The sequence below is a fragment of the Gadus morhua genome, chromosome 11, assembly GCF_902167405.1.
Source record: "Gadus morhua chromosome 11, gadMor3.0, whole genome shotgun sequence".
NCBI lineage: Eukaryota > Metazoa > Chordata > Actinopteri > Gadiformes > Gadidae > Gadus > Gadus morhua.
In genome coordinates, this window is record NC_044058.1 from 2747150 (window position 1) to 2891328 (window position 144179).

The window sequence follows — 144179 nt, forward strand, 5'->3', positions numbered from 1 at the left end:
CTGTTATGGAGTGTTGTTCGGTAAGTCTGTGAATGTCTGTGATGTCACAGTGCACAAAGAACACCGAATGCGGAAGTACTACGTATCAGCGTGATAATCCCATAATCCCCCCAGTGGCGCAAAAAGTGGGTATGCACTATATGCGGCGCATAGGAGCGCCGCACCAGAGGGGGCGCCAAAGCGATAGAAGTAAAAAAAGATTAGTCGTCATTTTCTGTATTCAACAGCGTTTGTGTACATGATATGATGATCAATAACTGAGGAAGGATTCCTCAGTTATTTTTGTACCGGGTGCCAAATTTGTACCGGGCACTTCATCCATACGTAATCCATTCCAAACCTGCCTGGCAACAGATGATCGCGTCGTCCGTTGCCTGGCAACGGACGATCGCGTCGAATGACGTGAAAGGTTCTTGAACATTTGCGAACCTTCTATCTAGCGATCCGTTATCTGTATTGTGCTATTTCGTCCTTGACCTGCTTTAAACACTCAGTTTACTTGCTAAATTTGATTAAACAATTAAATACAACACAAATATAAAGTAAAAACAAGTGTTATCTAGCGATCCGTTTTCTGTATTATGTTATTTCGTCTTTGGCAACATGAGCGCGAATGTTTTTTGAAACCGGCTTTAAACACTCAGTTTACTAGCTAAATTTGATTAAACAATTCAATACAATACAAATATAAAGTAAAAACAAGTGTTATCTAGCGATCCGTTAACTGTATCAAGTTATTTCGTCTTTGGCAACATGAGCGCGAATGTTTTTTGAAACCTGCCCGGCAACGGACAACCCTTACGTAATCAGCTGTCCGTTGCCTGGCAACGGACAGCTGATGAGGTGTCCGGTACAAATTTGGCACCCGGTACAAATTTGGCATGACAGCGCCCCCCCGCTCCTTCGCCTCCCTCCCCCCCTCCTCCCCACACGGCGCTTCTGTGTCTCTTCATTTGAACCGTTGTCATCTGATGACACGTACCTCAATATGGAGAGGCAGAGAAGAAAGCCCTCAGGGTCACAACATAGAAAAAGAAAGATTATGAAGGACAAAGGTTGCGCAGGGATGAAAGAAAGCTTTTCAAAGTGGTTGTAAGACAGTCGTTTTTATGTCAGTGTATCAAGAGGAGGCTTGTTAATATTCAGGTTAGCTAAATCTACTACTAGTAAAACAACAGGTTACTGTTGTCTTGCAACTGTGTACTGATCAGAATGGAGCCTACAATATATATATCTATATATATATATATAGATATATATATAAGGAACTTGTTTGTGGTTATTTTGTTTTACTTCAATCTCTGCAAGTCTTTGTTTTATGTCAATAGACCCAGTAAAAACGAAGTTATAAAGTTGATACTCTGTTAATAATCCAAAAGCTAATAAGTTAATAATTAAAAAAAATAAAAGATTATTATCGTATCTGATTCGAGACTGAATCGTTCTACACAGTATTGCGATGCATCGAAGAATCGATTATTTTTCCCACCCCTTTGGTTACTGTACTCGAACAGTGCTAACAGTCTATTGTTTTGCATGTAAGCTTTTTGGTGAAGCTAGAGTTGCTGACACGCGCTTTGTGGTGGGGTATAATAACTGGCAGTGTCTTTCAAAGATACTGAAGCACCATGAAACAAGTGGTTACTACATAAATGCTTAGCTGATGTAGAAAGAATTGACATCCCGCTTATGCCTAGGTAAAACTATTGATAGCGAATTGCAGAGAGCCTGTTGACTCGAGTGATCGACTGCATACTCTTCCTTGTAGAAAGAAAACTGCCACTGACGGAAAATCCTAGAAATGGAAATTTTCTGGGTATCCTTGATCTCATAGCACGGTATGATGTTACACTGGCAGAGCGTCTTGGAAAGGTTGCCTCTAAAAAAAAACACCGGATATCTGTCCTGGTGCACTCAAAATATTTTTTTTGATTCAATATCAGAGTGTGTTTTAGGTCAAATTTATGCCCAGATCATAGCGCCTGCTATGTGTCTGCATACCCCCCAGAAAGTAGGCAGTTGCGCCCTATAGATATAGATTGATTGTCTTGGCTTGCTTGCATCCATGAAATATTGTAATGTTATGGCCTAGCTGGCTACTGCATATCGAGAACAATCTAGGGATGAGGACATCCCAGAATATTGACGGGTATTTCGCACACTGCCATCTAAATATATAGCCTAACATATACAAATATATCACTGTACTAGACACAAATGTATTTTCCACTAGCTAGTGGTGGTCATTTCATTGTAGTGAAACTAGTAAAGACAACACAGCTTTATGTTACGGCGAAACATGGAGGCAGCAGCTCTCGACACTGCGTTACTTAAATCTGGTATTTCTCTTCACTGATTGGTTAGGCAGCCTTCAAATTTAGTGGTCAAGCAAAGAAGAGGGAGGGGCTCGTTCTGCATACCTTATAGCCGGAGTGAATAACTAATAGCCGGAGTCATTCAAAAACCGTACGGAATCCGTACGGAATTTCTGCCAAACCGCAAGGAATCCGTACGGATTCTGTACGGATCCGTACACGCCCATTGCTCGGCCAAACACGCCCATTGCTCGGCCAAACACGCCCATTGCTCGTTCTGCGGTGGCCATCATGGGGGGAAACAATAAACAGCGCCACAGCGCTCCATTCACTTTGCACAGCGCTCCATTCACTTTGCGTAGAATGCAAACAAACTTAATAAAAACGTAATAAAACATGCCTTTCACAAATACGTTACTGTGTTTAAAGCCACGACTCTTGTCTGTCTATACGAGCAGTTTGTGTTAAAAAATAATCCACCCATTGACATCTTAACTATCCACTTTCTGTCTCAGTGATGAATTAAAAACGCAACTCGTTGAGACCATGGACCTATGGTTTAGACCTGCTGCAAACGGTACCGACCCCGAAGTCCCTTCCCATGAATGGACCTGAGTCCCTGCCCCATACCCAAATACCTCTACTACACATATAGGGGTCGTAAAGTTTTCCTCCACTTTTGTCATGCAGGCTACGGATCCTTGTGCCTCTCTTCTTATCCAGCGTTTCCTTGTTAATGTATCACAGCTTTTTCTTAGGTTTACAAACCGTTTTAACATTTGAATAACTTTTATTGAGTGTGCAGCTTAACACACAACAGCTTTTAGGAATGTTGTGACTGGTTGTGGATCAACCTGCAGCATGAACTCAGACGCAAAGAGCATCTCCTCTCCTTCTCCTTAAGGAAAGCCACATAGCCTCTGTTAAATCTGTTAAAAGCATGTTTTTCTTAATTTTGTAAGCTTTGTAAAAATCTCATGGTTTAAGGGTGCACTCACACTAGGCCATCTGGCCGTGGCCGTGGCCGTTTTCACACCTAACCGTGCTGAAATCTGCCAGTGTGAGTGTGGCCAGTCTGGCCAGGCCAGGCCAATTTGGCCACTTGGGAGAGGTGTGCTGCTACGGTACGGGCCGCTACGGTATGCTAATGAGCCGACACGCGCACACGCACGGCTACGCAACCTGAGCTGGATGACGTATAGTCCATGCGACGACCACGGACATAATAAAGGCGACAAGCCTTCTTTCCCATTAAACGGTAAACATATATCCAAATAAGCAACAGACAAAGTGGGAACTGTGTTCTCTGTGTTGTTGTCCATTGTTGTTAGAACTCTGACTGGCGGTAGACTTTATTAATAAATATTTATGTTTATTGTGACGTTACGGGGTAGAAAATTCAGGGTGCAACATTCCATGTGTAGCAATGTAGAAGCATTTCGAAACGGTGTTGAACATAGTGCTCTTGAACACAGCATGGAAATGGCACAGTCCCCTAATCAAGCCCGTTATATAAAGCAGGTGTGATGTGCCTCAGTATGGCTTTGTCTCTGCTGTGGCTGGTGACCATCGTTAGGATATCCCCCCCTGTGACCGAGTGACTTTTATGCTTACCCCTAAACCCGTGGTGGTGAGTAGTTTGTAGGCCACACCAATTGATCTACATATGCAGCATAGTGAGCCGTTCTTAATTATATTTTCCTCCATTTTGTAGGTTCACTTGCTGCTGTTTTGCCCCGTTTTGCTTTGACTTATTGTTTTGTTTTGAGTATTTATCGAACCAGCTGGGGGTTAAATGTTTTTTTTATTGATGTTTTAATAGTTATTGTTTATTTAGGCTGGAGCTGGGTGCCAAACTGTAAGGAGGCTAGGCACCCCTGGTGAGGTCCCGTCACTTGCATGTGAATTAAAGCACAGGGATTTAACACGTTTTTCACCAGCTTTAGTGTGTAGTGACTGTTGATGTGAGGCACTTGTGGTGAGTGGTAGCACCCCTAGGCACTCCTCGGCGTAGTTTGCCTCTCAGCAGTTGGCCTCAGCTTTAGTCTGGTTGGTTTTGTTTAAGTTTGGGACTGCTATTTTAGATATTGTGACTTTTAGATATAAATGAGTTTTAGCTGTTTGTAATAAAGATTTGGTTTATTTTGAATTCCCGTCTCTGTCTATCGGTTAAACTAATCTGTTTGCCTTATCAGCATTGTTAATATTATTTAACACACAAGTTACATCTCTTTGATTATACTTTATTTCCAGGGGTGTAATTCCCCTGGTGGCGTTGTCGGTCCTCCCTCCCCCCTAGACTTTATCCCATCCTCATCACCTCCACTCGCTACATTCTGGCGTTGTCGGCAGGATACTGTAAAGGCAGAGACGTTTAGTTTAAAATTGTATTTTTTGTACCCCAGTTGGTTCATTTATTTGTTTGTAGAAGCTTTGTTGTGTGGGCAAAACAGCAGCAGGTCCTCGAAGGATCCGTGAATTGTACCCTGATAATCTCCTCTCTCTTCCATCATGGAGGAGGAACTCTCCCAGCTAAAAGACTTGATAACGCAGCTTCAAGCTGAGAATCGACAGATGCGTGATGAACGAGAAGGCAACCAGCCAGGGCCCAGTGCGGCATCAACGAGTGCCTCTGCACCAAGGAACCCAGTAAACGAGAGACTGATTTTTGTACCCAGAGACAGGAAGTGCCCCATGTTTAGGGGTAGAACAGGCCTCAATATTGTTGAGTGGGTTGAAGAGCTTCAGGCTTGTACACGTTCTAGGCGTTTGTCATCAGTTGAGAAAGCAATTTTCATTTATGATCACCTGGAAGGAGAGGCCAGAGAAGAAATTAAGTACAGATCTCGGACAGAAAAGGAAGATCCAGACAAGGTCCTAGCTATACTTCAGGAACAGTATGGGTGTACTAGATAATATGTGTCTCTGCAGGAAGATTTCTTTTCTAGGAAGCAACAAGAGGGAGAAACTCAGCAAGAATTTTCACATGTACTAATGAGTCTGATGGAGAAGGTTGTAAAGAAAGCCCCCAATGGTCTACCCAACAAAGATGTATTACTCAGATCAATTTGTGGAACATGTGTCTGATTGTACTCTTCGCCGAGAGCTTAAACAATTTGTTCGAGGCCACCCTACTACCACCCTGATAGATGTCCGCAGTGAGGCCATTAGGTGGGAACAGGAGGGAATGCCAGGGGGTGGGAGAGGTAGAAGTCACTCTGTCCCCTCGGTTTTTGGGTTTCAGCACACTGTCCAGGGAGTCAATCCAAGCCACAGCAGGATGGGTAACCCATCAGGTAGCTCCGAGCTAGGGGAGTTAAAAGAAATCCTTAAGTCTCAGCAAGAGCAGCTAAACCAGCTTACCAGAAGTCTTGCAGCCATCACTCATGCCCCTAGACCCCAGTATGATAAGAAAAACCTTATCTGTAGGAGGTGCCAACAGCCTGGTCATTTTGCTAGGGAGTGTAATGGTGCCCATGTAGCTGCGCCATCCAAGCTAGCTACCACAGCAGTACAATCCAGCTCTAGGGATGAGCGCTGTCCACCAAACCAGGGAAACTTTCAACCCCTGAACTGTTGAGCCAAAGCTCAGGTGGGGGCTCTACTTGCTCCAAGTCTCATGTCCATGATCCGGGAAATTTGGTTTCAGCTTGCCCCAATATTATCATAAATATGGGTGGGGTGGAGGTTCCATGCCTGGTTGATACAGGGTCAATGGTGTCAACAATAACCGAGAGTTTCTTTGTAAAGCATTTTGAACCCTGGGGCTCAGAAAAACTCCATTCCTGTAACTGGTTAAGGCTAACTGCTGCTAATAAGATGGCCATACCTTACATAGGATACATTGAGTTAGATGTGCAGCTTTGTGGCAAGGAAATTGTTAAGCGGGGGTTTTTGGTGGTAAAGGATCCCAAAAACAGTACAGCTACAGTTCCTGGTGTGCTGGGAATGAACATAATTAAGGAATGTTACTTGGAGTTGTTTGTACGGCATGGCCCTGCTCTTTTTAACCTACCTTATGTGCTGCAGGCTCCCCCCCTAATTCAGCACGCCCTCCAGCAGTGTCACCAAATTCAGGCTACTACCCCTCCGGATTGTTCAGGTTGTTTAAAAGTAAAGGGAGGGAGGGTATGCAGAGTCCCCGGGGGTACCTTAAATTGTTGCCGCCTCCTGTTCACAGCATTTAGCAAATTATGCCTTATTCGAGCCCCTGAGTAATGGCCTGCCTTCAGGGCTACTAGCCTCCCCAGCACTGGTCCGTGTGAGTAGAGGTACTGTTTACATCCCCATCGTCAATGTCGGGATTCAGGAAGTTTTACTCTACCCCAGTGGTGTCCTAGGCACCCTAAGTAATGCCCATCTCGTGAGTTTAACTGCAGGGCTTGAGGAGAGGGAATTAGCAGCCACAGTTTCCTCCCAGACACTAACTAATGAAGTGCAGGATAAGATTGCTGCAGTTGATCTAACGGCTCTATCAGAACAGGAGCAAGGTCAGGTCAGAACCTTATTGCAGAAGTACAGTGACGTATTTTCTGCAAACGAGGGAGATATAGGTTGCACTAACCTCATTTCTCATGACATTCCTTTAGAGGATGAGGTACCGGTACGTCAAAGATATCGGCGCATCCGCCCTTCAGAGTACGAAGCAGCCAAGGCCCACATCCACCAGCTCCTTGAGGCACAGGTTATTAGAGAAAGTAGTAGCCCCTTTGCTTCCCCCATCGTGCTGGTCAAGAAAAAGGATGGCAGCCTCCGCTTGAGTGTGGACTACCGGCTCTTAAACAGTAAGACCCGCAAGGATGCCTTTCCCTTGCCCCGCATTGAAGAGTCCCTTGACTCCCTGTCAGGAGCCTGCTGGTTCTCCACCCTGGACCTTGCTGCTGGGTACAACCAAGTACTAGTCACTGAAAAGGACAAAATTAAGACTGCATTCTGCACACCCTTTGGGCTGTTTGAGTGGAACCGGATGCCCTTTGGGTTGTGCAATGCCCCAAGTACCTTCCAGAGGTTAATGGAGAGGATCTTTGGAGATCAGCACTGTCAGTCATTGTTGCTTTACCTGGATGATATTGTTGTTTTCTCCTCAACAGTAACAGAGCATGTCGAGCGCTTGGAGTCTGTACTAGGCCGCCTGCAGCAAGAGAATCTCAAAGCCAAGTGGGAAAAGTGCTGCTTTTTCAAACCAGAGGTGAGCTACTTGGGGCACATTATATCAAAGGATGGTGTGTCTACTGACCCTCGCAAAATAGACGTTGTTTCAAAGTGGCAGCGACCTAACCATGTGTCAGAGTTGCGTTCCTTCCTGGGTTTTGCAAGCTACTACAGACGCTTCATCGATGGGTTTGCCAAGTTGGCCGCACCCTTGCATCGCCTGGTGGCTGAAATCAATGGCACAAAATCCAGGAGACCATCTAAAGAGAGCCTACTTGTTACATGGACGGAGGAGTGTGGGCAGAGTTTTGAAGGCCTTAAAAGTAGGTTTGTGAGTGCACCAGTTCTGGCCTATGCCAACTTCTCCTTGCCTTTCATCCTAGAAGTTGATGCCAGCTACAGTGGGCTCGGGGCTGTGCTCTCCCAAAATCAGGATGGCAGGGTCAGACCTATAGCTTATGCTAGCCGGGGCCTCAGACCTACGGAAAGAAACATGAGTAATTACAGCTCGATGAAATTGGAGTTTCTGGCCCTTAAGTGGGCCCTTACCGAAATATTCAGAGATTACCTGCTTGGACAAAAATGCGTGGTGTTCACGGACAATCACCCTCTCAGCCACTTATCTACAGCCAAGCTAGGTGCTACAGAACAGCGTTGGGCTTCACAACTTGCTGCATTTGATTTCACCATCAAGTACAGGCCTGGTCGAAGTAATCAAAATGCAGATGCACTCTCCCGACAGCACCCACCCAGCGCTACTGACTCTAAACTTGTAGCCTCTGGCAGTCATGTCCCAGAACCACTGAAGCAGTTCTTTAAACCTGATCAGACAATCAGGGCTACCCAGGCCACCATCACTGTTTTCCCCTCTCACTCCCCATCTGATTTATGTACCTTACAGGAAGTTGACCCTGCCATCAAGGAATTCCTGAGGTTTTGGACCCGGAAGAAGGGCCCAGATGCAGCTGAACGGCACCAGACCTCCAAGGAAGTGCTTGGGCTAGTCAGACAGTGGGATCGAATGATGCAAAAAGATGGAGTATTGCATCGCACAGTCTGCCACCCCAAAGCGGGGGATCTCCTTCAATTGGTGCTCCCCATGTCGCTCAAGAATCAGGTCCTTCATCAGCTGCATCAGGAGCATGGGCATCAAGGTGTCGAACGGACAACCGACTTGGTACGGCAGCGGTGCTATTGGCCAGGGATGCACCAGGACATCAAGCAATGGTGTCTGGACTGTGAACGATGTCAGGTAGCCAAAGATACTCATCCTGCTACTCGTACATACATGGGACATCTACTTGCTTCTCGCCCAAATCAGATACTCGCTGTTGACTTCACAACATTGGAGCCATCCAGGAATGGGATGGATAATGTCCTTGTCATGACGGATGTCTTTTCCAAGTACACTCAAGCAGTCCCAACCCATGACCAAAGGGCTACCACAGTGGCGCAGGTGTTGGTGAATGAGTGGTTCTACAAGTTTGGGGTACCAGGGCGTATTCATTCGGACCAAGGCAGAAACTTTGAGAGCCAACTCATCCAACAGCTCTGTGGTATGTATGGTATAGACACAAGCCACACCACTCCCTACCATCCAGCTGGTAATGGCCAATGTGAGCGTTTCAATCGCACCCTCCACAACCTCCTACGCACCCTGCCTGTTCCCAAAAAGAGAGATTGGTCCTGCTACCTCCCATAAGTGACATTCTCATATAACACAACAGCACATCAGTCCACTGGAGAGTCCCCATTTTTTTCTGATGTTTGGGCAAGACCCCCAGTTACCTGTTGATTTCCTTTTGGGCAGAGTGCAGGAACCTGTAGCTGGCAGTGCCCATGATTGGATTGTTGAACACCAGTACCGGCTGTGCCATGCATTTGAGGGTGCCATCAAGAATCTCGCGGCTGCGGCTGAGCGGCGCAAGAAGCATCATGATCAACATGTGCGGGATCCATCCTTACAAGGAGAGCTGGTCTTCCTTAGAAATGTCGGGCTAAGAGGTCGCCACAAGATTCACGACATCTGGAGCTCTGTAGTGTACAAAGTGTTGAAGGCCCCATCAGGACAAGGACCAGTGTACTCCATTGCCCCTGTAACTGACCTACATCAGGTAAAACATGTTCATCGTGTATTACTTAAAAGAAAATTGGATCATGTGACTGACTGCCCCTCTAGCGAGCCACTCCGGGAGGTAGAATCGCCTCTTATAGATGGGACTGCACAGGATGGTGAATGGTTCCTACTGGCTCCTTCAGGATTGGACAGCCAACCAAGTCGGCAAACCCAAACCACCCCTCCACAAACTCCACCAGAAGTGCAGGTACCACCTTCTAGCCAACACCAAGCAAGTTATTTACCTGATATAACTGCTGTTTTTCCGGGCACCAGTGAGGCACCCCCCAGAAGGACCAACCGAACCAATGCCGGTAGGCACCACGACCTCCACCATCGACCTCCGCCACCAACCTCAAGCGGCTGGAAGTAGAGCAATAGGGGCTACGAACTCTCAGGTCCAGAGGCCTGGCACTTTATTTATGTTTCGGCCTTGGCAGTAAGTGTCAATCGTCGGGCCGACGATTTAAAACCTAGGGGTAGATTGTAGCAATGTAGAAGCATTTCGAAACGGTGTTGAACATAGTGCTCTTGAACACAGCATGGAAATGGCCCAGTCCCCTAATCAAGCCCGTTATATAAAGCAGGTGTGATGTGCCTCAGTATGGCTTTGTCTCTGCTGTGGCTGGTGACCATCGTTAGGATATCCCCCTGTGACCGAGTGACTTTCATGCTTACCCCTAAACCCGTGGTGGTGAGTAGTTTGTAGGCCACACCAATTGATCTACGTATGCAGCATAGTGAGCCGTTCTTAATTATATTTTCCTCCATTTTGTAGGTTCACTTGCTGCTGTTTTGCCCTGTTTTGCTTTGACTTATTGTTTTGTTTTGAGTATTTATCGAACCAACTGGGGGTTAAATGTTTTTTTGATTGATGTTTTAATAGTTATTGTTTATTTAGGCTGGAGCTGGGTGCCAAACTGTAAGGAGGCTAGGCACCCCTGGTGAGGTCCCGTCACTTGCATGTGAATTAAAGCACAGGGATTTAACACGTTTTTCACCAGCTTTAGTGTGTAGTGACTGTTGATGTGAGGCACTTGTGGTGAGTGGTAGCACCCCTAGGCACTCCTCGGCGTAGTTTGCCTCTCAGCAGTTGGCCTCAGTTTTAGTCTGGTTGGGTTTGTTTAAGTTTGGGACTGCTATTTTAGATATTGTGACTTTTAGATATAAATGAGTTTTAGCTGTTTGTAATAAAGATTTGGTTTATTTTGAATTCCCGTCTGTCTATCGGTTAAACTAATCTGTTTGCCTTATCAGCATTGTTAATATTATTTAAAGAGCCCATGCCATTAAAATCACATTTTTCCTATTGTTTGTTAAATAACATAGGTCTGAATAAGTTTGTGAGCTGTGGTAAGTTTGAAATCTATGCAGTTTGTCTGCTGAATGCAATAGGCAATGAAAGGAAAAAGGCAGAAGAAATGAGCCGATCTGGATAAGGTGACACTGTGACGTAGCGTTGTCAAATTATTATTCATGGCCCTGCCCACTTGGTTGGTTCGTAACCACCCACAAGAATTCTGAAGGAGTCGTGATTGAGCTAGTGCTAAATGCTAATACGTGTACGGTAGTTGCTTAGTTCGTAGTAACAGGCTAGTTACAGAATTTTGAATGCAATGGCAGAACGACATCGAACTACATGAACTGCGACATGCTGCCTGCCGCCGGTTGCCGCGAGGCACCACCGCCGCGAAGCACCACCGCCCGGCAGCGGACAGCCGGGCGGTGGTGCCTCGCGCCGGCAGCAGGCAGCAGGCAGCGCACGGTTCTGTCTACTACAGATTGATGTGGAAGCGGAAGAACCAGAGACGTCGGAGAACCCGACGAAGTCCTTTGTGATTCATTATATCGTCTGGACGTGCACACAGCTTTTGGCCGTGATAATATGCATTATTTGATATAGATATCTATGTATTATATGATATTATTTAGATATAGAGCTCCAGGACTGTAACGCAAGTGTTGTACACTTCCTTGTTATTTGGATAACCGTTCTGCTGTTGGTGTGATGGCGCATAACACGTCGGACTCTCGTCTATGGTATTTCTACAACTAGACCCGTAGTGGGGGTTATCTCAGCCATGGTTGAGAATGAATTGGGGGAAAGGAACTTTGGCTTTGACTCCCTGAAGTCATGAACCACGACATGGAGGAGAAAGGGATTGTTGACCGCGGTCGTCTCCCGCCGGAGCCTCGCTGCCGATGGACCACCGCCTCGGCTTCAGGATGCGGTGATTACCGCTGACCGCTGCCGAGGCGGCGGGAAGCAGGGCTCAAGCGGGATACATTCGCGGCCAACAATCCTTTTCTCCTCCATGTCGTGGTTCATGTAGCCTACTTCAGGGAGTCAAAGCCAAAGTTCCTTTCCCCCAATTCATTCTCAACCATGGCTGAGATAACCCCCACTACGAGTCTCGTTGTAGAAATACCAGAGACGAGAGTCCGACGTGTTATGCGCCATCACACCAACAGCAGAACGGTTATCCAAATAACAAGGAAGTGTACAACACTTGCGTTACAGTCCTGGAGCTCTGCTCTCTATCTAAATAATATCATATAATACATAGATATCTATATCAAATAATACATATTATCACGGCCAAAAGCTGTGTGCGCGTCCAGACGATATAATGAATCACAAAGGACTTCGTCGGGTTCTCCGACGTTTCTGGTTCTTCCACTTCCACATCAATCTGAAGTAGACGCGGTCGTTTGAGATTCATACTAACTTATCGTCTGGAGGCTCACACAGCTTTTGGCCGTGATAATATATATTATATATTATATGATATAGATATCTATGTATAATATGGGTTTCTAAGAGCCATTACGATACATCCACCGTAAACAGAGCGCATGGTACCGTGGCTACAAGCTGCTCAGGGCCAGGTGATAATATATATTATATATTATTTGATATAGATATCTATGGATAATATGGGTTTTTACGAGCCATTGCGATACATCCACCGTAAACAGAGCGCATGGTACTGTCAGTGGCTACAAGCTGCTCAGGGCCACACCCCCACCCCCCTCCTTGACCTGCCTTGACACGCCCACCGTATACAGAGCGCATGGTAGTGGCTACAAGCTGCTCAGGGCCACACCCCCACCCCCCTCCTTGACCTGCCTTGACACGCCCACCGAAACAGCGCGTTTGAGGGAAGCTCAATGTGCGACTGTTTCGGAGTGACTGTAACTCTGCACCACGGCTGAATTTCGGGGACGTCTTTGAATACTGTGTTTGTGGCCCACTAATACCTATATTAAAGCATCATAAAATAGAATGGCATGGGATCTTTAACACACAAGTTGCATCTCTTTGATTATACTTTATTTCCAGGGGTGTAATTCCCCTGGTGGCGTTGTCGGTCCTCCCTCCCCCCTAGACTTTATCCCATCCTCATCCCCCCCACTCGCTACACATGCATCAAGAATCGTTTTAAGCCAATGACAAGTCGATTGGAGAACTTTAGAGGTGCAAAAGCACAGATTGTATTACCTTTGGAAACAGCTGTTTCCCCCATTTTAGTCTTTTTTTTTTTATCGCATATCTTCTTATGTTACTGTACAGACGAGTGGTAGGCTAGGCCTATATTGTGTTTTCTACTGTAGCCTAAGTCTTTTATTTACTTGTAGGCTATAAATAAGAGCGTTTTATATATCTTTTATTCATTTAGTTACTTGTCTCTTTCAGCCGCTGCAAGACAGTACGATAAAAAAAATTCTCATTTGGACTTCTCCAATACTGTAAAACGGTGGCTACGGTACGCTCCTGAGTGGGTGGGAGGGGTGAAGAGGACACCTACCTCACCGGTGGAAATATGAATTTGAAAAGGCAGAGTGTTTTATGGTCTCACTGTCTAAATAAAGTTTAAATTAATGAATGAAAGTGTGATTGGTCTTATTTGATTTGATTGTTGCCATTCGTGTGGCCGAGAACCGTGAATAAAATGAATAAATATCATCTTTTTTTTTTTGTGACAAATGAGTTTGAAAAAAACATGCTTACCAACTTTCAGGTTTCCCTGCCTTTCGTTTCAGTCATCTTCGCCTCAAATAAAGCAGCTGACAAATGTTTAAATGATGGTTGAATCAGTAACATTGTTTCAATATTAAATAAACCTAAATGGGAGGCTTACCATTGTTTAGATTATGGTTGAATGATGGTTGAATCAGTAACACTGTTTCAATATTAAATCAACTAAAAATCAACCTTATTAACAGTGTTTAGATTATGGTTGAATGATGGTTGAATCTCCGTCAGTTATGGTTAAATCTCAATGAATCCGACGTTGTTTCGATGTCGGACGTAACGAGCGCTTTCAACATCGAAACAATGTCGGGTTTCAACGTCTTTTGATTTAAAAAAATCAAAACGTAATGAAAAGGCGATAAATAACACATAAAATAAAATCCTGAACCTGATCATATTTCAACGTTGATTCAACGTAATTTTGCTATCTGGGATAATACAGAAAACGGATCAATCCGTGTATGGTTCGTTCTTTGAATATTCAGATTTAAAACAAAATCATAAAAACCAAATAACAGTCGTTCTTTGGTTTTTCTGATTTGGTTTTGAAACGGAAAAAGGGCAAAAGGAATAAACAAATAAACGGCATTTCATTTGTGTTGGTGTTTTGTTTGTTGGTTTTTTAAACCCGAAACAGAAAAACAAAAATAGATACATTTGTAGGCTACACCAGAAGGCAGAACGCAGCGAGCGAAGAAAAAAGAGCCTACCACCTAAACCAGCAATAGACTGTCCAATTATATGCAGCCTTAGCTATGGCCGCACTTGAACCATATGGGGATTTTATTCGTGAACTATTTGACAATGGAAAGACACACGACGAGATCAGTACCGCTCTAAAGCAATCTGGTGCACCGAAGTGCTCCGTTATGACGGTGAGGAGGTTCTGTGTGGAGCACAACCTTCGAAGAAGAAATCTAGTTTCTTTCTTCTTCTATGTAGCCTATTGTACAATATGTAGGCTACTTGTTATTTAGATGTATTTTAATGTTTTATAACCAGCTAGGTTTCTTAGTAAACAGCCACCTGGAATATCATGGCGATCTTCTCCACGGTCATATCGTCCACTCGCAGACTAATGCCGCTTTTCCACCACACATGTAGCTCGACTCGACTCGACTAGACACGACTCGACATGGCAGCAGCAGGGGTCGTTTTCCACCGCAAATAGTACCTCCTGGACGTGGGCGGGGTCGGCTGTGCGAAAGGGCCGTGACTTATTTTTGTACGCGACGCAAACAACACCTACGCAACCCACACATGGAGAGAACCCACATAACAACAATGGAGGACATCGATAACCTTACTATTATTAGCTGGCATGTTGAAGAAGTTGAAGAAGTGGAATATGTTGGCTGCGGCGCTGCTATGGCTGTTACCAGCATGGTTGCCATGTCGCTCTCGTGACTTCGTCACACTCTCTGGCCAATCAGTGGCCGGCCGTCTGCCGACGTCACCTTTTAGCATCGGCTCAGCCGCTTGGAACCTAGAGCGAGGCGGTACTAGAAAAAGCAGCCACTTCAGGTACCAGATACCATGTTTTCGCGGTGGAAACGCAAAAAATGCGAGCTGAGTCGAGTCGAGTCGAGTCGTGTCGAGCTGGTACCATGCAGTGGAAAAGCGGCATAAAGGCGGCTGCATGCTTCAGCGTTGGTGTTACGTTGTTGCGCAAAATTTACTCAAAGCAATTCATGCTCCCTTTTAGGTTGCGCGTGTTGCGCGTGTTGCCAAGCAATTTACCGCCAGAACAGTAGGTGGAGTAATATGTGGAGTAAAGTTTTTCGTTGAAGACGACCTCGAGAATGACGTCTTTGTCTGTGGGAGTCGTTGGTTTGTTTATGTGCCAGATCGTGTTCTCCCCATACACAGTGAATGATGGCAACAGACAGAGGAACAGGGGTGATGAAGTTGTTGATCATTGGGGTTGTATAAATGTGCATATCTCTCTACATTTTAAAACGACATAATGTGTTGGCAGCAAAGTTAACTTCACTTCACGTTAATGCTTTTGTATATGAGCCTGCCGGGTCGTCCTTGCCTTCTGGCTTTTAAAAATGGCGGTATGAAAACAGGAAATGTGATACTCCAGACAGGAAGTAGTAACCAGACCAGCAGACCAATCACAGCCTTGCAGGCTGCGCGGCTCGCGTAAAAGCTTACGTAAAAAATGACGCAAGTCTAGAAAAATCGCCCGACGCACGCAAGACGTGAGAAGTCGCGCAAGGGGCGCGCAAGGGCCTCTTGCGCTTGCGCTTACGCTTACGTAACTGAGCATAAATCGGCCTTAAGTCGCCGGCTCCCACGGAAAACAATAAAGCTGGCCATTGTAGAATGCGAGACTCAATGGAAAGTTTGAAACGTCTTCATATGTATTTTTTTAAAACCACGTGCCCTTTTCCCGGCATTCATTGTGGTTTTATCTAAATATCACACAAACAAAACAAGCAACTGGATTATTCAGTATTCCCGTTTTGATTTAAAAAACAGAAAAATGCAGTTTATTTGTTTATTCCTTTTGCCCTTTTCCGTTTCAAAACCAAATCAGAAAAACCAAAAAACGACTCTGTTATTTGGTTTTTCTGATTTTGTTCTAAATCTGAATATTCAAAGAACGAACCATACACGGATTCGGATCGCTAGATAACACTTGTTTTTACTTTATATTTGTATTGTATTTAATTGTTTAATCAAATTTAGCAAGTAAACTGAGTGTTTAAAGCAGGTCAAGGACGAAATAGCACAATACAGATAACGGATCGCTAGATAACACTTGTTTTTACTTTATGTATTGCATTTAATTGTTTAATCGAATTTAGCTAGTAAACTGCGTGGGCATTTACTAACTGGTAAATGTAGGCCTATTTTTATTATTCACGTTATCCCCATAACATTTAGCTATTACTGTTTAGAGAAATACATTGATAATATAAATAAATACGTTTATAATATATGTATATAAAAGTAGATAAAAGTAGATAACTTAAAATAATATCATTGATATAGTGGATTTTTGGACCAAACCTTAGCATTCATTTGAGTAGGGTAAAGTTGAAAATGAAAACAAAACAAGCACAGTATGGGGAAATATATTTATTTAACAAAGTGGCAGATATTTTGTGATCTAAGAATAGGACATCTTTGTAATGAGGCTAGTTTTTATCTCATCTCAGGAGGAGTTCAAATCAATCAACGCTGGGGCATAAATCATTTTCTGAACCTGTCTGTCTGTCTATGTAGAATATATTAACACTGTTTGCACTATTGTCCACTGCATCGTCACTGTATTGTCCACTGCATCGTCGACGCGATCGTCCGTTGCCAGGCAACGGACGACGCGATCATCTGTTGCCAGGCAGGTTTGGAATGGATTACGTATGGATGACGTGCCCGGTACAAATTTGGCAACCGGTACAAACTTGGCAACCGGTACAAATTTGGCGTGACAGCGGCATGGAAATCTACACTTCAGGTAATAGAACAAAACAAAGGCAATTTTGTGTAATTATAATTTAAGAGATATGACACCCTTTTACACTAGCAACCTGCTCTGGTGCTTCTTACCTATGTATTCAGGCTAAAATTACTTGATTGTCTGATGCCTCATCATCCCAGCCAAAGAGTATTGGTATTATTAGTAATGGCTACTTGCCAAATCGAAAAAATAACTACACACAGTGTGTCTTTTTCCAATGTATTTATTATAATTATTACTCGGCTACGTGCCAAAACGAAAATATGACTTCACGGTGTGGCTTGTTACAATTGATATGTTACCAGCATTCGTAGTGTTGATCAGGAGAGAGATAGTCCGCCAAAGACGTTGACGTCGCTTAGCAACCGAAGACGCTGGGGTTGAAAAGCCGGACTACTTGAGGAGTGATACCAAAGGCGTCGTTATAGGCAAAAAGTCCTTTGTTTTCCCTGACAGCGGTCAATTTATATCTAGCATTCCCCGCGAAGTTGTGAAGAGCCCATGCAAGTGAACGGAGCATTCAGAGACTCTGACCAGCTGCAATAGCCATCAGGAACCGATAGACCAAGGACGGCTTTGACAGAAGAGGCGAAGCAGAGGCTGTCTGAAGAGGTCTGCGACACCATCCTGGCTCACACCAAAGCGAGGTTCACTTTCACTGGCCACCTTGTGAATGCTACCTTAGTACAAGGAAATATGTTTGAAAGGTACTGCCATTCATTTCCTGCTGATGCTCTGAATGCCACTGTGGAGGCATATCCCACGCTGAACAAGGCAAAGCTCAAGACGGAACTGTCTCTGATCTATGAGAATCCTGAATCAAGGCTTGCTGTGGTGCACTGGCACTGTACCAGGTTATCATGAGCTACAACCTCCAGGTGACATTCTCTGAGACTGTGAGTTTGTTGAACATTCTCATAACTACTCCTATGACAACAGCTGAAGCTGAGAGATGTTTCTCAACTTTGAAAATAATTAAGACATTCCTGCGAAATTCAATGGGCCAGGAACGTCTGAATGCACTGGCCATTCTCTCCATGGAGAGGGAACTAGTCCTCAACATACGTGATTTCAATGAGAAAGTCATTGACCGCTTTGCTGCACTGAAAGAGAGACTAGCAAAGTTTCAGTACAAGTAATTTAGGCTCTCTCTCTCTGTCTCTCTGTCTCTGTCTCTCCCTCTCTGTCTCTGTCTCTCTCTGTCCCCTTCCCCTGAGGATGGACACTGGGTTACAGCGGCCCTCACAACCCCCCCACCCCCCCTTCCTGTGAGGATGGACACTGGGTTACAGCGGCCCTCACACCCCCACACCACCTCCCCACCCCTTTCCAGTGTATATTGTGTATAGTATAGTTATAGTTGTGCATAGATGCAAACCTATGGTGGCATCATGCCTTCAGTGTGTATATTGTATAGTTCGCTGCAAACCTATGATGCCACCATAGGTTTGCAGAGAACTATACAATATACAAACTGAAGGCATGATGCCTTCAGTGTGTATATTGTATGTAGTTCTCTGCAAACCTATGGTGGTATCATGCCTTCAGTGTGCATATTGTGTATACATGTAGTTCTCTGCAAACCTATGGTGGCATCATGCCTTCAGTGTGTCTTGAACAACCACACATAAAAGGTTGCACATATTATATTGATATTTTATCGTATTTGTCTAAATGCATACTTGACTGTAGATAGATTTATGAGTGAAGTTACCAACACAATAGATTGGCCGTAACACACTCACTCCTTTTAGAATCACATTCTCTCTCTCACTCTCACTGTCCCTCTCTCACAAACACACATACAGATAGAGACAGAGAGAGATTGTTAACTTGTGTACAATTCCCAATTATTATTGACGATTTGCACTTTTATTCTTGCTGAATTCTACAAGGCAAATACATTAAGTTAAAACGTTGTTCCCCGGCTCCATTCGTCTTTGTAAGGAAATGTTCTATTTTGTCTTTATTATTTTGTCAGAATGCACCAGAATGCTTCATTTGTGTGTAAAAATCACAAAAAAATCTTTGGGGGGAGGTTGCCCCCGGACCCCCCTACAGGGGTTTGGTTTACAAGCCTTCAGCCCCCCCTAAAATAGAATTCACCAGCCGCCACTGGTTGCGACAGTTTAAAGGCTTATGAAAACCATCTTTCTAGGAAATGCAGAGGACTACTGTGTGGTGTGCTCCTTTGCTGAAAAAATGCAGATGAGAGCATGTTTGAAATGGTAAAGTATAACATAAAACATGTCCTTTGTATTAATAATTGACACAAAAATGTGTGTGCATATAACCATACAATGTATCGCATGTAAATTGTAATTCTCTTTTAATTGTTTTTTTTTTGGTAGGTGCAGTGTTAATTGTGCAGTCGATGGGCACATTTTGAGTGCCCAATATGGCCATGACAATAGCGCTGTATATGTCTGCATGAAATGCCTCAAAATAAAATTATGATTTCAGAACTTTGGTTGTTTTTATTATTGGATCTTTTGAATAATTATTATTTATGCATATAAACATACAGAATCCCATTCAGAAATATAGACAAGTTTTAACCATACTTTGCTACACTTTTGTTGAAGTTATTAATTTAGACAATTGATTATTGATGTTTTTCTTTAAGTGCTTTTTTCTTACATGACATACATTGCACATACTGTACTCCTGACATTTCCAATATATACGTTATAATACAGCATCAACAATGTACATGGGGTGAGTAATGGCCCCAACTACAGTCTCGTTGTGGAAATACCAGAGATGTCAAAGAACCAACGTGTTATGCACAATTACACCAACAGCAGAACGTTTATCCAAATAACAAAGAAGTGTACAAGACTTGCGTTACAGTGTGCGTCATGGTCAGCCCCTGGTTTTCCCATTCACCTGCCTGCCACCCTGATCTCCCCTAATTAACCCAACCACCTTCACCTGTGCTCCCTCTATATAAATCCTCTCTCTCCACTCAGTCTCTGCCAGATCATCTCTCAATACTCACAGAGCTTTCCCGCGACTCCAGAAATGTTTCTCCAACGCTGATCCTGCCTGTTACCGAACCCTCGCCTTTCGGACCACCCACCTGTTGTCGAGTCCCCGCTGGCCTGTCTGCTCCCCTGTTTCAGACCCCTCGCCTGCCCGACTACCCGCACGCCGACGGTACCCCCAGTCCGCCTGATTGCCTGCCGGTTCCCGAACTCCTGCCTGTCTCCGTTTACTCTGCCTGCCCGACCCTGATCATCTGTGCGACCAATAAAACCTTTGGACTGCCCTGTCACCATTGTCAGTCTGTGCACTTGGGTTCTCCCCCCCCCCCCCCGTTACAGTGTGTGTAATCTCACACACACACACACACACACGGCTCTCGCACGGTCGTAGCTCATTGTCTCTTTGGCGGGCCACATTCTCGGCGGGCAGAGAAAGGAGAGGTAACTTTGCCCCTTATGACGACATATGGGGTCACATTCCAAATCAGCGTGCCTGAGCTTCCATTCTCTCAAAGGCGAGCAGGATATCTAGTGCCCGTTTTCCACTGAACGCAAGTTTTAGTCACTGGGGGACGATAGGCAGGCCAGGGGAAGTGAAATGCTAAATGCATGCTGTCTTTGTATTTTCTGTGTCATGCCAGATTACTAAAATATTTGAATGTCTCATCAATCTGTCTCGTTCTTTAACGGTTCGTTCTCACGCACGCGACCCGGGACCCCCACCTTGGTGGATCTTGATCGATTCTTGAGTGGGGTTGGCCATCTTCACAATAGTGTTAAGCCACTGTTAACCCAAAAAAAATCTAATATGCCCAGCAAAAAGTTTCTATGTTGTGTTGATTGATGACTGACTTGCACGATCGTTTGAGAATGAGAACGAGGGAGGAGCTGAGTCTGACTGACTCAGCTGAAAACCGTGCATTCCATGATTCGATTCACCGCTACCGGAAACGCGACTGAACGAACGAAAGATTCGAAACAATTCTTCTTGGCGAACTGACCGACGATTTTTGTCTAATTAGTTTTTGTTTGATTAGATTTGTATTACTTTTGTAGCATCCTCCGAGGTGAAACCTGTCTTGGTAAATATAATTACTATCTGTAAATTCAAAAGTATTTTCTGCTCAATCTACAAGGATTAACAACTGCTGTTGGAGATCGTTTTCGTAGGTGTGGACATGCCGTTAAGTCTGACAACCGTGTTCTCTTCTGCTCTCTTTAAAATAAGACCTGTTTCTAGATGACTGTTACCTTCAGGTGTTTTTTGCCTATGCTGCTGCTTTGTGCAACCTGCCTGGCCCAAAGCACCCTGCAGGGTAATAATGCCTGTCATTTGTCCTGACAGCTGACAGCCCTGCCTGCTCCCACACATCTCTCTCCTGAACAACGCTCCACACCACTAAACACACTTTGACTTTGATGCACAGAAATAACAAGCTGGCAAGGGTTCAAGACGATTGGAGAGGTCAAAGTACACATAAACCATGGACCTTTGGTTTCACAAACAACAATTGAGATTATCAGGATGCCTTGTTGTTAAATGAGTCCAAATAAAATTAAGTGGCGATTTAGTGGGGCACCCAGAGGCACCTCTCTGCACTGATCACATTATTGGATGAATAGAGATCTTCCATGGGCATCTGTGAAGACATATTACCCTGATACAGTTTCCAGATGAAATAAATCCTTATAGTCAGTGGGTTGTGCCTAACATTTTTTATCTTTCCTGCACTTGCTGCCCTGTCCCCTGACTGCATGACTTGGGCTTTATAGGCGACCGAGTTGAGTATGCATCATTTGTACGGACAATGCATAAAATACACCAGTAAACGACTATCCTCATTTGACTTAATCCAATTAATCTACTTTAATTGACTCAGTGGTCCTGTGAAAGAAGACTACTAAGCTTGGTTTCTTTGCTTCCTCTGCAAGGGACGGCACGTGTACCTGCTGACAAACCCTCCTGGAACACAGAACACAGGCAAATTGTCTTTGACACATTGAATGCATTTATTTTAATTTGTTTTTCAAACTATCCAAGGTTTAAACTCTTTGACAATGAACCAGGAGGAGCCATCAGTGCATACTAGACTTCATTAAGCAATATGTGGTTACATGCATGTTATGTTTCAACATTGTTGTATACACAGTATAGGACAGTAAGAATAACAAATAGAACATTCAACATATCATGTGATGATTGGCATTTTTTCCATTGGCTATGTGTTGACAAACTATATTCCAAACGGAATAACATACAGTCAGAACTTCAGTGTTTCTCCATAATACCACTAGCTTTGCCCTTGGTAGAGCAAGGTTGTATATTTGTAATACACTGATCACGCTGGTAATAATGCAATAATGAATTTTAGGCTAACAGTACATCCCAAAAACTATGGTTGGACAATTTTGAACTCTCCAGCATACAAACATGGTAGCAGAAGCATGCACATACAACAAACTTAACTGTAGAAATATACCATTCATTAGCATGTTGTTACATTCACTTTTAGGCCAGAAGCACTTAAAAAACCTAACCCCCCTCAGCAAACGGTATTCTTGGCCCTACATCTCATACACTTTTGTTTAATTGTAAAAATAAATAGCTTATATCAGCCCCACTACTGACACTGTGGGTTCCCCAGACACAGAACACTAAATGTATTTAAGTTCACCATTGACATGTTTCTTTGTAACACTATAAGACAGACTGAATGAAGAGGTATCAGGGTAGCGTAATATAGAATGTGGATGCAACAGTGGAAGATAATACATCCCCATAAGCAGCTAGAAACTATTCTGGTCTTGCCTGTGCAGAGGGTAACATTGAGAATGTAACAGTTTCAGGCCTGGACATACAGTATATATATATATATATATATATATATATATATATATATATATATATATATATATATATATATATATATATATATATATATATATACATATATATATATATATATATATATATATATACACACACATATATATACATAGTATATGTATTGTTGAAGCAGAGGGAAGGACCTCCTCCATTTACATTAAAGCTTATTTCCCCATATAACAGTCCAATATGTTCCTCTACTAACATTATCTGCCATTCACAAAGAGTAGCGTGCAGAAGGCCTATTGAACCGACTCATTGAGTCATGTGACCTGATGGTTCCTGAGTAGATCCTGGGTTTGAGAATATGAAGATCAAGTTTACCTTGTGTGCTGCTACCATAACACACTGTAACAACCTGCCCTCTTTGAGGATTCCCAGAGGCCAAGACACTTGAAGCGGGACCCCCCCCCCCCCCCCCCCCCCCTTATAACAACTTTGTTGTTGGCCATGCATCCACCTGCCCGCCAGTACACATCATCATATTGACTTAAGTCAATCTATGCCTAAAAAGGGTCACTGCACATTTCTAATGAAGGATTTTAAGAGGGCACAGGTATGAAGAGTGTCATGGCAATGTTTTAGCGTCAGTATTAGGTTACATGCCTAGAGGCAGCTGTCGCCGGGGCCATCCAAACCCTAGCCTCATGCAAATTCTGTGCATTGTCATTCATTCTATCAGCAGTAGGATAAACAGTATCCTGGTTTCTCCAAGCCTTCCTAATTTCTTTCTTTTAAACAGTACTAAGTCAGGATTAATGAGCGTCCAACCAGGACCCCGTTGCTACAAGGTTTAATGAAACCTTCCACTTCATTCACCCACTTTACCTTGAGGCTGACTAGTCCAATCAGGTGAGGCTGACTGGTCCAATCCGGTGAAGCTGACTGGTCCATTCAGGTGAGGCTAAGTGGTCCAATCAGGTATGCCGTATAGAATGCTCTTCAGTCCTCACATGTTAAGACTGTTATGTTAAGAGTGCAATTATATATATATATTTTTTTTTTCTTTGTTTATGTATGGGCGAAAGGATGGACTCTGGTCGAGGTCATTCGAACCCCTGCAATCTATGTGGCATGAGAGCAGCAGTACAGAAGAAGTATATATAGTAGTTTCTTTTCATTTTTTTTGGCTTCATCTTCTTTTTCAGTCTTTTATTTGCAGTATCCTTGTCCTTTTATTGCATCAATATATTCCTGCTTGGTGTTTGGGAACACAACGACTACATTGCTCTGTGTGGCTTTGACCCTTCATGTGAAGTACTTGCAGTTTGTTGAGTCAATAACACAGTGCAGTCTGCACCTTAGACGGCCATACGACCTGCAAACACAAAGAAACACAATGCAAGGTTCAGCATTACAACAACAATACAACACTACATGCTCTTGCATATCTTTGAATGTTTGATTTATTTCTGTTGTAGTACACTCACCCTGGAAGGTATGAATTACATGTCTGGTAGCCAAAGTCTTTTCCATCACACTCCTCAGCCCCCTCATAGCGATAGCCATCCCCACAGAAGGCATGTTTACACTCTGTGTTAAAGTATTGAGAGGTCACCGTTATACCAAAACATTGATAGCATATAGTTTATATATAGCATATATAGCTACTATGGCTCACATAGCAGGGGACACTTACTAACACAGCTGTCTGTGACCACTCTGTTTCCATCGTCACACTCCTCCCCGTTTGGAATCTGCACTATTCCATCGCCACAGTAACCCTCTTCCTCTGGGGCGTTCTCCATGGACTGGAATGGGGTCAGCTGGGACAAAATACTTTTATTTACTATTTTAAAGACTGAAGAATACAAACAATGACGTGTAGGATAAGAAGATGATATCTTAAATAACCGCACAGAAAGAAAATCCACATCAATGTACCTGAATTGGAATCCAGCCATCCACATCTTTGAAATAGAGAGACCTCTGGTCTTTGCGGAATGCAAAAGCATTGTCCGTTTGAAGACGCTCTAGTTCATCTTGACTGCCAACCACAAATATCTGAAGGGCGAAAGCATGTTGATGGCAAGTCAATAAAATGAATTTGACTTCATCTCCTCAACACCTGACAATATCTCACTTAAAGTTTCTGTAGGCCTTCACTGATGCTTTGGGTTACAGCTCTTAGGATATTGACCATTGGACATACGGTGGGTATGTAGAAATTGAAAACTGGGCATTAATCTAAACAACAACAATACCATGGCTTTCTCACCGCTGGCACTCTGGCTTGCTGGCCCCTGGCGCTGTCATCAAAAGGTGAGCTCATGAGAGAGTTGCAACTACATCTCCCAGGAGGCCCTGTAGGGCCGCGCTCTCCTTTCGATCCAACCATATAAAGTCCTTATTAAGTAGATAAAGGAAACAGGTTGTGTAGAAGATCCATTGTTTTTTCTCTCAGATCTCAGATCTCAAGGTGTAGGCGAGTGTTACAGGATCTGGTGAAGCTTTTGTCCCCTCATTAACAGAAATGTTTAATTATACTCTTGTCAATCAAGAAGAGATCAGAATATGCTTGATTTTTGTTAAAAACAAGAAAATGACACAATGTTTACATAACCGTCAGTACACCACATTTTAAAAAATCTGATATGACTCAAGCCTTCAGTTTCAGACTGGAGATTGTGTTGAATCAAGGCTAAATAAAACCCACTTGTGTTGCACCCTTCACTTGACTAATGTGTGCTTCCTTTTGCTGACATTGAGCGCTACTTGTCGGTTCATACTGGCGGTGGAAAAGCCTCTCGCTCAAGGCAAGGAACATTTTGTGCCTAGTCACAAACATAGGCCAAACAAATCATCTTCTGCCTCATCAAACCTAAGAAAAGAGTAAAGGCCCTGGACCCATGTGTTAACAGACCTGTGGCTGGGAGACCAGGGGGGCCGGGCTGGCCAGGGGACCCTTGGGGGCCAGCAGGACCTGAAGGGCCCACCCGCCCAAAGTCACCTTTCACTCCCTGAGGCACCCCAATGGAGAAAACACAACAAAGAGACATATTGAAGAAAATAAACGCTAAAGTTGAGCTGTTACAGAAATCGGTATGATACCAAAACAAAGTTGTCCTTACTTGCTTTCCTCGCTTGCCTGGCCGTCCAGTAGGTCCGCGCTTCCCTGACGTGCCAGGTTCCCCCTTGGGACCCATTTCACCCTGAACACAATGCCACACATTTGATCATATAAAGCTCAATGTTTGAACATGTGATGAGTCAAAGTCAGTGGTTTGTCTGAATGTGCGGCTGACCTTCTGCCCAAGCATCCCTGGGAATCCCATCTTTCCCTGCAGACATAAAACGGAGACGAATACAAGATGAATTACCATGTATAGGAGCATTCTCAATGGTTTATTTTTAGGCTATTAGTATTCTGATACAATGCTATCAGATCTATCTAGATTTGGAATTATATTGTTCTCACCTTATCGCCTTTGCTGCCACTCTCCCCGCGATCACCCCGAGAACCCTTATGGAATAGATTGCAATGTTATTTATACAAATATATATTGTAGATTAAACAAAATACTTTTTTAATCTTTATCTGATACCATCTCATAACGTCCTGTTTGTTTGTGCTGCCTCACTTACCTTTTCTCCTTTATATCCTGGTAAACCCTAAAACCAACATAAAACATAATAATGTGAACCATTGTTATAATAAGGCTGTTACTATTTAGTAAGGAAATAACCAAGGTCACACACTTTGGGCCCCATCGGTCCTCTTGCTCCAGATAAACCCATCAGTCCAGTGTCTCCTTTCTCACCCTGACAAATGGAAAAACAGCAGCAATTGAAAAACACTTTCATTCCTGAAATAATCCAGTAATCCACAAGAAAACTTATAAAAGGGCTATATCCGTTCTAAACCTAGATCATATTGGATACCAATCAAAATGTCTGCATAAAAAGGACTTACTCACTTTGGGCCCATGTGGGCCGGGCCATCCAACGGGTCCAGGCCGCCCCGGAAGGCCTGGCGGACCGGTCCGGCCCTGAGGGCACACAGCTTACATGACACACGCTAACACTACACTATTTTTACATTTCTCTAGATAGTTTTTCATTCATTAACTAGAAAAACTAAACTATTAAATTTAATTTTAAAAGAGAAATAAAACAGACTATATTTATTTATTTGCGCTGGGCAGCTGTTGGTTACTTACAATTATACTATATCTGCTTTGGCTAAAGACAAGGTTTCCATATTATCACAGAATGGTAGTAAGATCTTTAAGAATCTATGATACAAAATATAAATCATTTTCTTAAAGGGAATTCAGCTCTTGAGAAGATTCAGAAATGCTAAATCCTCAAAGAACCTATGTGGTAACCACAACCAAAACATTTCTAATTTAGTCTTTCTTCAATCACAAAAACAAGAAGATTGTGGTGGAAAGACCAACAGCTATTGGATATAATAAAGGGCTACCTCCTTATTATACACATCAGACCTGATTCCAGAAGCATGTGTGGAGACAGAGTGAATTTAACAAGCCCTGTCACTCAGCTCTTTAATTAAATGATGGTCTGTATTTAGAACAAGAGCTGGTGCTTGTGGGAAATTAGATGATTTACGAGGCTAAGCACTAAGCTAGATTGCACTGCAGTGCTACCCAGCATGCTCAGCCAGCCCACCAGTCACCAAGCCTCTCCCCACGGACCTCTTCAATGAACAACAAATGACTGATCACAGCCCTGCTTCTCCTCGGACATTAACTAGGCCAAGAGGCTCTAGTAAAGATGGCTGGATCTCGAGATACTCTCCCTGATAATGAAAACCAAAAGGGCCATCTGTTTCAGTGGAAAGTTATAGGGCTTCTTGGTCTTGTTTTCAGGTCTACTTGTTATTTTGGAGGCTGAGGAAGTTCCGACCATCCTAATGACTGTCAAGGTCTATGTGTACAATACACAGTATGTGCTGTCAAGGTTGGTTTGTCTTTTAAAATGTCCTAATGCGCATAAGGCCTTCATGCGCACATGAATCAGACACGCCTAGAAGCAGGGGCTCATCTAAGAGCAAATCCACTTAAGTAAGGGAAGATGGAAAGTGATGAATGGGCGATCTCACCTTTTGTCCAGGTCTGCCAAGCTCTCCCTGCAAGATTGGAGGTTGGAGAAGAAAGAGAGGCAGTACTTATGCAAATTCAAGTACATCGTTTTCCGACAATTTGGACAATGCTTTATTGCTCAATGCGATTTAATCTTCATACCGTTTATATTATTCGTAATAATTTGTGGAAGACACAGGAGGATAACACTCTCTTTCTGACTTACCATCTCTCCTTTGGATCCTCCTATTCCAGGTAGACCAGACGGCCCCTGATGATGTAATACAGTAGAATATGTATACATTGTAGAGCAATGCTGCATTAGAATTGGTTTATTTGGCACCAAATCCCCCGACAGAAGATTCATTGCCTTTCCCCTGATGCCTGTTCCTTTTATGCACTTTCAATTAGCAGAGAGCTGAGTTGACTGTATTGATTTTAAAGTGCTTTGCATGAGTCCAGGCCACAGTTGTGTTCAGGTATACTGACGCCCTCGTCCCAATGGTAGCGATCAAGATCAGAGAACGAAGCCGAACACGGCTAACACATCTTAACACATCTTAACCGCGTCGTTATGCATCGACAACGCTTGCTTGTCAATGGCTAAAATACCCATTATTCTTGAATTTGTGTTTGGCTTTCAATGCTATTTACGTGACCTGGTATGTGCTTCAGACAAACAAAGTCTTCTGACGGTTTCACAGAATGTGGTGTGGATCAACGGCTGGCCGTGGAAAAAGGCTATTTGTGTCTCACCAAATGCAGAGCGTTAAGGGGTGGCTGTGTTCAGGGGCCTGGAGGAACCCCTGATCTCTGGACTCACATCTCAACAGAGGAACCCAGATCTCTGTACTCACATCTCAACAGCACAGAGGAACCCTGATCTCTGTACTCACATCTCAACAGAACAGAGGAACCCTGATCTCTGTACTCACATCTAAACAGGGGAACCCTGATCTCTGTACTCACATCTAAACAGGGGAACCCTGAACTCTATACTCACATATCAACAGAACAGAGGAACCCTGATCTCTGTACTCACATCTAAACAGGGGAACCCTGAACTCTGTACTCACATCTCAACAGAAGAGAGGAACCCTGATCTCTGTACTCGCATCTAAACAGGCGTACCCAGATCTCTGTACTCACATCTCAACAGAACAGATAAACCCTGATTTCTGTACTCACATCTCAAACAGAGGAACCCAGATCTCTGTACTCACATCTCAACAGAACAGTGGAACCCTGATCTCTGTACTCACATCTCAAACAGAGAAAGATCCAGAACTCATTGTAGGGATGAATTCCCTCAGGAAAATTAGCTTGTTAATAAATAATTATTAAGAACCAATAGGAGAGTTCTTACCTGGGGCCCTGGGGGGCCAGCAGAGCCCGGCGGCCCCAGGACACAGGGGCGTCCCTCCTCCTCCTCTTTGTCTATCTTCCCTCTGTCTCCGTCACCAGATGAGGCGCCTCTCTCCTGGAATAAAGATTAACACTTCATAGTGTATTGTGGAAGAATCATCTTATCAATGTCTGTGTAACACTAAAAGAGATAATTAAATTATATTTTATATCATCCATACCCTCAATATGACCTAAGGATCAAGTTAGGGGGGGGGGGAAACGAGAGAGGTGGGCAGCTTGGCTTGTACCCAAGGACATATCCACAATCAGATTTCCCACAAGGGCAAGTCACATGACCGCCACTCACATGAGCGTGGCGTCTCCAGAGAGACGGGGGCGGGGGAAAGAGGGGCGGTGGGGGGGGACTCATCAGACAGCATGGGGTGAAGCTCCTCTCGGACGACCGGAGACCTGGACAGTGCATAGTACACACAAACACAACGCAAATGTGTTCAGCTAATGCATATGAATTAGTCTATTTGGCTATCATGGTTCACGGTTACGGCATATACCTACACTGCTTTTTCTATAAATTATGCCTCGAGCAAACAAGCAGGTAGATGACTACTCCTTACACTCAAATACCAATGTTAGACTATAGGGAGGATTAAGGAAGTATGTAAATGTATAAAGTAACAGGTGCAAACTATCAGATAAACAGCAGGGTGGTGTGTCTACTGCTGCTGGAGGAACTGTAGACGGCGCGGTTATTTATAGAGGCATGACCAGCGATTTATGGAGCAACAAGAAAATGAAAACACACCCAAGGACAGTCCTCAATAAAATAAACAAATGATAAATGATCGAATCTTGCAGGAATGCATGCATCAATAAACACACACCACACACACATACATAAACATGGATAAAGAGAGACAGAGAAGCAGACGCACACATATTTGCAGGCATGTTGCATTTGTATGAAACAGGCGCGTTTAAAAAGCAGCCTTACCTTCTGGAAGTGCAAGAAGGTCCAAAAATGAGGACCGAGCCAGGACATAACAAAACCAGAGTGGAAGATACAATCCGAGGGTTAGGAAAACCATGCTGCTCAAAAAGAATGGTGTCGCACTTTGGTTATTTAGCCTATCTATTCTAGCCACAGCAAAGGACTTCACTCTCAGGAGACTCTCTTGCTGGCCGCTGTTTCTCCCTCCCTCTTCTCTCTACCGCCTATAGGAAGGGGTCTGCCAGCCAATGCCCATTACATTTTCCCTCTGCATCAGTGTCCTCTAAAATTACGCTTGTCAGCCTGCCAGCTGCCCTGAGTGCCAATATAGGATCATTACTACTGCATAGGGGCAGAGGGGAGTTGAGGGGGGAGGGGGGGCGCTGCTGGTCTCACGTCGGGCCAGCGGTCCGGCTTCACTCGTTTCTTTATACACATGCAGCATGGAATTTGAATAAATGGCTGGACAGAATTAACACAAAACTTCAAAAACGTAATTTATGACCACATATCGTACATAGTGATAAATTATTGTCATAATGTTTAATATTAGTATGATAATCTTTTTCCTGAAACTGCCAATCAGCTCCAAGATATCTAAGGCCCCGTCCACACGAAGCCGAAACGGGCGAAACAGTTCCGATTTCGATCTATCCGGTTTCGGATTTTCTCCGTAAAGAGAGTCAAACGAAACCGGGTAGATCTGTAGAAACGCTGTAGTGCACATGCCAGGGCCCAGTTTCCCGAAAGCATCGTTAGCCTAAGTGGATCTTGAAGTGCGTCGAGCATCGTACAGTTTTCACACCGTTTCCCGAAAGCATCGTTGGTAACGAACGTCGTGAAAACGCTCGTAGCTAACGAGTGCTCCAGTGTACTCGTAGGACGCTAAGAGCATCATTAGCCTACTATAGAGTGAACTCATTATTGCATGAGGATGTCTTCATTCATAAAAAATGCAAACATTCTGGAGTATGCAATAATACAAATTATTATAAAGAGGTCAGAGACTCCGTGCACAGCCCCGCCTTCCCCAGTGAACCAAGAAACCCCGCGCCGTGACGAACGGGGGATTTGACCCCCTCAGTTTAACACAGGAAACTTGAGATAAGAAGGTGAAATCGCCAGGCGTGCCAAGCTGCGACCGAACCGGCTAGCCAGTGTAGAAAGACCTATAGCCAGGATTCGAGTTAGGTGGGAGCCAGTTAGTGTTGGCTCGTTCGTTCGCGAACCGGTTCGAATGACCGAGTCTTTAGGACGTACGAACTGAACGGGTTCGTCTTTCTCATTCGTTCGGTCGTCTCGTTCCTCATTCGATTCACCGGAAAATCGACTGAACGAACGAATGAGTTTCCGGTAGCACTAACTCCACTGAGTCTGACTGACTCAACTGAGAACCGTGCAATGGCGTGCATTCCATGATGCGATTCACCGTTACCGGAAACTAGGCTGAATCGCGAACGACTCCTGCACGTTCAGTCGAGTTGAATCGATTCACCGGAAACTCGACTGAACTGGGAGGAGTCGTTCACGAATCGTATGTTCGTTCAGCCTGGTTTCCGGTAGCGGTAAATCGCATCATGGAATGGACCCCATTGCACGGTTCTCAGCTGAGTCAGTCAGACTCAGTGGAGTTAGTGCTACCGGAAACTCGATTGAACGAACAAACGAACAAACGATTCGCGAACGACTCCTCGTGGCGAACTGAATCACGCGAACTGGGTCACGGAAACGAATCATTGAATCCACTACTAGAGCCAGTGGGAGCTGAGCTCCCGTAGAGAGAGGTCTGACTGGCTCCCATAAAAGCAGTAAACTCAATTATTCTACTTCATTTAAGAATGCTCGATTCTGATTGGCTGGGAGGGGTGCATTAAGCGGACTTGATACGAATGTAGCAACTATATTATTAAACTAGTGATCAGATGCAGCGTTGTGTGGTTGCTATAGAAACGAGTTACCTACAGCTGAGCTAACGTTATTCACCGTAGTTCTAAAGGGAACTACTTTTCGAGGGAGATGAACTTAAACAGAGTTTACATTTAATAAGCATGCAATACGAATAAGGAAAAGGCTATTTATTAAAGTATTTGAATTGTTTTATTATGTTGGCCGGCGAGAAGTAGAATAAACAGAATAATCACCTCAAGGCAGGGCAATAAACAGTTTGATATGCCCGGCTCGTGGAAGGATACCGCCCGAGACGAAGCCGTCCACGAGCTGGGCATATCAAACTGTTTATTGCCCTGCCTCTCTGTGATTATTCCTTACAAATTTACGTCCTATATCCCCCCCCCCCCCCCCCCCTCTCCCCCCACTGTCAACAACTTTAAAGGGACTCTCACCTTTGTTGCATTTTTACACTTTTTTTGGATAAGGTTAAATTGGTATTAATAAGGTAATAACACTCTAATATGCAAGACAGACCCACCAGGAGTAAAAACAAACAATTATTTTACTCTCATAATATTTAGTGAAAACTTCAACCAATAAAATTCTTCGGACCGAAGGACCTTATTGGCCGACAGACCTGTCTGTTTGCTGCATGGATATATAAGGTTTTCCATCTGCTTCTTGTGGCGCATTCGGGCCCGCGTCATCGAGGCGCGTCCTCAACCAGAGGGTTTGTTTTGATTCCACGGCAGACAGTAGCGAGTAGCGACCATGGACATAATAAAGGGTAGTGACGGTAGCGACCGTAGCGACTGACGATGGCAGACCAAAGTGGTCCACGGCGTCCTGAAACTGCACCATTCAGTCCGATTAGGGGACTCATCTCGGACTCAGACTCAAAGAGTTACCCTCCTCTGGAGCCTCAGGAAGACCTCCAGACTGTTGGCCACCAATTGCACCATTCAGTCCGACAAGGGGACCCGATTCGGCCTCAGAAGCCAAGTGGTCCCGCTCCCCTGGATGATTCTCAGGACCTCCAGACCGTTGGCAACCAACCGCACCACTCAGTCCAATTGGGGGACCCATTTCGGACTCAGACGCGACGTTGTCCCGCTACTCTGGAGCTCCAGGAAGACCTCCAGACCGTTGGCACCCAACCGCACCACTCAGTCCGATTACGGGACCCATTTGGGACTCAGACGCGACGTTGTCCCGCTACTCTGGAGCTCCAGGAAGACCTCCAGAGCGTTGGCACCCAACCGCACCACTCAGTCCGATTACGGGACCCATTTCGGACTCAGACGCAACGTTGTCCCGCTACTCTGGAGCTCCAGGAAGACCTCCAGACCGTTGGCACCCAACCGCACCACTCAGTCCGATTACGGGACCCATTTGGGACTCAGACGCGACGTTGTCCCGCTACTCTGGAGCTCCAGGAAGACCTCCAGACCGTTGGCACCCAACCGCACCACTCAGTCCGATTACGGGACCCATTTCGGACTCAGACGCGACGTTGTCCCGCTACTCTGGAGCTCCAGGAAGACCTCCAGACCGTTGGCAACCAACCGCCACACTCAGTCCGATTACGGGACCCATTTCGGACTCAGACCCGACGTTGTCCCGCTAATCTGGAGCTCCAGGAAGACCTCCAGACCGTTGGCAAACAACCGCACCATTCAGTCCGATTAGGGGACCCATTTCGGCCTCAGACGCTACGTTGTCCCGCTACTCTGTTTGTGATGCTCATACACCTTTCTTATACTCAGTGGGACCACTGTCCTTCAACATGGGGCCTCAAAACGGTATCACACGAAGCCCATAAAATTACAGTGAGCCACCTGCTAAATTTCTTGTTTACTAGAGCCCTGGTAGATATTATGACCCCTGGGAGTCTAAACACAACCCATGGGAGTCTAAACACAACCCATGGTAGTCTAGAACTTTTGTACTTTTGTAAAATAACGCTTAGGGGGTGGGGCATTGGAGGAAGGCGGGATGATTTGAATGTGCTGTAATTCTCAAATGCAACAAAGGTGAGAGTCCCTTTAAGAGAACCCCACAGAGATGGAATCAAAACTCAAACCCTGCCTATAGCCTACTTCATCCTGCCCCACAATATGGGCAGGATCATGGTTTCTCAACCGCCCCCTGGGGGGCGTTCGCACAACCTAGGGGGGCGCTGGGAACGTGATTCCATTTTTGGGGGGGGATTCAATTATTATTTTTTTGGGTGAAAGAATAGGAGTAAATAGCCTATTTTCATTTATTGGTTTCTAACCCCTCTACCGTCTCAGCTACTTTTTACTCTCTATGCGCAGTGGAACATTGATAATACAGCTCGGTATCGTCATGATCTCTATAGTAACGCTGATAAACATAACCCAAGTTCGCGGGTTAACAGTTCAATAACCAACACAACAAAATCAAACATGGCCGATAGCAAGAAAAACGTATCAAATTTTGTTTCATAGCCCATTTTCCTCCATCCTCTTCTTCAGTTCCAGCTGCTCTGAGGGTAGTCTCCACGAAAAGGCTGTTGCATTTCGAATACAAATTATATAGGCCATATTAGGCCTCTGCATGCGGTCTGTTTTCGTGGAGTCCGCGTTGCCCGGGCTGCGGTGCCCGTGGTTCCCGGACCATTCATTCATTCTTTCACGGTAAATGGCGGGAGTGGTCGCGGGTGTCCAAGGTTAAGGTGCCCGGGCCGCAGGGTGCCGCGGCACGACGGGAGTCGTGGCGGCCGGGAGTCGCGGGAGTGCCCGCACTGAATGAATGTTCAATCCAACCTTTTCTTCCTCAACTCATTTTTTGCACCAAAACCGACTCAGAAGGCATTCATTGCTATTAGTGACCAACGCAAAATCAATGAAAAACGATGCACTGACAACTTTAAGCAATATAACACGAGTGTGAGTGGGCTTGTTAGTTTATTTGTATTTTTTTATTGGGGGGAGGGGGGGCGCCAGAGGATCAGGTAAGGTCAGGGGGCCGTTTGCTCAATAAAGGTTGAGAACCATCAGACCAAGCTCTCCTAATCGGGTCAGCAATAGCCGCGTTTGAATGATAATGTATGTATGGATTGTTCCATTTTTAATGTCTACAAATAATGTATACTAGAGAGCCAATCAATGCAACCTTATGCGGAATCAGATAAAGTCGGCTCTCTTGCTGCGCAATATATGTTTAAAAAATCAGCACATTAAGATAAATGTAGGCCTAGTTGTCACACAAGCTATTTTGGATTTTTGTAATATGGAATTATTTCAGGGGGGGAAATGCCGTGAATAAATGTATGCACAGTGCGTTCAGGATTAGGACTGATATATATGTCGGCCTTGGCCTAATCAATTGTGTTTTAATATCTTTAGCATTCAGCTCTGCGGTTGGCCTTGATGGGGAGATATTTTAACCCTTTTTAACCCCATTTTCCTGCGACATTCCTGCGTCTCCCCCTGCGGCATAGCCCGTTTCAGCACCATGTCAGTGGACAGGTACAATCCTACGAACGTCGTGAGTGCAGCGAATGCGCGTTCATACGTTAGTGAGCAAACCATTAGCTTCTGAACTGTCTGCATGTAGATCACCGTCATCCACTGGATAGGCCTAGACTTACTAAAGTTCAGGAATTTATAAGAAATGTTCAACTGTATTGTACAGCCCTTCATTAGCTGTATTATGAATGAAGGGGCTTTATAAATAAAGTTCATCATTAAACATCCTTCCAAGAAGATGGGCATCGAGAGACAGAGACAGACAGACTTTTATTATGAAATTATCAATTTATATAGTTCTCTATTACTAGTGTGTTGCAGGAATTTGTCGATTTCTTACAAGCAATCAAAGAATTAGTCCCAAAACCGGTGATGAGAGGGTGTCAGAGGTGGGAGCGGGTGAGCCAGGGGAACTCCTAGGAGAAAAGAAGATACGTCTTGTTATCCCATTGTTGCTCATTAGGAATAAAACAAGATACTTCAAGTTATCCCATTGTTGCCCATTAGGAATAAAACAAGCCTCCACATTCACATATATGAAATACATCAATAGGACTCCCATCTACGTAAGGAGAACCCCCCACATAGTATAACAGATGTTGCCACACCTCTCAAAATCTCTACAGGTGTAGATACATCATATTTTTCCATAAATCATCCAGGATTTCAAATGTGAATTATATTATTAGGATTATTTTGTTATTGCAATTGTATCCCCTATCTTTAGCAGAGCCCTGTTAAGAGCCCTGTTAACAGAATGTCTTACCTGTTGCTTCCTGTCCGAGGCTGGGTCGATCAGGACGTTGATCAGACTGGGCCCCTCCCAGTAACTCAGACTGGCCTGCAGAGCGCTGTGCAGCTCCTCCACCGTCCGCACGAGGAACCCCTGGCCCCCGAAAGCTCTCATGACCTCATCATAACGCGCCTCTGGGAGCAGGGTCACGGGAGGGGCTCTGGTCAATACAAAAATACTAAATGTTTCATTTCATTACATTTATTTGTACCTCTCATTGAGAGCCTATGGCGGCAGATCACTGCCAGAAATCCCCACGAAAAATGACTTTTCGGGTGCGCACAACAAACACATCCATGCACAAAGAATAATATTGTGAGCACTATAACTTCACGGTGTATTTCTCTGCTTCCATAATATATCCTGTGAAGAGAAAGTCATTTATTGATGGCCGACATGAAGTGCCGCAGCATGAAACCGACGCCCCGTGCGCACAAATGCTGCTTTATTCATCTATGCCATCAGTGTGTAATGTGTAAGTTGCGATTTTTGATTGCTGCCTTATGAGCCTCGTCGTGCATTGACAGCATGTGCATAACTTACATGGTGGTCAGATCTCCCATCTTGGCCATCTCACTCCATGTCTCAGGGTCTACACCGCTGTAGATCCCGTTGTTGTTAACCACGATAATCACAACAGCCAGCTTATACCTGGACATACAACAAGAAGCAATTATCCCTCTGTTGTATCAACCTCAAAATAATCCCTCTCGCAAAGTTATCAACTAAGTGGCTTTTACCAGATTTAGACAGGTTGCTCATTGCCATATTCATCATTGTGCCACCTGTGATGCGTTGCTGTCAGGTGACCCTCTGCATTGCAAATGTTAACCCTGCCAACTCTGCACAATGTTAACAGATATCTCTGCCTTTCCCTTCAAACAAAAGATGCAGTATAAAGGGCAGCGACCTGCACATGGTCTCCACCTCCATGCCGGAGAACCCAAAGGCGCTGTCCCCCTCGACACACACCACCCTCTGGCCTGTGCCCTGGCCCCGCTCCAGAGCTGCGGCTGCCATGGCAAATCCAAGACCGACTCCCATTGTACCAAAGGTGCCAGCATCCAGCCTGCAACAGAATAACATGACCAGGAATCAAAAAAAGAAAAACATCCATTTCTGAACATCACTTCGATGAATAACAGAAAATCAGCTATTTTATTCTACTGCAATCAAATTCAAGAAATGTTGCCCAAATAATCACTAAGTAAACAACTTTAGAACCTAGTAACTTTATATGCAAGTGATCAAACAAACAAAGAAACACAAACAAAAGCCCAGCAAAAAGCCCTTTGAGTGCAGGCTTGGAGAGGGGGCAGAGATAACAGCTATATTATATAAAGTAATATCAGGGCTCCAGAGTGCGCCTAATTTGGGCGCACATGCGCCTAGAATTCGGGGTAGTGCGACCAAATATTTTATTTGGGCGCACCGGTGCGACTGAAAATGTATCTGGTATAATTATTATTATTATACCAGTCTATTCATAATATTGTAATGACCACGGAAGAGGCAGTGAATGAAGTTTTGATTAGACAGCGATTTATTAGATACCTAATAAACCGTTGGAACATGCAAGACCGGTAACAATAGCAACGCCGGTAAACAAACCCGCAAAGCCCAATCCAGGGGCCCCGGGCCTGTACTACGAAGCTCGATTAGAGGGTTAGCGAGGTATGTTGAGCTGAAAGCCTGGGTTAGCTGTACCATGAACGTCGATCTCTTTAAGCGTCGCTATATCACCATGGTGATTTACGCTCGCAACCAAACCTGGTCGGGAGCAGCTTTTCAGCGAGTCTACCCGGAGATCGGCTACTTATATCGGCGTGCGCAGCTTCCTAGCCCCTCCTCCGATAATGGCGTCACCATTTGTGGGTGTTCCCATGGACCTCGGCGCACTTATCGTACAGGCGTCTCTCCGGAGACAGAGGGTTTTTCGGGACAGAACCGATCCCTTGGCATTGTCTGACGATATTCTTTATGAGAGATACAGATTCGGCATTTATTTAAGGCATTTATTTAATGGTCAAAATATTATTAATCAATGGCGTAAATATCGACGGTGCAACCGGTGCAGCTGCCCGGTTGCCCCCCGTCAACAACTCAGCGCAAGGCAGGCACGGTCCAACGCCCCCCTCTCAACAACTCAAAACTTGGGTGCACCATAAATACGTGCTGGTGCACCCAAATAAAAAATTTAGGCGCACCAGTGCACCCAAGGAAAAAGTTAGTCTGGAGCCCTGAATATATATATATATTTATACAAAGGGGGACCTAAATCCAGCGATCTGATTGGTTCCCAACTGTTGTATAAGAGCGTATACATAACTGCTATGACATCACTCCGCGCCTGGAAGTAGAAACAGTTACAAAGTAAAACATATGTTGGATGATGGAGAGCGTGTAAATGTTGTTACTCCGGGAGTGAGCAAGGCGATGGAGAGACTAACGAAAGCTTAGGCACACGGCGAGTGAACTGCTCCATAGGATAAATTGCCGGCAAACCGCTCTATCTGAGCCTTCTCTCGGAGGGACGCTAAAGTGTGTTGCATAGCGACCGTCGATGCATAGCGGCAGCCAGGAGGGACTACTTTTTTGTATTCTTTAATTAAACGGCTATTTTGACTTTCTTGGTTTCTTTTTAAATGTAGTGTGTCTATGACTTTCGTTTCGCCATAACAGTAACCGTTGTATAAAAGCAATAGATCACTTCAGTCAGTGGCATGTGCTCATTATACCACTGTGAAGGGGGTCGCCGGCCCTCCGCTGCGCATCGGGGCCGGACAACGCCCCTTAACAGTGGTATAATGAGCACATACCACAGCCTGGCGTGATCTATTGCTTAAATATACACACAAGCTCTGGTCCCTCCTACTCCCCAAACGCCATTTCCAACAGACATACACAGGTTACAATAAATATAACCTGTGTATGTCAGTTAACAGACCCGGGAGCAAGAGGATAGGATGAGATGAGAAGAATGAAATTAACCAGTGTCACAATGAAAGGGAGAATTAATATGGTTGTTTTTTTTTACAAAGATATTTCCGTATCACGTAGCGTTATCACATATCACTATATCAGGTCTATCCCGCTCTCACCACTAAACATATGGAACTGAAATGGATTTTGTCCTTCAGAAGAATGCTTAGAAGTCCCGCCCTTTCAAGCCGAACTCTGCACATTCAAGGCATCTCTCTCTCTCTCTCTCTCTCTCTCTCTCTCTCTCTCTCTCTCTCTCTCTCTCTCTCTCTCTCTCTCTCTCTCTCTCTCTCTCTCTCTCTCTCTCTCTCTCTCTCTCTCTCTCTCTCTCTCTCTCTCTCTCTCTCTCTCTCTCCCTCCCTCCCTCCCTCCCTCCCTCCCTCTCTCCCTCTCTCCCTCTCTCCCTCCCTCCCTCCCTCCCTCTCTCCCTCCCTCCCTCTCTCCCTCTCTCCCTCTCTCTCTCCCTCCCTCCCTCTCTCCCTCTCTCCCTCTCCCTCCTGCAGGTTGAGCCCTCAGCCTCGTCGTTCATTGGTAGAGCTTGCCTGTGTCGAGGCAGAGAGTTGGGCAGCATGGTGCGTCCTATGTCCATGGTGTTGGCGCCCTCGCTGACGATGATGCAGTCAGGTGGCAGCAGCTGGGCCATGTGGTGGAACAGTGTGTAGTAGTTCATGGGCTCCACCGCCTGAAGAGCCAGAGCCTGGAATACAGCAAGAAATAGAGATGGATAAACAATTACTATTTATTACAACAGTAGTCTTCTCAGTTCATCTGATTTATATTCAAATTATAATTACCGTAGTTCATAATTCAACATCACATCATCTATATTCAAATCATAATGCATGTTTAACCACATTGTGTGATGGACGGTGGTCGATGGGGTTAGCACTAACCTGTGATGTTTTTGCATTGGCAGCCATCTTCTCCTTCAGGCTGCTCCACCACTCCGTGTTGGATGGATACTTCCAGCCCTCTTTCGTGATCTGCTCCAGTAGCTGCAGGCCATAGGAATACTCAATTAAAAACAAGCTCAACTTACCACCACAAAGACAATAGCGTTCGGCATTGATCATACAAAGATGAAATTGACAACTCTTCTCTGTCAATTCTGAAAGATATAAATCAATGACGGGAGATTTAGGCTGGGGACTACAACTTAAAACATGTACACAAGGATTACATTGTGACAGACGCAACTGAAAGGACCACATTGGGACCATCATACCTAAGAGGACCATCGTACCTGAGAAGAACACATTAGAACCATCGTACCTGAGAGGACCCCATTAGGACCATCGTACCTAAGAGGACCACATTAGGACCATCGTACCTGAGATGACCACATTAGGACCATTGTACCTATTGCCGCGTTTCCACTGCACGGTGCGTTACGGTTCGGTTCGCCTCAGTCCGGTAGGGAGGTGGCGGTATAGCCCAGCTCAGTTCCGAGGTTGCGTTTCCACCGCCGACAGTACCCTTTATGGTAGGCCGGATGTCGATCGCCGCGGCAGCTACGTAAACATCGCAAACAAAGTCTTCCTCCCCAAGAATGCAGGGGAACGTCTCCGCCTCCTTGTTCGCCCAAGCAAGCGTTTTACGCGACATGTTCATTGTAAAGAATAATACCTCAAGGCTACTGTTTGTTTGTTTTTATCCCCACGTCGCCCGGAAGTGATGATTCTATCGACCAATCAACGGACGGGGTGTTTTCCGGCAGCCTTTCCGGCGTCTCAGTACCCCAACGGAGGAGTACTGAAAACGAGGGCAAAACGAGTACGGCTCAGTCCGGGTCATGCCAACTTTTGGCGGTGGAAACACAATCCGTACCTCACCTTTGTGAACCGAACCGTACCGCACCCTGCAGTGGAAACGCGGCATAAGAGGACCATCGTACCCGAGAGGACCAGATTAGGACCATCGTACCTAAGAGGACCACATTAGGACCATCGTACCTGGGAGAACCATCATACCTGAGAGGACCAGATTAGGACCATCGTACCCAAGAGGACCACATTAGGACCATCGTACCTGAGAGGACCATCATACCTGAGAGGACCAGATTAGGACCATCGTACCTAAGAGGACCACATTAGGACCATCGCACCTGAGAGGACAACATGAGGACCATCGTACCTGAGAGGATCACATCAGGGACTACATTAGGACTAGGGGTGCAACGGATCACAAAGCTCATGGTTCGGATCGGGTCACGGTTTTTGAGTCACGGGTCGGATCATTTTCGGATCAACAACAACAATAAAGGGAACAAGACAAATGTGACTTTAAATAAAATCTTCAACTGTGTAAAAACAAAATAAAGTGAAAAATTAGGTAATAATCCTGCGTCCTTTAAGCATGGTCAATATTAAAAAAAAAATGCAATCTGAGGCATTATTCCTTCTTCTTTTTAACATGGATAGGATAGTAAATAATCCCTAACCCTGGATTTACAATTCAGGATGTCTGCATTGCCTGGGGAGAGTTTAGTGTCTACACTCTCCCAAGGCAATGCAGACATCCTTATCTTCATTTTTTTAATTTGGTAGCGAAATACAGTTTCCGTGGTGTTTTATTTGGCATTTTGTAAATCCATTGTTTCGGTTGGGAGACTCATTGCTCATGGCAAGGGGGGTTGGTTGTAGTCTTTTCGCTCGGTCCTAGCCCTACTGTTGATACGGCGAACCGAGCGAAAAGACTACAACCAAACCTAAACACGTCCGGTTCCGGTTCCGGTTTACGTTTCAATGGGATTTACGGAACGCCAAATAAAACACAACAGAAACTGTATTTCGCTACGATACTTGATGATGTTGTTAATACCGGAATTGTCCTCTAAACATGCGCTGATCACGTCAACGCACAACTTTTTTTTTTATCAGCCGATCCGCGGATCACTTGCGTCCCGAACCGTGATGGTTGATCCGTACGGATCACGGGAAACCCGTGAACCGTTGCACCACTAATTAGGACCATCGTACCTAAGTGGACCATCGTACCAAGAGGACCACATTAGGACCATTGTACCCGAGAGGACCACATTAGGACCATCTTACCTAAGAGGACCATCGTACCTGAGAGGACCACATTAGGACCATCGTACCTAAGAGGACCACATTAGGACCCTCGTACCTAATAGGACCACATTAGGACCATCGTACCTGAGTGGACCACATTAGGACCTTCGGTCCTGAGAGGACCACATTAGGAACATCGTACCTAAGACCCCATTAGGATCATCGTACCAAAGAGGACCACATAAGGACCATCGTACCTGTCGTGGAAATATCAATCATAACTATAAATATACAATCATATACAAATTATACTAACCATGTTTATATAATTATTATGCACATTAGAAGGAACTGTATACATTCTCCCTGTATCTTAAAACACATCCCTTCCTCTCTCTAACTGAGAGAGGTTAAGGTAATTCGGATTTCAATTCCCACTGGAGCCAGTGAGTCTGGTATTGAGACCAGGCCAATCGACTGACTTCTTTGTTGTGTAAACTTGTTTACAGCCATGTCTTGCAGACATGCAGATATGTCCAATTTTCACCTATTGTATTGCAAATTTACTTGGCCTAAGGTCACTCCCACTCCCTACCCACAATGAAAACGTTTCCCTATAAGAATCTTGTTCATCTATTGTCTCACTGAATGTATCCTTTGTAACTTTGCTGCCTGTACTTTTCCCATGATCATGCTCTAAGATTAAATGAAATATTTCGCTGTCCGACGTGTCCTCGAGAGAAGTTTCTCTTCATCAGTACCCAAGTGGACCATCGTACTTAAGAGGACCACATTAGGACCATCGTACCTTAGAGAACCACATTAGGACCATCGTACTTAAAAGGACCATCGTACCTGAGAGGACCAAATTTGGACCTTCATACCTGAGAGGACCACATTAGGACCATCGTACCTGAGAAAAACCATTGTACCTGAGAGGACCAGATTAGGACCATCGTACATTAAATGACCACATAAGGACCATCGTACATAAGAGGACCACATTAAGACCATCTTACCTAAGAGGAGCATCGTAGCTGAGAGGACCACATTAGGACCATCGTACCTGAGAGGACCACATTAGGAACTTGTACCTGAGAGGACCATCGTACCTAACTGTGCGCTCACACCAAACTCGACGGAGTGACAAGATCCCTTACAAAGTGAACCTAGAGACGCGTATCGGGCGATTTTTTTTGGATTTTTTGTGATATGTTTGGATTTGTTTGGATTTGTCGCGCCACACTTTCGGCGTGCACAGGCGAGCGCGTTCACGAGGATTTGTGCCTCGACAAATTCGCTCGAGTTGAAATATTTCAACTTTGACGCCAATTTTGCGTGATGACAGCCAATCAGCGTTCGACAGCATGGCCACGGAGTGACATGTGTAACGTAACAGCCAATCAGCGTTCAACCGTCAAACTCAGTGCAGTGCAGTCCGGGGCGAACTGCAGCATGGAGGAGAAAGTGATTGTTGTCGTTTGTGACTCCCAGAGCTATATATATATATATATATATATATATATATATATATATATATATATATATATATATAAATAATCGTATATTTAAGCAATAGATCACGACAGGCTGTGGTATGTGCTCATTATACCACTGTTAAGGGGTGTTGTCCGGCCCCGACGCGCAGCAGAGGGCCCGTGACCCCCTTCAGTGGTATAATGAGCACATACCACTGACTGAAGTGATCTATTGCTTTTATACAACGGCTACTATTATGGCAAAACGAAAGTCATAGACACACTACATTTAAAAAGAAACCAAGAAAGTCAAAGAAGCCGTTTTATTAAAGAATACAAAAAAGTAGTCCCTCCTGGCTGCCTTCAAAATGCACGACGGTCGCTATGCAACACACTTTAGCGTCCCTCCGAGAGAAGGCTCCGATAGAGCGGTTTGTCGGCAATTTATCCTATGGAGCAGTTCACTCGCCGTGTGCCTAAGCTGTCGTTAGTCTCTCCATCGCCTTGCTCACTCCCGGAGCAACAACATTTACACCCTCTCCATCATCCAACATATGTTTTACTTTGTAATTGTTTCTACTTCCAGGCGCGGAGTGATATGCCATCTTTCACAAAATGATCGGGCGTCATAGCAGTTATGTATACGCTCATTATACAACAGTTAGGAACCAATCAGATCGCTGGATTTAGGTCCCCCGTTGTATAAAATTCTATATATAATATCACGGCCAAAAGCTCTGTGCGCCTCCGGATGGCCGTAGCGCAGGGAGCTAGGGATTGGGCTTCTCGGGGTTTGTTTTCCGGCGTTGCAATGGTTTCCGGTGTTTGTGTGTTCCAACGGTTCATTAGGTAGGCCTATCTAATAAATCTCTGTCTAATCAATACTTCATTCACTGCCTATTCCGTGGTTTTTTACAATATTATGAATAGACTGCGTCGGGTCCTCCGACGTCTCTCCCTCTTCCACAAAAGGTAAAGACATGTAATGGTGGTTATTTTTTTGTGGCGCGACAAATTAGACAAAACTTGCACAGCGACAGATTATGATTTGTGGCACGTCAAAACTTCGGCGACAACGCGAACGGGCGACAAATGTCGCGTTTGGTGTGAACGCAAAGTAAGAGGACCATCATACCTAAGAGGACCACATTAGGACCTCGTACCTGAGAGGACCATCGTACCTAAGAGGACCCTCATACCTAAGAGGACCCTCATACCTAAGAGGACCACATTAGGACCTCGTACCTAAGAGGACCCTCATACCTAAGAGGACCACATTAGGACCTCGTACCTAAGAGGACCATCGTACCTAAGAGGTACACATTGGGACCATCGTACCTGAGTGACGATGCCGTTGACGTCACCAAGCAGAGCAGCGGCGGGCCTCACATTATTCCCCATCTCCTCGGCACAAAGGTCAACCTTCAGGTAGAACAAACATCGTTGTAAACACAGCACACTCATTACTTTCAAATTATCAGAACACATGACCTTTGAGGCTTCAACTGTAACCAACCTGGATGATTTTCACATGAGGGTTGAACCTAGGTGGGAGGCCAAAGTGCAGGATCCAGTTGAGTCTGGCTCCGAACAGCAGGATGACATCAGCGTGGAGCAGGGCCCTTGGGTACGGCAAACCACAACCCAAACAATAGGACATGGCAATAAGACAATGGCAGTGAAGGGTGACTGAAAGATGTAGACCAATACAAAACGCAATGCAGAAAGAGAGGTTACGCAGCATGCATACGGTGTGTGTGGCTGTGGATGGGGGCTTGAAGGGGACCGACCTGGATCGTGCAGCAGCCACACAGTTAGGGTGCTCGTCGGGCAGCACTCCTTTCCCCATGGGTGTGGGAAGGAAGGGAAGCCCACCAACCTCCACCAGGTCCCTCAGAGAGGCCTCTGCACGCCCATAGGCTGCTCCTAGTCCACAGAATACGAGAAACACATGTTACAGTCTAATGAGTCCATAGAGTACCAGGAACACATGTTACCGTCCACTGAGTCCCTGTTCCAGTGTGTTTTTTAAACAGTTATTAATTGGTTTACAATAATTGTTCTTTCTTTTTTTCTTTCAGTGAGACAGATTTTTTTAAATAATCACATAAAAATCTCAGTGATTGAAACCTGATATGCTTATTATGCCCTTTTGGATTGTGACTTACATAACATACATGTTTCTGACTATGAGGTTGTATGATTGTGTGTATGGGTCATTTTATGCAGCAAAGACTTTGGTTATATTTTATATACGTTTGCTTTTATTGTCTTGAATGTGTATTCCTGCAGAAGTTGTCCATTCCTCTTTTTGGTAATTTCTTTTAGGGTATAGTTGATCAAATGTAAAATTGATGTGTCAGAACAGCCCAGTGTGTTGGGGTTCAGTCTAAAGACCTTTGCCGATGACCACCAGGGGCCTTTTAGCGGCTCTGAGGACAGACAGGGCGTCTATGATGGCCCCGGGGTACGCCAGGCTGACAGGGGGAGGAGGGCAGCATGACACAACCCTGATGGATACGACAAGATAAGATGGAGATCTGTTGGGGACTAATGGAGAAACTGGCAACTAAACAATGAAATATATGCAATACAGAACAATAAAATACATAAAACAATAGCATTACAAAAGCACAAAGAAGCAACAAACAAAGATATAGACAATACAACCAAAAAAACGAATTGGGTGATCACCTTTGATGACAACAATACAAACTGATTGGGTTGATGGTAAATGGACTACATCTATATAGTGCTAACGGTATAGTTTTCTAACCAGTGGCCACTCAAAGCGCTTAATAATGTTGAATTTTTTTTTAACCTGCATTTACTAACTTTTACTACCTCCACAATATTTTTTACTACCAACACGAAATCAAGCAGCAGGGCGGGGGGAATGCAAAGCACCACTAACTACTAGGGGTGTGCCAAAATATCGATACTGCGACATATCGCGATATTTCGTCTTGCGGGACGTTATCGATATGCTGACGCCAAATATCGATATTCAAAAGGTCCCATGACATGAAAATCTCACTTTATGAGGTTTTCTAACATAAAAATGAGTTCCCCTAGCCTGCCTATGGTCCCCCAATTGCTAAAACTTGCGTTTGGTGTAAAACGAGCACTAGCTGTTCTGCTCGCCTTTGAAAAAACGGAGGCTCAAGTGCGCTGATTAGGAATGTCTGTATTCTTGACGTCATCAGGAATCTCAGCTCCTCCCCTTACTCTGCCTGGCCCGCCCAGAGACGTTGGCCCGCCAATGAGACTCGACCGTGCGAGCGCCACATGGGTGTGTGTTTGTGTGAATACACTGTAACGCAAGTGTTTCTTGTCGGTTCTTTGACGTGTCTTGTATTTCCACAACGAGACTGTTGTGGGGGTTATGTTATCTCAGCCATGGTTGAGGAGGAATTGGGAGAAAGGAACTTTAGCTTTGACTTGCTGAAGTACATGAACTGCGTCATGCCGCCGGTTGCCGCGAGGCACCATCGCCCGGCAGCGGGCAGCCGGCAGCGCGCGGTTCAGTCGACTTCAGGTTGATGTGAAAGTGGAAGAACCAGAGACGTCGCAGAACCCGACAAAGTCGTTTGTGATTCATTATATCGTCTCGAGGCGCACACCGCTTTTGGCCGTGATAATATGTATTAAATGATATAGATCTCTATGTATTATATGATATTATTTAGATATAGAGCTCCAGGACTGTATCGCAAGTGTTGTACACTTCCTTGTTATTTGGATAACCGTTCTGTCGGACTCTCGTCTCTGGTATTTCTACAACGAGACTCGTATTGGGGGATATCTCAGCCAAGGTTGAGAATGAATTGGGGGGAAGGAACTTTGGCTATGACTCCCTCAAGAACATGAACTACGACATGGAGGAGAAAGGGATTGTTGGCGGCGAATGTCTCCAGCTTGAGACCCGCTGAGGGACCACCGCCGGAGGCGGAGGTGCCTAAGCGCTGCTCGGGAACAATCCCTTTCTCCTCCTTGTCGTGGTTCGGTCTACTTCACATTGATGAGGACGTTGAAGAACCAGGAACGTCGGAGAACCCAACGCGGTCGTTTGAGATTCATAATATCGGATCACACATCTTTTGGCGGATATAATATATATTATATAGATATCTATGTAGGCTATATGATAATATTTTGATATAGAGCTCCAGGACTCCCGTGTGTTCTAGAATATTTACAGAACACGGCTAAAGGCTGTGTGCGCCTCGCCATTGGATACATCCACTGTAAACAGAGCGAATGAAACTAAGCAATGAAATGTTTTCTGCATTTATTTTGTTTTCTAATTTTCTGTTACTTTGCATAAAATGTTTTTGTAATAAATTCTGAATTTCTTCAGTGACACAGATATCGTGATGTATCGTGGGTGAAATTTCTTGCAATATATCGATAATCGCAGAATCGCTGTATCGTGATATTATCGTTATCGTGGGTAAAATATTGTGATAGTATCGTATCGTGGGGTACCTAGTGATACCCAGCCCTACTAACTACTTACTATAAGATATAAATGTGACACTGCCGCAATCCCTGTAGTCCTAGTGCTGCTGCTACTAGCACCGCAAAACAACGACATAGAGAGTTGAGGTCTACTCCCGCGGGACGCAACGCAAAATAGTGCAGCGCGGGACAAAAACTGAAAGCTCATTGCGGGTGCAGGCGGGATGATAGAGGTGCATTTGCGGGTGTGGGCGGGCGGGATGATACACTGCACTCCCGCAAATTAAATATGAGGGTAAAGTTAAACATACTAATTATCATGAGGCCCTCATCAATAAGCAAAACCTACTTTTCCAACAACTTTTCCTTCATGGTCGAAGCAGCAGCTGTTTTCTTTTACCTTTCATTCTTCATTTTTCATTTAGACGTGCTGGTACCGACCTGCAGAGTTTTTATTTTTTTAATATGCGACTGTTTCGTGTTTCAGTTACTGAGGCCTATTTAATGTTTTGTATGCTTGAAAACATGCAAGCTTACCAATAAATATGTTACCAATACTGGTAGCCTAATGAATTATGTGCGCGCTCGTTTTCTCCAAGCCAATGGACAGGGCTTTCCTGAGACAGAAAGTGAACATCCATCCTTGCGGGCATTTGTGGGCGGGAGCGGGATATAATATCATAGATGCGGGCGAGAGTGTGACTAAAAATTACAGTTCTTTGCAGGAGCGGGTGAGAGCGGCACTGTACAAGGCGGGAGCGGGAGTGAATAGTGTGTCCGGCGCAGACCACTAATAGAGAGCTGCTCCCCCTTCGCACAAAGCCGCTGCTGGTGAATGCTCGAAGCGTTGTGTGATTTAATCGCTTTGATGCCGTTCCATGTCACATTGATAATTCTTTTGAATAACGAGCAAAAAGCTTCTCGTCATTTCCCATCACGGGTTTCAGCCAGTCTTTAAATGTCGGGTCGTCAACCCATGTTTGTGAAAACTTGCATTTACCCATTCTCTCAGAGAGCTAGAAACTCAGCCATACAGAACTCTGAGGGGAAAAGGCGGAAAGTGTTGCTGGTGTTACACCGAAATCTGCGACCCACCGAAAGGTGTGACCCCAGGGGTCGCTGTTGCACATTTTCTGCAACATGCACGTGTGCATCATCATGGTTCTTGCACCATTTTTAAAGTCAAATTTAAGACCAACACATACATAAATTAAGACCCTAAATGTCTGAAATATTATTTGATAGAAAAGGGAATTTATTGAGTCACTTATATACATCAACCGTAGCCGTAGTACTAGCAGTAGTAGTACTCTTGCAAAGTTATCTCGGAAGCGTGCGGACACGACGATACGCAAACACATGAACCCACCCGTGTCACCCATAATCACCCATGTCCCGTCGCTCAGCAACCGGACACGCTGGGGTTGATATGTTACCGGACTAGTGTAACTACTACGGAGTGATAACAAAGACATGAATCAGGCAATAAATCCACCGTGCTTGACAGCGGTCAAGTTTGGTGTGCGGAGTGGACCAAATGCGAACTACTGCAGCTGCTCTAAGTTAAACCCCAAACTAATCGGAATAAGTGTATGCATGTCGATTATAGCGGACTGCACCACCTCTTCTCTGTAGCCGAATAGAATTATATTCCGAACAGATAATTGTATTCCGATTGAGGCGTATATATGATCCTTTTCTATGCGGATCAGATGTGTCCATGTAAACACGGCTGACCGTGATCTCACACACACACACACACACACACACACACACACTTTGACGCCGAACTTCCTTATTCGAATATAATTTGAATATCAAAATATATATCAAAATTCAAACGAATATTAGGCAGCCCTTAAGATTCGAACCTGTTATGGCAGGCCAAGAGGGAGAGACGTTGGAAAACCCGACGCAGTCTATTCATAATATTGTAATGACCACGGAAGAGACAGTGAATTAAGTATCGATTAGACAGCGATTTATTAGATACCTAATAAACCGTCGGAACACGCAGGACCGGTAACCATAGCAACGCCGGTAAACAAACCCCGAGAGCCCCAATCCAGGTCTGGAGTTTAATGGTCAAAGTATTATTAATAAATATTCGAATATTAATATTAATAGACAAACAAACTTCGAATATGATTTTTGGGCAAAAGTCAAAGCCCTACAAACACAATTTTATTAATTTACTGTTTGGAATACTTACATTAAAATGATCCAGCATGAACTGTGGTCGATAGTACCGCGATATGATATGGCTGTCGGTGTCGTCCGTGGGCCAGTACCTCACATGGATATCCATCTGTTTGCTTTTAGTGGTTTTGTTCACTGTCATCGAACATGTGAGGACGTACTGTTTATCGCTTATGCTGCGTGACAGCTCTCTTTTTATGAACGATGCCGCATTTTGCAAGATAGGCCGTTTTGTTTTGTTTTCACCACAGGTGAACGACTCAGAATCTGGGAACATAGCAGCCAAGACGCTACTAATGTCCTCGTTCGATTTGAAGGAATTATGTCTGCTTACCGTGTGGAGAACCCACAATACCTCCGCCTTCTGGGTTTCTGGTGGCGACAAAAAGCCGGTTAACGCCGTCTGATGTGAAGTACTAGCCACGGATGCTGAACTTTTCAGTCCACTTCTTTCAAATAATACGGGCATCGGTGTAGTCCCGCTAGCTGCCACGGAGTATCGGATATATTTCTGCGACCTCATGTGGGACTCAAGAGCTTTTGCTCCCATGGTCCCTAGTATAAATGCCTTTCGGGATAAACGACACCTTGCCTCGTAGTCACCTGTCTTCTCCAACCACCCCCGAAACTTATCCTCCTCAAACCATTTCTCATTGAATTTGCACCGTCCCATCCTGAAAGTAGCGCAAGTTGGCCTAATGATGTGAACCGTCACTAGCTTAAAGTAGCACCAGCAAGTTAGCCTACTGATGAGTGACAGATGTCAACGTTAACGTAACGTAAAACTCCTGAATATGCCGTAATTAAAAGACGCACTATGTGATTTGTTGTGTGCGACAATTTCCCCTAGTCTTAAAAAACCCTCTGCAAAATGTAATACCTAGAGCAAATTTACAGTAAATTTAAGACAATTTATGGCCTTAATTTCACACAAAAAAAAGTACGACTTTTTAACCATCATCATCATCATCATCAGTTTTTCCCGCTAGGCGCATATCTGGCCTTGGGGCGCTACTGCTGGAGAGTTGGAAGTCTCTGTTCCAGCAGCAGCTGTCGAAGACAGACAGGATGTCTGTCTTCGACATCACGACATCAGTCAGGGTTAGGTACCTTGTCAAGGACACCTCGACACTCAGCTAGGAGAAGCCGGGGATCGAACCAGCAACCTTCAGGTTACCAGCCAACCCGCTCTACCTCCTGAACTACTTAACGGTCAAATCCCGCCGGCGGGCAAGTTTTCGTTACACCAGCCCTTCCCCCCCAACATGCTGGGTCAATTTTCGGCATCATACAGTTGAGTGTTATAGTCATGTCATACACCGTTTGAAAGCTTAGAATCTCAGGAATGTCATCCAATGTCAACCATATGGTGGAATAGATATTTTTGGCGAATATAGATCAAAAATATCCTAGTGTCTTAGGTCAAAATAGCCCCCCTCACCTTCCTCCTCCCTTGGTGCATTCTAACTTTATCGTCGTTGTGGATATCCTTAGCAATTAGTTGATACTTCATGTTGGGTCTTGAAATGTTCATAAGAGTCCGCAGAAATCGAATATCAATATTATTTTAGTGCAATTACATTGTGTATATGCACAAGCCATCTTATACAAAGCAGCCGAAAAATAGAAAACCAAAACGCTACTATGTTTTTTTGTAGAAAACTGCGATTCAGGGTTTGAATTCTGCTATTGTCGTCTGATTCATTGAATCCGCTGTGTTTGCCAGGGTCTCACGGTGACATAGAGCCCTCCCACATGTCTGTAAGACCAATACTTCGTTGTTTACAAGCCTTACAAGCCAATGAGGCGATCACTATCAAAACGGGGCGTGTATACTTTGATTGACAGCTACACCAGCACACAGGAAGGGTCGGGGATGGGCCTTAGATATCCTAATAGCCAATGAAAATACCTTTCTGACGATATCCAGCATGTCAAACAACGTCTCACGTGTGGTTGAGAAAACAAATGCGCAAGGGGTGTGCGTAAACTAGCAGGCTCTTCCCCAGAGTCGGATAGCTAAAAATTGGATTTTTGTGTGGTTATACCCGTCTCATTACATATCAGAACATCTGGTATGCTATCTAAATGGTTCACAAGAAAGCACAGAGGGTAACCTTTCATTTGAGACCAAGATTATGCTTCTACATGTTTGGGTTCACTTTTGTTTACAGTATGCATTTTGGGTAGCCAAATATCTTTTTTGGAGTATCCAAAAGGACCCTGACCAGAACGAATGGACATATCAGTACATAAAAAGGAGCTGGAGACTTCATCTTTTATGCTTTGTTGATCTGTTTTTACACAAAGCATCACAAGTCCTAGGGATAGGGCTCAGTAGTGTTTCCAAATGGATAAGGAGTTACCCAGGGTACTACAATCAGCTTGGTTTTGGAGTTGTGTGTAACCGGCCGGGAGGAAAAACAATATTATAGTCTTCCCAGCACTGTGAGAGTACATGATACAGTTATTCTGATAATGTCATAAAATTCTACAGGTTCTCAGCTTTCCAAAGAGACCAAGCATGTGATTAGAGGTCATACTATGAAGGAGCAGTGCCCTCTAGAGTAGGCGCAGTGCAAAAACAAAAAAATTGCCAAAAATGGCCCGAACACTAAGTGGTTAAGACTTTTTAAGGACCCGCGGGAACCATGATTATAAAACAAACATAAATAAAACATAAGATCTCCGGTGGGTCTTTCTTTTCTTGATACTAACATTAATTCTAAACAGCATTTTACACAGTAGCCTATAATAGGAAATGCTCAAAGGTAAATCAGCGTAATTTAACCATGACTGTAGCTTTTTATGGGTAAGAAGCAACGGTGAAGGACCGTACTAAACGCCCTATCCATTGTATGAGTCTGTAAAATGCGAATCAAATCAATCAAATGTATTTAAGCACCTTTATGAAAAGGTAAATGGTTGGGGGGAGATCTTATGTTTTATGTATGTTTTTGTCATGCCTGTCTAGGCTTTCACCTCGTGCATATTGCAGAAAATATGCAACAGCGCCTCCTTGGGTCACACTTTTCGGTGGGTCGCAGAATTCAGTGTAACAACGCGTCGCTATAGCAACCAGCGACGCCAACTCTAACGGCTACTCAGTTCAGGTCCTGGTAGTACCGTATACTGTATTTTTTAGGCTAGATGAAGTTAAACATGTATAAAAATATTAAGCAAAAAAATGGAAACTCATTTTATATTGAGGTGGTGGTGAAACATGTGCTACCAAGTCAAACTGCGTTTTTTTACCTTTTACTACCTTTCAAGGGCCTTCATTTTTTATTTTACTTTTTACTACCGCGCGGCCACCCTGTATTCACAGAGCCTGAGGTGAATAATTGTTTTAATATATACTACACGTGAACACTCCAAAAATAAACAAAATAAAACTTTTTGCCGGGATTTATTTGGTTTAATTAGTGGTTTATTTTTTTTATTAGCGTGACGAGACATGCTGCAATGAAAATGATATCCGGAGTTTGAGATCTCAATCATGGGATATTGCCAAATATCCCGAGAGAGCGACCAATCAAATTGCGCCATCTCAGGAGGTTCACGTGAAGCATACACTTTTCCCTAACATTCACCCATTCATACACACATTCACAAACCGACGGCGGTGTCAACAATACAAGGCGACAGCCAGCTTGTCGGGAGCAGTTAGGGTGAGGTGCCTTGCTCAGGGAAACCTCAAAACTCATCTCTACCTCTACCCCCTGAGCCACATGCCACCACTATCACTTTTGATAACGATAAAAACTAAATGGGCAATGACTTTTGATAACATAACATGGATTTGTATTGCATTGTTTTTGATACAATAGCCTACTGTTAGCTATCACATAGGGAAACAACATCAACATCAAAAAACGAATGTCTACAAAACATGGACGCATTAAAAACTGCCCACCCACGTACACAACGCTCATCCGCGGACTGGGATTCACTACACTATTTTACACTTGGAATAAAACGTGTATGAAACTCTAGTTTAGTCATTTTAGTTGAATCTTCAAAATACATTCTGGTGAAAGAACGGAGCATACTGGTCTTCACTGGGCTACATAGGGCCGAGAGGGGGTTGATCACAGAGTTGTGTCAATGGAGCTCCCTTTTCCTTCCTCCCCCACCAAACCAAAGCGGCAGATCCACTTCAGGAATGTGAAAAATATCAACATGGATGCCCTGGCCCTGGACCTTCAACATCTCTCCTCTGGCTCAACTGACTCCCTCTCTGTTGCTGACTCAGTGGACTTATACAACCAGTCCCTGAGCAGCCTCCTGGATCTCCATGCCCCCTTAACATCGAGGTCAGTCTCCTTCTCGCGCTCCGCACCCTGGTACACCAGTGAACTACGTACAATGAAGGCTGCTGGGCGTGTCCTTGAGCGGCGACTCAAGGCCTCTGGTCTGACCGTTTACAAACAGGCATACAGGGAACACAGGAGGGCATATGCTGAAGCCCTGAATAATGCACGGTCCAGGTTCTATTCCGCAATAATCAACAATAGCCCTGGTAACTCCAAACAGCTCTTTTCAACTATCCATCACCTTCTCAAACCCCCTTTACGCCTCGTTTCCACATACGTACATTCTCGTATGCGATCCAACCGTCTCCGACCGAAAGTCCATTCATTCCTATGTGATTCTCCGTAATGTCCGTTTTTCTTCCGAGACTCCTCCCCTCCGTAAAATTTCTGTCCGGTATGTCCGTAATATACGTTCAAAAAATTTAACTTTCGCCGTCGTTTTACGGAGATACCGTATGAAAGTTTTTATGTTTTTCACAAAACTTGTAGGCTAAGTACCTTGCAGGCCAAACTCCTCAGCGATCTCTTTCCAAGCCTGTTGGTTTTGTTTTTATCTCTGTATATGTCGATCCTCATGTTCCAAAGTACCGGTCTCCTATCCGCTTATCCGGGGTCGGGTCGCGGGGGGAGCAGCTCATGCAGGGGGCCCCAGACTTCCCTTTCCCGGGCCACATTGACCAACTCTGACGGGGGGATCCCGAGGCGTTCCCAGGCCAGTGTTGAGATATAATCTCTCCAACTAGTCCTGGGTCTTCCCCGAGGTCTCCTCCCCACTGGACGTGCCTGAAACACCTCCCAAGGAAGCCCAGTGGGCATCCTTACCAGATACCCGAACCACCTCAGCTGACTCCTTTCTAAGTAAAGGAGCAGCGGCTCTAATCCGAGTTAGGGAGACGCCAGCCACCCTTCTGAGAAAACTCATCTCGGCCGCTTGTACCCGCGATCTCGTCCTTTCGGTCATCACCCAGCCCTCATGACCATAGGTGAGGATAGGAACGAAGATCGACCGGTAGATCGAGAGCTTTGCCTTGCGGCTCAGCTCTCTTTTCGTCACAACGGTGCGGTAAAGCGAACGCAATACCGCCCCCGCTGCTCCGATTCTCCGGCCAATCTCACGCTCCATAGTACCCTCACTCGCGAACAAGACCCTGAGGTACTTGAACTTCTTCATTTGGGCACTCATTTCCTACCCGGAGTAAGCAATCCGCTGATTTCTCCTAACATCTTTTGTCCGTAAATAAATTCATGCCCGTACGTAAAACACTAGCGACTCCTTCCGTAAATTTACGGAAGCACGGACACGAAAAACATACGTATGTGGAAACGAGGCGTCACCATCCCAATCTGATGTCACCACGGAGAGGTGCAACATGCACATCAACTTTTTTAAACAAAAAGTGAATAACATCCGCTCACACCTCTCCACCACCACTGCCCTGCCCCTTCCAACTGCTGACCCACCGATTGACTCTGTCCAGACCCTCTGCTCCTTCTCCAGCATCACAAAGGAAGAGGTGGAGGACGTCATCAGGAAAATGAAGCCATCCACCTGTGCACTAGACCCCTTCCCTACAGCTCTGCTGAAGGCCAACATCTCTGCTGTCTCTCCACTCATCACCAACATCATTAACCACTCCCTCCTGGCCGGCCATATCCCATCTGCATTAAAAACTGCTGTCATCAGACCAACATTAAAAAAACCTACCCTTGATCCAGAAGTCCTCTCCAACTACAGGCCCATCTCAAATCTCCCATTTCTGTCAAAAGTTCTGGAAAAAACAGTTGCAGCACAACTCCAGGATCACCTCATACAACATCACTTGTTTGAAAAATTCCAGTCTGGTTTCCGCTATGGCCACAGTACAGAAACAGCCTTGGTCAGGGTCACAAATGACCTCCTGATGGCAGCAGACACCGGCTCCCCATCTCTCCTCATCCTCCTGGACTTAACAGCTGCTTTTGATACGGTTGACCACAATATTCTCCTTCACCGCCTGCAATACACCATTGGACTATCAGGAAATGTAAAGAACTGGTTCACCTCGTACCTCACTGACAGAACTGAGCACGTTGCCCTGGGCAAAGCAAAATCACACACCAACAAGGTCACCTGCGGTGTCCCCCAGGGCTCGGTGTTGGGCCCCACACTGTTCTCACTGTACATGCTCCCCCTGGGTAGTGTCATTAGCAGGCATGGCTTATCTTACCACTGCTATGCTGATGATACACAGCTCTACATCAGGACAACCCCCACTTCTTCTGCCCCTCTGCCAACATCCACACTGACCACCTGCCTGGAGGAGATAGAGGCGTGGATGAAGCTCAACTTCCTACAACTTAACAGCCATAAAACGGAAGCCATCCTTGTTGGCACGCCACATCAGCTCCGCTCCCCCACCATCACCAATATCACCTTCTCTGGCAAAAACATCCCCCTTTCCACATCCGTCACCAACCTCGGTGTTAAAATGGACCCACAACTTAATTTTGACACCCACATCAAACACCTCTGTAAGACAGCTTTATACCACCTCAGGAACATCGCCAAACTCCGCCAATCAATCACCCTGGCTGATGCAGAGAAGCTCGTCCATGCCTTTGTCTCCTCCAGGTTGGACTACTGCAATGCACTCCTCATTGGGATCCCTGGCAAGAGCATCCAGAGGCTCCAATACATTCAAAACAGTGCTGCCAGGGTCCTGATGAGGGTGCGCAAGCATGACCACATCACCCCCATCCTGAAATCACTGCACTGGCTCCCTGTCCCACTCAGAATTGAGTACAAGGTCTCCCTCCTCACCCACCAGTGCCTTCACGGACTTGCCCCCCTCTACCTTCAGGAACTCCTCACCCCCCCGACAAACTCACGTACACTCCGTTCAGGATCCACTCACACCCTCCAAACCCGACATACGAAGCTGTGCACCATGGGTGATCGGGCCTTTTCTGCTGCTGCCCCTAGACTATGGAACGCCCTCCCTGACCACCTGAGGGCTCCACAGACTACAGCTCTTCTTAAACGGAACCTCAAAACCCATCTCTTTAAAAGAGCATTTAGCTAATCTTTCTTTGAGGTTCCCCTTTTAATAGTTTTTTTTTTTTTTTTTTCTCTGAAGCACTTTGAGATTCTTGAATATAAAGTGCATTATAAATACAATTCATTATTATTATTATTATTATTATTATTATCACTGCCACAATGTGTGTGGATGTGTTGAGCTCCGCCTGACCAGACTCCAACATCCGGTTGATTCCAGATGTTGGGAGTCTGAGAGATGGTTAAGCTCCTCAGACACATATCATAACGCAACATTGTTTGGCACATTTCATTTATAACATTGCTCATTAAAAAACCCTGCACAACGATGGTGCTAGAAAAGTATCACAAATGGGTCGTAGGCATGGGAATAACAGGCCCCATCCTTCAAATAATTTTTGACCACAGGGCATTTTTATATCTCAGTCTTTTAATTTAAGCTGTAACAAAGGGTTCAGTTACACTTCAATTGAAAGTTGATTGAATTCAAAAAAGTGTTTTCTCCAGAGCCTGTTCTACTGAGGTAACACAGCGGGCCCCGTGGAAGAGGACCCCTCCCTATGGAGATAATAATAGCTCATTCTAAGGAAACCAAATCTAATTTTTTATGGGATTATACACTAAATATAACATACCTATAATGCTGCAACATCAATATTAAAACAGTTGCAGTTTTGGTAGTGAAAGAGTGAAAACTAACCTGACATCCTTTCTTTCAACTTTAGCGTTGACCATATCTCCTGGGATGTCTACATAACAGGCCCCTGGACGGCCGAACATACTGGTGCGAACTGCCTTTAAGAGATAAACACAACATGCAAGTTGAGCATACATTTTTGGTACATTATAAGAAACTAATACCATTTGTATATCTGGGGCCGTATTCACAAAGGCTCTTAGGGCTAAAAGTAGGTCCTAACTGGCGAATTTAGGAGTAACTCCTAAAAATAATGGGCGTCCTAACTTTTTTTTACTAAAAGCAATTCACAAAGTATTTTAGGCCTAAAAGTAGCACCTAAGTCTAGGAGAGCTTAAAAGTCCTCAAGAGGACTCCTAACTCAGTAAGACCTATTCACAAAGAATCGTAAAATGCCTGCGAGACGAAATGTTCGATTATTCAACTTGTAGTGGAGTTAATGCGCGATGCAATTACATCCCCGACTAACAGGAATAATCAGATTAGTCCCGAAATAAAATGTTTGGCCACACTACGTTATTTAGCAACAGGGGAAATGCAACTTTGCAATGGCGACGATTTAAAATTATCGCAACCATCAGTCAGCTGTGCCATAAACTTTCCTTTTGGACATTCAACAATTACACAGGATCAAAGCCAACTTCATGGCAATTGCAGGTATGCCCGGTGTGGTCGGTGCTATCGACGGGACGCACATAAAAATAATTGCGCCATCAAAAGACGAGGACGTGTTCGTCAATAGGAAGAAAGTGCATTCCATCAACACGCAGGTTGTTTTTGATGCAAATTTTAACATAGGCTAAGCCTACTGGATGTTGTTGCAAAGTGGCCTGGATCTTCAGCTACCCATGATTCGCGCATTTTAATGGTGAGCGGTCTGAGGCAGCTTTTTGAGATGTACCAGTTGGGTGTCACTTGCTGGGTGACAGTTAAAGTATAACATGTAAGTGATTACGCAGATTACGCTTAGTCCTATGCGTAAAACCCATCGTATTGGCTCTTTGACGCCTTTTATTTGTTGAATCCATATTTATTATTGTTTACTGATTTCTTCCATATATGCTAGAGCACACAAACATACACGAAATGTTGTGGAGAGAGGAATTGGGCAGATGAAACGTCGGTTTCATGTCCTCCACGGCGAAATACGCCTCACCCCAGAGAGGGCAAGCACAGTAATCACTGTATGTGCCTACACAACCTCTGCAAGCGGAGGAACATTCCACAGCCATACGATGATGATGATGATGAGTGGACAGGCATTTAGGGATCACTTTGAAAACACATTTTAGGTAAACACCTTGGCACAAATCAGTCAACACTTGGGCAGTTCATAACATTTATTTTCTTTTAAATTTTACGTATTTTTATTGTTTGCTTTCTCTCTCTCTTGAACGTGCAGGCTACAACGTCATTATCGTGGTCTGCACAAAATTGTCATCATGCTTGTATTCTGTTAACTGCACTATAACTACTTAATAAGAATTCATTTCTAGCCTAGGCTATTTCCTTGTTTTTCGGTGATTCAGTGGGCTCGTCTGAACAACCAATCTCCGAACTGACCGCTTCTAAACTCGTGCACGAGAATTGACGTAATCCATAGCAACGGCGCGTCACTCTTAGTTCACTCTTTGTGATTTATCCTTAGTAAGAGTAGGTCTCAGCGGCTTTGTGAATAACTTTTAAGAAAAAACTCCTACGTAAAATGTTTTAGCGCGAGTTAGGAGCACTCCTAGCGGTAAGATAAAATGCTTTGTGAATACGGCCCCAGATGCTGAGGTGCTGCTTTGAACGTTTCTAGGCTAGCTAACGATGTCCACTGCTTTTTACACAATATCATCATCCGTCTTTTTTAATTTACTTAATAATGTTTCCAGTTTGTTCCAGTAGTTATGTTTTCTTCCAGTTGTTTGACCAATACTTTGGATCCCCTTATGACTAGACAGACTATTTTAAATATCATCTCAATACTCCACCCGTTGTTCAAAACAGCAGCAGCAAAATGGTCATAATATTTACGAATACAAAGTGAGTAAAAGGCTGCATCAGAAATATTTATGCCCTAGCACACACACATGATAATATAGAAACAAAGGCTTTCTTCACCATTCTTTTATCAAAACATAAGCATTTGCAATAAGATCTCTATAATACCGGTCCAAAACCAAGCTCAGTAGACATTCGATTAAAGTAACATCAATCCTATTGATGGGCCAAGGGAGATCATTACAACTGTTGATCTACAACAGACAACCTTTATGTTATACCTACCTTCTCGATGATTGAAGGAATGGCTTCCAGACTGCTCGGTCTGGCAGAGAACTTACTGTACAGGCGACAAGCTTCAACCTATGGTAAGAAACGAAAGCATTTGAACGCAGAAATAATAAATAATATTGTGTCCATAAATAAATACTGGAACAATACCTGAGGAAACTCTTGAAAGGCCCCAGATGTTTCTTGGTTTTGATCTGAAGAGCCACCTATGACAACTAATGGCCTGGGAATGATCAGACAATACAAGCTTTGTAAATAAAAAAGAATACAAAAAACACATAAATAAATAATAATTTGAAAGCAACAAGCTCTTCTTTGATTTTGTTATTAAATCATACCAGCAGTTACTATTAGCATTGGCCATTCCACCAAGAGCATGGATGAGTCCAGGGCCCGACACCACCAGGCAGGCACCAGGCCTTGATAAAATAGGAGGAGATAGGAATAAAGGTATCATCGATACAATGGATGATATAGAATTAAGTAACGGAAAGAAAAAGCAGGGGAAGTGTGTGATTTACCGTCCAGTGAGGTATCCAATAGCAGATGCAGCATAGCAAGCCTGTCGTATGACAAAACAGGGTTTAAAGACTTGGAAAATGTATTCAGTAGAAAGTATTCACACTGATTATTTGCTACGCTGACCATGATGATAAGGTGCTATGGTGTGTGCAGTATGTGCAGTGGTGGTAATGCAAAAGTAAAGCGCAAAGTATTGTCTGATGTTAAATACGAAAGGAATATATATAATATAAATATATCTAAAAATATAAATACGGTGAGATTATGAACATGAATTTATCATGAATGAACCTGAATTGCTTGAAAGAATTATATGCTTTAGGAACAATGATGATATGCTTTAAGGACAGTAGAACAACAGATAGTTAGAATAAATTGTTAAGATAGAGATTGAAAGCCAGCAGGGTTTATGACCACAGCCCAGACGTAATACACACGGTGGATTATATATCTACACCTGGTGGAATAATACACACGCTGGATTTTATACACACACGGTGGATTTTATACACACACGATGGGAGCCTGTTTGTCTTACTGCCTGCTCGTTCCTCATCCCCAGGTACCGGATCCCTTCAGCCTGAGCAGCCATGGCTACTTCGATCACTGGGACCCCGACGATGCCGAACATGTATTCCACTTTCTGCGGTTGAAGAGTTTCAGAGAAAGGCGTTTCCTTTTATGTAGTGCAATTTAATAATTCATCCTAAGGTATAGTAAGACAAAGGCTATGGAGGGATTTAAGCACCCGATAGTGCACTTTCGGTGATAAACATATAACTTAGCCTACTTGTGCACTACATGCATGAAATAAACATTTATTTAGTACTTTTACATGGAAGCATAACTTAAAACAGCTTCGGCACGCTGAATTACATAACTGACCACTGAAATGGACTTTGAAACTATGAAACAATATGCAGAGCAGAATGTAACGTTAAAAACATGATTACCTGAGCTTTAAGAGCTTCTGCTATTAACTGAGCTCCAGTCACCTCCTCCATAGCAGCACGAAGTTATGTGAAACTGTCTATAAAATATACTAACTATACTAAATGAACTACAATATACTGACAACCACTCGTTACAATATTGTGGCGACCGTGGTTGCCGAGTTCAGGGTGCCGCAAGGGATCCTGGGGCGGGGTTAGGACCATCGCAAGTTGGACCGTTGGACCCAAGGACCCAAGCCCCCATACTCCAATAGTATCCAGTTGCAGCCCCGGAGAACAACACCCTGGCGTGACCGAACACCCAGGCGTGACGGAAGTACTGTGGCTGGACGGAAGTTGCCTCCGATTATTTTACACAAATAAACGTATTTATCGCTTGAATTAACATAACAAAGAAATACAAAAATATTTCGACACGTTAGTAACCATTTTTATAGCTTAGAAAAGGTTTTTTAACGTTATTTAGACAAATACCTCAGGATTCTTTTTTGCGTTATTGAACTTATTAGACCAAAAAATGTACATGATAAAACAATAATAATAACCATTTTTATAGCTTAGCTTATAGCTTATTTTTTTTAACGTTATTTTAACAAATAAACTAGTTCAGTGTGTAGACAATTATTGAATGGAATTGAGTGTATTATACACTTTACTAATTAAGTAATTTACCATTAGAATCAAGTGATTGTTTTAATATGTCTAATAGAATCAAATTAATTTTTTTGTCAAGTATATCATCATAATTTGATACAAAGATACATTGAAGAATAACCACACCAAAGTTTCCTCACAATTTATTCAACACATAATCTACAGAATCTTAAAGATATAGGTTCTTCATGCTGCCATCAGCTCCAACTCACTGTCAAAAGAATCAAACAGTCAAATCAATATTAAGCCGATACAATATATTATTTGTTTTCTGTCACTGGAAATGTCATTCACTTCTCTTTTTCGCTTCAGTCTGAAGACTGGTGGAAGTAGTCCAACCGCCATTTGTTTGGCCTCCTCCGTGAAGTGTGCGAACCTTCTACCGTGCCTGTATAAATAAGGAGAAATTATTGTAAGAATTATACATATTTAGTTCATATTGGGGTTGAGGTGTATATTCATATTTGAAAAAAAAAACAAAAACATACCCATCCAGGTGGAAGTTCTCAAGCTGTACTGTGCACCACCATTTTCTGAGGACTGGCATGTCTTTCTAAAGTAAGGGGATATTCCAAGAATTTACAATGATAAAATATGTATACAAGTATGAATTTCTCGATGTTGTAACCTTACATATGTCAAAAATCCAATCGTTATTTGAAACGTATCTTTTCAATCGTCAGCTCTTTTTTCATTTAATTGAATGTCTACTTACAACAGTGAAGTCAAATGGTGCCTCCATGGCAAGGTACCAAGCGTACTGTAATGGAAAAATGTAATTGGTGACAACATTCACACTCGTTGTTATATCTGTTCAGTACATTTTAAGTTTGCGACTGAGCATACCATAATCATGAAGATCCCACAGTCGTTCCCATATTCCTGTGGTGGAAGTCCCTGAACCATGAAGGTAAAACATAACATTAGAAACACATATAAAAACGATTTATTCCTTAAAAGTTAGACGAGAAAAAAGGCATGTACCTCGATATCATGTCCAGTTTTCTCCAACCAAGTTCCTGGAACAAGCTGCTCTGCGAGATCTCTGTAATGTAGTGGTTTACAAAGTAGGCTACCTATTAAATTACTGCAGCCTTTACAAAGGGATTAGCTTTATGTGATTTTCAGCTATCTCACATGTCACCATGTAAAATATTGATGTGGCCATTGTGTGTCATAAATGAACACATTTCACTGGCGTCCAATGGTATCTTAAGAGTGAATGATAACTTTCGAAAACACTTTCCATATATTTCAGATCTGATGACATGTGATGAGCGCATGATTACTTGACTAAAAGTCAGGGGAATGTGACTGCCTTTAGAAATATCTTAAACATAGGCTCGTCAGGGGAACGCGACTGCCTTTTGAAATGTCTTAAACATAGGCTCGTCAGGGGAACGTGACTGCCTTTTGAAATGTCTTAAACATAGGCTCGTCAGGGGAACGTGACTGCCTTTTGAAATGTCTTAAACATAGGCTCGTCAGGGGAACGTGACTGCATTTTGAAATGTCTTAAACATAGGCTCGTCAGGGGAACATGACTGCCTTTTGAAAAATATTCAAAAAAAAAAAATTAAAATTCAATATTTTCTGAAGAATTTACAACAAAGGCACCGAGTGCTATTAAATAATGGCAACTGGTAATTAATGTATTTTCTTAGTCCATCTATGTCAGTGCCAAAACAGGAATTTAATCAAAGTTGTAAATTTCACAGAAAAGTAAGTCAAGGGAACTTCATTGACTTTTGAACACCCTGAGTCCCAACCAAATTGCCTTATAATATTGCGATAACATGAATATTACTCAATATATTAAGCATATTGACAGTCACACTTACTTCCATGGTTCATCTTTGGTTTCCGATTTAGCGGTGTGTAAGGCCGTTTCTCAATTCCTAGCACGCGTACTACGGACTCGATGACTTGCAAGTACGTACTTGGCAAGTCCGTACTTCAAGCACAGACTTGCGAGCACGCGAGTACGTACCTGCAATTGGAACAGCAGCGGACTCGATGACGTCACCACCTCTGCTCGTCCGTTAACTGTGCTACGGCCTCATTTAGGCATATACTACGGAACAATATAAACAAATGATATCAAACAAAATCCCAGCCTCTTTCATTTTCAAATAGTATGTAAATATTCTGAATGAATAAAAATTGAAAAGATATGCGTGTCCTGTCATGTGTATAAGCTATACACACACGACTTTATATATATATATATGTTTATATATAATCTTATATTATTATTATTATTATTATTATTATTATTATTATATTATATATTATTATATTCGTGAAACAATATAATAATATAATAGCTTACAATTAATAGCTTATAGATAATAGCTGACAGTGCGTCTTCTCCATGTTGTCCGCCATATACTGCTGCGAGTGCGAAATGCATCCTGGGATTTATAGCGGTTGCAAGTACACACGAGCCACCTCCGATGCATGCTCGGTGAAACCATGGACATAATAAAGGATGGACCACGGACTGGAAAATGGCCGCCCATTCATTCCTATGCAAACCTGCTCAGTGGCGCATGGCAACATACAGGAGCGATTTGCTTCCGCGTTATGTGGCCAAGACACGTGACCTATTCCGTGACGTACCGGATGCAGAGATCTTCTTCTTCTTCTAGTTTAGTGGCGGATCATAGTTTTTCCCCATATACCGCGACCTACTGGACTACTACACAGGAGTTTGTGACAAGGACGTTGACAAGGACAAGGACGTTGGCAAATCATACTTTAAATCATGCAAATAAATTCAAAGAAAAAACCAAACTAACGAAACAAAATAAACAAAATAAAACAAACTAACAAAAGAAATGAATAAATAAAAATAAAAAATATATATACTTAAGGTTAAATTCTTCTAATTAGGTTAGTATCTTTTAGCTAATTTATCAGCAATTTCATTGCCATATATTCCATGGTGGGCTGGAATCCAACAGAACTGAATAACTAAACCAAGGCTTATAATATTTAAAAGAAGATGCTTTACCTCTATCACCAAATCTTCACGTATTGAATTATTTGTTATAAAACTTAGTATCTACAACCCATCTAAGAGCGGTTATTATTGTGGCCATCTCGATTGAGTATACTGATTAAGTCACCCACTCTATATCCATATCCTTTTTCAAATTCTGGAATATATATGCCAATACCACATTGTGTTAATGGAAGTTAATTCGGAATTTAATTTAATTCGGAAGTTAATGGAGCCGTGCACTTCAAAATAGGTCCATAGCAAGGAGCCGTTTGTTTCAGTACGGCTCCTTTCAGCTGCCCACCCAACATCAACTGCTAATAAAACGCTTGAGGAGGCGTTTTGAAAAGAAAAAACTTACATTTTTTTAGAACAGGGTAGAAAGATAATTATGAGCCTTTGATTGATATCCAGACATTTTTTGCGGAGACACAATCCTGTTCCCCACTTGTATTGGAGTGGACGGCGATATCTACTTCTGGGCCACATGAAATGACGGACCCCCGTCCACTCCCAGCTAAAACAGCTGCAATACCAGGTTTGGCCTCTGAGCACGGGTGGATTGCGGAAGTATATGCCTATCCTGGGGGCCTGGGTGAAACGGCGAGATCGAGCACGCATCAAGAACACTTCCGGGTTTTACGACAGTACTCGCTTGATGCGTACTTCGAATTGGAACAGTGCTCGGGCAACGACTGATGACGTTTCACGAGTCCACGAGCACACGAGCACGCACAAGTACGCGAATTGAGAAACGGCCTAAATTTTAAAATAAATTTTAAAATAATCACTTCCGTCACGCCACAGTACTTCCGTCGCGCCTGGGTTGTTGTCACGCCAGGGTGTTGTTCTCCGGGGCAAAATAACGTTAAAAAACCTTTTCTAAGCTATAAAAACTAACGTGTCGAAATATTTTTTTATTTCTTTGTTATGTTAATTCAAGCGATAAATACGTTTATTTGTCCATAGAAAATAATCTGAGGTAACTTCCGTCCAGCCACAGTACTTCCGTTACGCCTGGGTATTCTGTCACACCAGGGTGTTGTTCTCCGGGGCTGCAGCTGGACCCTAACAGAGCCAGGCCCCCAGGATAGGCATATACTTCCGCAATCCACCCGTGCTCAGAGGCCAAACCTGGTATTGCAGCTGTTTTAGCTGGGAGCGGACGGGGGTCCGTCATTTCATGTGGCCCAGAAGTAGATATCGCCGTCCACTCCAATACAAGTGGGGAACAGGATTGTGTCTCCGCAAAAAATGTCTGGATATCAATCAAAGGCTCATAATTATCTTTCTACCCTGTTCTAAAAAAATGTAAGTTTTTTTCTTTTCAAAACGCCTCCTCAAGCGTTTTATTAGCAGTTGATGTTGGGTGGGCAGCTGAAAGGAGCCGTACTGAAACAAACGGCTCCTTGCTATGGACCTATTTTGAAGTGCACGGCTCCATTAACTTCCGAATTAAATTAAATTCCGAATTAACTTCCATTAACTCAATGTGACAATGTGGTATTGGCATATATATTCCAGAATTTGAAAAAGGATATGGATATAGAGTGGGTGACTTTATCAGTATACTCAATCGAGATGGCCACAATAATAACCGCTCTTAGATGGGTTGTAGATACTAAGTTTTATAACAAATAATTCAATACGTGAAGATTTGGTGATAGAGGTAAAGCATCTTCTTTTAAATATTATAAGCCTTGGTTTAGTTATTCAGTTCTGTTGGATTCCAGCCCACCATGGAATATATGGCAATGAAATTGCTGATAAATTAGCTAAAAGATACTAACCTAATTAGAAGAATTTAACCTTAAGTATATATATTTTTTATTTTTATTTATTCATTTCTTTTGTTAGTTGGTTTTATTTTGTTTATTTTGTTTCGTTAGTTTGGTTTTTTCTTTGAAAAAAGAAAAAACCTTTTTTTTTTGTATTTCTCAATGTATGAACACCTGTTTGCAGAATCCCATTTACAAGGTTTCAAAACCGGGCAACAATGAAATACACTGTTAGAACACTGCCAGATTTGAAACTCTGCAAATGCGCTGGTGAAATTGTTTGAACTTTGAAAATGTGTCGGTGAAAATGATGAAGAAGATAAAATAGAACACAAAATCATGTTTACAGATGTTTGAATTTTAGTTTTATTTTTTTTCAGGTTATAATCTCTTTTTTCAGTGTTGCAAAACCTTTTTTGCAAGGTGTTGAGTTTTCAAACCCAGACTTACAAGCCTTTGAAACTTTTTTTTTCAGGTTTGAATTATGGCAGGAATCTGACTCCATACACTAGTGAGGATTAAAAGAAACACTCTCTGTAAGTAACATACATAATGTAAAACATTCGCGCATTTCTTTTTTTTACATTAGCTCACTAAAACGCTGTAACTAGTGTATTAAGCAAAAAAATGCCTTACCTCCAACAGCTAGTGTTATCGTTGCGGGGAAATGCGGAAGTTGCCGAAGTGCTTAAGAAACTGCCGTAAAGCAGTACCTCTGACAGTATGACAATGTGTGACGTCATCGCATGTTTTTAATGCATTTTTAGAATAGATACGGGACCTTAAAAAATTCAATATTCAGCTGAGTTTATTATCCTAGCCCCTCCTTTTGAACGCAACTTTCAAATTACTTGACAAAAAATTACATCGTGAGAAAAGTGGATTCTGAGGATAAAACCCCATAGGCTCCCATTCATTCTGGACTCGCCTGCGAGCGCCCCGCGTGGACAGAGATTATTACTGCAACCAGTCCAGAAAACCGGAACTAACCAGCGAGTGCCCATTCTCCTCATGTTAGACATTGGCCGTTTCTCAATTCGCTCACTTGTGCGTGCTCGCACAAGTACGCGAATTGCCTGAAGAGGGGATCCTCTCCAGGCATCTCTTCTTTTCCCCTGCGGTGGACCTGACGACGATGGCATCATCGACGCCGACGACGACGCCTCCATGGACGGCGACTCGGCGTCCGGTTTTTCCCGCTCTCGGGTTACAACCGCCACCGTCGTACAACACGAGGGACCGCGCCGGATGACCGATCTTTTCGGGGAGATCATGGGTGAGGTGGCGGCCATCAAAGGGTTTCCCATGCCGGCCCCGCCTCTCGCCCCCGTATCTGACTATATGCAGGGCGAGTGCTTTCGCACCCCATCTACTTCCCGGCGGGTTACCCAGTGCCCCTTGTTCCCGCCTGTGCAGCACTTGTTTACTGCTGCAGGTGGGGACCCTTCTACCCTGAAGGCTCCGGTAAGCGAGGGGGATCCCTCGCCTGGAGCCTCCACCGGCAGCGCTTCTCTGTCCGGGCGCCGGATGGTGCCCTAACGAAAAGCCGCTGCCCCCCGACCGCCTCCAGAAGCAAATTGTCGGCCTAACAAATGTTAGGCCGACAATCCGCGGCGGCGGTCAACAACATCGCCCTGCTCTCCTCTGCCATGGTCTCCTTGTCGGCTGACAGGGAGGCCTACGGCCCGGAGGAAGCCGCGAGATGGCTGGCGGTTTCCCGCTTTTCCAGCGCCATCCTCCAGCTATGCCAGCCGATAGCCGTTTCGGCCGGCCGGCATATGGCATGGGCTACCATGATTCAAAGGGTCATATGGCTCTCCCACACTGCGGTGCCGGAACAAGAGCGGGCCAGCCTCGTCCAGGGTCCACTAGCGCCTGATGGCCTATTTGGTCCCCGGTTCTCCGAGGTGCTCGCGCACCAGCAGTCAGTCCGTTGAGAATCGTTCCCGGTTCGGGGTGATTCTCACGGGCTCCTCCCACCAGCAGGCTGGGAGGAGGCGGGGTCCAGGCCGGTCCCAGCGTTCCAGGGTGCCGCCTCCGACTCCAGCCCCGGTGCCGCAGCCGCAGCAGCAGCAGCCGCAGCCGCCGCAGACGGGTAGAGCAGCGCCACGGACCGGGAAGTTCCGGAAGCTTGCTCCTACTTTTTCATTCCCTATTAAAGAAAAAAGTAAAGACCGGCGGTACATGGTACCTAAAGAGCGATATTCCTCAGACCACCTGCGTCCTACGCTTGTGGTGCGTTCCTCCATGTTGCCTCTTTCCCCCTCTCAGCCCTGTGTATGTAGGGCGGCGGTCGGACGGCGTGTTCACATGGCCTCTGGTTCACCTGCTTCTAAGAAGCGGCGTCCCTTGGAGCCTCGTGGACGGAACAGAGGTTGGGTTGACCGTTGCACGAGCCCGTGGATACGGCCGCTTGTACCGGTCTCCTGGTTCCCCACATTATAGGTGAGGAGACGGGTCCGCGCGCTGTGGCTACAGCCTACGGACTGCGCATTTCCCATACATAGACCATTGTGTGGCGCAGCGCCACAGAATCAACATCGAGCGCCACGAATTGATTCTGTCTTTTCTTTTCTTTTTTTTTATATATATATATTTTTTATAACGCGATTTGGAAATCTAAAAATCGTTCCGTCCATTCATCTCCGCATAGCACTCGTTCTCCCTGTCATTCTCGTACACACACACACACACACACACACACACACACACACACACACACACACACAGAGAGCGAGAGCGACGATGCTAACACATGAACCCACCGATGTCACCCGACGCTTAGCAACCGGACACACTGGGGTTGATAAGTTACCGGACTACTGTAACTACTACAGAGTGATAATAACAAAGACGTGAATCAGGCAATAAATCCAATTTCCTTGACAGCGGTAAAGTTTGGTTTGCATTAAAGTACAGACGGAGTGGACCAATTGCGAACTACTGCAGCTGCTCCAAGTTAAACCCCAAACTAATCGCAGGGCTCCAGACTAACTTTTTCCTTGGGTGCACTGGTGCGCCTAAGTTTATAATTTGGGTGCACCAGCACGTATTTATGGTGCACCCAAGTTTTGAGTTGTTGATGGGGGGGGGTGGGAGGGGGGCGTTGGATTGTGCCTGCCTTGCGCTAGGTTGTTGGGGGGGGCAACCGGGCAGCTGCACCGGTTGCACCGTTGATATTTACGCAATTGATTAATAGTATTTTGACCATTAAATAAATGCCTTAAATAAATGCTGAATCTGTATCTCTCATAAAGAATATCGTCAGACAATGCCAAGGGATCGGTTCTGTCCCGAAAAACCCTCTGTCTCCGGAGAGACGCCTGTACGATAAGTGCGCCGAGGTCCATGGGAACACCCACAAATGGTGACGCCATTATCGGAGGAAGGGCTAGGAAGCTGCGCACGCCGATATAAGCAGCCGATCTCCGGGTAGACTCGCTGAAAAGCTGCTCCCGACCAGGTTTGGTTGCGAGCATATATGTCACCATGGTGATACAGCGACGCTTAAGGAGATCGACTTTCATGGTACAGCTAACCCAGGCTTTCAGCTCAACATACCTCGCTAACCCTCTAATCGAGCTTCGTAGTACAGGCCCCTGGATTGGGCTTCGCGGGTTTGTTCACCGGCGTTGCTATTTTACCGGTCTTGCGTGTTCCAACGGTTTATTAGGTATCTAATAAATCGCTGTCTAATCAATACTTCATTCACTGCCTCTTCCGTGGTCATTACAATAATATGAATAGACTGCTCTGTAAAAAAAATACATTTTTTTTACACATTTTCAGTCGCACCGGTGTGCCCAAATAAAATATTTGGTCGCACTACCCCGAATTCTAGGCGCATGTGCACCCAAATTAGGCGCACTCTGGAGCCCTGAATCGGAATAAGTATTTATAGCGGACTACACCACCTATTCTATTCCGCATAGAATTCTATTTCGAACCGATTGAGGCGCATATATTTATATGCTGTTCTTCCACATCTATGCGAATCAGATGTGTCCGCATGTAAACGTGGAGTTACATGCACACTCACTGACGGCTGATTCGCCCGCTCCTCCTGTCCACTCGCAATGCTTGAGGTCAATGGAAAAATATATTTGGCACAAAGAAGACGGTCTGCGACATTTGCAGTTTACCAAAGGTTAGTATGATATACTGTGGTCTAACACACCTGGCCAAATTTTTTGTTAACTCTGAAAAGGTAATATTAGCTTTATGAACTCAACGTTATTGATATTGAACATCCCGCACCCGTCATCATAGACAACGTTGTTGGTAACGCAGCGAACACTGCGATTAAGATGAAATTCATTAAGATGAAATGTGCCGTGCCGCGCCCGCTGAACAGGGAGCACGCCGTGCCGCTCCGCCCCCCCCCCCCCCCCCGCGCACCACACATTGGTCCTTGGTCTGTGGGAAACACTGCGCACAGGTGCGGCGGCCGGACGGCTCGCTCCCTGTTCAGCGGGCACGAGCGCGACGTCTAGACAGCTCGTTGTTTTTACAGCGGCTGGTTCTGGTACGTCTCCTACGCTCGCTGAATACGGGTTATTCCTGGACGGTCTTCCTCAGCTTCCCAACCCTAACCCACCCCGTGGTCCCCCTGGGTCTGCTCTTTATGCGCAGACTCCAGCGGTGGTTTGCTCGCCAACGGTTGGACCCCAGGCGACACAAGCTCAGGGTGCTCCTCGTTCCCCGTTCGGTGTCGCCAGACCTGGAATATTGGAAAAGACCCTCCTCCCCTGGGCAGGGTGGCGTCCGATGTAGTGGTCTTCACGGACGCCTCGTTGACGGGTTGGGGAGGAACGTGCCTCTCTCACTCGGTCGGAGACGAGTGGCGCGCGCCCCCTACAGCACACATAAATGTGTTGGAGCTCGACGCTGTGAGGAAAGTCCTGTTGCATTTCTTTCACCTGGTGCGCGGCCGCCACGTTCTGATCAGGACAGACAGCGTGTTTGCGGCGGCGTACATCAACAGACAGGGGGGAGTCCGCTCCCCTGCTCTCCACCGAAAGGCGGTCGAGCTCTGGCTTTGGGCTCATCAGTATCTCCTCAGTCTGAGAGCCCTGCATATCGCGGCGCCCAGAACTTTGGTGCAGACCTCATGTCTCGAGGCGGTCCCCGCCGAGACGAGTGGCGGTTACATCCCGACATTGTCAGACTGATCTGGCAGAGGTTCGGGACAGCGCAGGTGGACCTCTTCGCGTCCAGGGAGAACACGCACTGCAGGTGGTGTTGTCTGTTTTCACGCGTTTTCACGCATGCTTACACCACGCTGGGATCTCCCCACCGTGTTGCGAGGATTGTCCAGGGATCCTTTCGAGCCTCTTTCTCAGGCCCCCTTGGATGCCCTGTCATTTAAGACGGCACTCTTGTTGGCCTTGGTTTCTGCCAAGTGCGCCGGTGAGCTAACCGCTCTGTCTGTCAGCCTGAGTTGCTTGTTGCTAAACGAGGACAGCTACTTCGCGTTGCTCAGACCTAATCCTGCGTTCCTCCCGAAGAACATTAATAGTTATTTTCGGTCGAGGGATATTGTGCTTAAGGCTTTTCACCCCCGCCTCATTCTAGTGAGGCGGAGGCGGAGTTGCATCTCCTGTGCCCGGTCCGGGCGAGGGCTATGTACGTGAATCGCTCGGCCACGTTCCGCTCCACACAACACTCGCTATAACACGCTATAACACACAAACAACTGTGTTTGTGTGTTATAGCGACGCTAGCAGGGGCCGCGCTCTCTCTAAACAGCGGTTTTCTCACAGGGTATGTGAGGATGTTTGCTTAGCCTACTCTCGGCAGGGCTTGGCGCCACCATTGGGCGTTAAAGTTCACTCCACACGGAGCGTGGCCTCTTCAACGGCTCTACTCAGGGGCGTTTCGGTGGCAGACATCTGCGCGGCTGCTTCTTGGTCTTCCCCCGGCCCCTTTGTCCGTTTTTACATGTTAGACATGTCCAGGGGCTCACTCGGCAACTCTGTGCTGGAGTCCGGGACCCCTTTTACGGCTTAAGAATATAGACATGTTCTTTAAAGCGGCGTGGTTGGATTTCCTCTCGCCGGCTGGCGAGTTGGACTTGATTACCAGTCTTACTCTCCCACCTTTTTTCAAATAGAAAACAGGCTAGGGGGGTTTCTCTATTGGCTCGCCAATTGTCAGGTGGCTTTGTTTGCCAGTGTGGCACTCCCGCCGTTTTCTTCTAATAAGAAACGGCCGAGAGAGTCCCCTTAACGGAGAGCCGGATTCTGTGGCTCCGCCCCCTGTAGTAGCGGTTTGCTCTGGTTTTTCTTTTCCTTTTCATGGGTTCCATGAAGCACGGATTAGAGCCGGAGTCTTTACAGACTCACTTTTTTTTCCCTTGATCATTGCCTTGCTTGATCTAGGAGGAATTCGTTTTTTATTAAGCTGTTCTGTTTTACACTTCCTTGTTTTTTTTTGAGTCTTAATGTGTTCTGGTGACTTAGCTCGTTTTGACTGGGGTCCAGCAGGAGTACATTGATCGGGCTCCGCTCGCAGCTTCACCTTAGCCCATAAGGCGAAGCTTAGACGGCGTAGCCTACATGAAATAGAACGATAGTTATGTTATTATAACTCTAGTTCTATGATTGTAGGCGTAGCCTTCTAGTTTCCCACCTGCTGTACCCTCCAAATGCTGAAAGAAAAGCTTGGAGGATGAGCGACGGTATACACCGCGTTATATAGACACGATACCGTGGGGAAATGTGGGCGGTGCCCACGCTGATGGGTGCATAGTTTGAATTTTCAGCGCGCGCATTCGCGCGCACGGGACAAGCCCATAAGGCGAAGCCTAGACGGATACGCCTACAATCATAGAACTAGAGTTATAATAACATAACTATCGATCTCGCCGTTTCACCGAGCATGCATCGGAGGTGGCTCGTATGTACTTGCAACCGCTATAAATCCCAGGATGCATTTCGCACTCGCAGCAGTACGATGGCAGACAATATGGAGAAGACGCACAACTGTAAGCTATTATCTATAAGCTATTAATTGTAAGCTATTATATTATTATATTGATTCACGAATATTGGTATTTATTATTTTTAATAATAATAATAATAATAATAATAACTAGAACTGCAAGCAGTTATCCAGGGGTCCAAGCGATGTGCATTTCGCCGGCACAACGCGAAGCATGTATTCAAAACGCTACCGTGAACCTGTGGATATAAAGGTTTTGACTGTGAGAGGTTCGGTGTGGGAGTTATAGCCCCAAACGCGTATTCCTTGGTATAACGCCACCTAGGGACCGGCGTGTCTGGATTTTGTTATCTGAGTAGCGGTGCCGGACCTGGATCTAGTCATGCAATTGGCGTGTCTGCACCATTTACGGTTTGGGCTGTGGTCCCACTTTCACGGGGGGAATAATAACAATCCTTACAAAAACAATAGGGATCCAACCTGTTGGCTTGGACCCCTAATAATATAAGATAATATATAAATATATATATATAAAGTCGTGTGATAGCTTATACACATGACAGGACACGCATATCTCATTCAGAATATTTACGTACTAATTGAAAATGAAAGAGGCTGGGATTTTGTTTTATATCATTTGTTTATATTGTTCAGTAGTATATGCCTAAATTAGGCCGTAGCACAGTTAACGGACGAGCAGAGGAGGTGACGTCATCGAGTCCGCTGCTGTTCCAATTGCAGGTACGTACTTGCGTGCTCGCAAGTCTGTGCTTGAAGTACGGACTTGCCAAGTACGTACTTGCAAGTCATCGAGTCCGTAGTACGCGTGCTAGGAATTGAGAAACGGCCATTCTCTGACCCTACTCCCAGGAACAGTGCATACTTCCGCAATCCACCAGTGCTCAGCGGCCAAGCCTGGTATTGCAGCTGTTTAGGCGGGCTGTGGACGGGTCCCTCGATTCAAGGGACCCAGAAGTAGATATCTCCATTCACTCCAATACAAATGGGGAACAGGAATGTGTCTCCGCAAAGGCAAAGGCTCATAATATATCTTTATGCCATGTCCTAAAAAAAAGGTACGTTTGTTCTATTCAAAACGCCACCTCAAGGGTTATATTAGCCGTTCTCTCTTTTTGCTGGAGAAGGAGGGGAAAGGTGCAGCTGAAAGGAGTCTTATTGAAACAAATGTTGTTTTGACCTGGCATCCGAAAGGGCCTAGTTCAGTGCTCCGTTAACGCGTCCGATTTTTAGACTGGTTTAGCTGCTGCTCAATAACTCTCACGGTCCTCTGCTTGCGATCATTGTGATTCACAATATATTGATCCATTTATTCAAAAGATCCAAAGACAAAGAACAGGTGCATTACGGTACCATTTTATATTATTGTTGGTCTAACATTTCAGCGTTGGTATTTAATTTTTCATTTTCTTGTTTAGCTACCTATGTAGGCTATGACAGTTAACAATGTTGGTGTATTACAATTATTTATGTGTGTAGACCACTCCACCTTTGTTGCTGGTTGAAATGTAACCATTTATTTGTACATAAGTTATTGATTGCATTTTTTGTAAATAGTTAGTTGGAAGGAATCTGTTTCTTAAGCAGTGTGACGCTTGGAGCTTGCATGACGGAGCACAAGTTGGCACAAAGCACTCAAAACTGCAAAAAGACAAGACCGGAAGAAGCTCGCAGAGTAGGGTAACTGCTCTTCCGCTTAGCTTAGCTAAGCTGTTTACCATGGCGGCGGCAGATCGATACCTGTGGACCAAGTCTCTCTCCAACCTACCTAAGGCCATTTCTCAATTTGCGTACTTGTGCGTGCTCGTGTGCTCGTGGACTCGTTTTGTCATCAGTCGTTGCCCGAGCACTGTTCTAATTCGAAGCACGCATCAAGCGAGTACTGTCGTAAAACCCGGAAGTGTTCTTGATGCGTGCTCGATCTCGCCGTTTCACAGGCCCCCAGGATAGGCGCATACTTCCGCAATCCACCAGTGCTCAGAGGCCAAGCCTGGTATTGCAGCTGTTTAAGCTGGCTGTGGACGGGGGTCCGTCATTTCATGTGGCCCAGAAGTAGATATCGCCGTCCACTCCAATACAAGTGGGGAACAGGATTGTGTCTCCGCAAAAAATGTCTGGATAGTTTTTTCTTTCCAAAACGCCACCTCAAGCGTTGTTGACATGGCAACGAGATGCGGGGCGCTCCTCTGTTTGAGCGACTCGTGATTGAAAGGCTACTTTATTGCATATTTAATTTACTTTTTCACTTTATTGTCGAGTTTAAATCATGGCAATATTCGTTGACCTAAGGATACTGTCAAATCTGCGTTAGTGGAATTCAAAAGCCATTCTGCATCAAGTTATGGAGGTTTATTCTCTGCTGGGGTCACGACGCATCCCAACGGTCACGACGCATCCAAATCCACCGAGACGCACTACGCTAGAGGCTAGAGCGGACCTTCTGGAGCTTCAACTCGCTTGCCAGACAGTTGATTTATCACCCGAACAACTGGATTTCATACCATCAACACTGATAAAGAAGACAATACGGAGGAAAAGAGGATTGAGAGGAGGAATTAGGAACAGGATTAGGAGACGAGGTAGTAAGCTCGTTGCCAGGGCGGCGCGCATAGTCGCAGCGGCCCCTCTTGAGATCTGTGAGATTGAGATTGAATGTTTGAGTGTGAGACGTCCTACAAACATAGTTTATGACAGGGAAACATTATTAAACATTAGGACATTGCAAGCGAGTAACATCACTGGCATTCGCTGGCATCTGGACATATTACGCAAACACAGGATACTAACGGATACTGTGACACTGTGCCCGCAACTGCCCGGAGGAGGAAGCAGCAGAGACAGGGTGGACGTAAACAAAACAAAACATATCAAAACAAAACGTAAACTAAAGCGGGGAAAGAGGGCTGGCATCAAAGCTAGGCTAAAAACTAAACCCACCAGACCAGCAGTGCCAACAATCCTACTCTCCAACGTCCGATCTCTCGAAAACAAACTGGATGAGCTCCGTCTGATGAGAGGATCACTCAAGGTATGGAGAGACTGCTGTCTATTCATTTTTACCGAATCCTGGTTACATGAAAACATTCCGGACGAGGCTGTTCAGCTAGAGGGAACAACACTCTTCAGAGCTGACAGAGACGCGGCGAGTTCCGGTAAGAGCAGAGGCGGGGGGCTATGCATTTATATCAACAAAGACTGGTGTGTAAACGCTGCGTCGGTGGCTCAACACTGCTCTGAACTGGTGGAATTTTCTATAGCGATCTGTCGGCCATTCTACCTGCCAAGGGAATTCACCAGTGTGATTGTAGTAGCTGTTTACATAGCCCCTTGCGCCAACGCCAATGCTTACGAAGTACTCCGCCCCCTGTTTGACGTCATCAGCGCACTGTTGACAAAACACCCGGACAGCTTTGTGGTTGTTGCAGGAGACTTCAACCACATTAGCTTAAAGACTGTGCTCCCCGGATTCAAGCAATATGTGGACTTTAAAACAAGAGGAGAAAATATACTTGATTTGGTCTATTCCAACACTGCTGAGGCATATAAGGCCATTCCTCAACCCCATATTGGCCTTTCAGACCATAAATCTGTGCTGCTGGTTCCAACTTACAAACCCAGGCTGATACGAACTAGAGCAACCCAGTCACACATCAGGGTGTGGCCAGATGGAGCAGTCTCAGCGCTGCAGGACTGTTTTAAATGCACTAACTGGGAGATTTTTAAAACAGCTGCATCTCAGGGTGAGTATCATATTAACATTGAAGAATATGCTGAAACGGTGATGAGCTACATTGCCAAGTGCACAGAGGATGTTACTGTGATGAAGACCTATATAGTACGGAACAACCAAAAACCCTGGATGACTGCTGAGGTACGTCAGCTGTTAAAGGCTCGGGATGCTGCGTACAGTGGAGGAGACAAGGCCGCTCTCTGCTCAGCCAGATCAGCTCTCTCCAGAGGGATCAGAGCAGCCAAAAGACGCCATGCAGGGATAATCAAGGAGAACCTCTGTAGCACAGGAAACACCAGGCAAATGTGGCAGGGGGTTCAACAAATCACTCAGTACAAGACCAGGCAGAGGATTGAGGACAGTGATGTTTCTCTCCCTGACAGACTCAATGACTTTTTTGCCCGGTTTGAGGCACCAGGAGGGCCAACGAGAGGGGGGACTGGACTCTCCCCTCCATCTGGTCAGCCACCTGTGGCCATCAGCCCAGCTGACACCAGGAGAACCCTGACCAAGATCAACCCTCGGAAAGCAGCCGGCCCGGACAACGTTCCGGGGAGGGCGCTCCAAGCCTGTGCTGATGAGCTGACAGATGTTCTAACAGACATTTTCAACATCTCTCTCTGTCAAGCCACTGTACCCAGATGCTTCAAAACATCCATCATCGTTCCAGTTGCAAAAAAGTCTGTTGTGTCCTGTCTGAATGACTACCGTCCTGTTGCATTGACCCCAATAGTGATGAAGTGTTTTGAACGGTTAATCAAACCACACATCACATCCAGCCTACCTGCATCACTGGATCCTCATCAGTATGCCTACCGTTCAAACCGTTCCACAGAGGATGCAATATCCACCACCCTGCATACAGTACTCACCCATCTAGAACAGAGAGACAACTATGCTAGAATACTGTATGTTGACTTCAGCTCTGCATTTAACACCATCTTGCCGCAGAGACTGATGGATAAACTTCTCCTCCTGGGCCTAAACCCCACCCTCTGTCACTGGATACTGGATTTCCTGTTGGAGCGACCACAGTCAGTTCGTGTTGGGAAAAAAATCTCCAAATCCATCACACTGAGTACAGGATCCCCCCCAGGGATGTGTGCTCAGTCCTCTGCTGTACACGCTGCTGACCCATGACTGTGTGCCAAGGCACAAGAACAACATGATTGTTAAGTTTGCAGATGACACTACAGTCGTGGGTCTCATTCATGGGAATGAGGAATCCTATTACAGAGAGGAGGTCAATCTGTTTGAGAGATGGTGCAGAGACAACAACCTGGTGCTCAATGCGGAAAAGACCAAGGAAATGATCGTGGACTTCCGTAGATCAAAACCTAAGCACACACCCCTCTGCATCAGTAATCGTGAAATGGAAAAGGTGGAGAACATCAAGTTCCTGGGAGTACAGATCTCTGACAACCTTTCCTGGTCCAAAAACACCACTGGGCTAGTGAAGCGAGCCCAACAGAGATTGTACTTCCTGAGGAAACTCCATCAGGCCTCACTACCTCCCAGTATCCTCACCACATTCTACAGGGGGGCAGTGGAGAGTGTGCTGACGTACGCCATCTCTACCTGGTTCTCCAGCTGCAGTGCGGCGGACAAAAAGGCCCTGCAAAGAGTGGTGAGATCAGCGGAAAAGGTCATTGGAGCCTCACTTCCCTCTGTCCAGGACATATTCCTAAGCCGCTGTAGGAATAGGGCCCAGAAAATAGTGAGAGACCCCTCTCACCCTCTGAACAACTTCTTTAAGCTCCTACCCTCCAAGAAGTGCTATCGCAGCTTAAGATGCTCCACCACCAGGCTGCGGAACAGCTTCCTGCCTCAAGCTGTCAGGATGCTCAATGCACTAGCGTCCTAAATCTTCCCACTGGACTGTATTTATTATTTATTTATTCATCATTGGGATGTCTGTTTGTAATGTATGTGATCTTGATCCCTGAGAAACGCCTTCTCGTTTTGTTGTTCGATCAACAAAATGACAATAAATTTGATTTGATTTGATTTGATTTGTATTAGCCGTTATCTCGCTGGGGAAGAGGGGTGTGCAGCTGAAATGAGTCGTAGTGAAACAAATGGCATTCGAGAGGGCCTAGTTCAGTGCTCCGCTAACGTGTCCGATTTTTGGACTGGTTCATCTGCTGCTCAATAACTCTCACGGTCCTCTGCTTGCGATCATTGTGATTCATCATGTATTGATCCATTTATTCAAAAGATCCAAAGACAAAGAAGCGGTGCATTATGGTATCAGTTCTATATTTCTGCATCCGGTACGTCACGGACTAGGCCACGTGTCTTGGCCCCATAACGCGGAAGCAAATCGCTCCTGTATGTTACCCTGCGCCACTGAGCAGTTTGTATAGGAATGAATGGGCGGCCATTTTCCAGTCCGTGGTCCATCCTTTATAATGGCCGTTTCTCAATTCGCGTACTTGTGTGTGCTAGTGGACTCCTGAAACGTCATCAGTCGTTGCCCGAGCACTGTTCCAATTCGAAGCACGCATCAAGCGAGTACTGTCGTAAAACCCGGAAGTGTTCGTGACGCGTGCTCGATCTCGCCGTTTCACCGAGCATGCATCGGAGCATGGACATATTAAAGGATGGACCACAGACCGAAAATGGCCGCCCATTCATTCCTATGGAAACTGCTCAGTGGCGCAGGGCATCATACAGGAGCGATTTGCTTCCGCGTTATGGGGCCAAGACACGTGACCTATTCCGTGACGTACCGGATGCAGAGATCTTCTTCTTCTTCTAGTTTAGTGGTGGATCATAGTTTTTCCCCATATACCGCCACCTACTTGACTACTACACAGGAGTTTGTGACAAGGACGTTGGCAAATGAGACTTTAAATCGTAAAAATAAATTCAAAGAAAAAACCAAACTAACGAAACAAAATAAAACAAACTAACAAAAGAAATGAATAAATAAAAAATAAAATAAAAAAATATATATACTTAGGGTTAAATTCTTCTAATTAGGTTAGTATCTTTTAGCTAATTTATCAGCAATTTCATTGCCATATATTCCATGGTGGGCTGGAATCCAACAGAACTGAATAACTAAACCAAGGCTTATAATATTTAAAAGAAGATGCTTTACCTCTATCACCAAATCTTCACGTATTGAATTAAACAACCCCCTATTAAAAGTAAGTATTTAGCTTGACTAAGGAGAATATATTCACAGAACATCATTTTGTATTGTCTGTGTGTCCCCTAATATGACAAATGATTAGAATTACATGTTTACTGAATTCATACAAATACTGCATATGACATAAGCTAATGACTGTATGAATAGGATATATTAAGCTATATTGTTCTATAAATTAACAGTCCCCTCACTCTGTATTTACATGTATAGTAATCTGTGTTTTGTAATCTTTAGGGCCAGAAGTGTGGATTATCGGGGACAACTACGTCCGCCGTGGAGAGGAGAGAGCCAAGGAAACCTGTGGCCCCCACCTTGGCCTAGAGGCCAGGGTCAGTTGGTTTGGCTGGGGCGGGCTGAGATGGAAGACCCTCATCCCTTTCTTCCTGCAGTCCCTGAGAGGAAGAACAGCCCCGGATGTCCTGCTCATCCACTGTGGCGGCAACGACCTCGGACGCCTGGAGGGAGTTGAGGTTGTTGCCGCAATGAAGCAGGACCTGCAGTACCTCCACCGGCAGTTCCCAGCGATGCTGATCGTGTACTCCAACATCAACGAGAGACGCCGGTGGAGGGCTGACCATCCGGGGAAGCTAAATCACGCTAGGAAATGGGTGAACAGTGTGATGAACGCAGTTGTTAGTGTGTAATCCAGAGTGGGTGAAACTGACACTTTTAGGACCAATGCCTTCAGCCTTCTCCACTCTGAATTGTAATTTCAACAGTTTTCAATACTGTAAAATATAATCCAGGTCCTTAATCTTTATTCGATGATGCTCTTCTCTGCGTATTTGATAAATCAGTAATTATAACCTTTTTGGTAATCATTTGCGTTTATCACACTGTTCATTCATTTCACTGTTCTTCCTCTCATTCCTTTCCTTACTTCTTCTTTAGGCTACCTGTCTTTGTTTCCCCTTCCACTCTTCTGCCCCGGCCAAACAGCCAAAAAAAGTGTTTTGTTAAAATTTGGGGTGGGGGGTCTTGTAATAAAAGCTTTTTTTATTGTAACACTTGGTTCAAATCCTATTTCTTACACATGCAGCCATTTGGACACCATTCTATGATAGCTGATAACCAAGGTACACACTGTAATACTATAATCAAGAGGACATACAGGCAGTTCAAATAAAAAGAGATAGAACTTTATTGATCTGGAAACTTCATAAATATGTAAGATTGCTCCATATAATACCATAGTAACATAGTAAACGTATGTAGGCCTAAAAAATTCAGTTCAATGTTATTGCTTAAGAAACAGATTCCTTCCAACTAACTATTTACGAAAAATGCAATCAATAATTTATATAAAAGTAAATGTTTACATATCTACCAGCAACGAAGTTGGAGTAGCCTACTGTTGGGAAAATTAACCTGCTGAGTACATCACATGTACATTACAAATATAGTTAACTCCTACCCTAGCCTGATGAGCACATCACATGGCAGACACATTACAATATAGTCAACTCTTGCTCTAACCCAACGAACACATAACACAAACATGATAATATAGTCAGGTCAAGGCCGGAGCCGAAGGCCCCATTTCTCCTCCAGGCAAATGGTAGACACTCAGACAATGCACCAGTCATCCTCAAGAATGGGAGGGCCACATTAAATTATCACACAGGAGACACTTCGGGGGGGCGCTCCCCCGTTTTAATTTATCACACAGGAGACACTTCGGGGGCACTCCCCCGTTAGGAAGAACACAAGAAGATACACATGCATACTAGGGCCTGGGAGCTAGGTCAAGCAAAAACACACAGAACCACACACATCTCAAACGCACACACCTCATCAAGAGGAGGATACAGCATAAGACTGTATCACACAGGGACTTTTCATCTTCTTCTGAAGCAGACCTTCCACGGAGGCGAAGCTCTGGACGAACCATCAGCGCTGATTAGGGACTTAGACATATTCGATTTCTCACGCTTTATGACTCTGTATAACCATTGCCACTTTACTTAATAAATCCAAGGTCCTCGTGCCGACAGACTTTATTACCTCTCCGTCTCATTTTATCTGGTCCAGTAACTAGACAGACCGTTTTTCCCCTCAATTTGGTGACCCCGACGTGATCTTTCGTTGAATTGAACCGCAACTGGGAAACGAGAGACGGAGAGCGGCACGACCTCGGGACCCCGGAGCACCGGACCGATTCCTGCAGTCACACCTCGCGCGCGCCCAACAAAAGGTAGGCAGAACCTGTTGATAAAATCCAAACTCTGCATAGTTATATAGGAACCACATTAGGAGGTGAGACTGTGAGAGCGGTTCGCTACGGGATATCTCGTGGGGACGAATAGGACTGTATCCCAGCATTTCCCCATAAACCCGATTGACCCTGAACGCGTGACACATCGAATATCGGCTCGTTGCATGGTGAAGGAATACCCACGAGACCATAGGGCCTATAAGAATCGGGCATAGTGATACAAGACTACCGATGGCCAAGTAATGGATGTGTAATAAATACACCTGCGTCTTAAAGAGGGTTGTGATCCCCACCGGCGTTTTAAAGAGGGTTTAGTATCCCCACCGGCGTTTTGAAGAGGGTTTAGTATCCCCACCGGCGTTTTAAAGAGGGTTTAGTATCCCCACTGGCGTTTTAAGAGAGTTGTGATCCCCACCGGCGTTTTAAAGAGGGTTTAGTATCCCCACCGGCGTTTTGAAGAGGGTTTAGTATCCCCACCGGCGTTTTAAAGAGGGTTTAGTATCCCCACCGGCGTTTTAAGGGAGTTGTGATCCCCACCGGCGTTTTAAAGAGGGTTTAGTATCCCTACCGGCGTTTTGAAGAGTGTTTAGTATCCCCACCGGCGTTTTAAAGAGGGTTTAGTATCCCCACCGGCGTTTAAAGAGAGTTGTGATCCCCACCGGCGTTTTAAAGAGGGTTTAGTATCCCCACCGGCGTTTTGAAGAGAGTTTAGTATCCCCACCGGCGTTTTAAAGAGGGTTTAGTATCCCCACCGGCGTTTTAAGAGAGTTGTGATCCCCACCGGCGTTTTAAAGAGGGTTTAGTATCCCCACCGGCGTTTTTGAAGAGGGTTTAGTATCCCCACCGGCGTTTTAAGAGAGTTGTGATCCCCACCGGCGTTTTAAAGAGGGTTTAGTATCCCCACCGGCGTTTTGAAGAGGGTTTAGTATCCCCACCGGCGCTTTAAAGAGGGTTTAGTATCCCCACCAGCGTTTTAAGAGAGTTGTGATCCCCACCGGCGTTTTAAAGAGGGTTTAGTATCCCCACCGGCGTTTTGAAGAGGGTTTAGTATCCCCACCGGCGTGTTAAAGAGGGTTTAGTATCCCCACCGGCGTTTTAAGAGAGTTGTGATCCCCACCGGCGTTTTAAAGAGGGTTTAGTATCCCCACCGGCGTTTTGAAGAGGGTTTAGTATCCCCACCGGCGTTTTAAAGAGGGTTTAGTATCCCCACCGGCGTTTTAAAGAGAGTTGTGATCCCCACCGGCGTGTTAAAGAGGGTTTAGTATCCCCACCGGCGTTTTAAAGAGGGTTGTGATCCCCACCGGCGTTTGTGTATTAAATAATTCTATGTGGTAAGAAGGTTAGAGTCCTTTATCAGGGTTAGAGTCCCTTTGCAGAGGAAACGGTATGCCTGGGGCATGAGTGACACACAGAGAGAATAAGATAAACTAGGCTTGTTGCGTGGTGAAAGAACACCCTCGAGGCCTAAGGCTCGCCGCCCTTGATAAGTGAATCTGAGGTGCCCGAAGAAGCACAACGATTTCTTGGCCATATATTCATTGCATATGCGGGGACTGACGGACAGACGCCTGACAGTGTGTGTATGCGCGAGACAGAGAGAGACAGAGTGGCTGTGTGTGGGTGGAAGAGGCCCAGAGAGAGAGAAAGAAAGAGAGGGAGCGTATTTGTGGGCCGGCTAAATATAGAAATAAATCAATCAATGATAACCCGGCTATGTGTGCAACGCTTGCTTGCTTTGTTATGCTCAACGCTATTTTGCCGTGTCTGATGATTGTGAGTGCGGTAGCAGACGGATAATGGCATTGACCACAGCGGACGGGAATAGTAGACACCTGTTGCCCCTCACTAGTAAGGTGTGAGCGGCTGGGCATATATCTCTGTCCAGACTCCCTGTGCATGTGTGTCAGAAAGAGAGAGAGAAAGGCTGTGAGCGATTCTGTGTGTGTACGTCAGTGTGTACGTGCATGTCAGCGAGTATGCGTCAACGTGCGTTTGGGTGTGTACGTTTGCGTGAGAGAAAGCTTGATAGAGGGAAAGAGAGAACCTGTGAGTGAATCAGTGGGTGTGTGTGCGTGGTCCGCTCTATCTTTGCCCGTTGGAACGGGTAAAGGTAGGAATAGATAAATCGATAATAATGAATAATGTCTCTCTGCCGTATTGCTTTGGTCTATGGCTTGACCTGCGGAAATAGATAAATTGACAATGATAAACAACCATTTTTTACTGTGTTGCTTCAATTTACTGTTTGACCCGTTAAAACTAGACCTAGATAAGTTGACAAGGATAAATGATATCTCTTTTACTGTGTTTCGTTGAATTACTGCTGGACCTATCGCATAGATAAACTAACGATACTAAACAATATCTCTTTGCCGCGTTGGTTGACGGTTTAGTCTGTTGAAGCAGATTAATCAATAAGGATGGATAACGACTTAAGGCTATGAGGAATATCTGGATGTATTGAATAACGTCTCTAGGCCCTGTTGTTGTTTTTTGTTTTTTTGTTTTTTCCTCCTTTTTTCTCGATCTCCTCCTCCAAGAGTGACAAGAGTTACCCCCTAGTCTCTCATCCGCTCTCGTGTGTTAGACAGGCCCCACAGAGTTATAGCATCACGGCCGCCATTTTTTGAGTTCTCTGACTCAGTCCCAAGCCACACCTCCCCCTCCCCCTGCTGGACCACTCCAACCTTACCCTTCCCCAACTACATCGCCCCCTGCTGGACCACTCCAACCCTACCCTTCCCCAACTACACCGCCCCCTGCTGGACCACTCCAACCCTACCCTTCCCCAACTACACCGCCCCCTGCTGGACCACTCCAACCCTACCCTTCCCCAACTACACCGCCCCCTGCTGGACCACTCCAACCCTACCCTTCCCCAACTACACCGCCCCCGGCTGGACCACTCCAACCCTACCCTTCCCCAACTACACCGCCCCCTGCTGGACCACTCCAACCCTACCCTTCCCCAACTACACCGCCCCCTGCTGGACCACTCCAACCCTACCCTTCCCCAACTACATCGCCCCCTGCTGGACCACTCCAACCCTACCCTTCCCCAACTACACCGCCCCCTGCTGGACCACTCCAACCCTACCCTTTCCCAACTCCACCGCCCCCTGCTGGACAACAACAACCCTGCCCTTCCCCAACTACACCGCCCCCTACTGGACAGCATTAATACCAATCCAACCCCGACTCTCGATCACCCCCTGCTAGAAGAATTATCCCAGTTACTAAAAAAGCTAAGAAGACAAACCTCCCCGCACCCGGCCTTCAGTGCACGGGCGTCCACAACCCCGACCACCCCCATACCAGGCTGCTGTAAGAAGAAGCGGCGAACGCGCCCACCATGTCGGACGAGCGACGAAGAGCCCCCGGAGAGGATTGGCAGGACGAACACCAGAGAAGCCAAGACAGAGAGCGATTCTCAGCCTCCCGGCCCACTGACAGCCACTCACCCCCACCCTCGCCGGAGAGGGCTCACCTACCCATGGCATCCAAGCCAAAATTGTTCTGTCCCCTGGAATCGACAACACCAGTTCAGTCCCAGCCAAAAGCCCCCGCCTCATACACCCTACCTTCCCCATTAATGACCCCCTCCCAGTTCAGCCCTGACCCGGATCATTTAAGGGACCCCCGTACCAATAAGAGCGAGCCCCACCGCCCCCGGCCAGGTATACAAGAGGCTTTTATGGCACCTCTATTGATAGATGCGGAGGGAAGGGCAGCATACACACCATGGAGCCACCGAACATGGCCACCCTGGTCGCCCACTTGCCAACGCTCACGGCAGGAGCCTCGGCCTGGATCAGAAGATTTGAAACTGAGACGTCTGGCGATCTCCTGACCCTGGGAGACATACGGGCCATCATCGGCAGGGCACACGGTGCCAGACGAATCATTGAACTGGAGACACTGACCAAGACTGAGGCCCTACCTGAAAACACCCCCTTCGACGCTTACCGAAACCTCTTCTGGGAGAGTCTCAGGGCGCTCTTCCCAGCCGACGCAGGCAGAGTGGGAATCTCCGGCCTGACCATCAAACCTGAAGAATCTATCTTTCAGTACATAGAGAGAGAAGGATTGTGGACGGATAATAATGACTGTCCCCCACACAGTAGCAAACTGGCGACACAGACATTCCAGCGGGCAATAATACAGGGACTGCCACCCACGGTCCAGAGGAGACTGAAGACAGTGGTGGCACTGCACTCCAAGCCATGGACGGAAAGGGTGGATCACCGTGATCACCACCACCGACTCGAGGAAGACAAACGACTTGAAAAGGATGATGATTACGAGGAATTGAAGAAGCAACTCGTGAGGATGCAGATCAAGGAGCAAGCCGAGAAATCCCAGCAACCACAATACCAAAACCAAGGACACAGAGGAGGAATAGGAGGAAGAGGAGGAAGAGGCAGAGGAGGGCCACAAACATCTCCATGGACATGTTTCCATTGCGGGCAACAAGGACATTGGATCAGGAACTGCCCCCTTCAACGCCGTGATCAACACCAGATGGGCTCCCCACCACAGCCTCAGTATCCCCCTCATTCCTCTCGGGAGGCAACGGCGGAATCACCCTTACCCTCAGGAACATTACCAGCAACCCGTACCAAGGATGGGGCAACCCCACGTTAGGGTCGACTCGGGCGTGCGGTGTAAACACTGACTCTGCCTATTTTGTGTTCGGGGTATCCCATTCCGGCCCGGACACGGCGGCTTTGTTGAAAATAAATTTCAGAAAGGCCCCCACCACACCCACCGCACCAGCCTCCAGGGCTAACACGGCAACTCCCAAACCCCCGGCCCGACCCATCATGACTCGCGACGGCCCGGTCACAATTTTTGATTTAGATTCCGTGGGGCAGCTCCCCACCCACGATTCCATCGCGCTCGCGACCGGCTACGCAGACGATAACGCATGGCTCAGCTGGATTGCTGCTATGATCCGATTCCAGGGGCTGTCCGACTGCGTAGCCTGTGCGTCAGCTCGCCCCCATCTCATCTCGACCCCAGTACTGTTCGATTTTACCAGCGACCCCATCGGTTCGCACTGCATGTTAGCTCTGTTTGTTACCCCCAAACCGGCCGGCTACGGCCTCCTTAGCTCTCTGTTTCCACCCGGCCTTAACGACTCACTTCCCCCGGTGTACTCCCCTGGGGAGTACACCCACTCTTGCATCACCAGGGTCGGGACGGTAAATGTTGGGGCGGTACCACCTTCGTGGTGCCACTCCATCACGAACGTTACGCTTTGGCCCAACATGACCGAACCGGGCCTAGGACGCCAAGACCTATTCTGGTCCTGTGACAAATTCACCCTCAGACTTACACTCCCGGCACAATGGTCCGGAACCTGCATTATAGTGCGCCTACTTATGCCCGTCACGCTCTTTACCCGGGGTTCGCCCGGGCCCGATAACCAAACTACCTCTCGACACCGCCGCGACACCGCTCTGACCAACCACTTTGACCTAACCAAGAACACCCCCACGTACATGGATAGCATAGGCATTCCCCGGGGCGTTCCAAACCAGTTTAAGTTAGCAGACCAGATAGCCGCGGGTTTCGAGAACATACCCCTTATCTCTGCCATAATTCCAATCACCCCCAACAAAAACGTAGATCGCATTAATTACATTCACTACAACGTCCAGCGCCTATCCAACCTGACTCGCGACGCGGTAGAAGGGTTGGCCTCACAACTGGCCGCCACCTCTCTGATGGCGTATCAAAACCGTCTAGCCCTGGACATGTTGTTAGCCGAGAAAGGGGGGGTCTGTTCGATGTTTGGGGCTCAGTGCTGCACCTTCATTCCCAACAACACGGCCCCTGGCGGGTCAGTGACAAGGGCCCTGGCCGGCCTTCGAGCTCTTTCCGTCCAGATGGCAGAGGACTCTGGGGTCGACAACCCCATGGAGAAATGGATGACTGACATGTTCGGCAAGTGGAAGGGCCTTCTCATGGCCGTCCTGTCATCCCTGGCTTGCTTTGTCGGGATTGTGGTCTGCTGCGGGTGTTGCTGCATCCCCTGCGCCCGCACCCTCTGCTCACGCCTCATCACCACGGCCCTCGAAAAGGAGAAACAACAGCCCCCTCCCTACTCCGAAGCAGCCCCCCTCATGCCCCTGCTGGAGTTCCCGGACCAGCTTCCCCTGGACGACCAGATAGCGCCTGCAAACTTTGACTGTGAGTATGGCCTCCATCACCCTGCACCCTTTGACTTTGAGTACGAGCTCCCCTACACACTCCCAACCCCCGCCATCGACTGCGTCCCCGCCGAGCCGGACATCTACCCGTGAGTGCTAGTGGCCTCTCCGGGTGCACGGCCCCGGCGTCCTGTTTCCACCACCGTATGCTGAAATCCCACCACAACGCCCCCCCCCCCCCCCCGCCTGTGACGTGCTAGTAACCTCTCCAGGTGGGCTGCCCCATTCCCATCCCCGCCAACGGCACCACCCCCCTCCCACCTGATGCACCCACGTCGCCCGGACCAGGGATCTGCGTTCCGGTACCAGGGGCTGCGGCCCGTTCCCTTAAGGCTTGAGGGCGCCCCTGGCTGTATTCGCTTCTGTACGCTTCACTGTTTTTAGCCGCTCCCATATCTATGCCCGCGTCTACGCAACCGACGCCGGGAACGTAAATGTTGTTGTTTATATCGCTGTCCCACTAGATGGAGCTCGGGGATACACACGGGCGAGATTCCAGGGGCCTTGATTGCCCGTTTATCAGATGAGGTCCTGAGCGCAGTTGAATAAAAGGGTCTAATGCTCAGGTGGCGCCTTGCGACCACCTGCCCGTGATGACGCTCAGGACTATTCCGTGGTTTCAGTTGTTCCCGTGCCCCGGGCCTACCCTGGATACCCCATGCGTGTGATTGCTTATTGTTACATGACCAGTTAACTCCTCCTCACATCCTTAGTGTGTGGTCATCTAGGGATGGGTTGAGGGGGATTGCCATTTGTCGTGTACCTCATATCTTTCTGATATTATTATTATTATTTAGGGACACGTTTCATGGTTGCATTTCTTTCCTGTGATTGTTATTGTGTAGTGTTTGTGTGATTGTTGCATTTTGTTTATATCGTTATTGTTTACTGTTAGTTTTGTTGTTGCATTTTGTTGTTGTTGTTATGGTTTGGTGTTGGTTTTGTTGTGTATCATCTGCTGCCAGTATTGTTGGTATTGTCTGCTCGCGATGTAAGGCCGGGGTGGATGCCACCCCCTAGGTGGGGTGTGTATGGCATACCCATGTCTGAAGCATGGGTGGCGTTTCTCCCACGTGGTTCCCCATACACCCGGTCCAGCGAGTTGTTTTAGTCCCATGCTCATGGTTGTTTGTTTTTATGATCATTTTGCCTTCCTTCTGTTATTTCTAATGGTAGTCCCGCGCTGGAGTCCTATCCCTCGTACCCCTAATGAGTAAAAGTCGTCTTGCGACGACTTGAGGGGGATATGTCAACTCTTGCCCTAACCCAACGAACACATAACACAAACATGATAATATAGTCAGGTCAAGGCCGGAGCCGAAGGCCCCATTTCTCCTCCAGGCAAATGGTAGACACTCAGACAATGCACCAGTCATCCTCAAGAACGGGAGGGCCACATTAAATTATCACACAGGAGACACTTCGGGGGGGCGCTCCCCCGTTTTAATTTATCACACAGGAGACACTTCGGGGGCACTCCCCCGTTAGGAAGAACACAAGAAGATACACATGCATACTAGGGCCTGGGAGCCAAGGTCAAGCAAAAACACACAGAACCACACACATCTCAAACGCACACACCTCATCAAGAGGAGGATACAGCATAAGATTGTATCACACAGGGACTTTTCATCTTCTTCTGAAGCAGACCTTCCACGGAGGCGAAGCTCTGGACGAACCATCAGCGCTGATTAGGGACTTAGACATATTCGATTTCTCACGCTTTATGACTCTGTATAACCGTTGCCACTTTACTTAATAAATCCAAGGTCCTCGTGCCGACAGACTTTATTACCTCTCCGTCTCATTTTATCTGGTCCAGTAACTAGAGAGACCGTTTTTCCCCTCACTACCCAAATAATGAATTGTAATACACCAACATTGTCAACTGTCATACATAGCTAACCATAACCCTGTCATACATAGCTAAACAAGCAAATGAAAATGAAATACCTACCAACGCAACTGAAATGTTAATATTAGACAATTAACAATATTATGAAAATTACGTAGGTCTCCCATAATCATTCAGGTAATCAATACGTCCGTGCCTGTTACAGCTATTTCAATGATATGTGTTATATATCCGTGTTCAACGCCATTCATGTTAAGTAAAAGGACAAATCTCAGACTTTGGAAGTTAATGGAGTTAATGGAAGTTAATTCGGAATTTAATTTAATTCGGAGCCGTGCACTTCAAAATAGGTCCATAGCAAGGAGCCGTTTGTTTCAGTATGGCTCCTTTCAGCTGCCCACCCAACATCAACTGCTAATAAAACGCTTGAGGAGGCGTTTTGAAAAGAAAAAACGTACATTTTTTTAGAACAGGGTAGAAAGATAATTATGAGCCTTTGATTGATATCCAGACATTTTTTGCGGAGACACAATCCTGTTCCCCACTTGTATTGGAGTGGACGGCGATATCTACTTCTGGGCCACATGAAATGACGGACCCCCGTCCACTGCCAGCTTAAACAGCTGCAATACCAGGCTTGGCCTCTGAGCACTGGTGGATTGCGGAAGTAAGCCCCTATCCTGGGGGCCTGCATCGGAGGTGGCTCGTGTGTGCTTGCAATCGCTATAAATCCCAGGATGCATTTCGCACTCGCAGCAGTACGATGGCGGACAATATGGAGAAGACGCTGTAGCTTAAGTTACTCTTAACTCATATATATATTTATATAATATATAATATAATAATAATAATAATAATAATAATAATAATAATATAAGATAATATATAAATATATATATATATAAAGTCGTGTGTGTATAGCTTATACACATGACAGGACACGCATATCTTTTCAATTTTTATTCATTCAGAATATTTACATACTATTTGAAAATGAAAGAGGCTGGGATTTTTTTTTATATCATTTGTTTATATTGTTCAGTAGTATATGCCTAAATGAGGCCGTAGCACAGTTAACGGACGAGCAGAGGTGGTGACGTCATCGAGTCCGCTGCTGTTCCAATTGCAGGTACGTACTCGCGTGCTCGCAAGTCTGTGCTTGAAGTACGGACTTGCCAAGTACGTGCTTGCAAGTCATCGAGTCCGTAGTACGCGTGCTAGGAATTGAGAAACGGCCTAAATGTCCTACGACGACGTCCTAAGGATCGTAAATCAGCACTCACGTGTCGAAACATCTAAACTAAATCTGATTTGCGGCGCGTCAAAATCTGATTTGCGGCGCGTCAAAATCTGATTTGCAGCGCGGCGGGCGCGTTCACGTATTTTGCGGCGCGTCAAATGCTGCTCGAGTTGAAATATTTAAACTTTTCGGCAGCAAACGCATGATGACAGCCAATCAGCATTCAACAGCGTTGCCACGGAGGCGTTACCACTGAGTGACATGCCGTAACAGCCAATCAGTGTTACTCCCTTGGAGTGACCTAGAGCTCACAACTGTTACATTTATTTAGTAACTCGAAAAAACCCACAAATCAGCATTCTGTGGTGTAGTTGTGTTTACAGTTAAACTAAACTATAGTAGTATGTGTATGTATAAGTATGCTAAAGGGCTAGCATAACAACCCCAAACAAAACCCAGTTGGGTGCCAGGCAGCACCAGCCTTCCAGGCTCCGAATGGTCTCATGAACCCATAAACGACGGGCATTTCGACGTCTCTCCCTCTTCCACAACAGGTAAAGACATGCAATGCTCGTAATGTCGGTTGTGAATGAATTCAAAAGCACCGCGAAACTTCCCGCGCTGCAAAACAGCGGTGCAGCAAAACGTTTGCAGCGCGTCAAAACCTTTGCTGCGCCGCAAAACTTGATTTGCCGCGCCGCAAAACTTGATTTGCCGCGCCGCAAAACCTCGGCGTCAACGCGTTCGGGCAGCAAATGCATCTTTTGGTGTGAACTCAGGGTGACAGATAGCACTAAGTGTAATACATGTCAGTTAAAACGTATCCTTTTTAATTAATCGCAAAATATTATTTACACTGGTAGGAATACATATTTAGTTTGAGTGTCTCTGACACTTTGCCTGACGAACCCCAAGATGTTAGGAATAGGTAGGTAGGCACTGCCAGTGCCTACCGTAGGCTACATGTAAGTGTCGATAGTATGTCAGATTAGCTCCAGGCTACTGTCAGAACATAGTGGCTGGGTGGCTGTCATCGGCTATTTTGCTGTATGGTGTGTTAATCTTTCCCTCTCTTACTGCAGTGTCAGATTTAGTTAATTTGGAAGATTTAGTTAATTTAGTTAATTTGGCAGTTCGGGCGAACTGCTACTGTTCCCAGAAGAAAAACGATGAGCCTCACACCCTGCAGGTTACAGTGCTAGGAAGTCAGGCCTGAGTCTGAAATCAAACTCTATCTCGCTTTTCATAGTCTTTTGTGAATCAATGGGACTGTTACTTAGGCCTACCTTTCTGACCACTTTAATTAGATTTACATTTTGTGATTCAAACAGGCCCATCTCGTAATATGTAGCATAATGGATAGCCTAGAGCATGGTTTCAGACCTTCACAGATTCAGTTGCATGTTCAGTCTGTGTGTGTTTTTATTATTATTGTTTCTTGTTGCTGATCCAAAATGCTCTCTTTCTCCAGATCTGCTGTTGCAGATGATAATGTTTTGTTTCATGTCTGCTGTTGCAGATTGTCATGTTGTGTTTTATATCTGCTCTTCCAGACACATGACTACCACTTCACAGGGGAGAAAAAAGCGTGCCAACACCTCTGTCGTGCACCAGTGTTCTGCAGTCGTGGACCAAGGACACAGGTTTATGTGTATACCTCAGGCCTAGCCAAACCTCCTGTATAGTCTACTCAATAATAGTATTCGAAGTTCTTGTATATAGACAGACGCGACTAACACTGACTTAAGTGTTGCTACACAGACAATATGATTTATGTGCCGACATATTTTTTCTTTTTGCTCCAGGGGATTCGCTCCAGGGGATTCGCCCGGAACCCACTGACCAACTTGTGGTCAGAAACCCAAGGTTTGGGTTAGGTGTTTTATTTTAACACATACATGGACACATACCTCCTGAATGCCAAGTAAATATGGCCGAGGGATACACGCACCCCATTTCATTTATTTATTTCTGTTAAATGTATATATGTAAATATTTTAATCAAAGAATTGGAAACGAACATTCCTGAACATTTGTTTAAGGTAACACACTCTGAGCACCTTTTAAAACAAGCCTGAAGACTTTTATGTTTGCATTAGCTTTCTGCTACATCTTAAATACATTGCACTTTCTAAAAAGCTTTTTTAACTTTGCATTTATTTTCTATTTTAATACTAAAATGCCTTTAACTTTCTATTTTACTCATTTCTCTGCATATGTTTTCTTTTACTTATCTATTTTATTGTATGACAATGTTTATATGTGAAGCACTTTGAGTCTGCCTTGTGTATGAAAAGTGTTACATAAATAAAGTTGCCTTGCCTAACACACACAGAACATTTCATTTCTTTCTGTTAAATGTAAATATGTATATATGTAAATTTATATTTTAAAAAAAGAACTGGAAACGAACATTAAATAAACATTTGAAAAGGACGGACGGACACAAACACACACACACCATTTTAATTTCTTTCTGCTAAATGTATACAAAGAACATTAATAAACGTTTGAAAATAGTCATGTGACGTCATGTGTGTTTTAATGTGTAACACTGGGACATCACCCTTCACATCTAAAGGACCTTGATAATTGGACATCAAGCAACAATTTACCCACAGCTGATTGACAGAGCCTGAAAGAGTCAGAGGAATGGTCGTGTCCCAGATATGATATTCTTTGACACTTCTGATGGCCCTCTCCACCAAGATTCCAAGTTGGGCAATACTCACTGGTGAACCTGGCGCCTCTTTTAAATGGCAGCATTATGAGGGTGGCCCCAACTTCAGAAAGCATCTTGTCGATGACAAAGCCTTTGTCAGACATGCATGCATCTGGCTGAAGTAGACTAAGGATTCCTGACTGCTGTGTGATTTCTCTGTCTGATATGGAACCAGTGTACAGCTTAGAAATTAAGGTGATAACTCCACATAGAGCATCAGAAATCAGACCTTTGAAGGTGTTGGTATTCTTGCAGTGGGAGAATGTTTCAGACTGGAGGGTGAGTGATGAGGGTGCCTCACACCTGATTTCTGTGCAGTCTAGAATCACTCGCACGTTAGGACAGTACCGGGCAAAAAATAATCTCGACCAAGATTTATTTTGTCCTTCGGGAAAGCGTGGAAGCTGAGGTATGGCTGTATACGTCCTGATGTAGAGCAACACGGTACACTACAAGAACAACTGCGAACGGGAGCTGCCATTGTTGTTGCTGCTAGACGCGACCGGAAGTTGGATTACCCTACTACGCGTTCCGGAAGAAGGAAGTGTGACATAGGCCTATTGTTATGGCAAGCCATCCCCACCAGAAAGCGGCATCATTTAGACGCGTATCACCTTCATTACGCCGTAAAATACGCCGTAAAATGTAGAAAAACAGCGTATTTTACGCCGTCATGCGCAAAAAAGCGCCGCTTTTTACGCCGCAATTAAGCCTTTCAAGAGCGCGCGTAAAATACGCGCGTTTTGAACATCAAAACGCGCGTAAAATACGGCGTTCCTCTAGCAGGGGAGAGCCGGGTCGATTGAAACACTTTTCAGTTAAACGTCTTTTTCAAAGATGACGTTACGTATACAAATAATTTTAACATGTGATCAACAACTCACAGGTGTGTTCTCTTAGTTACAAGTGAAATTTAATACATATGTTGGACGATCGAGCTGTTTTTTAACTTTGAACGTAAGTTGACATTTGTTTCAAACGCCCCGCCTAATAGGGACGTTTGAAACACACATGTGGGACGATTGAAACAGCATATTTTAAAAATAATCTATTGCCCTTACTCTTGTTTTTATGCAACATACTAGACAACATACTAGTTTACTCGTCATTGCTAAAATTTCACATTATTCCGCATCATATAAATAGGTCAAAATATATTTTTGGCCCGTGCGTAATTATCAAGATGCACATTTCGATTAAAACTCACCTTTCTTCTTTTGGACGACTACATTTTCATTAAATTTACTTATTTCCCTGTCCTAAGTCATGTTTAAGGATACACAGTTGAACATCCTTTTATTTATTTTAAACAAAAACGACCAGGTCAACAGGATATCACGAGACCTGTTACAGCGGAAATGTATCCAAGCGCCGCACAGGGTTAATTTCTTTTCGACACGGACAGCCTGGCGCACAGAAGCATCCGGAGTCTCTGTGGACAGGTAAGTGGCTAAACTTATTTTATCTGATAAATATTGTGTAATAGTCTGCACATTGACATGAACATTATGTTGAAATCATATAACAAGCAGAACTTTGATTAATATTGCACTCTAGCTGATTGATGGTAATGGCTGGAGAAAAAGATAAATCGGCATGCCATGTGTCATGACCAAGAGCAAGGGTGTAGAAGGCTAGCCTATAGCTTATACCCAGCAGTTTTTAAGTGTGCATGTCCACTAAATTCAATTATTATTGTCATAATTTAATGTAGCCGTTGTTATTTTGGATGCGTTACAATCATGGACGAAAAGTAGGCCTACCCAGCGAAATATTTAATAGCCCAGCTCCCACTCATAGCCTAACCCAGGCCTAATAGTTAGTTAGTTAATCAGTCTAGAATGTTAAGTGAATTGTGCTGTAGGCCTACATTTACAGTATTTCCACTGCAAACTAGTGCAGACACATGGACAGTATAGTAGGCTGAATATTTGTATTCTTTGTCACACAGGTGACACAGGTAGTGTGCACTCCCGTCGGTGCAAGCCTCATGCGACCACTTATAACAAAAGACACACTGGACCCACTCTTCCCCAGGCATCGAGGCGCTGAAGAGCTCGGAGCACACGAGGCAGCTGACGTCCTCGCTGGATAGGCCTAAATAAATTGGAGAAGTGGAGGCAGCAATGGTGGTGAACTCTGCTGCCTCCGGAACAGGACAAACTAGGCCTAAGGTGGGGCTGACTCCATCAGCGGGCCAGGTTATGGTGGGAGGAGCAGCTGAGGTGGCAACTCCAGCAACTCCGGCATCAGGAGCGGGCGAGAACAGCCTCTTCTTGGGAGCCCGAGAGGAGGGAGGCTGCTTGGCGGGACGACGCTGCTTCCCAGTTCCCTGCTTTTCCGCCTCTAAACAGGGTTCATACACTTTTGGACCAATGGATTTCCATGACTTTTCCATGACTTTTCCATGACTGTAAACCAAATTTCCATGACCAAACATTTTGTGAAATCTCGGTGTTAACGTGCAAAAGTGATAAAATGTAGTATTAAAACTAACAATGGGAATTCGGAGGCATACTGTATACATTAAATGACACAAAATTGAGAGACAATAGTTTGATTTAAAGAATGAACATTTATAGATATACTGGTTGCATTCACAGCACTGACATCAATAAGAGCTTTAGTATGCAGAAGCATCCAGCTAGTGCAAACATTGATTTCCCTTTTCTAGTGCAAAATGTAACAGAACAGTTGGCAACTAACTCTTTGACCATTAATCAACCAAAACAATTTCACATTTAAACAGCTTTATCAAACACGATGTATTTTGTCTTAACATCGGCGCCATCCCATAGCCTCACATGTAAATCCATCTGTTTGGACTGTAAATAACTATTCAGGCTTTCGTCGAAGAGAATGACGTATGCCCTTTGCTTCATTACGTTGGACAACGTCAGACTCCTGAAGTGGGGAGCGAGACCGAAAGAGCAGAGGAACGAGCATTTGCTTTCGCCACAAGCAAACTGTGTTGCTATCTGGCTATCGGGGAACATTCTTTATAAGAGCAGGCTAGCATCTTCAGATGACTTAAATGAATAATGCGAATTAGCCACCTTCAGTGCCCACATTACCTCCGCAGTAGACCAAAGAGAGAGACGTGCTGTTTGCCGTAGCAGTTGCCCTGGCTGTGGTGTTTAGCGCCTTTCGCATGGCTCGTTAATGCCGCCTCTCCCATGTTAGATATGTCAAACGTTTTGTCACCACATAACCTACATTTAGCTCGGCCCGGGTCTTTGTCGGATGAAACCCATGACATATATTTCTCATTTCGCAACCAAGCATTGTTGAACCTACACTTCCCTGGCATTTTGAATAATTTTGGCTTCCCTCAGATACTGTTGCTATGGCCAACAAACGTTTCAGTTGCGTATGTTTTAGTTTCAGCGCGTGCCTGTTTATACTTTGAGCGTATTTCATTTAAAGGCATATTCATGATTTAAAACTCAGCGTAAATGAACGACAAGAAAATATGAATAAAAAAAAATTCCATGACTTTTCCAAAACTTTTGGGACTTTATTTTTTTCAAGCACTTTTCTAGGCCTGGAAATAACCATTTTAAAATTCCATGACTTTTCCAGGTTTTTCATGACCGTACGAACCCTGTCTAAAGCAGCCCTCACCGGGGTGTCCGTAAGTATAGCAGTTGTCCTGAAAACATTAAATTGGACGTTTTAATGATAATTGAATTACTTTAAATGTGGTAGGTCTACATGACTGTAGACAAAGGAAGTCCAGACAAGATATGAGATGCAAGAGTAACTCCACTTGCCTCTTTCTCCCTCTTCTCTTTGTGATCTTTCTAGGTCCGGCCTTAGGGTAAGGCCGGACGATGTCCGGGCTGAACTTAACAGCCTCTCCCTCAGGCCGGACAGCTTCGTCAGGCCCGGCAGCTCGATCAGGTACATCCATGCCTGCCAAAGGACAAATTTAAAAAATACACACTTTTAAATAAATGTTTATAAACTCACCCTCCTGATCCTGGTTAAATACCCTGATGTGAGAGTTGTGGCCTGGTGGTCTAGGAGCTTCTCTGCCGTCCACTACCCTATGGACTTTTTTATGAACTTGGACTTATGGGACTATTTACTTATCTATTATGAACTCTGTTTAATCCTCTGTTGCTTCTGATGAAGTGTTCCTACCTGAAGTGGCACCTGGAGAAGCGCTGACCTCGTCACCCGAAGCCTGGGGAGGAGGACGGTCTGTGGAATAGGCTCCGGCGAAGTCCTTTTCCTCAAACGCAGAGGGGTTAAAAGGCCAGATCCCTGGACTTGAGAACCCGGAGGTAATGTTGTTCACTGTCGCAGCCTTTGGTAAGGCTTCAGCAACGATGGAGGGCACATCATAAATTGAGATGTTTATCCCTGGGTGTCTCCTCATCCACCTGTCCGCCGCACTGTTTACGTACCCCTTTAGGGGGCCGAAGACACTAATGTCCATTGGCTGCAACCTGTGGGTGCAGTGGGGAGGGAATGACAGCAGCACTATGCCATTGGCTCTGCAGTAATCAATTGCTGCAATTGACAGGTGGGACGGGTGATTGTCCAGCAGGAGGAGCAGCTTCGACTCCTTGGACACACGGGTGTGCCTGGTCAAGTGGGCCAGGTACAGGAGGAAGTCTGGCTCCTTCATCCAGCCAGTTGGGTTGCCGCTGCCAGCACAGCCAACGGGTCCAGGAAGTGGTCTTTGAACCGCTTACGGGGGAAGATGAAGAATGGCGGAACAAGGTCGCCCTGCGCATTGCCTGCCAGGGCAACTGTGACCAGGGTCCCCCTCTCTGCTGAGGTCACTGACCCGACCTGCTTCTGCCCCATCTGGGTGACGACACGGTCTGGCACCTGGACAGTGGTGACCCCTGTAAATAGTTGTGTGAGTATAGTTGTGTATATATATTAGTGGTGAAACGGATCAGTGTGTCCACGGTTCGGTTCAGATAACCGTTTAGGGCCTCGGTTTCGGATACGGTTCGGATTAGGATCGTGTCCGTGATAGTAAAAAGGCAGACTTTTTTTTGACGGAGGGTTTGGGGGAGAAACACAAAAATGAATGAGACCCACAGGCTATTTGCAATGTGTTAATTGTCTGCAATCAGACAACTTGCAAGGCTTTTTTGTACAATAAATGTTCCCCTAAATGCATTTGAAAACATGGTGCACTGAGTGTAACATGTAAGGGATAACGGCCGACGAGGCTTAGAACTCTGGCGACGAGCGCAGCATGAAGCCAGAGTTGCCTCTACCTGTCCATTATTTCCATCGAACCGGTCGACCTCGAAGGCCGTTATCCCGCTTATCACGCGTTTGTATTTATCTCCCGTATATTTAGAATATAATTGTATCAATTACTTTCTTTAAATTTAGGAATCGTTTAAAGCCCAGTTTGTTTTGAACGCTGACAGGCTGAAGGGAGGGGCGGGAAAAGTCTCATTGGCTCGGGCAGCACTGGAGAGAATGCATTCCGCTGGGTCCTAAACACCCTTTGTATCGGACGTAGGCTACAGTAGGCAAAATACGCTACATAAGGCAATGCCTTCATGAAACCGAAATCCGCGGATCTCCAGAATGCTCCGAACTGTGGTAAACGAACCGAACGGATTCGGATACAATTCGAATCCGCTGCAGGCCTAATATATATATATAGTTGTGTGTATATAGTTGTGTTTTTTGTTAATAAAGTTCACATTAAATACCGGTTTCATCAATGTTCCAAATGTCCTTGGCCTGGAACTGGTGCCGGTCCAGCACCGTCTTTAAATTTTGGTGGAACAAGTTTACATTTGTTTGGTTGAAGCTGGACAACCGTTGTTGGCTAGTGGCCTCTGGACGCCGAAGGGAGAGGCTGCCACTGCGCTCCATGAAGGAGGTGAACCAGTCCTTCCCCGCCATGCTCTTCCTCGACCAGGATGCAGGGAAAGGGCAGCTGAAGTGCACTGCCAGCTCAAAGGCAAATTTTCTGACCTGAAGGGGTCATAAAAAGTTTATGTGTGTTTATGTTTATGTTATTTGTTCATATTTATTAATTAAAGCATATTTATTAATTAAAGCATGTGCATAGCATACATGTGTGCCTGTCCTACAACTTATGTAGCCCTTTTCACAACACTGACCTCATTAGGGTTGAGCCCAAAATAAATGGCTGCTGCCCTCTTCAGGTAGTCCCTGACCTTTCCCTCCTGCGCTGCGTTAAAAACCCTATTGTGTGGGTTATAGCCAGGGGACCTAGCCGCTTCACTGCCCTCCGCTTGAGGTAGTGTGACAACGTCACATGGTTAATGTTGTTGGCCAACGCTGCCTGCCTCACTGAGCTCCCAGAATTGACCTCGCTGCAGGCCCTGGCCCTATGGCAAGCCGAGTGTGCCACAATTCGACTTCAATTAAACGCGTTCTGAAACGCCAGCACGCGTGCCCAGAACGCGTTTTGGTTTTCCAGAACGCGTTCCGGCGTTTCAGCGCGCGCCCAGATCGCGTTTTTCCCATGTCATTCGACGCGAACGGGCGACGCGATCGTCTGTTGCCAGGCAGGTTTGGAATGGATTACTATGGATGACGTAGGCCGGTACAATCTATTACTGTGCACCACCAACATTTTTGATCACCAGCCGCCACTGCTGCTGCAGAAATGTCTAACGTAACACTAACCCTACTTGGTCAATGAAAGAGCTAAGCTACTCAAAAGCTATTTTATTCAGAAAAAAACGTCTTTCGTAGCACTCCGCAAGTAGGCCTACGGGTAGCTTATCAACCCCAGAGTACTGGTACTGGTAACAGATAAATTGTAAAAAGACACATGGTGTGAAGTTATTTTTTTCGTTTTGGCAAGTAGCCATGTAATAAGCGGCATAATGTATAGAACGTCGCCGGTCATTATCGGCCTATCGAAAATAAGCCCCTTCGTTTGTTCACCGGCTCCCGGATGAATCAAAAGCAGCGAAAGAATTTCCCCCAAAAAGGGACAATGAAGGATGACTTAACTTAACTACCATAACATTCTGCCGAAATTGCTATTCCATTTTAGATCAAATAGGCTACAGACTGACATGATTATCGCCTCTCAGCTAACAATAGCCTGTTGAAAAAAATGATAGCCGAACTGAAAAAGGATTTAGGCCTACTGCTAGTCCTAATATCAAACAATATATCTAATATCAAACAACGTAATGATTAAGAAAACACAAAGGCCAATTTTTACTGTGAATGTCGCAATCTATCAAAAAACAATTACATAAATACAATAATAAATCATACTTACGTAACGCAACCGTGTTCCAGCCAAGAAAATCTCAACTGATATGATCGTCTGATTCGTCTCTGCTCTTAAAGGCTTTCAAACGTGTTGCCGCGTCCGCGTTCGTGGATCGGAAACGGGTCCGACACGGGACCGCTCAAGATCCGAGATATATCAATAAATAAATCAAATATTAATAAGAAATCAATAAGAAATCATACTTACGCAACCGTGTTCCAGCAAAGAAAATCTCAACTGATATGATCTTCTCGGCTCTTGGTGATAGGCTTTCAAATGTTATGTCGCGTCCGCGTTCGCGGATCAGACACGGGTCCGACACCGCTCAGGATCCGCAATATATCCATAAATAATCAAATAAATAAATCAAATAATAATTAATCAATAATAAATCATAGCTTACGCAACCGTGTTCCAGCTAAGAAAATCTCAATTTATATGATCTCTCAGCTCTTGGTGTACTTTCAGCAGTAAAAGGCGCGTTGGATCCGCGTTTGCGGATCCGACACGGGTCCTCTGGGCGGCGCCAAAACGGATGTGACAGTAACGCGGGTTTGGTGACTCCTATGCGGATCCGCCTAGGAGTCTCCTGCTGTGTGGGAAGATATCTATTCTTCCTCCACCTCTCTCGCTTCTCTGCTTGGTGTCGCTGACGCTTATTGTTTGCCTCCCTCGCTCTTGTAACGTCACGTACGTGGAAAAAAAAACAACGAAGCTCTGAATACTGATTTAAGCTACGAATACAATTTCCGAGTAGCCGTTAGCTGTAAAAATCCATAGATAAGCCGCACCGTTATATGAGCCGCAGAATCGGAAAATGGGAAAAAAGGGTTAGTATAATCTGCAACACTTTATTACAGCACAGACACCCGACAATGGTTAATTAGGTGATATTAGAAAATTTCCCACGGCACACCTGACGATCTCTCGCGGCACACTGGTTGAAAATCACTGGGTTAGACAGCCTTCAAACTTAGTGGTCAAGCAAAGAACAGGGAGTTGCTCATTCTGCATACCTAATAACTCGCACAAAACGTCTAACTGATCACTGTTTTGATTGTTTGTTTTGTTTTGTCTTGTTTTTGTTTCATTAATTTTTTATTTATGTTTATTTATTTATTTTTTCCACAATGTCTTTTTTTTAAACGATTTATTATGACTATATGCTCTGTAAGGTGACCTTGGGTGTCTTGAAAGGCGCCTCTAAATTAAATGTATTATTATTTATTATTTTAATAGAGTGGCGAAGTCATGCCTCTTCCGGTAGAGCTCATGGGACCTATGAGATCGGAAAATATGAATGGGTGTCAATCGAGAGAAAATAATTATTTTCTGGTCCCAGTCTTTATATGCCCTGGATTACACATATGTTGTTTGTGGATTTAAATGATAATTTTTCATGCAAAGAAAACAAAACATTTTCATGAAGAAGTTTGATAATTTTAGGTTTTATGTGAGGCCGCTATGTGAACTACAGCTCTTCGCTGCTCTCGACGCGAATGATATACGTCACCACACCCGCACTTGGAACTCGGCACAGAGATAGCACATAGAGATGGGACATAATTAAAACTCTCCACATGCCCCGACTTATAGTGGTTTTCACCTCTTTCTATGCTTTTATCCTCGCCTTGAAAGAAAGTGGTGAAGTGGAGCAGAGATCGCCATCTCTGTGCCGAGTTCCAAGTGCGGGTGTGGTGACGTATATCATATGCGTCGAGAGTAGCGAAGAGCTGTAGTTCACAAAGCGGCCTCACATAAAACCTATAATTATCAAACTTCTTCACGAATTTTTTTAGTTTTCTTTGCATGGAAAATTATCATTTAAATCCACAAACAACATATGTGTAATCCAGGGCATACAAAGACTGGGACCAGAAAATAATTATTTTCTCTCCATTGACACCCATTCATATTTTTCGATGTCATAGGTCCCATGAGCTCTACCGGAAGGGGCGTGACTTCGCCGCTCTATAGCCGGAGTGAATAACTAATAGCCGCGGCTATTAGTCATTCAAAAACCGTACGGAATCCGTACGGAATTCCTGCCAAACCGCACGGATTCCGTACGTTTTTCGTGCGGTTTTGCACTTTTACCGCGCCATTCTGGGGCCAGTTAGTGGCCTTCTTGGCTTTCCATATACAGATTCCGTACGGTTTCCGTGCGGTTTTGCACTTTCACCGCGCCATTCTAGGGCCAGTTAGTGGCCTTCTTGGCTTTCCATAAATGTGCGACTGGCTCGTAGTGGCTGTAATTCTGCACAACGGCTGAATTTCAGGAATGTCTTCAAATAATGTGTTAGGGGCCCACTAATATCTTTATTAAAGCATCCATATAGTAGCATGCCATGGGACATTTAAATATTCGGTCATTCAAACTGATTTGGTCGCAATTGACCAATCACTAGTTTTCCCTTTTTCACCCTGGGACCTTGTATCAAAAGAATGTGTTTTCATGTACCGAAAACTCGTGTCCTTCTAGGAGGTCGTTCCGCGTTTATACACAAAAATCGTAGCCGTGTGGACAGGGCCTAGAACAGGGTTACCCTAACCCTTGAACACACCATAACTTGCCCTCCCCCTCTGCTCTCACCCCTCCCTAGGTTTCTCCGCCATTGAAAAGTGATGCATTTCACACACCTGTGATTGACATACCAGATGGATCCCTCAAACCAGCCATGGAAGAGATCCCCTGATTGGTCTGAAATGAGCTAGGAACAGTCTAAAGCGTAAATGCGGTCTAATGTCAGTCAACTAGAAAACATTAACAGCTTATGTCGCTCATAGCTGACCATGACTTTGCCAATTCAAAACCATTACCATTTATTGAGTAGTAATGAAATACCCCCTTATATGTTCAACATTTAAAAAGCATATTATCATTATCCACATACAACATTGTATTATTCTGATAGAGGAATTGTAAACAAGCTTTTTGCACATCTCTAATGGACAGGAGACAAAGAAAATGTTATTGTACAAACAAATAAACCCACGCTGCAAACTCAAAGTATTGACCAGATAGACTTTTAAAAACTGGCACGTTACAGGAACATTTACAAAAGTCACGTCAAGGAGGATCCTGCTTCACAAAGTTAGAGTATATATGGCAAGTGTACATCTGGGTCCATAATTAATAAACCGGAAGTAACTTCTATTTTGGGGCATGGTGCCAATCATTCCGTTGGAAAATGGTTCAATATAAATGCGATACATTTAATAAATTCAGAGCTTTGTGTAAGAGTGTATTCATTTTTACTTGTCTTATGGCACCATTGTTACATTTAAACATGCAATCTAAATCCATTCTTGCTGGATGCAAATACCAATATATTTCACCTACAAAGATTGAGATTATCAAAATGTGAACCATTTAGAGCTAATATATAAAGTCAGAGTCAGAATAACAATGCAAACTGTGCATAGGTTTGTGCAAAAATGCTGATTTTGAGTTGATCAATTGCCAACACTTGAACAGCTCCATTGCATTTTTCTTTGATGTGATGGAAAGCAAACGCTAACAGCATTCTCATGTCCGTCACTTATTGGTCCCATGGAGTCTTTATACAGAACACAGACAATACATTGTTAACCTGTTACACTAAGGAAACCAATGCAAACCTATTGCCTTATGATTACAATTATAGCCAGATAAACACCATTCAGTAACAAATGTTACATAGGACAACTTCAGTGCAACACACATCAGAAAATAGTTGTCCCTTATTAGAACCAATAACAAATTCAAGGCATATACTGGGGAAAGAAAAACTAACAACCTGACATTAGCTTGGTCAATATGGTGCATTGTATCAGCGGCAGGCCCATCCATCAACCCGTTTTATAAACCCGAGCAAACAGGAATGTCTTGGGAATAAATTAACCACCATCCTCTTTAGCCAGAACATGAAAAGATGGATTCTCTGGGTTTCTTGAATTAATACACTAAAACAAATACGTTGGCATTAGCATAATTTGTTGAACCACACCCGCTTTTTAGGTTATAGCTAACTAAACCGGCTCTCAGGCCTGACAAGATATTTAAACTACATCTTCCTTGTCTCTCAATCCACAATGCCTCGCTGCAAGCAAATCAACGTCAACACCGTCTCTGTGCAGCAGGAAGGCCCCTAGAGTCTCATACCACCTCGTCAGACTCCAGGCTGTACTCGTCGTACAGGTCGTCCAGGATGCCCAGCTGGTCCTCCATGGCGGGCAGGTACACACTCAGGTCCCGCCGCATGCCGCTGGTGAAGCCCGGCTTCAGCTGGTCCCCCTCCTGGGATACTAAGGCCGCGGTGAAGGACTCGTAGGACGGGGAGGCTCTCAGGGCTAACTGGAGGGAAGGGTTACAGTCAGTCAGGCTACAGTCATGAACACAATGGGGCTGATCTAAGAAGAGCCACCTGAGTGGAAATGATACCTACAGCGAACACGCCTCGTACGACCCAGCCGTGGTACTGGCGAAGCGTCCTTCCATAGGCGTTGTCTGATTGAAAGAAGAGACCTTATGTGGCATACCATCTCAATCAACCATGGATCATCAAGTATTTGCATATGGTACATGTGCTCACAGCCACTGCAGGGCCAGACAGTTTTGTGGCTAGGGGATACTGGGTTTGATGCCCAATCATCCCAGACCTGTAGATGCCTAGCCCCTATCTGCCCTTGAAGGACATGGATCTATGACAAAGAATTAACTCACTGAGGGCCCCATGGATGTCCTGCTCCCCAGAGTGGACCTCAGACAGGAACTCCTTAAGGAAGCGGAGGCCTCGTCGGAGCCACAGCAGCGCCTCGGTGGCCGAGTTGCGCACCTGTGCTGTAGCGGTCTGCAGCTCGTGCAGCACGATGGACTGGAGGGTCGGGAAGCTGTTGGGGTCTGACAACCACTTCTGGTTAATTTTCTAAAGCCAAAAAAACAAAGAAAAAACAAATGGTCAAGCTGACCAAATGGCTAAAGAAGTGGTGGTTACTTTTCCCTTTGGTAAATGGACTGCATTTATACAGCGCTTTTCTAACCAGTGGTCACTCACAGCCCTTTACAATACTGCCTAACATTCACCCATTCATGCACACATTCACACACCGACAGCAGTGTCAACCATGCAAGGTGAAAGCCAGCTCGTCAGGAGCAGTTAGGGTGAGGTGTCTTGCTCAAGGAACCTCGACACTCAGCAAGGAGGAGTCGGGGATCGAACTAGAAACCTTACAGTAACCAGCCAACCTGCTCTACCTTCTGAGCCACATGCCAGCCCCCTTTATTCCTGCCATCGGTATGTTCCAGGCAATCATGAAATTATGCTCTGCTATTCTCTCTGTTCTTTAAATAAATATACTATGCACAAAGAAAATAGCTGGGTTGTAACCATTCCCGTCAATTAATGTTCTGGACTACAACATTTCACCTTCTCCGGTTTTGTTTAGCAAAGAAAATCATGCTAGATAAACATGCTTCTAGACCTGCCAAACAGAACCTGTTTGTTAGCACAGTCTGAGGGAGAAATTAACTTGTGCTTTAGGAAACATGGTTTCCCTTTTTACTTCTATTAGCTTGCCATCACATTAGTCTATTGCATACAGCTAAAATGCTGACCAGAAAAAAACTCGGCAATCATCAAATTAAGGCTCGACACTGAAATCATATATCATTTTTACTTGACATAAATAACACATAAATACGTTCATTACAATTGTAATATTTGGATAGATAATTGAAAAATGAATATAATAATTTTTGGATTCATTAAATCCGTTTTAAACCGAACAGATTGGTGAATTAATATTAGCTTATTATATACTGCGGCTCTGATATAGAAAAGTGTTATTTAATTTTAGAAATACATAAAAAGATTATCAAAAATCCTTGATTATGCGGCACGTTTTCTTAAAAAATGCGATGAAATATGCGGCGTATTTATGCAATTTTATGCGATGAAATTATGGTAACTCGCGAAAAAATGCGGGAACTTGCAAAAAATGCGGGAACGTGCGAAAATTGGGGTTTGAAAAAGAGGGGGAAAAAGTGATTCCCCCAACACCCTGTTCTCACTAGGCTATTACCTTAATGTAAAGAGTCATTTCTTATTACTTTCTATGAAAAACAAGCATACTACATTACAGAAAGTGCTCTGAATATTTACAATTTACAATTTGACCTGACGAGCTGGCTGTCGCCTTGCATGGTTGACTCTGCCGTCTGTGTGTCAATGTGTGTATTAAACGATGTAAGTCGCTTTGGATAAAAGCATCTGCTAAATGCCCTAATTGTAAATTGGAATATTTAAGTTCTAGTCTTGTTTTATTTGAGACCTTAAAACATGGCTCAAACTTACAAAACATTGAGTACAACTTCTGTAGCTTTACAAAAAGAATCTGCTAAAACTTCTGTAAAAATTAATCAATAAAATACAAATAAATAAATGTTCCTGTTTCACAGAGGAAGCTTTTCAAAAGAGTAACAAAAAAGTGCAATCTTACAACTTTAAAGTTGAATCAACTCATTGAATGAAACTACAACAGTCCAAATGAAAACTAACTGCAGCCTCTAACACTAGCCAATCATTCCTCATCCTCATCCTCCATCCCCTCTCCCTCAACGTCCATCTCTTTAACCATCCTTGCATGTTTGGCTGCGGCAAAGTGTCTTTCCAGCGTCGACTTCCGCCTGTGGTCCGACACGCAGTTGCACAAAGTGCAAAATAATTTGCCCCCACTGTCGTGTAACAATCCGGAAAAACTGCTTTGCACGGTCTTTTGCACTTATCTTTGTTGGCAAATGAGACCGCTTCATCTTGCCTTCGTCACGGGGTTTGCGATGACGTTCACGTCCCGTAATTACGTCACTTCATAACGTTCCCATGGCAACAGGGGGAAATGGCTGCTTTTTTCGTGGAAATTGGCAGTTTATGCAGTGAAAGTGCGGCATATTTGAAAAAATGTGGCCCCTGCATGAATATGCAGACTTAGGCTGATTATGCGTTGAATTATGCTTTCGCATAATCACGTTTTTCTGGAGAGACTGACTAGTTTATAAAAAGAAAGGTATCCATATGGACATGAACAGTTTTGTATAAGTTATATCAAAGCAGATATCAAGCCAAGTATTTTCACCATTTACACCTACCTTGATGTTTCCAACAAAATCCATTTTAACTGGAGCGAACACGGTGGATCCCAGCTTGTCTATGGAGAGAGAGGACCGTCTCAGTTCATGTTGCTGGTTAATTCTATCAGAACTTTATACCTCTTGAATGTGCAAGAAAAATATTAATTCAACGACCACACATGAGGAAAATAAGTGATCTGTGGATGACTTTGAGAGATGATCTATCCATCTAGGTCATGCATTACATGAATGGAATGGGAGGAAAGTTGCATTGAGGTATGGTAGCTGATGAATAATTAGCAGGTCTGATTCTAGGTAGATGAGAAGGACAACATTCTTCATTAAACATTTTACATTATAAATGACTATACTTTACAACCATACAAATCTAGTGAGCAGCTTCCACTGTGAAATTCATCCTCACAAAATACCACTTGACTGCTCTGATGGAATACTTATACAAATACATAGTAAGAAAGAGGCAGTAAAATGGTATTTGACATATTTTACCTTAATAAGCAAGAAGCAACAAATGCTAAATTAGAATTTCACTCTGAAATGGGTTGTGAGGCAAATTATTTGCCTGGGACGCATCCCAGAGCCAAGTCCAAAATAATGAAACCATTATGAAAAGAAGTGCATGCAGCTGGAAGAATGCAAGTATTAGATCGGCCAAACAGATGCATTCCCCCCTCGTGAATAATAAAGCACTTATGGAAGATCAAAGGCAGGAAGAAGAATGATCAGACATAAGCTTCATAAACACGAGGAAGGAATAAGTGACAGACATAACAGGATGAAGAGCCGAGGAGATAACTAGGGGGCCTACCTAAGACAGGCACTATTGCATAGCATGAGTCCAAAAAGTCTTGGGTGGGGATACCCCTGTCGTCTTCCAGTCTTATATCACTAAATCTAAAAATAACAAAAAGAAATAGGTGGAAAAGATACAAACATGAAGATATGTTAAAAATGATGTATTCCAGAAGTAAGTCTTTTTATTGGGTCATAAAAAAGAAAAAAAAAGTACAGGCGTCAAGTAAAAGGATGGCTCAGACAGAGTCATGCAGTATCAACATCACAGCAAACCAGTAACAACCGGTAATAGAGCTGGTCAATGTTAATCGTTAACAGCTCTTTCATTCAACTGACAAAAAATAAAATTAAAAGTAAGTTAAATCAAAAAAATAATTTATAGCATATTATAATACATAATTAAATTAGTAAAATCATACTTTTCACATATTTTCCACCAACACTGTAAACACTGGCAGGATAATAGATAAATTTGAATTAAAAGAGGAGGTTAGGTTTGAAAAGAGAGAAATTGTAACAAGGAAATATAACTTTACAAACCGAAAAATCGGAGGAGGGCGTCTCTGTATGTGTTTTGTGACCAAGAGAGAATCACTGGTTATGAATGTGTCATCGTTTCAAAATATATAATCCTATTGCGTGAAACATCTATAATAAGTGCAAAAAAGAAATATGACGTTTGAATTAACACCTGAATACACACACCCACACCCACACTCTCCATACATAAAACACACAGTATAGACAATGAGGGTACTAAAAAAATAGAATTAAACACTGGGTGGGCTAGCTTCAAATCAGTCTAAATGTCCCATTGAGCTGTTTTATCATCTTAAAGGATGTGAGCCTCTTGTAGAGAAGTTCCATACCTGTGACTCATTGTGCTGAAGAATGTATCTACACCCTCCTCCTCCAGCAGAGGATCCTGAGGAGGTAGGATTTGGTCCGGGGCAGAGACCATCTCCCTCTGGTTTCGGCTCACCTCATCCTCTCCATCCTCTTTGATTTGGTCCATGTTGTGCTTTTGTTCTTGTTCAGGATTGCTCCCCTCTCCCTCCAGTTGAGTCACAGGTCCAGCAGTATAAGGGGCTGGAGGCCCATCGTCCTCCTCAAGAGCTGAACACACACACACACACACACACACACACACACACACACACACACACACACACACACACACACACACACACACACACACACACACACACACACACACACACACACACACACACACACACACACACACTTTTATTTGGATGCAAATTTACAAAGAAGGAGAAAAGGATCCAAACATTTTGGGAAGAAATATTAATAATGTAACAGGTTCAAAGCTTACATGCCTTTACAAGACCTACATGATAAGTTGATAAAATATTCCCCAGAACAATTATGGATAAAAAAAATCAAAAACATCTTTGTCTCAAGATTTGCATTCTACCTATGGTGGCTGAAACAGAGCAACATTTTTCCAATCTTTTGGCTTCCTTCTTATGTAACCCCACCAACCACAGTCCTCCAACCAATTTTCTGGGATATGACATAAGCTTCCAAAGATTAAAGATATAAGTTTGCATTGGTAACCTAGTTGGCATATACGACTCACCAGTGGCTGGTATTTCCATAACACACACACACACACACGATTCCCAGGAGATCTGACCAATTGTATAATGTAAAACAGATCACATTGAGGAACGTATGCTGTAATTGCACTAATTAATTTCTACAGGAGATTGTTGATATCCACTCATTGACTTTCCAGAGAAGGCAACCAGATGTTCATCCTTGGTCACTAGCCTGGCAATCATTTTACAAAGCTGTAGACAGCGACCATCTGATGACTTGTGACATTTGCATTGTAATGGGGGACGTCTAACCTGTTGAGGGTGCTTGGTCTCTGTGGGAGGGTATGTCTGGTTTTTCTGGTTCCTCTGCTCCCTCTCGCCCCGAGTCCTGGCTCTGGTTTTCATTTGCTTCCTCTGACTCTCTCAATCTGGAACAGATACAATAGATCCCCAGTCAAGTACATCTACACATTTTATTGTTCACTCTTACAAAAAATACAACTTGCATGCATATTTTAAAGTCAATGAACAAAATTGGAGGCACATGTATGTGTGACCTACTTTTCTCCCAGATTCAGGTGACAGAGCGGTTTGATCTGGAGGGAGGAGCGGCCATTAACATTAGAGTTGAGCAACATCCAAATATTGAATTTTCACAACATCTTTGTCGAAGAAGCAATTAACGCCAGAGCAGTGTACCTTCTGAGGTTTGATGGCAGCTACTGGGGGAGAGCCAGGTGGACTCTGTGACACCATGTCTGACGAGAATGTGTGGTTGGCTATGTGCATGCACTCCTCAAGAGTTTTGAGGAATGTGGTGCATGTGGATTTAACCATGTTTCCAGTATCCTCACCTGCCTGCAGGAACCATCTTGGTATTAGTACACATATGCACAAGGCTAACATCCAAAAACCGCAGAGAATCAGTTGTTGCCTTAGTATGGTATAATGCTAAGTTCATGGCAGTGGTGATGGGTCACTCATGGAGAAAATGTTTGCGGACATAATGGCATACATGGCAAGAGCTAGTCTTATTGCTGCGTCTGTAGACCACAGAGCTTTCCCTTTACCGTCTGCCTCTTTTATTTTCTCTAGCTCATCAAAAAACCTTACTTCTGCAGAGTCTCCACGCTCCTCGCTGTCCTTGATCTTGTTCACTTGTTTGAGGAGGAGGTCACAGTACAATCTAAGTTCTGACATCTTGGTTTTTATTGCCTCTGTGTTTTCTTGAAGCTCTGAAAGGTATAGAAAAGATGATCATACAAAGTCAACAGTACATCTCAAACATACTTGTACTAGCGTTTAGGTTACCTTTCTCTCTCCTTGTCCGGTTGTCTGTGAGACAGGCCTTTGCTGTTCCCAGAGCCACCAACCACTTCTGCCTCTCCGCTGCATTGATGGCTCGAAGGTAAAAGTACTGCTCTCCAGGTATTGTGAGATCAACGCGGGTAATGTCTGTGGAATGGACTATACCATAGTGGTGAACATTAAATGCAAAGTAAGTCTTATTACTTGATTTGTTACAAAGTGTGTAGTCTCATATACAAATCACAGGAAAGTGCAAGCTACCAACCTAGGATTTCACACACTGAAATCTTAATGCTGCCTTTACATCCTTTCCAAGCGTCTTCTTGAGAATCATAGTAAGACAGCGTCCCTCCATCCAGAACAAACCACCGAGGCTGCCAACCTGCATGAAATCAGATCATATAATATGGTAGTATTAATCTAAAGCGATTTGTCATTATGGGAAGACATGGTTGTGTTTGACACTGCCACAATGTTTCTCATGCGGGGCCGCCTGGTATTTCAACTCAGATATACCAGGCTGATATATCAACAAAGATACACCAGGTTAACAGTGAGCTGGTATGCTAACACAGATGTACCATGTTAACAGTTGGACGGTATGTCAACGCAGATAGACCAGGCTAACTATTAACCAGGTATATAGGTGTTGATTCAGGATGTTCGATTTCTACAACTCTTTTGAATCCTCCATATGTCGCCAAAAGAACACCCCTGATGTATTCTAATGTACAACAGACTGAGTTCAGTGACAGGTGGGAGCTAGCTAACTCTCGCTCCCTCGCTCTCTCTCTCTATATATATATATATATATATAAATAGTGAGAGAATAACGTCGCTGACTTGGCAGTGATAGTCGATTAAACCCGAGGTAGTGCTTTAGTCGTAGCGGCCGTTAGCTCGATGGATTAACTCGCTGCTGGTTTTGGTAACGTAACTAAACTCTATCACAAGTGATAACAGCTACATGCTAGCTACGTGTTTCAAATGACTTACCACTTATGTAATTGGTCCATTTATGTAGTATTCCCTCCATCGCTTGTTAAAATATTGTTACGCTCATTACCTGTTTTTCGTCATAACAATGTGTAATGACCAGATGCTGACTGTAACGACTCCATTCTCCCTCATTAGTGTGTTGTGTACACCGAGTAGGAGCGATTAGTGATTTGCGTTTAAACCGCGCAGATTAAGTGCGTAACGTTCGTGAATACCGAGACCCGGTGTTGTGCCAAAAAGTGATCAGCTGCCAGAAAGTGATTTCAGCCGCGGGAGCGCGCACAGCTTGTTAAAGCTAGGCTATATCGCCTCGAAACGTGTGTGCGGCAGCAAAGTCTGATCAGTCATACTAGTCAATAGCACTACAGGACTATTGTCCGCTGTATTAACACAGATATGTATTTTAAGGTGACAAGACATCGACGTTGTACGGGGATCGACGTCTGATCAGTCATACTAGTCAATAGCACTACAGCACTATTGTCCATGAGTCAATTATCCTTCTTTATGTTTTTAAACCACTGTAATCGAAATTATATCAGTGTGTCTTTTTTATACAATAAAACATGTATTTTCTTACTATGCATTATTTTCCCACCTTATGGATTTTTCAAGAAGAAGTTTTCTTCTCAAAATGAATTGATAACATTCATGAGTAGGTCCTATAACATTCAATAGATTAGGGTTCAAACTAACACTATCACATTCATGTGGGCTATGTGGGGTAGATAAGAACAAATCAAGCCTCTTTTATCAGCTGTAATACGTTTTAAAGCGAAAATATGACACATTGGAGTCGTTTTCCTCCTGCCAGAAAAAGATCTCAAGCCCTCTCTTGGTACTGAAATGTTTTATATGCCTTAAAATGAATTGATAGCATTCATGAGTATCACTTTACATAGATTATTTCCCATCCTGTGTCTATTACCAGCTGAAACACCTTTACATGGGCAAATATAAGACATTTCAGTCTTTTCCCTCCTGCCAGAAAATGATCTCAAGCCCTCTCTTGGTACTGAAATGTTTTATTTGCCTTAAAATGAGTTGATAACATTCATGAGTATAACATTACATAGATCATATCACATCCAGTGTCTATTACCAGCTGAAACACTGTGGAAGAGGTCACTGAAGAGGCATTGAAGTTGTCAGACGTCCTTCAAAATGCAATCAAAAACAGTGACCTCAAACAAAGACAATTAAAACATAAAAAATAAAGCGAAGGCCACCAACACCTACAAGATAGGAATGAAAGTGTGGATGTTAAATGTGAGGAGTCAGCAGAAGTAAGGGGGGAAATTGGAGGAGAAGCCTAGCGTTCCACATTAGTGCGCTGTGCCATCCTCCACTGTGCCCCCTTCCACTGTTCCCCCCTCCACCTCAGGTGGTCCCACTTCCACTGTTCCCCCCTCCACCTCCACTGTGCCCACTTCCACTGTGCCCCCCTCCACCTCAACTGTGCGCCCCTCAACTGTGCCCCCCTCCACCTCAACTGTGCGCCCCTCCACTGTGCCCCCCTCCACCTCAACTGTGCCCTCCTTCAAAAAGAACAGGGAAGTGGTCGTTGCAGTCATTGAATCACCTGACAAGACTGACAAGTTCACGTGGCCCCGCAATTGCCCGCAAGGATGGATGTTTACTTTCTGTCTCAGGAAAGGCCTGTCCATTTGCTTGGAAAAAACGAGCGCGCACATAATTCATTAGGCTACCAGTATTGGTAACATATTTAGGTAAGCCTGCATGTTTTCAACCATACAAAACATTAAATAGGCCTCAGTAACTGAAACAGTCACATATTAAAAAACTAAAAACTCTGTCAGTACCAGGACGTCTAAATGAAAAATGAAAGGTAAAAGAATCAGCTGCTGCCTCGACCATGAAGGAAAAGTTGTTGGAAAAGTAGGTTTTGCTTATTGATGAGGGATTCATGATAATTTGTATATTTTACTTTACCCTCATATTTGATTTGCGGGAGTGCAGTGTATCATCTCGCACCCGCAAATGCACCTCTATCATCCCGCCCGCACCCGCAATAAGCTTTAATTTTTTGTCCCGGCCGCGCTGCACTATTTTGCGTTGCGTCCCGCGGGAGAGAAGACCTCTACTCTCTATGTCGTTGTTTTGCGGTGCTAGCAGCAGCAGCACTAGGGCTACAGGGATCACGGCAGCGTCACATTTATACCTTATAGTAAGTAGTAAGTGGTGCTTTGCATACCCCCCGCCCCGCTGCTTGATGTCGTGTTGGTAGTAAAAAATATTGTGGAGGTAGTAAAAGGTAGTAAATTCATCTCTATGATTCCTGCATATAGCCTACCCTGAAAGCGAGAGGTCTGAGCGATCGCAGTCACATTGTTTACCGACCATGGAAGTACAGGTTACTAATCCCCCGATGATTCACGACGCTGAAGTTTGCATCCGATTCGCAGCATCCGATTCAGCAGCTGGTTCACTTTAAATCGGTCCTGATTGAAAACCACTACACCTAGACTCTTCAAATCTGGACTAAATTATCACAGTGAGGCTATACATTATAATAAACATAGTTACAGATTTGTGAAACCTTTTTTCTATTTGTGAAAAATACAGGCTCATTTTAATGCTTTTTAGGGGTCCAGACCGCATTAGAACTTATCCTGATTAAAAACCACTACACCTAGACTCTTCAAATCTGGACTAAATTATCACAGTGAGGCTATACATTATGTAAAACATAGTTTCAGATTTGTGAAACCTTTATCCTATTTGTGAAAATGCAATGCGGTCTGGACCCCTAAAAAGCATTCAAATAAGCCTGTATTGCATTTTCACAAATAGGGTAAAGGTTTCACAAATCTGAAACTATGTTTTACATAATGTATAGCCTCACTGTGATAATGTAGTCCAAATTTGAAGAGTCTAGGTGTAGTGGTTTTCAATCAGGACCGATTTGAAGATTCTAAGTGGTTTTCAAGCCGAATCGGATGCTGCGAATCGGATGCCAACTTCAGCGTCGTCGATGATTCTCTATATGTTTAACAATTATTATTTTAGATTAGTTTGCCACTTTTTGACTTTATAAGAAAAGCACCTTGTATATACCTTTTTGAATGTTAAAACAGAAATAATTACCACTCGTTTAATATATTTCGGTTTCTGAAACGAGAATCAAATGCCCAATATATACACAGACCCATCAGCTGGTGTACCCAGAGAACTCACAAGGTGTTAGGAAGTGAAGGAGTCTGAAATGACCCCACATGGTATCATGGACCTATTATCTGTGGGTGCAATAAATAAGACAGATATGATGGTGGGCCAGCCCCATGTCAGGTTTCAAAAACAAGTAATACACTGGAAAAAGGTTTTTAAGCCGTACTTCATCTGATTATTATTTTGTAATTCAATTCAAATAAACATTTTTTGTTTTATTTTTAAAATAACTTTTTTTTATTTCAAAATACTGTGAAATATAGATATTTTTAATTAGGAGCTCAATTAAGAAATATCCATTTTGACAAATGTAAAATTTTAAGGTTGTGTATTCAACTGATTAATAATTTTGTCATTCAATCCAAATAAACATTTTTTGTTTTCTTCCTAAAACACAGTTATATTTGATTAGGAGCTCAATTTAGAAATATTTGTTTAGACAAATGTACAATTTCAAGGTTACGCACAAGCCTGCGCATGCGCATTAAATACAAAGACGCTTACGACTACTGGACCAAACTAGCCTGGCGATGTCATACTCATAATTCTAGAATCTCCCAGATCAAATATTTTGTGGGCGGAGTTCAGGCTGGTATCCAGGCTAGGACCAAACCGCAGTGTTGCCAACTTAGCGATTTTGACGCTATATTTAGCTACTTTTCAGACCCCTTTGGCGACTTTTTTTCAAAACAGCGACAAGCGACAAATCTAGCTCCTTTTTCAGCTGCTATTGGTGACTTTTGGCGACTTTTTGAGGTGAAAGCACTATCGCTATTACCTCTTCACAACGAGCACCGGGTGCCTGCGCGGCCCCTCCCCCGTCTCAACGCACGGTGCGGCCACACCAAACGCGTTACTCGCGTTGGATAACGCTAGTAACGCGCCTAACCTGACGCTTGATCATTGTGTGGTGGTATGGCAAGCCATCCCCGCCAGAAAGCGGCATCATTTAGACGCGTATCACCTTCAATACGCCGTAAAATACGCGCGTAAAATGTAGAAAAACAGCGTATTTTACGCCGTCATGCGCAAAAAAGCGCTGCTTTTTACGCCGCAATTAAGCCTTTCAAGAGCGCGCGTAAAAAGCGCCGTTTTGAACATCAAAACGCGCGTAAAATACGGCGCTTTTGTGCACATCACAACGCCGTAAAATACGGCGTTCCTCTAGTATGCTAATAATCTCCGCCCTTCTTTTCTCTCAGCCAATGCATTTGAAGTGTTTGCGCCCAATCGCTGAACAAGAGAAGCAGACCAAATCAGTTCAGCCAGCACAGATCTGCTTTGAGGAGTTCTCCTCTCATTTGTTGTTAGTTGTAGCGTCATATAGATATATATTAGTAAATCCAGTTACAACAGTGTGGTCACCGTGGCCGTGGCCCAATCGATAGAGACGCTTGCTCTGTAGGCAAGAGGTTGTTTTAAAAAATAAATAAAAATACATTTGCGTCCTCGGCAGCCAGTCAGTTTCGTTCTTGGTGCTGGTCTCCGCCAGGGCTGCGCCTTGTCACCAATCCTGTTTGTGATATACATGGACAGGATATCGAGGCGTAGTCGTGGTGGGGAGGGGTTGCAGTTCGGTGGTCTGAGGATCTCGTCACTGCTTTTTGCAGAAGATGTGGTCCTCATTGGATCATCATCGGCCTGTGACCTTCAGCACTCACTAGATCGGCTGGCGGCCGAGTGTGAAGCGGCTGGGATGAGGATCAGCACCGCTAAATCTGAGGCCATGACTCTTAGCAGGAAACCGGTGGATTGCTTACTCCGGGTAGTAAATGAGTCCTTAGCCCAAGTGAAGGAGTTCAAGTATACTCGGGGTCTTGTTCGCGAGTGAGGGTAGGCCTACTATGGAGCGTGAGATTGGCTGGAGAATCGGAGCAGCGGGGGCGGTATTGCGTTCGTTTTACCGCACCGTTGTTACGAAAAGAGAGCTGAGCCGCAAGGCAAAGCTCTCGATCTACCGGTCGATCTTCGTTCCTATCCTCACCTATGGTCATGAGGGTTGGGTGATGACCGAAAGGACGAGATCGTGGGTATAAAGCGGCCGAGATGAGTTTTCTCAGAAGGGTGGCTGGCGTCTCCCTTAGGGATAGGTTGAGAAGCTCAGCCATCCGTGAGGAACTCGGATTAGAGCCGCTGCTCCTTTACTTGGAAAGGAGTCAGCTGAGGTGGTTCGGGTATCTGGTAAGGATGCCCACTGGGCGCCTTCCTTGGGAGGTGTTTCAGGCACGTCCAGTGGGAAGGGGGGGACCTCGGGGAAGACCCAGGACTAGGTGGAGAGATTATATCTCAACACTGGCCTGGGAACGCCTCGGGATCCCCCCCGTCAGAGCTGGTCAATGTGGCCCGGGAAAGGGAAGTCTGGAGCCCCCTGCTTGAGCTGCTCCCCCCGCGACCCGACCCGGATAAGCGGACGAAGATGAGATGAGATGAATAAAAATACATATAAAGACGTTTCAAACGTTCCATCGAGTCTCTCACATTCTACAATGGCCAGCTTTATTGTTTCCCATGGGAGCCGGCGACTAGTCTGCGAGTGGACTATCTGAAACTAAATCGGATACTAGAATTCTTCTTTGAAGGTTGTGCTCCACACAGAACCTCCTCACCGTCATAAGGGAGCACTTCGGGGCACTAGATTGCTTTAGAGCGGTATACTGATCGCGTCGTGTGTCTTTCCAGTGTCAAATAGCCTAGTTCACGAATAAAATCACCATGAGGTTCAAGTGCGGCCATAACTAAGGCTAAATATAATTAGACAGTTTATTGCTGGTTAAGGTGGTTGGCTCTTTTTTCTTCGCTGCGTTCTGGCTTCTGGTGTAGACTATAACTATGCATGTATCTATTTTTGTTTTTCTGTTTCGGGTATAAAAAACCAACACACAAAACACAGAAACACAAATGCCGTTTATTTGTTTATTCCTTTTGCCCTTTTTCAGTTTCAAAACCAAATCAGAAAAAAATAAAAACAATCCTGTTAATTGTTTTTTCTGATGTTGTTTTAAATCGGAATATTCAAAGAACGAACCATACACGGATTCTCCTACCTCCTATATTCTATCACTTTACTGACACACACAATGTGTGGCAGTAAAGTGACAAGATCATTCTATAGACAAAAATCTTTCCATAAAACTAATTTAATTTTGGATAGTCATTGCACAGCTGTAACCGAGTATTCTCATTATAGCCTAGTTATATCCTAGTTTTGCATATTTATACATTGCATCCTATTTTCATATTTCATGTGGCATCTGTATTTTTATGTAGGCTACAGCATCTGTATTTTAAATGTAGCTTATATCTTCTTTTTACATTTTACCTTTTGCTGAGGTGGGCGCTGTATTAGCCTGTACTGTATAGGCTGTCTGTATTTGTGTAAGAGTTATTTGTATTGTGTAACCTGCTGGATTATGAAAGTTAGTTTGGGGTAAATAAAGTGTCTGTCTGTCTGTCTGTCTGTCTGGGGGGAAATGCCGTGAAAAATGTACGCACGGTGCGCTCAGGATTAGGACTGATATTATGTCGGCATAGGCCTAATCAATCGGGTTTTAATATTTGAAGCATTCATATCAGTCTATTCTTTTCGTAGGCTACTCTGCTGTTGGCCTTGATGGGGAGATATTTTTTTGCTTCCATGCACAAATAGTTGAATCCAACATCATTCCTGCGTCTCCAGAGCCCATTTAAGCACCGTGTCAGACTCAGTAGACTGTTTACAAGCCTCTGAACGTTGTTAGAGCATGGCTCCCCAGTTCATCAGTGTCTCTCTCTATGGCTCCCTCTCACTCCTTTCCACTGTGTATTTATATCGATTGGACAAGAGAGGATGTTACGATAACTCCGCGAAAATAAAGGCTCCATGGCTGTAATAATTTAAATATAATTAACTTATAAAGCGTGTAACAAGACACCTAGATGATATGGCTGGCTGACTAAAAAGGCACTGAATTTGGAACTTAGAACACAGGAGGTCTGGCTTGAGGACTAAAAAGCATTGCGATCATAAAAGCGTGACCATCTGACAAAAGCACAAATCTGACAATAAATGGATTCGATCCGACAATCTCTTCCCTACATAGCAAGCGTCTCTATCGATTGGACCACGGTTAACACAACGTTGAAACTGCATTAACTAATATATATATCTATATGAATATGACGCTACAACTAACGCCAAATGAGAGGAGATCTGTGTTGAACTGATTTGGTCTGCTTGTCTTGTTCAGCGATTGGGCGCAAACACTTCAAATGCATTGGCTGAGAGAAAAGAAGGGCGGACATTATTAGCATACTAGAGAAACGCCGTATTTTACGGCGTTGTGATGTGCACAAAAGCGCCGTATTTTACGCGCGGTTTGATGTTCAAAACGGCGCTTTTTACGCACGCTCTTGAAAGGCTCAATTGCGGCGTAAAAAGCGGCGCTTTTTTGCGCATGACGGCGTAAAATACGCAGTTTTTCTACATTTTACGCGCGTATTTTACGGCGTAATGAAGGTGATACGCGTCTAAATTATGCCGCTTTCTGGCGGGGATGGCTTGCCATATATTGTAGACTTGGGCCGTTTCTCAATTCGCGTACTTGTGCGTGCTCGTTTGCTCGTGGACTCGTGAAACGTCATCAGTCGTTGCCCGAGCCCTGTTCCAATTCGAAGCACGCATCAAGCGAGTACTGTCGTAAAACCCGGAAGTGTTCTTGATGCGTGCTCGATCTCGCCGTTTCACCGAGCATGCAACGGAGGTGGCTCGTGTGCACTTGCAACCCCTATAAATCCCAGGATGCATTTCGCACTCGCAGCAGTAGATGGCGGACAATATGGAGAAGACGCACAACTGTAGCTTAAATTACTCTTAACTTATATATATATTTATATAAATATATAATATAATAATAATAATAATAATATAAGATAATATATAAATATATATATATAAAGTCGTGCGTGTATAGCTCATACACATGACAGGACATGCATATCTTTTCAATTTTTATTCATTCAGAATATTTACATACTATTTGAAAATGAAAGAGGCTGGGATTTTGTTTTATATCATTTGTTTATATTGTTCAGTAGTATATGCCTAAATGAGGCCGTAGCACAGTTAACGGACGAGCAGAGGTGGTGACGTCATCGAGTCCGCTGCTGTTCCAATTGCATGTACGTACTCGCGTGCTCGCAAGTCTGTGCTTGAAGTACGGACTTGCCAAGTACGTGCTTGCAAGTCATCGAGTCCGTAGTCAGTGGCGGCGCCAGAGATTTTTTTCTGGTGGTGCTATGGGGGTGCTCGGCGTTTTACTGAGGGTGCTATGAAATTAGGGTGATATCATATGAGTCTCATTTTTCTCTACTACAACACCTCCCCACCATATCGTCACATATGTTTACACGTTTGCTCTCTAACGGGTCTTTGGGGTACATAAAAAGCGCCATTCAAATCGATCGTATTATTATTGTCAGTAGGCTACTTCTGACGGACGCGCACAAAGCCGCGTTCACATCCGACGGTCAAAATGGATGCAGCATGTTATAGATAACGTAATCCGAAATACTTCACTTACTTCAGTGTGTGGATTAAAGTTTGCGCCAGATGACTACCAGGTCACCACTACCATGAGCGACAAATTAAACTAAACATACCAAGTTCAATACACTTCTAACTAAAGACGGCAGATTAGAACGTCAGATATAATTAATTTAAACAGGCAAAGAGTCAGAAATGCTTTCAAATAGATTATATTATTTTAGGTCACAATCAAAACATGAAACCAAACAGTAGGCACTCAAAACCACAATAATAAGATATCAAAAAGTGTATCAAAAAGTGCACACAAAACTATGCTTAAAATCCTTAAGAAAAACCAAAATCCAGGCAAGCCAGCAGATCAGGTGTCAGTTTCCACCTAAACAAGAACAATGTGACAGAAAAACACATTGTAAACCCAATTGCAAAAACCCAGCAGAATGCAACAGACAACACGGAAAAATCGTTCACTTACCTACGTCTTCATAACAGGACAATGCGCCTGTTGTTGTGGTTGAGAGCGAAGGCATCTATGATCCTGTCGATGTCCAAAGCCCGTGCTCGCAGAGGGTTAATCGCCAGAAGTGCAAGGTCACTGGTTCGGCCATCCCCACTGCTATTCCTCAGGTAGCTCTTCAAGCGACGCAGACAAGAAAAACTGCGCTCGCAGCTCGCAGATGTTACAGGCAGGGTCAGAGATATGGAGATCAATTTGTAGAGGTCCACGAAGGCGTCTTTGTAAGGCCGCATAAGGGATAGGAACTCCTGGTTGCTGTTAATGGTGCATCCTTGCTCTTCCTTCCTTTTCAGGAGCCGGCGAACTTGATGGAGTTCTGCACACAAATTCTCCTCGCTGACCCCATAATGGCGAGCCATGGGCAGAATAACTTGCTTGTCAAGGAATGATGGGTGATTAGGGCTTAGGGCTGGCAAGCCTGCCAGTACACCATTTGCTTCGATGGAAAAGCGTCGCCGGAGTTCCATTAACAACCTGTCTAAGACAGGATAGAATGACTGAGTTTTCAGTTCATCCATGCTGCCCATGCCTGGTCTTTCTATCGGGGCCTCCACAATAAAGCCCTCCAGATGTTTAGCTGTTTGGGTCTGCCTTTTCTCACGATGTACAGTAGCTATCCCGGTATTAACGCACATGTCTCCTGCCTGCTTACGGATTGCTGCCCAGTTGTCATCTGTACGTTTCTCCGATATGGCCGTGATCACAGATTGGGCCAGGTCATCCGCTGTCAAGAGATCGAAATTGGGAGACTGTAGCGCATCGGACATGAATTTGGTAGTTCTAAAAACATCCTCAAAAAGAATTAAATGCAGAACAAACTGCTCATCCATAAGGGAACTGACAGATTTAGCCTCTGTCCTCCGTTTCGCATTCTTGTCGCGAACAGTGTCACGCAGGGTAGCGATGATAGCCGGGAGAGTTCTCTTGACTGCACAGATAGCATCATACTGGCATGCCCAGCGAGTGTCACTCAGTCTCTTCAGCTCTATGCGCTGTGCCGTTGAAAGTTCCCTTTGTTTCTTCAGAAAGAGATCGTGCACCACTGACCCCGAAAAAAACTTGTACAGTGTTTGCAACGTCTCAAAAAACTCAGCGGCAGCATCTACATTATGCACACAGTCCACCAACACCAGGTTAAGCCTATGAGCATGGCAGTGTATATAAACTGCTTGCGGCACCTCTCTTCTGAAAAGTTCTTGGACTCCGTTGTTACATCCAGACATGACTGAGGCACCATCATAGCACTGGCCAACACAACAATTCAGGTCAATACCGCACCGACTGAGCGTCTGCTTGATGCTTGCAAAGAGCGAGTTTGCGTCTAGTCCATCAGCTGGGGTGAAATGCAAGAATTCCTCCACCACTCTCTCTGATTCCGTGTTCAAATAACGCACGATCACTGAAATTTGCTCTTTTTTGCTGATGTCTTTGCTTTCATCCACCAAAATGGCAAAATGTTCAGCGTCCTTAACCTCATCCCTTAATTGTTTCCTAATCATTTCTGCCATTACATTGATGATCTCATTCTGCACGTCATGGTGCACATACTTTGCATTTGACGGGTTGTTATCTGACTTTTTCTGAACGGTTTTGTCAAATTTTCCAATTACAGACAGCAACTCGCGGAAATTACCCCTGTTTGCTGAATCCTCATCTTCAATGTGGCCTCGCTGTGCGATCCCCTGACAGGCAGTATAGCGCAAGCTTTCCACAACGCCCATCATGTACCTTCTGTTTTCCTGGATCAATACCGAATGTCCTTTATCCAGCATATTTGTTATTTTTGAACCGCTTTTTGCTTTTAGCTTAAACTCAGTCCATGCCTCCATGGCAAATTTGTGTCCCATACTTTCGTGATGGCCCTTAAAAGATGCTGTTGCTTTCCGCCAGTTATGAAAGCCACTGGTTGTATACGTTGGCTCCCGATGAAACCCGTGCCCTCCTCCACCGAGAAAATGCCTGCAGGCAAAGCAAAAGACGGCATCCTGGGATACACTGTATTCCAACCACGGATATGGTTCCATCCAGCCCTTGCAGAAACTTCTTTGCTGGACTCCAAACATCCGAGTTGGATATTTGTGTAATGTTGGTATTTTCGGACCATCCTGGGCGTTCATGCTTAAGTCACCCAGGGTGCTAGCATCATGGCTAGCAGCGGCGCCCTCAGTAGAGGTGAAGGGTTGACTACTTGGACCAGGACTTTCCTCTTCTTGTTCTACATCAGAATCATCCACTACCTCCTGCCTTTTTTCTTCCTCTTGAACGTCTCCTTCAACTCGAGGATTTTTTCGGATCAAATACCGATCCATTTTCGTGATTTTGTGACCACTTGATTTAAAATTAATTGACCGATCGCCAGGATTACTGTTACTTAGCCGTTAGCCTACTACTCATTTGAACAATCACGTTCACGCACGCGGCACGCCACGCCACGTGTCTGTGTCGTGCTACGTGAACAATCTGTTTATTTCAATCTGTTATTTTCTTTTGTGATTAAAATATTATTATCACACAATACATTTTATTAAGAACTCAGAATGTTTTTTTTTTTTTTTCTTATTTTACCATTATTTTCTTGGGGGTGCTATGGGGGTGCTATGGCCAATCTAGGGGGTGCTCTAGCACCCCCTAGCCCCCCCCTGGCGCCGCCACTGTCCGTAGTACGCGTGCTAGGAATTGAGAAACGGCTTTGGAGCTTGCATAACGGCGCACAAGGAATAGTTTAATGGTGCATTTCTTTTTGAACAGCACATCCGATCAGTGACCTCTGTAATTTTTGTACATTTAAATGTTTGCCCATCACTAACTGATTTTAGCTTTATCTATTATTACTTTTATTTTCTTCCCTTCTTTTCTTAATGTTATGTGTATTTTGTTTTTAAGATCAAACAAGAGAAACCCAAACATATCTTATGGTCTCGTATTTATGTAAATGTTTCATGTATTTAGATGTTTTTTTCATGTTGTGACTGTCTGAGTTTGTGATGTGGGTCTATGGTCTCGTAGTTATGTACATGTTTCATGTATTTATGCGTTTTTTTCATGTTGTGACTGTCGGAGTTTGTGATGTGAGTCTTTGTTCTATGTTCCCACTCTTGGCCTGCACCTTGACGTGGTGGCTGGGCTTTAAATTAAGACTTAGTTTTATTTTTTGTTTGGTATTGATTGTTTGTCACAGTCTATCTTATTAATGATACAAAGCCTTCACTAAACCCCTTCTCTTCTGTTTGCAGAAACTGGAAAATCTTCGTTTCCTCATCAGATCCCAGTCCATCATGCTCCTGTACCTGTCTGCAGTGCCACCATCATGCCTCATGCATCACCTCTCAGCGCCCTGCCCAGCTGCATCTTATTCCGTTACTCCAGCTCTTTCACATAAGTGACAAACACGCTCCACCCAAGTGTTTTTAATATTTTATTAATTATGCATGTAAGGTGTGCTTAAGTGGCCTGAAAGGTGCCCATCAATAAAATGCTTTTTATTAATACAACATTATGGCTCCATCAAAAGCAAAGTACACCTGCCATTTACAGTTTTCATTTATACCATCCTAGACATCTGTAATCTTATTTACATAAGCTTACAGTATGCCTGATTTCCTCTGAATGTTTAAATAAAAATGTTTTCCCTTTCCATGTCAGATCCCTGTCCATCATACTCCTGTTGTTGTCTTCCTGCACACCTGACTGCCTCCTCCATCAATTGCGGCCACATCCCTCTCCCTGTACAATATTTCATGTTAAATACATTTCAGGATCAAGTTTGAGATTCAGTTTCAGTATTACTTGTTTTTGAAACCTGACGTGGGGCTGGCACCGCCACCATCATATCTGTCTTATTTATTGCACCCACACATAAAAGGTCCATGATACCATGTGGGGTCATTTCAGACTCCTTTGCTTCCTAACACCTTGTGAGTTCCCTGGGTACACCAGCTGATGGGTCTGTGCATATATTGGGCATTTGATTCTCGTTTCAGAAACAGAAATATATTAAAAAACGAGTGGTAATTATTATTTCTGTTTTAACATTCGAAAAGGAATAAACAAGGTGCTTTTCTTATAAAGTCAAAAAGGGGCAAACTAATCTAAAATAATAATTGTTAAACAGAGAATCATCGGGGGATTACTGCTATCACTCAGACCTCTCGCTTATGATGCTACAATGCTAACAATGCTAAAAAACAAGAATATTTCTGCATCCGGTACGTCATGAAGTAGGGCGTGGCTATAGACCCATGATGCGGAAGCATATCTCTCCTTGATGTTGCCCTGCGCCATTGAGCAGTTTACATAGGACTGAATAGGCGCCATTTTGGAATCCGTTGTCCATTTTATAATTTGTCCATGGTTGGACCTCTGATAATGTAGCGTCGGGGTTATGTTTGTTGTGTTGCTGTACGACTGCTATTGGTTGATGTGTTCTCATCATGCTTTGCGGTGCGGAAGTTAGGGGAGGAGTTAAAAGACGTTGAGCTTTGTTGTGGTTACGGGGTGACGGTTGAGCTTTGCAGTGGTTACGGTTGACGGGAGGATTCAATAAAGTGACTTAAAGAATATAGCACGCCTCTGCTTTTGATATTCGTCACATTGGTGTCAGAAGCGGGATTTTATAAAATGAATACCCCCTACGAAGATGGCGATGTCAAGAAGCTATTTAGCGAAGAAAATCCACGAGATTGAAGTTATTCTTCAGCGTCTCGGCGAAGATCTTCCTGCGGAGATGAGTGATCGACCCGACGGTGCCAGTGCTCCCCGCCAACATGCAAGACGGTTTTCAGCCGAAGTTGAGCACGCTGACCGCCGCAAGTGACCAGCCTAGAGAGACTGCCACCACTGACCTACACCGCCGAGCCGCTGACCGCCGCCGCTGACCGCCGCCGTCAGGATGGCGCCACTGACCGGAGCTGAGAGCTCACCGCCGCCGTGGAGAGGACGTCGTGGACCGTTATGGAGAGCTCGCCGCAGAGAGGACGCCGCCGGAAGGACGCCGCCGACCGCCGCCGGGAGGACGCCGCCGACTGCCTCACCGCCGGCCGCTGCTGCCAGCATGCCCATCGCTAGCCCAGCACCACGGGACACCTTCAAGCTCCTACGATACGCCGGCATTACAGCCCTGGAGCCGTACCTAGCGCAAGTTGGACTGGCTGCAGCGTATAACCAGTGGAGCAACCAAGCCACTGCTGCCCACGTTGCTCTAGCACTAGAGGGGAAGGCGCAGCAGGTCTTGTTCGACCTTACGCCCACCGAACGACTAGACTACGCGATACTGGCGGCTGCGTTGGAACGACACTTTGGCAAACGGGTTTCAAAGGACAACACTCGGGACCAGCTGACCCGCCGGCGCCGCCAAGAGGGTGAGGCGCTGGGTACAAATGCGGCAGATGTGCGCTTCTATGCATGTCGGGGCTACCCCACGTTTGAGGAAGCAGCCCTTGAGGAGCTAGCCCTGGGCGCCTTCATCCACGGCCTCACACCAGAGAGACTGAAAGAACACCTCCGCATCATGGCACCGACCAGCCTCAACGCTGCGCTGGATGAGGCAGAGAGGGTGGAGGCTGTTATGATCCCATGCAAACGATCTGCTCCCCAGGTGTGCCGGGCCGACGTCAGCGATGAAGAAGGGAACTTCGAAGGAAGGGTCGTCTTCCAGGCTCGTCCGTCGCCAACTCGACCAGACCGACATCGACCAACCCACGGGTCCCGGGAACGTTGTTTCAACGACCCATACTGGCGCTGTGGAGAAGTGTGCCACTGGGCCCCGGACTGCCTCGCCCCCGCACCAAAACACCACAGGGCCCAACAGTCGGGAAACTAATGCGGGTAGGCACCCTGGGGAGCCATCCATCAAGCCGACCATAGATCCCATTGAGAACAACGACAAGATTGGCGTGGGTGGGCCACGCACACGGCCTCAACGGGTGGGCCACGCACACGGCCTCAACCTCCTCTGTTCCATCAAGGGACATCCCTGTTGGGCCCTCGTGGACACAGGCTCCACCATCTCCATTGTGCGCCCAGGGGTGCTTCCAGAGACAGGATGGACGCCCACCGACTGTTAGATCCGAACAGTGACTGGAGAACTAGCTGGGATGCTGGGGAAAATCCCGCTGCCAGTGAAGGTGGAGAACGCCGAAACCACCCACAAGTTTTGGGTGGCCGTAATTCTAGACCCCTGCATCATCAGGCTTGATCTACTGACTCGTTGGGGGGCTAGGGTGGATGTGTCGAGGAACACCATTCACTTCGGCACGGAGACGCTGACCCTCCAGCACCGTCAAGGGGGGAAGATAGGGTGTACACAAGCCCAGATGTGTTCACCAGACGCTGCACCATCGCCGCCTCCACAGCCACCACCGCCATCCCCTGAGACGACAACAGCGATCTCCGTGGAGGCTACGACTCCTCAGCCCCCATCGTCAGATGTTGACAACGCGATCCAGGAACTGTACCAGCGGAGCAGTGAAGGACTCGATGCTCAACAGAGTCAACAACTGCGAGACCTGCTCCAGCAGTTTACAGAAATTTTTGCTGCGCGAAATCAGGACTGCACCCAAACTAACCTGGTGCAGCACTCAATTGACACTGACACTAGACTGCGAGCCCGCCGACTAGGGTTTGCCAAACAAGAAGCAGCAGAGCAGATGATCCGGGAGATGGCTGAGGCGGGGATGATAGAGCCATCCAACAGCCCCTGGGCTGCCCCTGACCTCCTGGTCAAAAAGAAGGACGACACCTGGAGGTTCTGTGTGGACTATAGTCACCTGAACGATGTAACCAGAAAGGACTCTTATCCCTTGTCCCGCATAGATGACGCCTTGGACAAAGTCGCAGGGTTCACAGTGGTTCAGCTCACTAGACCTGCGGAGCGGCTACTGGCAGGTGGAGCTGGCACCAGATGCAAGACCCATGACGGCTTTCACCATCGGCCAAGGGCTCTGGCAGTTCAGGGTGATGCCCTTTGGTCTCTGCAATGCTCCCGCCACATTCGAGGGACTTATGGAGAGGGTTCTGGCTCACATCCACGGAAAACAGTGAGTGTTTTCCGTGAAGGTCATCAAGGTCATCAAGTCTACCTTGATGACCTTCTGGTCCACGCCAGGGACTTCGAGCTGGTCCTGGAGAACCTCTGCCAGGTCTTCCAAGCCATTCGGGGTGCAGGCCTGCGCCTACACCCCAAAAAGTGCAACCTACTGCAGCGCGAGACCAGGTTCCTGGGCCATGTGGTGGGGCCAGAAGGCGTGGCTACGGACCTTGCCAAGGTGGAGGCGGTGAGGAATTGGCCCATCCCCCGAAATGTCGGTGAGGTGCGCAGCTTCCTGGGGCTCGCCTCATACTATCGACGGTTCGTCCGTGACTTTGCATCAATTGCCGCCCCCCTGCACCGTCTCATGGACAAGGGGAGGGAGTTCAGCTGGGAGGACTGTGCAGCCGCTGTGCAGCCGCCTTCGCCCAGCTCCGTGCTGCTCTGACAACTGCACCCATCCTGGCCCTTCCTGACTCTGGCCTCAGCTTCATAGTGGACACGGATGCCAGTGACGTGGGACTGGGGGCAGTCCTGTCACAAGGGGGAGCAGGGGGCGAGAGGGTGGTGGCTTTCTACAGTCGCTCCTTGTCTCGCCCCGAGCACAACTACTGCGTCACCCGACGTGAGCTCCTGCCGGTGGTTGAGTCGTTCAAACACTTTCGCCCCTACCTCTACGGCCAGCGGCTCCTTCTCCGGAAGGACCACGCGTCCCTGACCTGGTTGCTCAGCTTCAAGGAGCCTGAGGGTCAAGTGGCCTGGTGGATCGAGGCCCTAAAGGACTACGATTTTGAAGTCAAACACCGAGCTTGGCGTCTGCCCAGCAATGCAGATGCCCTGTCCCGACGCCCCTGTGAGGACTACAGACAATGTGAACGCCAGGAGCAATGGAAGACCAGAAGTGGCAGGTGGCACAGGATAGTGACCCCACACTGGCTAGGGTGGGACAGTGGGTTGACAACCAGGAACGCCCCCCCCAGCAGGCTGTCTCTGCCTTGTCCGTGGAAAACAAGACCTACTACTCAGTGGGCCACCCTGGCACGGCGTGATGGACTGCTTTACAGGGTCTGGCGTGCACCAGGTTGGAGGAGAAATGTGTGGCAGTTACTGGTGCCCAAGGACTGGCACCAACGGGTGCTACATGCGGTCCACGGTTCGGTGGGGGCAGGACACTACGGGGTGGCCAAGACCCTCAACAAGCTGTGCCAGCGTTTTTACTGGCCTGGTTGCAGGAAGGACACAGAGCTTTTCATTCACTGCTGTGACTCCTGCACTGCTAAGAAGGGGCCGACTGGACGTTCCCATGCCCCTTTGCAGCAATATCAGCTGGGGGCCCCCATGGAGCGGGTTGGGGTGGACATACTGGGCCCATTCCCCATCACAGACAGTGGGAACCGCTACGTCCTAGTGGCGATGGACTATTTCACTAAGTGGCCTGAGGTGTATGCGGTCCCCGACCAGAGTGCGGTGACCACAGCCGAGCGTCTGGTGTGTGAGATGTTCTCTCGGTTCGGGGCACCTCAAGAACTGCACAGCGATCAGGGGCGGAACTTTGAGGCTCAAGTCTTTGCTGAGGTGTGCAAACGCATGGGGGTAAGCAAGACCAGGACGACGCCCCTTCACCCCCAGAGCGACGGGCTAGTGGAGCGGTTCAACCGGACGCTTGCCACGCAACTGGCCATCGCCACCTCACGACACCAGCGAGACTGGGACCGCCACCTACCCCTTGTCCTGTGGGCTTATCGCTCAGCAGTGCAAGAGAGCACGGGGTGCACGCCAGCCACACTTATGTTCGGCAGAGAGCTGCGTATGCCTGTGGACCTAGCCTTCGGCGCCCCCCCCGACACTGATGTCCTCAGGATACCGGGCTTCGAGTACCTGCAGGACAACCAGCAGCGTCTGCCAGAGGCTCACAAGTTTGCCAGGCAGCGTCAGGAACAGGCGGGGGCACGACAAAAGCGGGGGTTTGACCTCTGTTGCCGTCCTTCATGTCTGGGGAGAGGATGTGGGTCTACAACCCAACCCGTAAAAAGGGGGTCTCCCCCAAACTGACCAGCCAGTGGGTGGGGCCCAGTGAGGTGCTGGAACAACTTTCCGATGTTGTGCATCGGGTGAAGATGTTTGCCCGTGGGCGGGTGTTGGTGCTACACAGAGACCGCTTGGCACCCTACCGCCCCCTGGCGGCCGGACTTCCCGACACACACAGCTCACCCAGCACGGCTCCACTCACACCGACGAGTCCTCCGAGTCGAACAGACAGTGGGGGGCTGGGGCATGCGACCCCACGGGCTCACAGGCGGCGGGGGCCTCCCCGTCGCTATCAGGACTTTGTTGTCGGCTGAGGACAGGCGACATTCTGGTGGGGGGCAATTTAGCGCCGGGGTTATGTTTGTTGTGTTGTTGTACGACTGCTATTGGTTGATGTGTTCTCATCATGCTTTGCGGTGCGGAAGTTAGGGGAGGAGTTAAAAGACGTTGAGCTTTGTTGTGGTTAGGGGGTGACGGTTGAGCTTTGTTGTGGTTACGGTTGACGGGAGGATTCAATAAAGTGACTTAAAGAATATAGCATGCCTCTGCTTTCGATATTCGCCACAATATATATATTAACTAGATGCCCTACGACGGCGTCTAGAACGTCACCATAGGCCGCCATCTTACCACAGTAAAGCTTTCTGGTGGAATCTGTTGTAGCGGACGTAAGTCAGTGATCTGCACAAACGTTAATACTCTTATATCGCTGAAATCATGACGGATTTACAAACGGTTTGGTTTCTTACAAACGTTATTAACGTGGTTATAATTCTGGATGCTTGAAAATGTTTAAATTGCAGCTTTTCTCTTCGAAAAACGACTTAATCGTGCAGCTTAGTTGTGTGTCACGGGTAGGCTACTATAGCTACCCAGTAATTTTACATCGATGGGAGAGGCAGAATTGCTATTTTCAATATAATTTAAGTTGAACATGATTAAACTGAAGCTGCACATGATTTCCAATCGGGTTTGTTTTGTCTTACATTATGAATTCTACAGGAAATTGTTGACAAGTGAAGATGCCAGACTTTTGTGCAGCCTACGGATGCGTTAATCTGCGAACTCTCGAAACGAGAACACGTGGGATCCCCTTTCACCTGTAGGATATTACAATATTATGACTTTTATTTTTAGGATAATCGTTAGTTACTTCATGGAAGTATAGACAATACAGGTCCTGTTACACAGGAACAGCGGGGCTAGTATAATAGTATTGCTAGATTGTTGTTGACACAAGGCTTTTTAGAATATGTTTGTTAACACAATCACTGAATGGAATTTTGGACACCTTTTTATCGTTTTTAGTGTGGTTAATCTTAAATACTGATTGAAAATGTTGACAATAATTAATATATATGGGTGCATTTCTCACTTTTTTTAAGGTTTCCCAAAGCCAGAGCGATGAGGATAAAGTGGGAAATTGGCCTAAGTAGGGACGGTTTTGCTGCCTCTGACAGGACACTGCTCTGCAGTGACCACTTCAGGAGTGAGGACTATGACAGGATGTGGGGGCATTTACACTTTTTACAGCATCAATCCTTCAGTGTGCATATTTTATCTAGTTCTGTGCAAACCTATGGTCGCATCAATCCTTCAGTGTGCATATTTTATCTAGTTCTTTGCGAACCTATGGTGGCATCATGCCCTCAGTGTGCATATTAGGGATGGGCGTGAGGAATCGATTACTCGAGTACTCCTCGTTACAAATTAACTCGGTTGGTGGACAGGCAAACTCGAGTTTGCATATACACACACAAAAATAGTTTTCTGAAGCAACTGTAGCAATTTTCTGTGCGGCGCCATAACGCATGCCGTGGGCACAAAGCAAATGAAATGTATCAAATTTCTGTGTGGCGCGTTCCGTGCCGTGTGCAGGCACGCCAGAATTCAAAAAGTTAAAGGTTGGGTAGGTGATTTGCGAAACGCCAGCAGATTTTGAAAATACACAACTCAAATGGTCCTACCCCCTCTCCTTCAACGCTGACTCTGACTCCACCCATTCCAAGTACCTGGACGCGCAATCATGCACGAGCGCGAACAGAGATGCGCGAGAGCGAGCCAGGCTAGCGTAGGTTTTCGTTTAACAACATGGCACTACATTCAGCTGTAAGTTGCACCCAGTACCGCGGGAAGTAGGAGTGCTGGGGGTGCTGCAACACCCCCTGTCCGAGGCCCTGTCTTATCACAGAAAACGATCATTTCTAAAAACTCCGGCCAAAGTGGAGATTTCTGAAAACGCCGGTTATGTGTTGTCGTGTCAACGGGGAGAAACGGGATTTTAGGTTCTGAAGCGTCACATTATGCACCAGGAAATGCTTAACGTCATGTGAGCGCCCGCTGTACCGTATTGGTCCGAATATAAACACAAACCCCATTGTAAGACGACCTATATTTGAAAAAAAAGATTTGAAGACCAGATCCGTTTTTTATGAATAAATAAATTGTATTCATTGAAATAATATACGAAAATAAAAAGGCATCGAATAAAACACTGCATTGCCACTAAACAGTAGTGCAAATAGGCCGTACTGATGTGTACACCAAAGACTATTCCTGACACTCCTCTGCCCCGCTGTGTTCGCTCTGGCTGTGGTCGCTCCGAACTGTTTCGGCCCGTGGCAAAGCGAGTCATCCTCGCTGCTGTCCAAGGCATTTTGAGACGCAGCATTTATTTAATGCTCATATGACCTAGTGCTGAAAAAAGGTTATATGAAAAAGTGTGAGGGTAGCGGTGGTGCGCTAAACTTGTTCTGTGAGCAGCTGGATGTGAACGATCGATTTTCAACTGTCCGCGCATGCACTGGTGTAATTGAGCTGCGCTGCTATACATCTTTTTTTATCAATGTAACGAGTTGCGAGTCTAGTGCAGGCTGAGTTTTTTTTTTTCCCAGCACCCCCTGCTGAGAATACGTTCTCGCTGCAATGGTTGGACCAGATGTTATAAACATTAAACGGTCACATAAATCATTACTATTTTTAGAAAATGTATGTTTGTTTCATATAATTGTATTGGAAGTCCTGGTTTTCACTAGGGTTGCCGCGGTGTGGACATTTTCACACCGAGTAATACACTCGTCTCCACACCGGTATTACCGAGTATAAACGGTATAAACTTTGAAACTAGGTCAACCGCCACACAAGCATCGGTTTTTAGACCCTTCTCGTCCTTCAGTTGCCGCCAACGTTCGAAAGCAGCGCCTAGGATTATTCTTGATTTCAGTTTTTCTCTTTCAGCGTTTTTATTATCAATTACTCTCTGAAAAAGAGTTTTCCTTCTCTTTGCTGGTGGTGGTGGTGGTGGTGGGGATGGTGGCGTCTTGTCTGCCATGGAAATTGTCTTCTACTGCTAGGTCCAAATGTGGATTAACTAGTTCCAGTAGCTACCGCAGGATAACAACAAACAGGAGCTTGCTCTGGGTCACGAGCTCTGGGTCACGAGTACTGCACGAAGGGGTCGCGCGCGGGGCGCGGGGGAGGGGGAGTGCAGTACGACCGTTTGATTGACGTGCTTACTGTCCAATGCAACTCGGTGGCAATGGAAATGATTGGCTGGAGTTTTTCGAGCCCTGCCCGTTCCACAGATGATTGACTTGTTTAATTTTCATGTCAGTACTTCTAACTCAGTGGCTGTAAGCGGGTTATGATAAGGATTTCAAGTAATTTTGCAAAAATGGCCAAAAAAGCAAATCACCTATACAACCTTTAAGAGATGGCGGTTAAAGCAAAGCGCAGCAAAGAATTGAAATACTTTAAAGAAATAGCAGATCATGAGGTGTAATGTAAAATATGCCAACAAAATCGAGCTACCAGAGTACTACAAGTACTATGCGGCAACATATGCTCCTGAAACACAACGGTGAGTTCGGGAAAGCAGACCCGCAGCAACCAATTGTGTCGGCTATTTTTACCGCCGCAAGATGCAGCTGTAATACCAGCCGTGTAGAGAAGATCACAACGCTGAGTATTTCCATAGTCCATTCGCTGCCGTTTTATTTGCAGCTTTAAATTATTTGCATTGCTTAGGCTACTTGTTTTGTTTTTGTTTGTTTTAAACTGTCACAGGCCTTGGTTCGACGTGATTTAAATTGTGAGACGCATATTTATTTTTGTATGGAAAATGTGTTTTGAACGTTTGCAAAAATAAATAACGAATACTCTTAGACTGTTTTGATGGAGACTAAGCATTACATGTTTGGTTGGTAATATTGCCGTTCATCATCAGGCCTATTCCTGCTGCAGATGCGTTGCATTCTAAAAATAGATTCGATTAAACGAGTACTCGATTGATCCTCGAGGAATTCCTTCGATCACTCGAGTTTGGAATTTACTACTCGTGCCCATCCCTAGTGTATATTGTATATAGTTCTCTGCAAACCTATGGTGGCATCATGCCTTCAGTGTGTCTTGAACAGCCACAAAGGTTGCACATATTATATTCATATTTTATCGTATTTGTCTAAATGCATACTTGACTGTAGATAGATTTGAATGAAGTTACCAACACAATAGATTGAGTTTTAGTAGCCCATATATTGATTTAACATCAATAACATGAATACCTTGTGCATGCGGCTATTTATTGCACCTATCTGTTCTGTTTAATGTTCATTTCATATTAAAACACATGGCTATAATTCAGGGATGCAAACAGGTGAAGGGTCAAAAAAGTGAGTACATACCGGCGACTTGTTGGGTGCGCGCGCCCAACAAGTCCCACTTGAGACCATGGAGGGGGCGCAATGATGAAAAGGGCCAAAGATTTCTACTCCATTCTTTATTGAATTGTTAACATATTAGCAATAGCTAGAGTAACGGATTAATACAACAAACAAAACAACATTTTCATTGTCATTTTGACAGAATTACTTCATTTTTTTTGCCACCAGGATCTCGAGTGCCCGACACCTTTGTTTGGCCGCATGCTTCATTCTTGCCCTCTTTTCGGCTTCGAGTGCAGCCTTTTTACTGTCCTCTGCAGTTTGTGCTTTCTCGTACCCATATTCTTTAGCCCTCTCGATTGCTGAAATCCGGTTCTTTTGGCGTCCAGCCGCATCCCTTGCCCCAGCAGACTTGATGTTTTGACACAGCCTTTGATCCAATTTCCCATATTTGGGATCGTCCCTCTTAAAAATTTGAGTGGCGGACATGTTGCCTGATTTTAGTGCGTATTTAACAGTTTGGAATGCATTAAATGTAGGGATAGCCATGTTGCTGCTCTTTGGGTCAATAATGTCCCCCATAAGGTTGAAGGAGGCCTCCACCAATGGGCCATGAAAGATGGAGAGGGCGGCTTTCACGACTTTGCTCAATGCAGGGAACTTTTGAGAATTGAAGACCTTGGCCCACCAAGTGACCATGTCCTCTCCCTCAATGAATGAGGCCAAATCTGGAGACACACTGTACCCCATTATTTCGAGGTGGACATCACTTTCAGGGTCTGTGAAGTGTTGAAGGTTGGTGGCCAGCTTCTTCAAATGGATCACAGCTTGCGAGTGACCTCTGAGGATGGGGTCTACAGCAGAGAGGGATTGTAGGATGGGGTTCTCCAAATGTAGTTTCTTTTGTAGATATAGGCCAGTTGTGATATAGGCCTGAGAGACCGCCTCCAGGAATGTCTTGAGGAGCTAAAGTGAACAAAACCAATGCATTAACATTGACCATATATTGAAAGAATAGGCCAATATCATGTCAGAACTGTTGTTAATGCAATGGAAGAGGTCATTTTGAGATTATACTAACAGGATGTCTGGGACTCTTAGTTCTGAATGAATCCGCCTCTCTTCCACACTGTAAAATCGAAAACTCAAAATTGTTGGTCTCATTATGATTTCTGAGTAAAATGAATATAAAACATTAAGTATTCATGTACAACTGTGCAATGCAATTTAATCCAACCAACAATGTTGAGTTTTGGGTCAAGAGTTGGGCTCACTGTAGTCTCTTTGTTAGCAAGACACACGGGTTTAAGTCAGACTCTGTCTGAGGCTGGGCCAACTACGGTGCACATGCGCATTTCGACACTACCCCCCGGGGAGTCTGGGTATTCGTGATGCCGGTTGGGAAAAAGGGGTTTATTGCCTTTTGTCAATTTGTTTCTGTTAGGTTAAGTTGGGTTAACGGGTTTGGGGTCTTTATTGTTTGTGTGTTGTTTATTGTGCGTAGTGTTGCCGCCACCGTTACCGAGACTTGCATGTCCGTTGGTTGTGTGTGCGGTGCGCTGTGTGTTGCGGATGTGTGTTAAATAATGGCAGCTCTCGGGATCGTGCGGTGTATGAGGCACGAGAGTTGCGTCGCCGTTTAACCTGGGCTCCCGTTTCGTACAGAACAAGTTTGACCATAATGTCAAACTTGTTCTGCTCTTTGGTTTGCTGCATTTAGACAGCGATACTCTGCTGCTGAACTAGCTACATGTTGCTTGTTCTAGCCTGTCTGGCATTGAGAAATGTAAAATGGAAGTTTCAAATTATTAATTTTAATAAAGTGAACTTAAAACTCGTTTTGCACTCTTTGAAATGTTTTTTTTTTAAATAATATTAACCTTAATTTGAAATATTAAGTTAACACCCCCGACTTATTTTTTTGAGTTTGTAAAATATAAAAATCTTAGTTGGTTTAACTCTAACTTTCAAGTTAGAAAATCACGTTTTTGATGGGCTCAAAACTCAAAAATGTATTGCAGTAAGTTGCCTTGCAATTTTGAGTTTGCCCAACTTTTTATTTTTTACAGTGCAATATAAAGCTGGGTGAAAGGGAGCATCTTTCCCTCAATCACGAGGTTGGCCATCTCTTTAGGAGTTGCATCCTTTAGGTGCTCAGCTCTGATAAAAAAACTCATGAAGAGTTTGAACAACTCTAGCTGCCTATCGTGAAGCTTGTGCACCAAGATTTGGCTCCCCTGGAAAATACTTCAACAAATATTGTGTTAGGTTATGCGCCAACATTTTGCTCCCCTGATATTTCAAAAAGCTAAATGTGGCTTTCAGTCATGCTGTCCTGTTCCAAAGCAAGTGAACCCCAGACAAGAATAACAACTTTTTTGTTAACATTATCTTTTTCCAGTATGTTATGCAGATATCCCAAGTAGGCCTAATGGGGACAAAATACACTGACATGTGGACATGAAAAGAGACACACAAATTCTGGGCTTCTTGAATCTATGAATTTATTCTAAACATATTTCAGTGTTGGTCACCATTACTTGGCACGCCTACATAACACACTGTATCTGCTTGCAACATGTAGACTGGAAAGGATTACTTTAATTTCTCTGACTTTAGAGCAGCTATTTATATTAGTTTGACAAAATGCTACCAATTCCAACCTGGAAAACCATGACATACTCCTTCAGGATGGCGAGCACACCCTGATACACACTCAGCTGTAGCTCAGTTTTTGTGTCCTCAAACCAAATCTTAGAGTTCACCCTCGTCTTTCTGTCTTTCCCTAATTGTGTCATAGCTAAAATAGAATAGAATAGGTAAAATGGTGAAGTAAAATTAGCTTATTGCACAAATCCCATTAAAAATGTCAAGATGCGTCAGCAATACTGTACAGGAGGACTGTTTGATGACAGGTTAACATACTTGATACTTGATTGATTACACATAGGGCCCTATCTTGCATCCGGCGCAAGTGACTTAGTCACTGGCGCATGCGTCGTTGCTAGTTTACAACTGGCGCAGAGCGCTCTTTTGCCACCTGCGCCACTCGCCGGTAGATTAGGGAATGATCTTGCGCCCAAAGGGGCGGTTCGGCGGAAGGAGGAGGCGTGTTCTGGCGCAAACGGTATTTTGCCGTCTCTGAATACCATTGCGCTACTGACCAGGAAATACCTGGTTTAAAGTCAGTGGCGCGTTGTTCAGATGCTATTTTAAGGGCGCAAGAATACATGCGCATGCGATGCATACGGATTGCTTGTGCACCTCGCGCATACACTTTGCTTCTCTCATCTACCTAGCCGCACATTCTTGGTAAATTATTTGGGAAAGAACAGCTGATGCAACGGTAATAATTTGTAGGCTACTTTTCAATCAATGCATCTGCAAACACCGTACAGCAAACACATATTTTCTTGACACAGACATCGTGTAGGCGTACATGCCCATAACTTTTAGGATTGATGAGTAGGCCTATTTGATCGTGAAAAACATTGTTTTACCGCGAGTGAGTGTTAAAAAGAATTAATGAATGCGGGCGCGTGTGTGTGCTCTGTTTAAACACACGCAAACTAAACACTCTCATCATCATCTCATCTTCGTCCGCTTATCGGGGGTCGGGTCGCGGGGGGAGCAGCTCAAGCAGGGGGCCCCAGACTTCCCTTTCCCGGGCCACATTAACCAGCTCTGACGGGGGGATCCCGAGGCGTTCCCAAGCCAGTGTTGAGATATAATCTCTCCACCTAGTCCTGGGTCTTCCCCGAGGTCTCCTCCCCACTGGACGTGCCTGAAACACCTCCCAAGGAAGGCGCCCAGTGGGCATCGTTACCAGATACCCGAACCACCTCAGCTGACTCCTTTCTAAGTAAAGGAGCAGCGGCTCTAATCCACCGCGGTGAAGTTAGTTTTAGGTTGGATATTCGACAGATATTCAGTCCAGTTCCAGCCGCGACTTCACGGAGATTTGCCCGGCAATAGCAGCAGGAGAACGGTTAGCACACCTCGCAGAGCCTCGCGGTGAATCGCTAGAAACTGATTTAGGGACCGTCAATAAATTACTTCACGTAAATATATCAATACAAAATACTTGCAGTTATTTCAATAGCTTCCATGCCATGTGACCCAGTGACTCCAAACCAGTATCTAATTGTATTATTAAACCCTGAGAATAAGACACACCACTTGTTATGGTATTTTAGTGCTTCCTCTATTTTATATGAATATTAATAAGCAGGAATTATCATATTTCTTTCAATAGCTTCCATGCCACGTGACCCAGTGACTCCAAACCAGTATCCAATTGTAGCTAAAGCCTAAGATTAGGACACACCACTTTTTATGGTATTTTAGTGATTTCTCTATTTTATATTAATATGCAGGAATGATCATATTTCTTTCAATAGCTTCCATGCCACGTGACCCAGTGACTCCAAACCAGTATCCACTTGTAGAACTAAACCCTGAGAATAGGACACACCACTTTTTATGGTATTTTAGTGCTTCCTCTATTTTATATGAATATTAATATGCAGGAATGATCATATTTCATTCAATAGCTTCCATGCCACGTGACCCAGTGACTCCAAACCTGTATCCAATTGTAGAACTAAACCCTGAGAATAGGACACATCACTTTTTATGGTATTTTAGTGCTTCCTCTATTTTATATGAATATAAATAAGCAGGAATGATCATATTTCTTTCAATAGCTTCCATGCCACGTGACCCAGTGACTCCAAACCAGTATCCAATTGTAGAACTAAAGCCTAAGATTAGGACACCACTTTTTATGGTATTTTAGTGCTTCCTCTATTTTTTATGAATATTAATATGCAGGAATGATCATATTTCATTCAATAGCTTCCATGCCATGTGACCCAGTGACTCCAAACCAGTATCCACTTGTAGAACTAAATCCTGAGAATAGGACACACCACTTTTTATGGTATTTTAGTGCTTCCTCTATTTTATATGAATATTAATATGCAGGAATGATCATATTTCTTTCAATAGCTTCCATGCCATGTGACCCAGTGACTCCAAACCAGTATCTAATTGTATTATTAAACCCTGAGAATAAGACACACCACTTTTTATGGTATTTTAGTGCTTCCTCTATTTTATATAAATATTAATATGCAGGAATGATCATATTTCATTCAATAGCTTCCATGCCACGTGACCCAGTGACTCCAAACCAGTATCCAATTGTATAACTAAACCCTAAGAACAAGACACACCACTTTGTATTGTATTTTAGTGCTTTCTCTATTTTATATGAATATTAATATGCAGGAATGATCATATTTCTTTCAATAGCTTCCATGCCATGTGACCCAGTGACTCCAAACCAGTATCCAATTGTAGAACTAAACCCTGAGAATAGGACACACGACTTTTTATGGTATTTTAGTGCTTCCTCTATTTTATATGAATATTAATATGCAGGAATGATCATATTTCATTCAATAGCTTCCATGCCATGTGACCCAGTGACTCCAAACCAGTATCCACTTGTAGAACTAAACCCTGAGAATAGGACACACCACTTTTTATGGTATTTTAGTGCTTCCTCTATTTTATATGAATATTAATATGCAGGAATGATCATATTTCATTCAATAGCTTCCATGCCACGTGACCCAGTGACTCCACGGCAGTATCCAATTGTAGAACCAAACCCTAAGAATAAGACACCACTTTTTATGGTATTTTAGTGCTTCCTCTATTTTATATGAATATTAATATGCAGGAATGATCATATTTCATTCAATAGCTTCCATGCCACGTGACCCAGTGACTCCAAACCAGTATCCAATTGTAGAACTAAACCCTAAGAATAAGACACACCACTTTGTATTGTATTTTAGTGCTTTCTCTATTTTGTATGAATATTAATATGCAGGAATGATCATATTTCTTTCAATAGCTTCCATGCCATGTGACCCAGTGACTCCAAACCAGTATCCAATTGTAAAAGTAAACTGATTCTGATTCAATATAGAATTATAATAATAATTAAAATAACGCTCAAGAGGTTCACATATTTTCAAGCAGCAATTTGTGTCCATCTATTATTTTGTGTGTGTCTATTATTTATACTATATATATATATATATATATATATATATATATTAGAGCTGTCAGTTAAACGCGTTATTAACGGCGTTAACGCAAACCAAATTTAAC

General features: G+C 44.9%; 5 protein-coding genes and 3 long non-coding RNA genes across 15 annotated transcripts; 2 read left to right on the forward strand and 6 right to left on the reverse strand.

The window, feature by feature from the left end:
- Positions 1 to 17027: 17027 nt before the first annotated feature.
- On the forward strand, positions 17028 to 19645 carry LOC115554469 (uncharacterized). Its single transcript, XR_003978606.1, has 3 exons — positions 17028 to 17087; positions 19249 to 19318; positions 19442 to 19645. It is a non-coding gene; the product is annotated as an uncharacterized LOC115554469 (long non-coding RNA).
- Positions 19646 to 23032: 3387 nt separating this feature from the next.
- colq (collagen-like tail subunit (single strand of homotrimer) of asymmetric acetylcholinesterase) lies at positions 23033 to 30698 on the reverse strand. The gene is made up of 17 exons (XM_030371221.1): positions 30369 to 30698; positions 29724 to 29827; positions 29376 to 29489; positions 28236 to 28280; positions 28030 to 28056; positions 26882 to 26953; positions 26664 to 26726; positions 26550 to 26576; positions 26383 to 26427; positions 26210 to 26245; positions 26036 to 26116; positions 25828 to 25924; positions 25183 to 25310; positions 24849 to 24968; positions 24604 to 24730; positions 24395 to 24497; positions 23033 to 24282 (listed from the first exon to the last, which is right to left on the reverse strand). Exons 1-17 carry the CDS (start codon positions 30460 to 30462, stop codon positions 24213 to 24215), a joined length of 1353 nt encoding a protein of 450 aa, XP_030227081.1. The 5' UTR covers positions 30463 to 30698; the 3' UTR covers positions 23033 to 24212.
- A 5298-nt stretch (positions 30699 to 35996) lies between these two features.
- On the reverse strand, positions 35997 to 62782 carry hacl1 (2-hydroxyacyl-CoA lyase 1). 2 transcript variants are annotated; one of them, XR_003978558.1, is made up of 17 exons: positions 62479 to 62782; positions 62064 to 62168; positions 61525 to 61565; positions 61342 to 61422; positions 61154 to 61226; positions 60998 to 61075; positions 58730 to 58824; positions 46414 to 46526; positions 45807 to 45942; positions 45533 to 45638; positions 45355 to 45438; positions 40418 to 40519; positions 40067 to 40221; positions 37453 to 37611; positions 37086 to 37193; positions 36516 to 36676; positions 35997 to 36165 (listed from the first exon to the last, which is right to left on the reverse strand). XR_003978558.1 is itself a non-coding variant. In XM_030370761.1 (17 exons), the coding sequence occupies exons 1-17, from the start codon at positions 62527 to 62529 to the stop codon at positions 36133 to 36135; spliced, it is 1707 nt and encodes a 568-aa protein (XP_030226621.1). In that variant the 5' UTR covers positions 62530 to 62782; the 3' UTR covers positions 35997 to 36132. The 2 variants fall into 2 exon arrangements, 1 of the variants encoding a protein (XP_030226621.1); XM_030370761.1 differs by having other exon boundaries at positions 36516 to 36702.
- A 482-nt stretch (positions 62783 to 63264) lies between these two features.
- On the reverse strand, positions 63265 to 67098 carry LOC115554134 (uncharacterized). Of its 3 annotated transcripts, none has more exons than XR_003978560.1 (7): positions 67038 to 67098; positions 64117 to 64177; positions 63979 to 64029; positions 63848 to 63892; positions 63621 to 63685; positions 63427 to 63520; positions 63265 to 63343 (listed from the first exon to the last, which is right to left on the reverse strand). It is a non-coding gene; the product is annotated as an uncharacterized LOC115554134 (long non-coding RNA). The 3 variants fall into 3 exon arrangements; XR_003978561.1 differs by lacking the exon at positions 67038 to 67098 and adding an exon at positions 65123 to 65166; XR_003978559.1 differs by lacking the exon at positions 67038 to 67098 and adding an exon at positions 64974 to 65123.
- Positions 67099 to 97051: 29953 nt separating this feature from the next.
- On the forward strand, positions 97052 to 98012 carry LOC115554627 (uncharacterized). The gene is made up of 2 exons (XR_003978628.1): positions 97052 to 97453; positions 97963 to 98012. It is a non-coding gene; the product is annotated as an uncharacterized LOC115554627 (long non-coding RNA).
- A 406-nt stretch (positions 98013 to 98418) lies between these two features.
- On the reverse strand, positions 98419 to 100968 carry LOC115554626 (uncharacterized). 2 transcript variants are annotated; one of them, XM_030371416.1, is made up of 3 exons: positions 100158 to 100968; positions 99785 to 99926; positions 98419 to 99663 (listed from the first exon to the last, which is right to left on the reverse strand). In XM_030371416.1, the coding sequence occupies exons 1-3, from the start codon at positions 100645 to 100647 to the stop codon at positions 99444 to 99446; spliced, it is 852 nt and encodes a 283-aa protein (XP_030227276.1). In that variant the 5' UTR covers positions 100648 to 100968; the 3' UTR covers positions 98419 to 99443. The 2 variants fall into 2 exon arrangements, with proteins under 2 accessions (XP_030227276.1, XP_030227277.1); XM_030371417.1 differs by having other exon boundaries at positions 99504 to 99926.
- Positions 100969 to 106265: 5297 nt separating this feature from the next.
- plekha8 (pleckstrin homology domain containing, family A (phosphoinositide binding specific) member 8) lies at positions 106266 to 115393 on the reverse strand. Of its 4 annotated transcripts, none has more exons than XM_030370728.1 (13): positions 115051 to 115393; positions 114320 to 114436; positions 114058 to 114213; positions 113860 to 113981; positions 113446 to 113604; positions 113308 to 113342; positions 113059 to 113174; positions 112051 to 112297; positions 111195 to 111280; positions 110384 to 110442; positions 107963 to 108139; positions 107685 to 107746; positions 106266 to 107589 (listed from the first exon to the last, which is right to left on the reverse strand). In XM_030370728.1, the coding sequence occupies exons 1-13, from the start codon at positions 115088 to 115090 to the stop codon at positions 107409 to 107411; spliced, it is 1557 nt and encodes a 518-aa protein (XP_030226588.1). In that variant the 5' UTR covers positions 115091 to 115393; the 3' UTR covers positions 106266 to 107408. The 4 variants fall into 4 exon arrangements, with proteins under 4 accessions (XP_030226588.1, XP_030226587.1, XP_030226590.1 ...); XM_030370727.1 differs by having other exon boundaries at positions 106266 to 107593; positions 107963 to 108164; positions 115051 to 115390; XM_030370730.1 differs by having other exon boundaries at positions 107314 to 107593; positions 115051 to 115388.
- Positions 115394 to 123959: 8566 nt separating this feature from the next.
- LOC115554632 (zinc finger MYM-type protein 1) lies at positions 123960 to 126812 on the reverse strand. Its single transcript, XM_030371422.1, has 2 exons — positions 124239 to 126812; positions 123960 to 124142 (listed from the first exon to the last, which is right to left on the reverse strand). Exon 1 carries the CDS (start codon positions 126587 to 126589, stop codon positions 124247 to 124249), a length of 2343 nt encoding a protein of 780 aa, XP_030227282.1. The 5' UTR covers positions 126590 to 126812; the 3' UTR covers positions 123960 to 124142; positions 124239 to 124246.
- Between the last annotated feature and the right edge of the window lie 17367 nt (positions 126813 to 144179).

Excerpts from the sequence above, each read along its gene's own strand:
- colq (XM_030371221.1), bottom strand. The coding sequence starts at position 30,462 with ATGGTTTTCCTAACCCTCGGATTGTATCTTCCACTCTGGTTTTGTTAT. Across the intron at positions 28,057-28,235 it reads GAGGATCCAAAGGAGAGATG|GGAGAGCTTGGCAGACCTGG; the intron begins GTAAGTCAGAAA and ends CCAATCTTGCAG. Across the intron at positions 26,246-26,382 it reads GTGGCAGCAAAGGCGATAAG|GGAAAGATGGGATTCCCAGG; the intron begins GTGAGAACAATA and ends TTATGTCTGCAG.
- hacl1 (XM_030370761.1), bottom strand. The coding sequence starts at position 62,529 with ATGGAGGAGGTGACTGGAGCTCAGTTAATAGCAGAAGCTCTTAAAGCT. Across the intron at positions 62,169-62,478 it reads CAGAAGCTCTTAAAGCTCAG|AAAGTGGAATACATGTTCGG; the intron begins GTAATCATGTTT and ends CTTCAACCGCAG. Across the intron at positions 61,566-62,063 it reads GGATGAGGAACGAGCAGGCA|GCTTGCTATGCTGCATCTGC; the intron begins GTAAGACAAACA and ends GTCATACGACAG.
- LOC115554626 (XM_030371416.1), bottom strand. The coding sequence starts at position 100,647 with ATGAAGGAGCCAGACTTCCTCCTGTACCTGGCCCACTTGACCAGGCAC. Across the intron at positions 99,927-100,157 it reads TTCTCCAGGTGCCACTTCAG|GCATGGATGTACCTGATCGA; the intron begins GTAGGAACACTT and ends GTCCTTTGGCAG. Across the intron at positions 99,664-99,784 it reads AAGAGAAGAGGGAGAAAGAG|GACAACTGCTATACTTACGG; the intron begins GCAAGTGGAGTT and ends TAATGTTTTCAG.
- plekha8 (XM_030370727.1), bottom strand. The coding sequence starts at position 115,090 with ATGGAGGGAATACTACATAAATGGACCAATTACATAAGTG. Across the intron at positions 113,343-113,445 it reads CTGCCATCAAACCTCAGAAG|ATCAAACCGCTCTGTCACCT; the intron begins GTACACTGCTCT and ends TCCTCCCTCCAG. Across the intron at positions 107,594-107,684 it reads TCGTACGAGGCGTGTTCGCT|TTAGCCCTGAGAGCCTCCCC; the intron begins GTAGGTATCATT and ends CCTTCCCTCCAG.
- LOC115554632 (XM_030371422.1), bottom strand. The coding sequence starts at position 126,589 with ATGGATCGGTATTTGATCCGAAAAAATCCTCGAGTTGAAGGAGACGTT.